At 43.1% G+C, this 110,282-nt stretch overlaps 1 protein-coding gene across 3 annotated transcripts; it reads right to left on the bottom strand.

Moving 5' to 3' along the window:
* Positions 1–3,691: 3,691 nt before the first annotated feature.
* On the bottom strand, positions 3,692–92,558 carry arhgef19 (Rho guanine nucleotide exchange factor (GEF) 19). Of its 3 annotated transcripts, none has more exons than XM_072586550.1 (17): positions 92,203–92,558; positions 67,860–67,916; positions 50,529–51,188; positions 38,806–39,240; positions 33,721–33,853; positions 32,731–32,804; positions 31,103–31,350; positions 29,613–29,773; positions 27,223–27,375; positions 26,321–26,450; positions 25,814–25,888; positions 24,872–24,961; positions 19,203–19,366; positions 13,158–13,316; positions 9,433–9,515; positions 8,317–8,421; positions 3,692–6,816 (listed from the first exon to the last, which is right to left on the bottom strand). In XM_072586550.1, the coding sequence occupies exons 1-17, from the start codon at positions 92,255–92,257 to the stop codon at positions 6,659–6,661; spliced, it is 2,940 nt and encodes a 979-aa protein (XP_072442651.1). In that variant the 5' UTR covers positions 92,258–92,558; the 3' UTR covers positions 3,692–6,658. The 3 variants fall into 3 exon arrangements, with proteins under 3 accessions (XP_072442651.1, XP_072442654.1, XP_072442653.1); XM_072586553.1 differs by lacking the exon at positions 92,203–92,558 and adding an exon at positions 91,752–91,813; XM_072586552.1 differs by lacking the exon at positions 67,860–67,916.
* Between the last annotated feature and the right edge of the window lie 17,724 nt (positions 92,559–110,282).

Raw genomic sequence — 110,282 nt, 5'->3', positions numbered from 1 at the left:
AAGACTTCACTACCCCAGTACTCAAATCCTCTTGATTCAATCCATTAGCCTTGGGGGTTGGTTTGCAATGCAGAGTGATACCAATAACATGTGCTCAATTCTCAAACCAGCTGAGGGGACTATGAAGGACTCTCCTTTTCAATCTCCTCCCTTGCCTCAGGTTAAACCACCACTAGCTGTGTCTTTCTAATGAGAGTCTGGTAGGGTAAGACTATGGCAACTTCGCCCTTACTGTTAGCCTGTCTAGTGACTGTTGCATCTGCATGTTAGCCTTCAGTGACTCCTTGACAAGGTAACACAAGTGCACATAAGCTTTGACCATTTTAAGGTTTACAATTAATGAGAAACAGCAAGGTTAATGAGTTGGATTTTAAAAGTGTGGTTGGAGGTGGTTGCGTTGGGATTTCTCTGCCTCCAGAATAGTTTGCAATTTGCAAAAGACCGAGGAGCTGAATAGGCGTGAGAGATTCACCGAACTTTGGCTATGGTGGAAGGCATCTCCAGGGAATACCTTACCATGAAAGTCATTTTAGGAAGTACAAATTCTGATGCAAACTACCAATGAAAGCACCCGAAGGAAATATACGTCCCAGGATGATGAATTGGGACCAAGAGAGGTGGACAAGAGTCAAAAGGTGTGGTACTAGCAAAGCACAGCATCTGAGAAGCAGGAGAGTTGACATTGTGGGCATAAGATGTGGGCACCAAGGGGAATGGAGTGGTTTATTCCAACCCCCCCTCCCCCAATCCGTTTTGATTTAGTCCCTTTCTACTCTCCCTAAACCCTCACCCCCTCACCATTGACGGTTTGCATTTCCATAACAGACTTTGCTTATAGATACGTAATTGGAAACATGGGCATTTTTACTGATGGTGGTTACTAGTCTTTTTCAAAGAAAGAAAAAGTCAGTGATTTTAGTGGTGAGAAGGTGCTTAGTTGTGTGTGATAACACTTCAGGGTAGAAAAAGAATGATGTGGAACTGGTTGAATTATTCTACAAGGATCCATCATTGACTGGATGGGTGAAATGGCCTACTGTTATGCCCTAAATGATTCTCAATCTCAAAAATTAATAAAAACCAAACAATAAAAAACTGCGGATGTTGGAAACTGGAAACAGAAATTGCTGGAAAAGCTCAGCAAGTCTGGCAGCATCTGTGGAGAGAAATCAGAGTTAACCTTTTGGGTCCAGTGACCTTTCCCCAGAACTGAGGAAGGGTCACTGGACCCAAAATGTTAACTGTGATTTCTCGGAAATTACTAGCTCCTTAAGGACTTTAAGGAGCCTGTTTAGTGCACCATGGAAGTTTTAAAATGTTGAGCTTTATCAGTTGATTCCAGGGCTGTTGTAAGGGATAATTAAAGCTTATCTTTGTTATTTTTATATTTTTTTCCCAGAATTCACTTGTGTCTGCATGAACAATGGAGTATGGTTTAAGAATGCAGCTCACCATGATCTTCTCCAGGGGACAATAGGGATTGACAATAACTACTGGTCCAGCCAGCAATGTCCGCATCCCATCAATTAATTTTTTAAAAGGCGCAGAATTCTGATCTAAAACGATACCCTTTCCAATGGGGATTACTGCAACAGAAAGAGGCCAATTGGTAAAGCAGGTAATTCTAGCTGATGTTTGTTGTTCGCCCAGAGAGTTAATTAATCCATCACACTACTCCCCCCTCACTGACCATCTAGGCAGGTCAGGGATTGAACTGCATTCTTTCTGTTTTGAGAGAAAGTAAAGGCTGCATATGCTGGAGAGTCAGAGTCAAAATGTACGGCACTGGAAAAGCACAGCTGGTCAGGCAGTTTCTGAGGAGCAGGAGAGTCAATGTTTTGGGCATTAGCCCTTCGTCAGGAATGTGTGGGGTGGGGTGGGAGGGGTGCATGTGGAAGGTAGCTGGGAAGGCGATAGGTGGCTGCAGGTGGGAGTTGATTGTGAAAGAGTAGAGCGGATAGATGGGAAGGAAGGTGGACTGGTAGGACAGTTCAAGAGGACAGTGCTCAATTAGAGGATTGGATCTGGGATGAGATGGAGGGAGGGGAGATTTGGAGACAAGTGAAGTTGACATTGATGCCATGTGGTTGGCTGGTCCCAAGGCAGAAGATGAGGGGTTCTTCTTCCAGGCATCAGATGGCTTGGATTTGGCATGGAGGAGGTCCCAGACTTGCATGTCCTTGATGGAGTGGGTGGGGGAGTTGAAGTGGTCAGCCACAGGGCAGTGGGGTTGTTTGGTGTGAGTGTTTCCTGCTCCTCAGATGCTGCCTGACCTGCTGTGCTTTTCCAGTGCCATACTTTTAGACTCTTTCTGATTTGACCAAATCACACGCTATGTGCTGCTTAACCGGACAGTGAGGTTGAGGAGATTATTGATTGCATGAAGTAACAACATGAAATGAAAGGTCCCATTAGCAGTGCAAAGACTCACACCCTTAAACATCTGATTAGTTGCTGAAACTTATATTCCAGTTTCCCAAAAGTTCTGAAGACTCCTGAAGGCAACTTGTGGTTCAATCTATGCTAACAGGCCCCAAATTTTGGAATACCCTCCTTAATCTGAACAAGTCTGGATGGTAATAGAGAGAAACTATTCCTGTTCATGAAAAGATTGAGAAGTAATAAGTGAAAGAAGTGTCAGAGAAATGAGGAAAATCCTTTGTATGTAGTGAGTGGTTTGGATCCGGATGCACTGATTGAGACTGTGGTAGAGACGGGTTCAACTGAGGTGTTTTAAAGGGAATAAGATTGTTTATTTTCAAATAACTATGAGCAAGATTACAGGGAAAAGGGGGCATTATGGCACTCGGTGAGATACTCATTTAGAGAGCCAGTACAGATACAATGGAAAATGGCCTCCACTCACCTGTAGCAATTCTGTGATCCTTCTCTACCAATAAATTCCTTCTTAAATTCCACCTGTATGACCAAAGTTTTAACCATCTAACGCCTCTTTGAATGTGTCATTTGGTTGTCCTATTTTTAATAATGCTTGTGAATGCTTTTAATAGTACCCTGTGACATTCAACTGCATTTTAGGGTTCTCTATCAATACAAGTTGTTGAATATCCCTCACGTTTAATCCAGAAGCAAAGCTGAACATAATTTAACTGTTAGCTGCCCCGAAATGCTTAGTCCATTTCCAATTTCCAAACTGACATCCCCCCCACCCCCCAAAAACAAAAGTGAAGGAACAACGTTGATGAGATGGGCACTTACCCATTGAGATTTGACATCGTGTTTACCCAGTGTGGTGGCAACCCCAGACATTCCAGGATTGCTTCTTTGCCGATGTGTGTCTGCATTGTGGCTGGCCTCACTGTGCCACAACTGGTATCTGTGACTATATGTTGAAGTTGGGGTGACAGGGTATAGATTAGCCCGGGTTGCTGCCCTCCATTGTTGTGGAGTATAGCTTGCTGAATAGTATACATGGGAGCTGGGCGAGGGAAGTATTGGTCTTGTTTTCATTGAATGTTATCACCCTTTAGCTTGTCACCACTCTTGGTCTAGGTTGACGAGTGCAAGTGACTTGCTGGAAGGTGGCAGTTTGTGTGTACATCTGCAGTACTATGGGTTGAATAGGGTTAGAAAAAGAGGAAAAAAAATGAGTAAAACAAATCATTTCGCTCTTCAAGACTGATCACGTGACAGCAATCGTGGATAACTTTAATTATTACACGACAGTAGAAAAGTTCCAACAGTGAATTTTAATGGTGTACAAACATCAACGGTTATCTGGAAACTGTTGAATTTTTCCAAGGTCTAAATCAATTGTTAATAATGAGCATCAAACCTCTGTGCTCAGGAATTCTCTAAAGATGCTGCGCACATTGAATGTGATCAACTATCTCTTGAATATGTACAAAGTGCCTTTACAAGTGTTCCCTTGGTGGGCATGCCAGCTTAAAACATGGCAACGGTCACTGAGGAACTTTTGCAATAATGCAATAAATTGCTGTCAACAGATGCCATGTTTCATGAGTGACACTCTGGGTTTTGATACAGGTTGTAGCAATACTTGAAGGTAAAGAATGTTCCTTGGTCATCCAACCATTTTGATTTCACACCAAGTCATAGTCTTGGAGGCTCCGTGGCTGCACCACATTCAAATGGAGAGAAGTTGCTCTCTGAGCACCTCCCACCTCAGTACAATCTGCACCAGGCAAACTGGGTCATATCATGTGGCCTCTCTTTTCTTCTCCGACATATACAAACTTGAATACTATTGTCTAACAAAATAACCCCTGCACCCCATTCAGGGCTCATTCGAACCTGAACACCAAAGGTGATTCCTCACCACCTACCACCAATTAATGTAAACTTACATTCTTGTGGTGCAGTGGTAGTGCCTCTACCTCTGAGCCAGGAGACCCAGGTTCAAGTCAGAGGTGTGTAATAACATCTCTGAATAGACTGATTTAGAAAATATATACATTCTCCTAACGAAATGTACACAGAGCAGGAGTAATTTCAGATGTAAAATCAAAGACTATTTATAAAAATGAACAGCTGTGAAAACATGGAATTTTAGAACAATAAGTTAGCACCTTAGCAGAAATGGCAGTGTAACTACAGTTACTAGCAGTGGGTGTACACAACTCACCTGGTTTTAATGGACACTGTGCATGACTAGACAGAACAGGCAAGATACAGCAGGCAGTTGGGCTGCTGTGATGATACACTGAGCAGGTTCTGGGGCTGTTGGAATATTATCGTGAGCAGACACTCAATTTGTAGAGTCACCTTTACCTGTTAGTGTTGCAATCTGAACAAGGGGACATGTAGCGTTCACCATTGGTCATCCTCAGTGGTTGGTGAATGATGGTTGGTGCCAGTTGACCAATTCTGGGGAAATCAAGTCAAGCAATCAGGTCTATTCATTCATGGGATGTGGGCATCACTGGCTGGGCCAGCATTTCTCTTCCATCCCAGATAGCAGTTAACCTTGCTGTGGGTCTGGATTTACATGTAGGTCAGATCAGGAAGGACAGCAGATTTCCCTCCCCTAAATGACATTGTCAGGAGTTTTCCTGACAATTGACCATGGTTTTGTCATTAGACCCTTAGTTTTAGATTTCTACTGAATAACGTGCTGGGATTTGAATCCAGGCCTCCAGAATGTTACCTGGGTCTCTGGATTATTAGTCTTGTGATAAGGCAATTAGGTCATTGCCTCTCCTGACTTTGCATAATCATTTCCCTGATAATTTAACAGGTCTTGGCAACATAATTCCCAATGCCAGGTTTATTTAAATTCACTCCTGTTTTGCCGTGTGGGAAATGATGTCTGAATTACTGGGAGCAGGACGAGAATTCTCATGTCATCCATAACCTCAGCCAGGGATTGGGACTGGGACTGAAATTTGAAACAATCTTGATTACGGCCAGCCCTGGGCCCTGGCTACTGGGCCCTATTATGCCGCTCTGTACTGAGGCCTGGTCTAAGCTTCAGTGATACAGCAAGGTGCCTGAGGGTGGTTGGCATCTGTAAATTGGCAAAGGAAGTGGGAGAGATCTGCCCACGTCGAAACCAGGCAGAGGTAGCTGTGGTGTCACTGTCTCGTGGTTAGTAAATGATCAGGATTTTTGTCTCTCCCACAGAAGATGACTGTCGGTGAACGAAATAGACACTGCTTCCCATGGGGTTCAGCATGTGTCAGAGAATTTGGCTGCTGTGTCAGGAGGGGAATTAGAGGTACACAAGGCTTTGGTACCAAGTTGCCGCAATTTGATCTGTTCTTCAATCGGAGTGACTATGCTCACCCTTCCCCACTGACTCTGAGCTGCTAATCCAGTCTCTGCCTGGCTATATTGGGCTGTTTGAAGGTTTATTATTGAGCAGACCTGAAGGGGTGTGGCACTGAGGTGCACTAAAAGCCCCTGCATCATCAAAGACAAGAGGGTGAGATCAGTCAGACTGAGCAGAAATGTGAAGAACCCACTAGCCATCTCTTGGCTTCCTTATCCTCCTGCCAAACGAAATAGAACCCCCCTCCCCCCTAGTCCTTGTGGTGGGGGGTGGGAATGGAGAGGAGTGGGTAGCCTGCATGGGGCAAATCACGGGCTAGACACAAAGACAACTTTCCCTTTCAACTCTGAGGATAACTATTTTTGCTTAATTTCGAGTTGCCAATAAGTAGGAAATGGATCAATGCTGGGTCTACCCTGTCTGGGCATATTAACAGTAAAAGTGAGGGTTTAACTGCATCCAAATGTTGCAGCACATCCCCATAATATCTGCTGTTTAATCTCTCGCCGTCCACCCCCACTCCCCGCTCACATAGTTTCTCCCAACCCTGGGCTTCCAATCCTTTTTAGGCAGTGAATTCTTGGCAACTGCAGCAACCACTCCGATGCAGCCCCTGTAAGTATGAACCCAAAGTTCTCTGAGCCCCCCACTGTAGAAACATTAGCAGATGTTTGTGTCTCCTTAAAAGCTGGAGAGTAAGGGACAATCTAAGTTGTGTCATACCACAGGATGGACTAGTATACCCAAATGGACTAGAAATTAAGGTCGCTCACTGTGGAGCATAGTAATTGTCTCTCAGAGACTCCACAGCTCAGGCCCTACAATGTCAGCTGTTTCCCCACAAGATTCGGGATGAGTTCGATATCCATGCTCCACATGGCATCTCCAACACAGCCTGGCCTCCTGTCACTGGCATTCTTCCTGGAGTTTCCTGGTTGCGTGTTTAATGCGATTCTTTTCCCGTAGGTTTCGTATCCGAGCATTCCGGTTTGTTATCTCTTCCACATATTGCTTTGGAAACCATCCTCTCTCTCCATCAGATAACCGAATCCCCTCGATCCAGCCTGGAATCAGATTGGGGAAGCAGTGCCAGTGAGGAGGGTGGAACAGCATCTGATTGGCAAAGGTTTAACACTGCCTGATCCTACCCAATGTGTCATGTAGACTCTACCATTTCAGTTCGTCTGGTCCTTGCGGTGGTGGGGATGGGGTTGGGGGGGGCAGGTCCTCAGGTAAAGGGGCCAATATTCTAGGACTGAGACGAGGAGAAACCTCTTCCAAAAGGTTGTGAATCTTTGGAATTCTCTGTCCCAGAAGGGTGTGGGGAGACTCTGGTTAAGCCTGAATTAGACTGATCTTTGGTCCCTCATTTCCTCTTATAGATCTGGGAGTGGGTGGGAAAGTGGAGTTGAAGAAGAGGGCTGCACAGTGGCACAATGCTTAGCACTGCAGCCTCACAGCACCAGGGACTAGGGTTCGATTCCAGCCTTGAGCAACTGTCTGTGTGGAGTTTGCACGTTTTCCCCGTGTCTGCGTGGGTTTCCTCCGGGTGCCCTGGTTTCCTCCCACAGTCCAAAAATGTGCAGCTTAGGTGAATCGCCCATGTTAAATTGTCCCATTGTTTTCAGGGATGTGTAGGTTACGTGCATTAGTCAGGGGTAAGTGTAGAGCAATAGTGTAGGGGAATAAGTTTCAGTGGGATACTCTTTGGAGGGTTGGTATGGGCTTGTTGAGCCGAAGGGCCTGTTTCCACACTGTAGGGATTCTATGATTGTGTCAAATGGCAGAATACCGGGCAACTGGGCAAATCTTGCACCTATTCCCTATAATCTTGCACCTATTCCAGGATCCTGTCTTACAAAGTGATATGTTTATGGCCAGGTTTCCCGATGGGTGAGCAGCTGAGAGCTGGGAGACCCCTTTTAAATCTAACTGGGGGGATTACCAGAGCCTGGCAACTTTGCTGGAAAATGCAGTGAAAACAGAGCCGCTGTTTACTTTTTAAAAACTCCGCAGCTCCCTCCACAATCTACCCAATCCCTCACCCACCTTTCTCACCCTCTAATGCCCTCCACTGCTCTCAGAGCTCAGGGGGCCACAGAAATTTTCAGGAGTTAAAATTCTCGAGCATTAAGCTGTCTCATAACTTTGTATTGAATTCTCTTATATTTTAGCAACTGAGGGGTGATTTGAGGCATTTAAAATGTTAGAAGAATTGGGTACAGAGAGATTATTTCCTCATTTTTTATTTATTAGTTTAATATGAATTACTTTGTTTTTCTGAGCAGACAGAGTCTGGAAGCACTTCCTCTCAAAGAGTAAAGGAAATTTGGAACCTCTCTCCTGAAAGGTGAGTTGGAGTATTCAAGACTGAGGTAAACTGTTGGTAGGTGAAGGTATCAAAGGGTGAGTAAAGAGGAGACAATGGAGCTACAGGTCAGCCAGGATCTGTACTGAATGTAGGAGTATTCCCGAGGGACTGAATGGTCACCTATTCCAGCGCTCATGTTTTCTGCATTCCCTAGACATGCTCTGACCCGTGAGGAGAGTGTGGTTTCTCTCACCGTCTTTGGTTCTTGTTTTCACCTCGAGGACATCGGCCTTCTCCAGTGCCAGCTCATCCGCTTCCTGGGGTTTGTACGTCTTGATGCACTGGACCTGAGGAATGTCTGGGTTGAAAGGTAAAACGTTAGTATCCCGGTCTGTGTGGCCTATATATGGCAACAGCTGAAACGTAGCACAAAGCCACATGCTATTCAGTTTTAATGGGGGAGAGAATCAGCCACAGTCATCAATCCTATGCCACAACAAAAATGTTGCATTTATATAGCACCTTGCATGACCTCAGGATGCTCCACTTTGCACTACTGGTAATAAAGTACTATTGTAGTTGCCTCTGCTATCATGTCAGAAAGATGGCAGCTGACCTGTGTACAGCAAGATCCCAAGCACTGGAATCGGTAAATGATCAGATGATCTGCTCTGGTAATGTTGGGTGACAGGCAAATGTTGGCCAGCCACCATGAAGAACTCCCGTGTTTTGTTTCCAGCCTTGATAGTGCAGGCGGGGCCTCGGTTTACCATCTCACCTGAAAGGTGCCTGTAGCAGGACAGCACTCCCTTAGTGTCACACTGCAGCATCAGCCTGAACATTGTGCCCAAGTCTCGAGAATGGGACCTGCACCATGGAAGATCTGACTCAGAGGCACGAGTGAACCCAATTGGGAAAAGACCGCTACCTGAGGCTGAATTTTCCCAATATCGGTTTTCCTCATTTCTTTGGAGCATCTTCAGAGATTTTACCTACGTTAAAGAGGGGTTAGGAATGTAAGACAATCTGATGTTAATTGTGTAATGTGTGCATCTATAGGCTGATTCAGTCCCTAGATTACCCAACAGAACAGGAAAGTTCAGGGTTAATTAAACCACTTGTTTTAAGACGAAACATTTCCTTTTTATTATGTTGAAGATGCTATATAAGTGCAAGTTGTTATTGCAATTGAGCTTTCAGTAAGTAACCTCAGCCAAGGACAGACACGCTCACCAGCCACGACTTCCCTTGCATTAAACACTGGCAGTGTACAATGGATATTTCAACACCGACAGGGAGCCAACATGGCATCTACCATTTGGTGCAAACTCAAAAACACCATCCTGTGTGCACTGTGCATGAATCTCACCATCCTTCTCCAGTCCGACATATTCTGTGTCGATCCCTTTGTCTGCGAGGAGCATGGCCGTTATCCAACGCTGCTTCTCACTCCTGCAAGTAGAGGTGAGGAAAATACAATAGATTTTGTAAGTGAGCAGGATTGGGTACATGGGTCTGTATGTGAGCAAGATTGGGTACATTTTTACAGTCTCTGACTGCTGTATATCTTAATTCTAGTGTCCACCCCTCCAGCTTGCAGCTTATTCATCTCCAGGTAGGTCAGCGCCATTTCTCTATTAACCTTTTCCTACGCAGTTGTCCAAAGCCTCAGACGCTGCTTGGAAAACAACAACTGTGTGCTCACCCCCACCAATCCGATATGCACCATCTCCCCCCTCAATCAGGAGACCTGGTTCCTCAGTGTATACACTTCGACTTTGCTGAACCCTGCCCCTTGAACTCTCCCATTCCCACTTTGGTCTCAAACACTGTTCTCAGTAGGTCGAATATAATAAATAAAAATATTCCGCTGGGTTCTTTGCAACCCTCTGTTCTGACTATTAACTTTCAAACTTCTGACCTAAGCTGTATCCTTCCTGGACCCCACAGCATGAGGTGCTGCTGATGATGCAAAGTGGTTTCCAAGGCAATGTTAATTTTAACTGACCTGTCAGGTTTACTGGAGATCAGAGTCGAGAGTGCAGTGCTGGAAAAGCACAGCAGGCCAGGCAGCATCCGAGGATCAGGAAAATCGACGTTTCAGGCAAGAGCCCTTCATCAGGAGTGAGGCTTGTGAGCTGAGGGGGTGGAGAGATAAATGGGAGGGGGAGTGGGGCTTGGGGGGAAGGTAGCAGAGAATGAGATAGGTGGATGGAGGTGGGGGTGATGGTGATAGGTCGGAGAGGAGGGTGGAGTGGATAGGTGGGAAGGAAGATGGACAGGTGGGGCAGGTCATGAGGGCGGTGCCGAGTTGAAAGGTTGGATCTGACAGGAGGGAAGCATCTGAACTAAAGGGGAAAAAGAACCCACAAATTGTGGATGCTGGAAACCAGAGACAAAAACAGAAATTGCTGGAAATACTCAGCAGCTCTGGCAGGATCCAGTGACTCTGAAACACTCACTGTGCTTTCTCTACACAGATGCTGCCGGACCTACTGAGTTTTTCATGCAATTTATGTTTTTATATCTGAACTGATGATGCTGTTTGGTTTTCCTCTTGTGGAGCTGACAAACTTATCAACCCCCCTCCCATCATCAGAGAGTGGTGGCTGTGTGGAATGCTCTGCCCCAGAGGGCAGTGGAGGCCCAGTCTCTGGATTCGTTTAAGAAAGAGTTGGATAGAGCTCTCAAGGATAGTGGAATCAAGGGTTATGGAGATAAGGCAGGAACAGGATTCTGATTGAGGATGATCAGCCATGATCATAATGAATGGTGGTGCAGGCTCGAAGGGCAGAATGGCCTACTCCTGCACCTATTCTCTATTGCCTATCATCTATTATCATCTGTTTCCATTTCAGACCTGTCATTTTTTTTCTCTTCACTTTACCCCATTAAATACTCTCACAATTCCTTTTGCCCTGGTGAGATGTTTTGCTATGGGGTTAGAACAGTTTTCTATGCAGTAATTTGCAGGTTAGTGAGTCTTTTTAAAGTTTTCCCTTTGAGACTGAAGTTGTGCTGCCTTCCCCAGTTAATTCAAACAAAGGGGTAATATCCTGAACGTTAATTTTCCTTCTCCTGCAACAGACTTTAGGTAAAAAAAACCAAAGAACTGCAGATCCTGGAAATCAGAAATAGAAGCAGAAATCGCTGGGAAAACTCAGCAAGGTCTGGCAGAATCAATGGGGAGAAAGCAGAGTTAATGTTTAGGGTCCAGTGACCCTTTTTCAGAACTTCTTCAGTTAATTCTGCCAGACCTGCTGAGTTTTCCCAGCAATTTCCCAGCAATCTGTTATGGATGTTTGGAGTTTGGGGCCACCTGCTGGTTAACTGGGCAAAGCTCACCAGATCCTCAGCCAAGTCTTTTGTGCCAGGTCAGAGCTAGATATGCCCTGGGGAGATCATCCATTCCCATTCCCAAAAAAAAGTGTGTAAAAATAGAAACTGGGCGCAAAAATCAACTGAGACCATGAGAGGACTCAGGAGCTAGATTTACGAGCTGATAACTTGATTAAACTTGCTTATCTCTCCATGCTTCAGGCTCACTGCCTTTATTCCTGATGAAGGGCTTTTGCCCGAAACGTCGATTTCGCTGCTCGTTGGATACTGCCTGAACTGCTGTGCTCTTCCAGCACCACTAATCCAGAACTTGCTTAAACTCTCAGCCCATGCTCCCAAAATCTAACTCACTGAAGGCCACATTGTTAATTCAGGTCTCAATCTCTGGCTGGATGGCACTGACTGGCCTCTGATACTTGTCCCCAGGAGCCAGCAGCTGCATTTTCACATCTGGGTCTCCATCCCTGAGTGTTTTCCGGCTAACGTATGTATTCACCAAGCTCTGGAGAAATAGTTTAGTTTTATCACACGGTCCGTCCCGCCCGGGTGTGAACCCCAGTGAGAGTCTGCCTTGTCACGGTGGTTGTGCAGTGAATTCGGACAGGGGCTCAAACATGCTACAGGACTGAAGGTTTCAGTGAGCTAAGAAAAAAATGTAACAGTAAAACGGGATTCATTCTCTGGGTCCCAGCAGACTTGTCAGATACTGGAACAAATTATGGCTGGTTGGTTATTGATCATGAGCAAGCTGGTCGACTGGATCTACATCAGTTCATAAGCAAAAACTGCAATTGCTGGAGAAACTCAACAGGTCTGGCAACGGCAGTGAAGAAAAACAGAGTCAATGTTTTGGGTCCAGTGACCCTTCTTTAGAACGAGCAGTTACCGGACTTGAAACATGAACTCTGCTTTCTCTCTGCAGATCTGCTGAGTTCCACCAGCAATTTTCTGCTTGGGTTGCAAGCTGTCGGCATCTGCGGTGCTTTATTTTAGTTTGTGTTTCCTTTGGTGGTGTCATCCAGGAGAAAGCAAGCATCGCAGATGCTGGAGATGTGAGTCAAAAAGTGTCATGCTGGAAAAGCACAGCAGGTCAGGCAGCATCCGAGGAGCAGGAGAATCGACAATTCAAGCATAAGCTTTTCATCAGGAACACATTCTTGATGAAGAGCTTGTGCTCAGAACATCGACTGTCCTGCTCCTTGGATGCTGCCTGACCGGCTGTGCTTTCCCAGCGTGACACTTTTTGACTTTGATTAGATTAGATTACTTACAGTGTGGAAACAGGCCCTTCGGCCCAACAAGTCCACACCGCCCCGCCGAAGCGTAACCCACCCATACCCCTACATCTACATTTACCCCTTACCTAACACTATGGGCAATTTAGCATGGCCAATTCACCTGTCCTGCACATTTTTGGACTGTGGGAGGAAACCGGAGCACCCGGAGGAAACCCACGCAGACACGGGGAGAACGTGCAAACTCCACACGGTCAGTCGCCTGAGGCGGGAATTGAACCTGGGTCTCAGGCGCTGTGAGGCAGCAGTGCTAACCACTGCGCCACCGTGCCGCCCACGGTGTCATGTCTTTTTATTCACCTTGATAGAAAAGGTGCCCTGTTTGGGAAATGAATGGATTAAAAAGGCAGGTTAATTAGGAGTCTGTGCTCCCAGGGCCCATACCAACATCGATTCAAGTGCTGGAATCACTCTGCAAATGGCCTTTACTGCTCTCTCGCCCCAGTACTGGCTTACTCACTCAGTGCGGGCTCGCAACAAGATCTGCTGCTTCACGTGACCCTTCTCCAGGAGCTGCAAGTGGAAGACGTGGCCTGGGATCCCGTGCACCTTCATGTTCAGGTCCTTCGGCCTCAGCTCCTGGCTCTTGGCATGTACAAAGACAGCGAATTTCCCTGTACTGAGGGAGACAAAGTTTCAGTCAGCAGCCATAATATACTCATCTATTTAAGTTGCCAAGATCATTAAAATGACCCTCTCCACCATTCGAGGATGGGGGACCACAAATTAGTTGTTTTTTCTCAATTCCAGACAAGAGCAGGACATAGCACTGATGTAGTCAGTGAGGTACTAGTGAAAAACGTTTTGGAAGAGGGGGCCCAACTATGACTGAAACAAGAAACATTCCAACTCGTTGTTGTTCAAAATTCCTCCTCAGATATTTTGCTCCTAAGTTCTATCGTTCTCTCACCTTCACCTCATCCCCCTCTGACTCTTATTGTTTTCCGTTCCTCAACTTCCCTGTTTCCATTTCTGAGGAAATTTTCATTTTTGGTCCAGCGATATCCATCACACACCCATCGAGCCCCACAGTTATCTCAGCTACACTACCTCGCAACCTGCTTCCAACTTGGACTCCATTCTGTTCCTCCATTTCTTCCTCTCCTTCGTGTTTGTTCTGATTCCACACCCTCTGTGGGTGACAGAGCCCTCAGCCATATCCGACCTACTCCCTGTACTTCCGGACTCACCTTTTCTTGTTCCCCCTCAGAACACTGACAGGGCTGCCTTTGACTTCACTTTTCACCCCCTAGCCTCTGCATTCAAAGGATCATCATCTGCCATTTCTGCCACCTTCAGCAGGACACCAACAAACAAATCTTATCCCGTCAGCATTCTGCAGGGGCCTGTTTCCCTCTTCCATCACTCCCACCAAACACTGCATAAGGGATAACTTTGTGGGACACCCCTACCCTGTCTGTAGGAATGTACCCGACCTGGCAGTCAGTTGTCACCTAGAACATAGAACATTACAGCGCAGTACAGGCCCTTCAGCCTTCAATGTTGCGCTGACCTGTGGAATCAATCTGAAGCCTATCTATCCTACAGTATTCCATTTTCATCCATATGTTTATCCAATGACCATTTAAATGTCCTTAACGTTGGTGAGTCTACCACAGTTGCAGGCAGACCATTCCACGCCCCTACTACGCTGAGTAAAGAAACTGCCCCTGATATCTGTCCTACATCTATCACCTCTCAATTTAAGGCTATGTCCCCTCGTGTTAGCCATCATCATTCAAGTAAAATGGCTCTCACTGTCCAAACAATCTAACCCTCTGATTATCTTATATGTCTCAAGTTAGTCACCTCCCAACGTTCTCTCTAACAAAAATAGCCTCAACTCTCTCAGCCTTTCCTCATAAGACCTTGCCTCCATACCAGGCAACATCCTAGTAAATCTCCTTTTCACCCTTTCCAAAGCTTCTACATCCTTCCTATAATGTGGTGACCAGAACTGAATGCAATCCTCCACATCACTGCTTTGTACAGCTGCAATGCAATCTCATGGCTCTGTAACTCAATCCTTCAACCAAGAGAAGCTAACACATAGCGTGCCTTCTTAACAACCTTATCAACCTGAGAGGAATCTTTCAGGGATCTATGTACATGGACACTGAGCTCTCTCTGCTCATCTACACTACCAAGAAGCTTACCAGTACTCCTTATTCCTGTTAGTCCTTCCAAAGTGAATCACTTCACACTTTTCTACATTAAACTCCATTTGCCACCTCTCAGCCCAGCTCTGCAGGTTATCTACATCCCTCTGTAACCTGCAACATCATTCAGCATTATCCACAACTTCACCAACCTTAGTGTCATCCACAAATTTACTAACCCATCCCTCTATGCCCTCATCCAGGTCATTTATAAAAATGACAAACAGCAGTGACCCCAAAACAGATCCTTGCGGTATGCCACTAGTAACTGAACTCTAGGATGAACATTTCCCACCAACCACCATCCTCTGTCTTCTTTCAGCTAGCCAATTTCTAATCCAAACTGCTAAATTACCTCAATCCCATGCCTCTGTATGTTATGCAATAGCTTACCATAGATCTAATCTAATCTAAAGAATTGTGGTCACTATCACCAAAGTGCTCACCAACCTCCAAATCTAACACCTGGCCAGGTTCATTACCCATTGCCAGATCCAATGTGGCCTTGCCACTTGTTGACTTGTCTACATACTGTGTCAGGAAACCATCTGGCACACATTGGACAAAAACTGACCAATCTGAAGTACTCGAACTATAGTATTTCCAGTCAATATTTGGAAAGTTAAAGACCCCGTAACAACTACCCTGTTATTCTCGCTCCTATCCAGAATTATCATTGCTATCCTTTCTACATCTCGAACAATTTGGAGGCCTAAAGAAAACTCCCAACAGGGTGATCTCTCCTTTCCTGTTTCTAACCTCAGCCTATACATATTGCTCCCATGTTAATATTCCTGTCCTAAACCTGCTGCAGTGTTCCAGTGAATCCCAACACAAAGTGGAAGAACTGCACTTCATCATCCACTTCAACACTTTACAGCCTTCAGGACTCAACGTGGACCACTTCAGAGCATGAACACTCTCCTCCACTTTGATTACGCACCTTCCATCCATCCATCCCATCCGTCACATGGAACCTTGCTTGCATGGGTTTGTTCAAAGTAGAACTAATCTATTTTCTGCTATAACACCCACCATTAACATTTAATCTGCATCTCTAACCCTTCTCTGCTGTCATTAGCATTTCCTGCGCTGTGCAACATCTTCCCCACTTGCCACTCCAACCCTCATTTTCTCTACAGAATACAAGCCATCAATTCTCCAGACCCTTCAGTTTTGAAAAGTCATATCTGACTCAAAGTGTCTCTGCTTCTCTCTTCACAAATGCTGCCAGACCTGCTGAGTTTCTCCAGGAATTGTCTTTGTTTGTTTTAGACCTCCAGCATTTGTAGTATTATATCCTTTTCTTGATGGTTATTTTTTTTTTCTCGGAAGACAGTGTTACATGGGTCAGCCTCATGTCCAATAGATCCAGTGTCCTGAACAGTTCTTCTTTATATCTCTTTTGAAGGAATGATAAACAATGAAACATCTCCATTAAAGGGATGCATCCTTGGTACTGCTATCAAAACCAGAACCATCAAAACAACTTATTAAATTAAAATTTGCTGCTGATTGCAGTTCTCCTTTATGTATGTTCAATACTTAATGACTTAACTCCAATTTTTAATCCTTAACAATACAATTAGATAACACTAACTTATACTGGCCATTTTGATGTCCTTTTCTCCTAACTTCTGACAATAAAATTCCATTCCTTCTCCTTTCCTACTCCTCTGCTGGGATTTAAACCCCGTGTTACTGAAAATGTTGTTCCCGAACTAACTTGGTCAATTCCCTGAAGTTCTAACTCTGGAAAATTTCAATTAAGTGACCTTGCAACCTCTCTTTTCCAGTAAATATACTCAACCGCCTTTAACCTCTGCAAATAATTTCAATTCCTGATGTTCAGTTCATGACTGTGGTGGGTCTGTGTATTACTCAAGGACTTGATTTCAATCCAGCTGTCAAGAGTACTTTTATACAAATCAACTTTGGCAGCCCTTATTTTTGCTTCAGCTATTTTTGTTCTCTCTGGTTTTCTTTGTTGTGGAGGTGCTGGTGTTGAACTGGGCTGGACAAAGCTAAAAATCACACAACACCAGGTTATAGTCCAACAGGTTTATTTGGAAGCACTAGCTTTTGGAACGCCGCTCCTTCATCAGATAGTTAATGGAGTGGCTATTTTAATCTGTTTTGTTCAAAAAGCACACAATCTGTTGGCAGTCGATGTTTTTTGTCATCCATGTGACATTTTATAAATTCCTATTTTGGAAATAGAACCAGTCTGACATACAGATTCTCACCTCACACTTTTAATGCATTGTCTAAGCTGAGAGGTCATCTTTTTTTAATAAAACAGTAAGTTGTCTCAGGAACGTGACTTGAAAAAAGTTCTGGGACTTATATATTAATGAATCAAAACCTGCAACCTATGCTAAAAGATGAAAGACTTGACAGCAATCTAGGTTTGTTCAATATATTGCATCAGTGTATGAGCTTTTGCGATAAATTCTGTGCCCTCTGATCCTGCCCCACTAGCTACCTGACAAAGGAGCAGCACTCCGAAAGCTTATACTTCCAAATAAACCTGTTGGACTATAACCTGGTGTTGTGTGATTTTTAGCTTTCTCTGTTGGAATTCAGGATCTCTCTGGCTCCTCATGTCCCTGATGCAGTGAGTGAGTGTCCAACAGGACATGACTGAGATAAGTACATGTGTATCCTGGGATTCCTGCAGAGCCCCTGAATGTGGCACTACACATGCTGAAGTGGGGGAGGGTTGAAGGTGCCCCCACTTGGATCTGCAACTTCGTGGGATGCAGTTTCTGACAATATTTTTAGAATATTGCTTTGCTGCCCTGGCATTTTATTGCATGGCTTTGATGCTTGTGGTTTTTGTAACAGTGACATGGATGCATCTCTTTAACAGGGATGTTTAATTGTTTACCATTTCTTCAAAAGGGGTGTAAAGAGGAACTGCTCAGGACACTAGACGTGGCGGACATGTGTCAGACCCATGCAACAATGTCTTCTGAAAAAAACTGAATCACCAAGGATATAATATTGCAAATGCTGGAGGTCTAAATCAAACACAGAATTTCTGAAGAAACTCAGCAGGTCTGGCAGCATTTGTGGAGTGAAAGCAGAGTTAATATTTTGAGTCCGATATGACTTTTCAACACTGAAGGGTCTGTAGAGAAAATGGGGAGGTGGAGTAGCATTGACAGATTTTGGATCAGGATGAGCAGTGTTCCCAACAACACAGCCTGTGTTGAAGGCACAGAGCTGGAAATTCCTTTTCTTTGTCAGTTTTGGTGGTCTGAATGTATTTGCGCGTGTGTGGGTTACTGAGTCTGTGTGTGGCTTGTGTGAGTGTGGGCGCGTGCTGTGTGCACTCGTACACTATAAAATATAGGAGCAGAATTAGGCCATTCAGCCCATCGAGTCTGCTCTGCCATTCAATCATGGCTGATCTGTTTCTAAACCCCATTCTCCTGCCTTCTCCCTGTAACTCTTGATCACCTTACCAATCAACAACCCATCTATTTCTGACTTAAATACACTCAATGACTTGTCCTCCACAGCCTTCTATAGTAATGAGTTCCACAGTGTCACCACCACCTGGCTGAGGAAATTCCTCCTCATCTCAGTTCTAAAAGATTGTCCCTTCACTCTGAGGCTATGCCATCGAGTCCTAGTCTCTCCTACTCGGGAAACATCTTTGCCATCTCCACTCTATCTAGGCCTCTCCATATTTTGTAAGTTTCAATGCCGTCCCCCTTCATCCTTCTAAACTCCATCGAGTACAGACCCAGAGTCTTCAACTGCTCCTCATATAACAAGCCCTTCATCCCCTTGTAAACCTCCTCTGGCCCCTCTCCAAGGCCAGCGCATCCTTCCTGAGATACAGGGCCCAAAACTGCTCACAATATTCCAAATGTGGTCTGACCAGAGCCTAATGTAGCCTCAGCAATACATCTCTGCTCATGGTTGTGCGAGTGGGGATGGTAGGTGTGCGAGTGTGGACCTGCCTCCACACTCTCTCAGTGGGTTGATGTTCCAGATTCTAACCCCCTTGCTGTGTTTTTTTATTTAAAATTTCTTCCTCATATCAATTGCTTTCTTTGGCAAAACCCTTGCTGCTCAATTATTCTTCTGTGACATCATCTCTTCCATTCTCTAAAACCATTGAGATTTTAAAATGCGTGCTGCCATCTGGTGACGTCAAGTGAGAACTGCCTCCTGTCAGGTTAGAATGAATCAATGTTCGTTAATGACCTGAAGCAAAGAGGAGGGGGACGGTTAAAAACAATGGGAAAGAGAAAAGTCAAGGAGGTCAGGACACAAGAGGCAGCTGTGGTTGTTACCAAACGGGAGTATCTGATGATGGAGGGCAAACTTACTCCTTTTTTCGGGAAAGCAGGAGGCAGTCATTGAAGAGATGCAGGTAAATAGGCCTCGTGGAGAGCTTGAACTTCGACCCCGTGGTGTTGTTGACCTGGGAATCTACTTCAGTCAGTTCCCCATGCTTCACCAGCCAGCGGGACTGAGAGATCAGTGGGAAAATCTGCAAAGAGAGAGAACACCAAGCTCAGAAATTCATGACTGAAAGTTCTGAATCAGATCCTTAACCATTTCCTGCCATCCACTGGGTTCATCCACAAAGTGGAAGTAAAATCATTTTGCGCTCTGCTCCCCAAAATGACAGCGAGTTTGTCGGAAATGAGAAATTTTCCAGGAAATGTGCAGTGGGCAGGATATTTTTCTTTTCACTTTGGGAACCTGAGTCTGAATCAACTCAAAACTGATGAGCTGGAGTTTTCTCTGTCATTCAGTTGTAAGGCTGCAAACAGCTCAGCAATTTCAATGCCATGTTAGCAGATGCTCCACCAACAACTAAAACCACCCCTTAATTCACTCCCAAAATTAGCAGCTCACTCAGAAAGGTTGGCTGGGCAGCCTATTGGAATAGGGGTATAATTCTTACTTTAGGAGCTCTCACTGACTCAGCATATGAGAGGAGACTGGTTCAAATCGCTGAACCCTTCTGCATCATCACTTATAGTAAAGGTAAAGTCACCATGGTCCCAGAGGACTGTTCTCTCATTAGAGAGAGAGAGACATAAGTGATGGTGAGGAGAGTCCCGAGAAGGCAAGGTGACTTCCCAATTAAATTTACTCTGTTGGCACCACGCTGCATCACAAACCAACCAACCTGCCAACTGAGCTAACCAGCCTGCTATAGTCTGGTTAATTTGACTGGTATCAGATGGAAGTCTGGGGAGCAGAGGGCCATCTTCTGAAGTTGAGCTGCATTTCAGGAGCAGGTTTCACTCCGCAGCATTCATCTCCCCATTAGGTACTCGGAGTGCTCAATGTTGTCGGTTAGTGTCTCTCACAGCTCAGCTGACAGGCTGTGCCTCAGCACCAGCGGTGAACAAGCACATGGACATGCACTTGGAGTTCCTCTTCTTGTGACTTCCCTTGGGTCTGGCCCCTGGCAGTCCCTTGAGCAACAACTCAGCCTCCCCTCTCTCACTTGGCATGGGGAGTGGAACCTGATTATTCTCAGTCTCCCTGTGAGCACTCCCCAAATAGCATGGCTACAGTGGGGAAGCACAGCACAAAGGAACACAGGAGTAGGCCATTTGGTCCCTCAAGCTCACTCTACCACTCATAAGATCAAGGCTGATCTTCCACCTCAATTCCCATTCTCCTGGAGTGTCCCTATATCCTTTATTATCCTTAATATCCAGAAACATTTTGACCTCTGTCTTGAAAATACTCACGGTGTGAAGGTCCATTGCTGCCTGGGCTAGAGAATTTCAAAGATTTACCACCCACTGAGTGAAGAAATTCCTCCTCACCACAGTCTGAAATGGTTTATCCCTAATTCTGCCAGTCAGAGGACATAATTCTCCCTTAGTTACCCTGTTAAGTTCTGTAAGAATTTCAGATGTTTCAATGAGATCCCCTTCTAAGTTCCAGACAATATTGACCTGGTTTCCCTAAGTGCCCCCAAAGAGGACAATTCAGGGGTCTGTCTGAGGGACATTTATTGCACACTGTCTATGGAAAGTATATCTTTCCTTAGGTAAGGACACCAAAACTGTACACAATATATAAGTGAAGTCTTAGCAAGGTTCTATACAATAGCAGCAAGACAACTTCACTGCTGTACTCAAATCCACTTATAATAAAGGCCAACACTCCATGGGATTATCTAATTGCTTTCCAACATTATGGGAATACTAACCTATATAGAAGGCCTCCCAGGTCCCGCTGGACATCAACACTTCCCAGTTTCTCACTGTTAAAAAAATACTTTCAATTTTTATTCTTCCTGCTAATGGGGACAACTTCCCATTTTTCCAAACTTTATTCTATCCACAATATTCTTGCCACTAGCTCAGCCTGTCAAAATCCTCGCAAAAGCTCTTTGCATCTCCTCACAATTCACATTCACGCCAAGTTTTGTGTTATCAGCAAACTTGTAAATATTAACATTTTGGCTCCACATCCAAAGCATTGATATAGGTTGTGAATAGCTGAGGCATAAGCACAGATTCTTCTGATATCCCACTGTTTACAATCTGCCAACCTGTTTATTCCTACTCTGCTTTCTGTCCATTAACCAATTCTCAATCCATGCCAGGACAGTCATCCAGCATGCCCACATTCCTCTCAACCTTTCCTATACACACCCCTATCCAAATGTCTTCAGGATCTTGATCAGTTGCCCTGGTGGGCTGAGGAGTGGCAGATGGAGTTTACTTTAGATAAATGTAAGGTACTGCATTTTGGGAAAGCAAATTAGGTCAGGACTTATACACTTAATGGTAAGGTCCTGGGGAGTGTTTCTGAACAAAGGGACCTTGGAGTGCAGTTCGTAGTTCCTTGCAAGTGGAGTCTCAGGTAGACAGATTAATGAAGAGGGCGTTTGAGACAATTGCCTTTATCAGTTGGTGCATTGAGTATAGCAGTTGAGATGTCATGTTGCGGCTTTACAGGACATGGGTTAGGCCACTTTTGGAATACTGCATTCAATTCTGGTCTCCCTCCTATAGGAAGGATGTTGTGAAATTTGAAAGGGTTTGGAAAAGATTTACAAGGACGTGGCCAGAGTTGGAGGGTTTGAGCTGTAGAGAGAGGCTGAATGGGCTGGGGCTTTTTTCCCTGGAGCATCAGAAGCTGAGGGGTGACCTCCGAAGTTTATAAAATCATGAGGTGCATGGTTAGAGCGAAGAGCCAAGATCTTTTGCCCAGGGTAGCTGAGTCTAAAACTAGAGGGCATAGGTTTAAGGTGAGATTTAAGGTTTAAGATTTACAAGGAACCAAAGGGACAACTTTTCACAGAGAGGATGGTGCGGGTATGGAATGAAGTGCAAGAGGAAGTGGTGGAGGCTGATACAATTACAGTATTTAAAATGCATCTGGATGTATATATGAATTGGAAGGGTTTAGAGCAATATGGGCCAAATGCTGGCAAATGGGACCAGATTAGGTTAGGATATCTGGTCAGCATGGACGAGTTGGATGAAGAGTTTGTTTCTGTGCTGTACAGCTCTATCACTCTAAATGCTGCAACTGTACCAGCCAGCACCACCTCCTCTTGCACTTTATTCCATTCATGTACCACCCTCTGTGTGGAAGAGGTGCCCCTCAGATCTCTTTTATATCGTCCCACTCTCACCTTAAACCTATACCCTCCCGTTTTGGGACTGTCCTACCCTGAGGAAAAGACCTAGGCTACTTACCTTAACCATGCCCCTCATGAGTTTATAAACCCCTATAAGATCACCTCTCAATCTCCTATGCTCCACAGAAAGAAGTCCCAGTGTATTCAGACTCTCCAATTAACTCAAACCCTCCAATCTTGGTAACATCCTTGTAAATCTTTTTTGCATCCTTTCCAATTGAATAACATCCTTCCTAAAAGTATACACAGTACTTATTGCCAATCTTCAGGTTAACTATATTTTTGACAACTTTATAGCTATTTCCTTTGATTGAATACAATGTTTAACTTGTTAGCTGATATTGATCACCTATCCTATTTGGTTTTTGAACCTTAAAGTAATGTCAATTTGTTGTAAATGTATATTAATTATTTAATTGCTAACTATTCTCTGTCTATCATTGTATCTTTTAATGTAATTTTCCAATTCCCTATGACCAATTTACCTCTCCTACTTCCACAGTTTCTCTTGTTTAAATTTAACATCTTAATTTTAGATTGAACTATGTCACTTCCAATTTTAATGTAAAATGATCACTCTTCCATTACAACAATATTGTTATCCAGCAGCTTATCATTGCACAACACTAGACCCAAAATTGCTCAATCTCTAGCTGGTTCAACACACTGTTTCTAGAAAACCATCTCGTATACATTCCAGGAATTTTTCCTCCACAGAAAATGTGTTTACAAGATTTATCCAGTTTATATATAGGTTAAGTGCCTCATCATTACTACCCGTGTTACATACTCCTCTGATTTCCTGATTTACACCATATTCTACATTACCACTGTTGTTTGGTGGCCTGGAAGCAATCTCTATCAAAGTTTCCTGCCCCTTGCAGTTTCTAAATTCCAAGAAACCTGATCTTCCCAGTAAGCTCCTCTCCCACCAATACACTGACCTTGTCCTTTATTAACAATGCTCCCTCACCCCCATTTCCTTCTTGCCTCACCTTCCTAAATGTGGCACACCTTTGAACAATTAGTTCCCAATCTCAGATAAACTTCCATAATGACTTTAAGATCCCACTTGTTTATTTACATTTGTGTTGTCAATTCATCTATCCTTTTGCCAAAGCTGTGCGCGTTCAAATACAGTGACTTCCATTCCATGTTGTCATTATTTTTGCAATCTGTTTGCTCACTGTTGAGTTTGTATGGTTTGTCCCTTCCTGCCACGCTCAGGTGATCAATTCCCTTATGGCTACTTTGCTGTCTTTCATTGAATTTATCACACCTTCTTTGACTTGATTCCTGGCCCCCACTATTTAATGAAAGCTGTCTCTACCAGCCTGGTAACACCACTTTCCAGGATACTGGCCCAGCATAATTCAGGTGAAAAACGTCTCACTGGTACCACTCCCTTTGGTGCCAATGCCCGTGAATCAAAATCAATTTGACCTGCAACAATCATTGAGCCACACATCTGACCCGCTGATATTATTTACCCGACACCAATTTGCTTGTGGGTGAGATAAGAATCCAGAGATTAAGGTTCTGCAACAAAAACAGAAGTTGATGGAAAAGCACAGAGCTGAAACGTTAACTCTAATTTCTCTCCACAGATGCTGCCGGACCTGCCGAGCTTTTCTAGCAATTTCTGCTTTTGTTCCTGATTTACAGCATCTGCAGTTCTTTCATTTTTTATTGAGGCTTTGCATTTTAATTCAGCTATTATCTGCTCATACTTTCGAAGCCAGAACCTGCTTCCAATCTTACCTGTGTCATAGATCCCTACGTGCACCATAACAATTGGATCCTTCCCCTCTGACTGCGAGTTCCTCATCAACCTACAACAGATGTCCTGCATTCTGACACTGGGCAGGCAACAATGTTGTGTGGACCCCTACTCCAGAGAACTGTTGCTCTCTCCTGACTATACCAGTCTATACTATCGCACACACACACACATACACACCACGTCCTGTAACATGGTCCTCTCAACTTATCCTCACTGCACCCACCCTGTCCATCCACAAGGTTACTACAAGAAAGTTGAATCGATTGGACAATTCCAAGAGCTGATTGTCTAACATTTCGATCGTCATGCCTGCTTCACTCGCAATCTCACCCTCCTGTCTCTGATTACAGATTGCTCAGACAACCTTATCCAAATCGGTCTGAGCCCCTCTTGCAACGGAAGTGTTTTTTATTTCAAAATTATACTTTATTCATAAAAAATATCTTTATATATGTGCCTAGTCACAAACACAGTTCGGCTTTCTACAGCAACAAATAAAGGAAACAAACAAACACTGGAATTTGACTCTATCCAAACAAACCAAAGGCATCTCTGACTTGAATCAGTGTCCTTTGTACACAGCAGCTTACCTTACTTTCAAAATGGATTTTATTGTTCAGGTGAATGAGTTCCTCTGTCCTCTTCATTGACTGTACACTAGAATTACACTCCTGTGTGAGCTGATAGAGAAAGACGTTACAGTCAGTACACTTGCCCTATTCTTTGTTGGCTTGAACTATGATTAAATGTATAGGTTCCAGATTGCACAAAGATTGAATTCATCCGGATCCAATCCTGGCCTGAATTTTCAACCCCTTTTTGATAACATCAGACAGCTTGAACTCCTCAACATCTGCATGCAGATGGAGAGGTAGTAATGTCACTGCACTAGCAATCTAGAACCCCAGGTTAATGTTCTGAGGACATGGTTCAAATCCCACCACAGAAGATGGTGAATTCAATAAAAGGAAGGTAGAAATTTGAAAAAAAATCAAGCTAGTGGCAACCATTAACGTCAAAACCTGTCTGGGTTCACTAATTTCACACGTGTTCAATAACGCAGCCCCAACATTCTCTGGAGAAGAGAATTCCAAAGACTGATGACCCTCTAAGAAAAGGCCTTTCTCCATCTTACATGGAAGATCCATTATTTGAAACTGTGTTTCTTAATTCTAGAGAAATGGCCTGTCAGCATCTACCCTATCGAGGCCCCTCAGAATTCTCCATGTTTCAGTGAGGTCACCTCTCATTCTTCTCATCTTCAATGACTCAGGGCCAACTCATTCAACTTTCAACAGACAGTGCCTTTAACCATGAATCAATCCACTGAGCCTTCTTTCACCTGCTTCCAATGGGTACCCATTCATAAGTATAGTGTCCTAAACTGTGCACAGTACTCCAGGTGCAATCTCACCAATGCCTTTTACAGTTGTAACAAGCCTGGTCTGGATCTCACCCGGGTTTCAATGTACTCTCCAACTCTCTACTTCCTGTTCTGTGTCTACTTCAGGTTTAAATTCAGAGCCTTTCACCTTTTTGAGTTTGTCGAAGGCCTTCGTGGCTGTCTCTTCCTCCTGGGAGCCCTGTTTGGTCCGTTTCAATATATTCTGTAACACAGAGGGTCATCGTTCAGTTAATCCAAGAGAAAAAAGGAGCGAGATCTGTTTACCTTGGAGCACAGAATGAAAGGGGAAATTTAATAGAGATGTTCAAAACAATGAGAGAACTTATGTGAGGATGAGCTGAACTTAAATGTACACAACGAGTTGTTACAGTTTAGAATGGACTACATGAAAGGGCAGTGGTTAGATTCAATATTAACTTGCAAAAGGGAATTAAATATGTACATTAGAGGAGAGGTTTACAGGGCTGTGAGGAAAACATTGAACTTGTCTTGGGATTGCTGCTTCAAAGAGTCAGCACAATTACAGTGGGCCAAATGGCCTCCTTCGGTGTTGTAAGATTCTATGGTTTACAGCTTAGCATTTTATTGTATTGCATCTTTTCTGTTATGAAGATTTATAATATTGGCATTTTACCTCCACCAGCATCTTCAGCCTCATTATCCTTTGGAAAGGCAGGATTAGAAATGAAGTGAGGGGCAGTCGTTGGCAAATCTGATCCTCCTCCAGCTTGGTCAACACACTGGAAAACCTGGAATTCTCCTGCCTGCAGAGGTGATCCAGAGAATAATTCAGTTACTATATTTCCTGGCTGTGTCTGTGTGTTACCAAGAGCCCAGTGCAAATCACACTTGGATTCTGAGTCACGGGGTTCTCGGTTCAAGCCCCTTTCCAGGGTTGGAGCACCAAAGGCCATGTTTGGACACTCCAATCCACTGCCAGGGGTGTCGGAATTTAGATGAGACGTTAAACCCAGGCATGCTCTACTGGTTTAAAAGATCCCAGGGCACTACTCTGAAGAACAGCTCTGCTCTCCCCTGCATCCTGGCCCAGTCAAGATCAGAAAAAATGATATTATCCGGTCAAAGCACATTTCAGCCTGTAGGAGCTGGCTGTGTGTATGTTGGCTGCTGGGGTTATACATTTCAACAATGAACACACTTCAAAAAGTGGTGCAGTGACTGTAAAGCCCTTTTGCGCATCTATTACTTATGAGAAGCTCTATTCAAATGTTAGTTTTGCTTCTTCTTTTAAAGCAAGACTTCAAACCATGTGTCCACTTTGCAGGTGGACTCGGTGGACTGTGTTTAGGACCAGGGATGCTCAATGATTTTACCCCTTCTTGCCCTGGGCCACTAAGACAATAGTGCAGACAGGAGATCATACTTGGTTCCTCCTGGTTTCTCCTTTCAGGGTCACAACTGATGGGACATTGAATCAAGGAGCCATCCCAACCTCCCATTACTTTGTGCAAGTTGATCATGCAAAACCGAAGACTCATCTGCTCTCTTGTTGCATGAAAAAAAGTTTGCACGTACAGCAGCCGCTGGTAGGTCTGTTCCTGATAAGCCTGGTTGGTCACGTAAGGCACATAGACTCTCCTGAAGGCGGGGCAGTGAGCCAACACAATGTCACACACATCAAAGTTCAAGATGTCCTTCTCCAGCCTCTCTTCCAGCTCCTGCAGGAACCTGAGAACAACAGAGTAGACAAGACAGAGCCAGGCCCCTAGTTACCAACAAGGAACAGAACAGCTAACATTAACTATACTTACAAAGGGAGTGACAACCAAGAGATATATGGAACATAAGTATCTATAGAAACATGGCATGAGACTCAAAAAGTATGGCCAACCCCCACCAGTTCTCAACCTCTGACCCCACACGTCCACCTTCGTTTCCATTTCCTTCAGATCTACATCCCCATATTCTCAGAATCACCTTTAAATCTATCTGTCTCTAGAAACAGCAAATATAGTCCCTTGTTAAACTGCTGACATCATTGCTCTCCTTCAGTAAGTTAATCCTCACCCAATTATCTGTTAAGAGAGGGTTCACCTCTCGTGCCTGTTTTTTTGATTGGATGAACTGACACTGGGGTTGGTCTGCAATGGCCTGGGGGGGCTCAGACAAGAATTCACGATCGCTTCCAGAGGTGCCTCAGTCAGGCAGTTTGGGATATTCTCTGTAAGTCTTGGCTCTCCCTGAATCACAGACAGGATGCAGACTGCTCTGCACTGAGATGGCAGCACACAGCACCCCGGTGTCTGGCACTTTATCCAGCAGCTACATGCCATTCTTCTGCCTCAGCTGCAATATTAGGAAGCTTGAGGTATCTGCATTCCCATATCACCCACTCCTCCACTGATAATATTCATCTGATTGCCCACCAGACTCACTAAGCTGATACAATAAACACATCACATAGAACATTTTGTTGCAAATACTTATTTCAAGTGCTGATGAGAGCTTTCATCAAATGTGTGGTCAACATAATTTATCTAAATTAATTCTTTATAGTCAACTCGGCACATCAGCTTCAATCTATAAACAGAGAGGGAAATATCACAGGCAAAACTACTCTGGATTATTTCTGGCTGCAATAAAACCATACGACATAAAACGTAGGAACAGAGTAGGCCATTCGGTCCATCGAATCCGTGAGATCGTGGATATTCTGATAATCCTCAAGTCTGCTTCCCTGCCTTCCCCATAACCTTTGATTCACTTCCTGATTAAAAATCTGTTCCAGCCTTGAATATCCTTAATGTCCCAGCCTCAACAGCCTTCTGTGGGAAAGAATCCCACAGATTCACAACACTCTGAGAGAGGAAATCCCCCTGATCTCTGTCTTAAACCCTGGGATGATGACCTCTGGTCCTAGACTCTTCTACATGGGGAAACAACCTTTCCATATCTATGATGTCAAAACTTGTGTGGTTCAAGAAGATGGCCTCTCATTCTTCTATATTCCAATAACCCACTTTACTCAACCTCTCCTCAGAAGAGTGTCTCCACATCCAGTATCAGCCTAGTCAATCAGCTCTGGACTCCCTCCAATGACAGTAGATCTTTCCTTAGATAAGGAAAGTCCAAAGCTGTTTACAGCATTCTGTGTACGGACTAGTGCCTTGTACAGTTTTAGTTAAAGCTGTTGCATTTAATTGACTGCAGGAGGTTATTATCAGACACGGTTAAGGTCACTGGACTAGCTATGCCAAACACTTAGGTTGATGCCTGGGGAAAATGGATTCCAATCCAACCAGGCAGCTGATGGAATTAAACAAATTTGGAATATAAAGCTATGGAATTAGCACTGATTTTGTTTTATATTGGAATGGCTCACTAATGCCCTTTGTGGGAGGAAATCTTTACTCCACATATGACTAGAGCAATGTGATTAATTCTCAATTGCCCTCTGAAAGCTGACTGGATCACTCAGTTCAAGAGCCGCAATGTTGGTGGCTTTGCCAGTGATGCACAGAAAAGCAAAGCAGGCTACATTTCCCCCTTGAATTATTCCATGCTACCACCGCCACTCCCTCCCACCCCACCCTGAGCTCAACTCCTGCAGGGAGTCTCCTTGCACCTGGAAATGGATTGGCACAGGGTTCAATGAGCAGCTTCATTTGGAACCCACTCAATTCCGAAAGCGAGGTGTTGAACATTAGCAAGCTATTTGGTTGCAAACAGCATCACAGTCGAACATAATCCATTCCCTCTTAATAGAAACACTGGCTGACTTGTTTCTCTCCCTTCTCCTGTCAGCTGCAGTGCCTCCTGCTGCTTTCTATGGCTCAGTTCCACGTGCAGAAAAGATTTTAGTAACCGTGTTATTAGAGGAATAGGCTGTTCCTGATCTTAATCCTATTATCTATGGAGATGGTCAAATTGGTCAAGTTCTTTTCAATGATCGCTGCAAGACTTACTTTTCACTGACTTCTTTGACATCGGGCAGTTTAGAGAATAGCCACTGTTTTTCCTGAATGTTGAGACATCCCTGGAGCTCCCTGGAGTTATTGAAATGTTCGACGGCAATGGTGAGACTCCGAAGGTAAGAGCCTTCCGAAGTGACCAGTTCAAATTTAGCCTGTTGGACACAGAGATTGCAGCTGAGGTAGAATGTCGACACAGATTTACACAGCAACCCAAACTCAACCCAGGGTCACAAGCACCCGGGCAAAAGGCAGAACAACGCTGGAAGAACGCACATGAGTTGTATTGTAAAATGGGCGAGAATATCCCTTAGCAGGAACCAGCTGGGGACAGTGTTGTGAGTAACAGCAGAGGAGGATAGTCTGAATCTAAAGGGATTCCCAGCCTGATGACTGGGCAATCCAAGTTAATGCTCTGAGGATACAGGTTTCAGTGATGTATGAAGAGAGACTAGACCAGTTAGGACTATATTCACTGGAGTTTAGATGAATGACAGGGAACTCATTGAAATCTATAGACATAGGAGAGAGGAGCAGCAGGAAGCCATTCAATATGATCATGGTTGATCACCGAGCTCATACCCTAATTCCATCCTCCCCTCATATCCCTTCATCCCTTTAGCCACAACAGTTCCATTTGCCTTCTTTTGGAAATCACAATGTTTCAGCCTTAACCACATTCTGTGGCAGTGAATTCCACAGGCTTGCCATGCTCTAGATGAAAATATTTCTCCTCATCTCAGTCCTAAAAGATTGATCCCTTATCCTTAAAATAAGATTCCTGGTCCCAGGAATTTCTAACAGGACTAGACATGGTAAATGCTATCAAACTTGATCGTGGCTGAGGGAATCTAATGGATAAGTTGGATTCTTTTAACGGTAATAAAGGCTATTATTGGGCTGACTAAAGATAAATCCTGTCTGTGATGCAGTGGTAGTGTCCCTACCTCTCGGCCAGGAGGCCCAGGTTCAAGACTCACATGCTCAGAGGTGTGTCATAACATATCACCTGAACAGGCTGATTGGAATGGGAAATAAACATCCTTTCTCTGCGGCGGTTTTGGAAGTTTGACCCGGCACTAGTTTCCCAGCGGTTCATGTAATAAGGTTCAAGGTTACAGGGGCACGAATCATCCCCTAGTTCTTCAGTCCAGCTCTGCACTGGGCAGGTGCCAGGGAGAGGCTAAATACTTTGGGCAGAATGAAAGCAGGTGACCCTGGCCTGGGCCTAGACAGCTTCTCGCAGCTCGTTGATACCCCTCTACTGCGGCTGTTTCACAGTCAGAGAAACAGGAAGGGAGATGCAAAAGATTGTATAAGATATGAAATGAATAATGTTAAAAAACAAGGGGACTGAAATATTGCTGAATGGTTAGGCTTTCTCTGGGCGCTGAGATTGACCTTGGGACAGCAGGGCAGATGTGTCCCATTGCTGGGTTCCTGTACAAAGCCTAAACAATGTTTAACACAGAGGGTTCACACACCTCCTGCAGCTTCCGTTGCTCATTGCCCATTCGATCCAGTAACCCACTTCTCCGCACATCCGGGATGTCCTGCCAAAGAGCAAATGCGTTCCCTCGGACGGATCTGTGGGACCAGCTTGAGTTCTTTGGTAACGACCTGTACTTGCTGACCAGGATCGCATCATCTTCCTCGATGACTGTGTCAGCCCGTTTCTGTCTTTGGATTTCCCGGTCACTCGCCACGTTGCTGTACTCCTGGTACAGGATCGCTATAATACAAACCGGTACAGGAGTAAATCCTCAGTGCACTGCGCTGAGAACATCAACCAGAACCAGAAACCACAGCTGAGCAAGCAAAGTCCCTCCAGAAGAAGGTGCAGGGACAGCTAGCTAATGTTCAGCGCCCCAGAACTTCCCAAACATTGTCCCCACTGTAAGCCTATTTTCAAGGCTCAAAGTTTCTCACAGGGAGAGGGGGGGCCGGGCAGAGCAGGCTTGTGAGACCAGGAAAAGAGGGAGAACTCCATGACACAGCAATCATATCCAATTCAGAGCTCGTCACCCCACTTGCTGTCCAATTCCCCCTCTCTTTGGGAAACCTGGCCCCAGGGTTTGATCCAGTCCTGTCAGAAGGCTGCAGATGTTCCTCTGAATTGTGTCAACCTCTTTGCACCAACTCATGGTTCCTTGATTAACCTCTGAATAATGCTAAAAATTCAACGCCCCAACCCAACGTCTCCGCAAAGCGAGCAGCCCAAAAGACCCAGTTTGGTTTATGGCTAAAACTCTGTTAGCTTAGTCAGGTTGATAGTGAAGTCCAATTGGGCCTCAGTATCTCAGAGTTAGGGAGGGTCGAGGGCTGCTGTTGGGACATGGGTATGTGAACAACGTAGGGGAGGACATAATGGAACTTGCTTCTCCACTTTCCACAGAAAGGAAAGGAAGATTTGCATTTACATAGCATCTCCCATAACTACAGGACCATTTTGAATGCTCTTACAGCCAATGAAGTACCGTTGAAGCAATTGACCATGGTAACGAAGGAACTACAGCACCTCCCAAAGTCAGCATTAAGATGGTGAACAGGGAATCTGTTTTCAGATAATGCCGTTGGTGGAGTGAGGATATTACTGGCTAGACCAGCATTTATTGCCCTTCCCTAATTGCCCAAAGGGGCCAATTAAGAGTCAGCAGTGGAATCACATATAGGCCAGAACATGTAAATTAGTTGACCACATAGGTTTTTATAACAATTGACTGTGATCACACAGTCACCATTAGGCTAGCTTTTTACTGAATTCAAATTTCACCATCTGACTTGAACCCATGACCCTAGAACATTATTCTGGATTACTAGTACAGTGGCATTGCCAGTACACCAGCACTTCCTTGGCTAAACCTACAAATTTTGACTTGGAGGCAAGAGTGCTACCAGTTGAACAATCGAGACTATGGTTGATCAGACTGGGCTCAGTTAATGGATGGTATGGGGCATCAGTGGAAGCAAAGCACAATGAGGATCAGCACCTTTTAAAGAGGAGAGAATGAGAACTGGATAAGGCACTGAACTCTTCTAGTACGGATGGGATGTTAACACAGCCCGATTCTGAACATACCCGTGAGGAGGGAGTGAATTCAGTTTTACTCACAGTTCAGTAGAAACCTGGAATGCCTCCTTTCTCGCAGCTGTTTTTCATTCAGTTCCCCTTCTGACCCCACTCTCCTGAACAAAGAAGCAGAAACAATTCCACGTTACGTTTAACATCATCTTCTAACACCCAGAGTGCAACTCTGAAGTACTGACTGTCTGAGTTTTACAAGGATTGCTGTGAACCGATATAATTGGCATTTCAATTGTTGATGTTAATGTTGACAAATGGTTGAGTTGGTGGATTTGTGTCTGCATGAGTGCAAGCGTATTTATGAGAGTACAAGAGTTTGTATGGTGAATGGATGGTTGTGTGATTATGTATGATGGTGTACCAGAGTGTCTGAGAGTGTGCGCATGTGTGTCTGTGCACATTTGCACATATGTGTGAGTCTGTGCGTGTCTGTTTATACATATGAGTATGTGTGTGTGTACATGTGCTTGTGTTAAGGAGTGTATGTGTGTAACTGAGGGTGTGTGTCTGTATATGAAAGTGGATTTGTTATGTGTGTGTGAATGTGTATGAGTGTGTGTGTGTTACCACATATGTTTATCAGAGTGATCACTCCATATCACAGTCTCAAGAGAAAGTGTTAAATCTGATTGCAACAGTTGGTGTATTTTTTTTCTTTATTCTCTCATGGGTCTTGGGCATCATTGGGCAATGCCAGCACATGTTGCCCATCCATAACTGCCTTTGAACTAAGTGGCTCGCTTGACCATTTCAGATGGCGATTAAGAGTCAAGTTCATTTCTGTGGGTCTGGAGTCATGAAGAGGCCAGACCAAGTAAGGGCAACAGATTTTCTTCCCTAAAGGAAGTAATTGAACCAGATTGGTTTTTACAACAATAGAAGATGGATTCCTGGTCAACATCATTGAGACTAGCTTTTAATTCAAGGTTTTATTAATTGAATTTACATTTCACCAGTTACTGTGGTTTGTGGACGCCAATTCCAATAGCTGGTCTGTAGACCAGACCCAAATGTTACCTTGGAATGGTGCTTGGCTTCCACAAGTTAGGTGGAGGACTGTCAAAGATGAGACCACTCCTTTGTGGCTTTGGAGACACATTGCTGTTGATCGAGATGAGAGACTTGCTCTTTTTTTTTGCACTCCATCTGCCTGAGAACAAGATGTAAGAAGGGAAACAGTGAGATACTCAGGACATCCAAAAGCCCTGCCCCACAGTCAAATATCTGGCATCACCGATGCACAGTCCAGGAGAAACTAAGCAGGCACAGTCCAGGAGAAACTAAGCAGAGACAGTGCATGTGAGGATCAGACTCTGACATGTTGTTCAAGACCAGATACCTGAGATGATTAGGTGGTGTTCCAGAAACACTGTAGCCAGAAGATCATAAAATGTAGAGCAGAAGTAAGCCATTCAGCCCATCGAGTCTGCTCCACCATTCAATGAGATCCTTGGTGATCTGATGTTCCTCAACTCCATTTTACTACCTTTTCCCCACCTCTTTTGATTCCCTTACTGATTAAAAATCTGTCTATCTCAGCCTTGAATATACTGAATGATATAACCTTGACTGCCCACTGTGGTAAAGAATTCAACTGATTCCCCACCCTCAGGGGGAAGAAATTCCTCCTTGTCTCTGTCTTAAACCTGTCATGCTTTATTCTAAGATTATGTTCTGTGATCCTGGACTCTCCCACAAGACCAGCCTTGAATGTGAGGGAGTTCCTGTGACTTTACAGAGCAAAGGTAACCCTGTAATCCATTTTACAACAACAACATGCATTTACATAGTTGAAAAGGCAGGCTTTCAGGTATGGAAAGTGAGATAGAAAAGACAAAGTGTTAAAGCCTATAGTGAGGTATATGTGTTTGAATGAAACTCTCGTACTGAGTGAGACCAAATGTGCAGCGTTTCTGAGACATTCAACAAGAGTGAGCCAAGATAAAAAATTAGCATCACACATAGCAGAAATCTGAAATATAAATTGGAAACAAGTACGGGGGTACATCAGTTTCATAAAGAGAAAATACTTCGTGACTGTTCCTGATCTTTGTACTGAACCCCTGGATGCTAGCTATGGAGGACAGCAGACATTTCAGTCAGGCCATTCTTGTGGCACGGGAGTCAAAGTGTGTCATGGAGCCAGATGGAAATAGCTGTACTCTGTGTCTGAGACACTGCACATAAATTACACACTGACTACAGACAGGGAGCTGTTCCCACCCCGTACAGAATCATTGATGCTTACTGAAAGTTTTAATTTGACGATTTCTTGTCACTGACATCCCAGCCAGACTCATCACTGTATGAATCCTTCATACGTCTTAAGCTTTTACAATCTCACTTTCCCTTTTCCTGTCTCTGTGGAAACAATTCTGTGGCAATAACTTGCCAGTGTTGGCATTATCCCGGTAAATCTACCAGGGGGTTTAACAAGAGGCTCACAATCACACAAAATGTGGCCTAACCGCTGCCTCATCCAAATCTATCATTACCTCTTTGTTCTTGTCATAGTGTCATCGAGATCCTTTATTCCCTTATTTATAAACCCAAAGTATTCAGCCAGCTTTCTGTCTGGGTTTATCTACCTGCTCATGCACATCCTCAGGAATTTGTTTCAAAGTTTAGTTTAGGATATGAGTGTCTGTCAACAAGCGTAACATTAAACTGTCATGTCTAATCGCCCTGGATAAGGTGGTGGTGAGCTGCCTTTCTGAGTCGCTGCAATCCACATGATGCAGGTTCACTCACTATGCTTTCTTTCCCGTCATAGTTTGATACAACTGAGTGATTCGTTACATCATTTAGTTAAGAATCAACCACAATGCAATGGATGTGGCGTTATGTGTAAACCAGACTGGGGAAGGATGGCTCCTATTCCTTTCCCTGAAGGCATTAGCACAGCAAATGGGTTTTTCATAACAATCCGATCATTTTGTACCATTTGAAAACCCATGAAAACCAATAAAATAAATAAACACATAAATGGCTGACATCCCCTTAAAGTGGGACTGTTGCAAAAATCAAATCATCAAAGGAAACTTATAAATTTAGTTCAAATTATTACTCCAAGGGCTGAGGAGATCCTCCAGCCCCTACAGTGTGCACTGGTCACACAAGCCCTCAAGTGCAGGAGGAAACTTGATCATTCTGTTCCACATCTGTCAATTATTTGAATTTTAATCCCCCCCAGCCACCATGGTGAGATTTAATCTAATGATCCTGGAGGTTGTGCCCTTATTCAATGGAGTTTGGAAGACTTTTATGTCCAACTGACAGTGGTTATTCACCTCATTGAACATCAAACAGCTGAAACAGTAAACTCTTTAATCTTTGTGTTTTTTTGCCCCACTTCCAAAAACAAAGTCACCACGTAGATGACTAACAGTACGCAAATGACTGGAGTGACCTAGCTCCCTGTGCACCAGCTTTTTAAGCCACTTTCTCCAATTCTACCAACAAGAAACTGAGTGAATGTTGCCGAAATAAAGTCTGTATATTATTCATCGAACTTCAATCACACTTCATCAGCCAAATATTTCATCTCCCACAAATGTTGAAGGAGAGACTCTGGAACATGTTGAGAACTTTCCAAATCTTGCCAGCAACGTGTTTCAAAAGGCCACCATTGACGAGGATCAGCCTTCTGCACATTAGGACAGTGAGTGTTTGACAACAAAGACCTCCAGATGTCAGCAAAAATCCTAGGGTGACATTTTCCCCCCCATGGTGGTGACAAATGTCGGGAAGAGGTAATAATGGGGGGAGATAGCCCTGAAGAAGAACTGACCTCTTGCTACCTCATAATGGAAATTTCTCGACTCACCAGCAATTAAGACCCTAAATGGTCAATTAATGGTCAGTCAAGGGATTCAAACTTGTCACTTTGCCTGATCACCTGCTGTCCCAGCGGGTGAGAAATGTGGCTAGTTTCCTGAGTGGAAAACCATAATGACCTGCCCGTGGGGTTAGGGGCCTGCAATTGCCTCCAATCTGAGAAAAGCCACACCTCATCCTTGCCTCTGGCCCCTAGACCCCCAGAACACATCAAGAAAATAGAAACAATGTGCCTTCCCACTGCTGAATTCCCCAAGGTATGGCAGACTTTAGGATCCAGAAACCACCAGCCTCTGAATTGCCGATAGTTTCTGGGTGATTGGAGTTGCCAGTATCGAGGCCTGTAATTGGTCGAGATATTTACCTTTGTTCTGCCTGCAGGCTGTAATTGAGCTGACTGGCAGGTGATTGGGTGAGTTCTGTCAGTGGTGTCACATGCTTGCTCTCACACTTTTGAAGAAATATTGGAACCCATCATGCCTCTCGTGTACAGCACAGCTGTTGTCCCCACAGTCCTGTCCTGCAGTGAGACCTGGACTGTGTATCAGTGACACTTTGCAGTATTGGAGAAGTTCCATCAGTGTTGCTTTTGCTGCATTCTGTGGATTCAATGGGAGGTGCATCAATACTGTGGCCAGTCCACCACAGTTGACTTTTGCGAAACTTTTGCCTGAATGTTTGTAGAGGTGGCTTCAAGAAAGGCACCGAGTGTTTTTTCATTCAATCATTCAAAATGGCAGCAAATTGTCCATCAATGTGGCTCCTGCTTTGAATTTCAACGTCTTAAAGATGAGGCAATGCAGTGGTAGAGAACAAAATAAAATGGAGTTCTCCCTGTACCTTACTCCTCATCCTGCCCCATCAGCCCAAAAACCTGAGGGTTAAGACTCATCCGATTCACTGATATGAAGATCCCACAGCAGAAACCCACTACCCTCAACATTGGGCAGATCCTGTTGTACTAAACTGGCTGAATAATTTTGTGGAAATTTGGTGGATGACGGAAGTTCAACAATACCATCGAGTTAGACTTTCAAAATGCCTTTGATAAAAGCGCAACACAAGTGATTTTGTGTTGACTGGTGCCTCACCAGTTTCAATCTCTTCTTAAACCAAAGACGTTGTTACACTGTCCATCCTCCAGCTCACAGAATAATCTGCCCATCCAGGACACACTGCAAAATTGTGGTCAAAACGATAGTTGTCTCCTCTCTTCTGCCCTATTCTTCTGTAAATTCTAATCTGTTGTCAGTTGGAAGCAATCTGGTCTCAAAGTCACAAACTTCTGAGTTCAAGACTCTGCATTACCTAGGTCAATATTTACAATCATAAAGAAGGACAGCACAGGATATGCTCTTACCAGCACTTGAGTACAATCTGAGGGTTAGCTCAGTTGGCTGGGTGGCTGGTTTGTGAGGCAGAGTAATAGTAACAGTAATGGGTACAGTTCCTGCGCTGGTTAAGGTCACCATGAAAGACGCTGCCTTCTCAATCACGTCCCTTGCCTGAGGTTAAACCACCACCACCAGTTGCCTCTCTCTAATAGGAAAGAAGCCTATGGTCTTCTGGGGACTGTAGTCACTTTCTATCAGTATCTCCAAAACAAATGTTAATTTATCATTTACAGTTTGTGGAACCTTGTAAAATGACAGATACTTTCCCACATTTCAAACAGCAATTCATGGGCCTAGGGACAGTGGTGGTGATACAACGATAAAGTCACCACAGGGCTGTACTCTCATTAGAGAGAGACAATTGGTGGTGATTTAACCTGAGGGTCACCATGCCTCAGGTGAGAAATTCATAGTAACCTCAGCCAGAGTGGGAAGTAAACACATGCTGTTGGCATCACTCTGCATTGCAAACTAGCCTTCCAGCCAACTAAGCTAACCAAACTCCTGCAGAGGTGACAGGAGGTGAGAGGGGAAAGATTTAAAAGGGACTTAAGGGGCAACTTTTTCATGCAGAGGGTGGTGTGTGTATTGAATGAGCTGCCAGAAGAAGTGGTAGAGGCTGGTACAATTATAACATTAAGAAGCACCTTGCATGTATGAAAAGGAAGAGTTTAGAGGAATATGGCCCAAATGCTGGCAAATGGATTAATTTAGGATATCTGGTCAGCATGAACGAATTGGACTGAAGGGTCTGTTTACATGCTGTATATCTCTATGACTTTATGCTTTTGAAATGTGGGCTATCTCTCTCTATTCCAACGTCTAATGCAGAAAAGGGTAGACTTTCTTCTGCTTCACAGTTAAACCTTACCTTCAAGGGAGAAAGCGGGAGTCTTCTCTCTAGGTGTAGACCTTCCTGGCAGGGACTTGTTCAGTTTCAAAGCTTGTGCTACTTTCTTCTGAGAGAGGTGCAGTCTGTTTATCAGTTCGGAGGCTGAAAAACGCCGTTTCTCCTGCTCCATGCAGCTGGCAATGGATGGCATCTCACCCAAGTTGCCCGTGGCTGCTAAGTGACACTGAATCTCTGGCCCCAGTCCAGGCAGGGATTCCGATGTGAGCTCGTCGGAGGCTGAATCATCCAGAGGGACAACGTCATCCTCCAGTGAGAAGCTGTTGCTCAGGAAAGCATTGTCTTTCAAGTCATTGTCAAATAGGGTCCCTGTAAACATGGACTCGCAGTCTAGACTCCCACTGCTGAAGGACTCGTCACTTGGAGAATCTGTAGAATAAACTCGCACTTTTCTCCCTGGAAAAGAAAAACAAGGTGTTGTCAATAAAAATCACAAGATGCCAGCTTCACCCAGGTGCTCAGTGTACTCAAGGAATGTTAAACCAATCATGCGAGGAGTTGTGAATTCCATATCTGGGAGGGTCAGCTCTTCACCTCACATACATGGACATTGTAGAAAGTAAAGCATCTCTTACACTGGATGACAACCTCTCATCTCCTCTATCACACCCTTTTATGTTTTGTCACTATTGTACTAGCTCTCAGCATCTTGCCTTCCTTGTGCTTCCAGCTCTAAACCTGCCACCTTCACAGTTTACACCAACTCGTCTTCAACATGTTGGAAACTTGAGTCATCACACAGTATCGTACTCTCATTCACTTCTTTCCATCCAACACAATTGCTCAGAGTTTGGTCTCTCTATCTCCCTGTAGAACATAACTTGATGCAATTTAGAACATTACAGCACAGTACAGGCTCTTCGGCCCTTGATGTTACGCCGACTAAAGCCAGATCTCACCCAATCGTAAATGCTTGATTTGCCTTAACTTGTCTTCTACTGTCTCAACTTAGCACTGAAGATCCCTTCATTTTTAAACTCTGTCCAGCCCATTTACAAGTCAACTCCAGAGACATTAAGCAACTATTTAGTGAAGGGAAAGTAACAACATAAATCTGTGTGATTTGTAAAGGGTCCAGCTTCAAACAATGGACAAAACCTCACTGGAGAATGTTCTCTGTCAGTGATGTTGTCACCTAAGTACGTGTTTGCTCTTTTTCTTCACTATCCCTCAATACACCACCCAAGGAGCATACCATCTGCACTAAACACTGACTACATGACCTAAGGGGTCCACTATCGAATGTATGTCCACAGTAAATCTGGACATCCCTCAACTGTTTAAGGATGGCCTGGAGGAGATGTGGTCACCTGCTCCACTACGGGACCATGAAGAACAGCTCAAATTCTGACTTTGGCCATTCAAGTCAGATCATCAGTGACATACTGTATTCCTGCCCCAAGATATCCTTTCCTGGAGCTATCACAGCCATTCACTTTGCATTAACTGAAGACACTGAATGATTGTTAACCTTGATGTTGAACTATAACCATGTCCCTAGCCTGCTTCACTGTTTGTGATAATTCTTTAATGTGATTGGTTACTGAAAAAAGTGTGATGATAATACTGCAGCTCTAGTCTGGGAATCCTCATTAAAGAACCCGAAAATCAATTGCACGTCAGGAGAGTTACAGCTTTTCTCAGAGAGATCACGAGATCTCACAATAATGTTTTATTCAAAGTCAATTGCTTTGCTATTATCACATAGCTCCATGAAAGTGGAGCCGCAGGTAGATAGGATAGTGAAGGAGGCGTTTGGTATGCTTTCCTTTATTGGTCAGAGTATTGAGTACAGGAGTTGGGAGGTCATGTTGCAGCTGTACAGGACATTGGTTAGGCCACTGTTGGAATATTGCATGCAATTCTGGTCTCCTTCCTATCGGAAAGATGTTGTGAAACGTGAAAGGATTCAGAAAAGATTTACAAGGATGTTGCCAGGGTTGGAGGATTTGAGCTATAGGGAGAGGCTGAACAGGCTGGGGCTGTTTTCCCTGGAGCGTCAGAGGCTGAGAGGTGACCTTATAGAGGTTTACAAAATGATGAGGGGCATGGATAGGATAAATAGACAAAGTCTTTTCCCTGGAGTTGGGAGTCCAGAACTAGAGGGCATAGGTTTAGGGTGAGAGGGGAAAGATATAAAAGAGACCTAAGGGGCAACTTTTTCACACAGAGGGTGGTACGGGTATGGAATGAGCTGCCAGAGGAAGTGGTAGAGACTGGTACAATTGCAACATTTAAGAGGCATTTGGATGGGTATATGAATTGGAAGGGTTTGGAGGGATATGGGCCGGGTGTTGCCAGGTGGGACAAGATTGGGTTGGGATATCTGGTTGGCATGGACGGGTTGGACCGAAGGGTCTGTTTCCATGCTGTACATCTCTATGACTCTATGACATCAAAGCCCAGGATGTTGCCTTGTTATCCTTGAGGTAGAGAGAGCTAAACAGTGTTAAAGATCCTCAACATCACTCATCATCAGGCCATCTTTGACTGAAACATGTATCTAGACCAGAGGCAACTGGGGGAAATATAGTGAGGGATGGATAATGAGGGAAGTTGGAAGGTTTAACATATAATAGAAGTCAGTTCGATCTTGCACAGAAAGATCTCCACATAATCTCTAAAAAGCTTGGACGGTTATTATCCTGTTTTCATGCCAAAAATTGTTAACTCAGGAAATGTTCAAAATGTAAGTAAATAAGGGTGTGTCTCTCCAAAAACTTCTGTTTCTTTAGCAACTGTCAGTAAGTCATGTCTGGTGCCTAGTGGAACAACATGAAAAATCTTTAACAACAATAAATAATAGCTGTTGAATACGATTGAAAGTAGAGATGCACACAAGTACCACTGCCCCATAGTTCTTTAATCTTCTTGTAAACACACATACACTCTTACACACCAAGTGACAACCACAGGCCTTATACACACATCAATAATCACATCCCAAGATTTTACACAGAGACTGGCCAGACACAATTTCTCACACATATGCTCAGTCCTTGTGTACTCAGTCACACATGCATATGCTCTCACACATCCTCATACCCTAAATGATTTTTCACATTTGCATATGTAAACTAGGATGTGTACACAAAAATTTTAACTCATGTAAACAATTCTATGCACGCACCTCCTTATACACAATGTGACTCAGAAGACTAGTACAAATTGTACATTTGTTAGTCTGAACTGAGAATGAAGCATCTGTGCACCAAAGTGCCACACACACACACACACACACAAACACAGATGAAAACCCGCATATCTGTGCTTGTAGATACATGTCCTCATAGGCATGTGTGTGTATGTGGACTTACAAATTTGTCCTGCACACGGGCGTTGTCAAGCGCTGGTACATACACACTGGCCCAGATAATATACTGGTGCAATGGTATGCATGTACATTTACACTGGTAAACCACATAGTCATCCATTATGAATGGGCATATGCTATTGTACTTCCAATTACATATCCACAGTCTTAATAAGATCACATCTACTTCCATCTCTACATCACTGGCCAATTCTAACCTGCCTCAGGACTTCTACTACTGCCACTCTTACCAACAAGGCCCAGGTGAGGGGCAATGTGAATCATCAGGGCCCATGACCTCAGGGGGATCTAGGCCTGAGCAGCAACACCCTTCTCAGTAACCAACCGGAGCACTGTCAGTCCTTTACAGTAGAGAGGCAGATTCTGCAAGGGACTGCTCCTCCAATTAGAAATTCTGTTTAAATCGGTTTGACCTATCACAAATCCAGGAGTGAGCAAACATATGACTGAGGAGCAACTGGGAAGATAAGTACTTGTGGTGATCAAGTCACCAGGATTAGTGTTGACCTGGGCCAATCCTTGGGGTTTACCATCTGAATCTGGGACCACTCCTTAGGTTTGGCCATCAGGAATGGGGCATAGTCTTCATGGTTTGCCAGCAGGATCTGGGCCCAGTCCTCAGGGATTGCCATCAGAATCAGGGCCCACTCCTCAGGGATTGCTATCAGGAAATGGGGCCCAGTCCTCAGGGATTGCCATCAGGATCAGGGCCCAGTCCTCACGGATTGCCATCAGGATCAGGGCCCAATCCTCAGGCATTGCAATCAGGAACTGGGCCCAGCCCTCAGGGATTAGCATCAGGAACAGGGCCCAGTCCTCACGAATTGCAATCAGGAACCAGATCCAAATTGGAATCAGCAACCAGGCCCAATGCTCAGGAGTTTCCATCAGAAACTGGGCTCAGGCCTCAGCGATTATCATCAGCAACTTAGCCCAGTGTTTAGGGATTGCTATTAGAAATGGCTGAATCCTTGGGGATTGCCAATGGCAACTGATCTTAGTCTTTAAGGTTTGCTGCCTGGAATCTGGCCCTGGCCTTTGGGATTGCCACCATGAGCTGGGCCTTAGAGGTTTTCTGCCAGATTTGGGCATTTGGGGTTGCCTGGAGTCAAGAATTGCTGTTATTTGTGTCCTGGGGATGTTGTCTGTTGCTGAGAGTGGGAGGGTGAAAAGGAGGAGACTGCAAAACATAGGTAGGACAAGGCTGTCCTGAAGGAGGAGACTACAAAGGGAGGAAAAGGAAGAGGCTAGAAGTACAGTTGAAATGAGGATGTTGAAAAGGTTTGGAATGAGGCTACCAGGTGGAGGGGAGAAGATAGAAGCTTTAACGTGGTTGAGAATAAGATTGCAAAGGATAGAGAACAGTTTAAAGCTGTCAACAAATGTATTCTCAATGAACCAGATGGCAGATAATTTTGAAATTACTGTGCTAAGAAATTGTTCGCAAATAAATGTGGAATATCTAGCTTAAGGCTCCATATGTTCAAAAGCTAGAAATGGAGAAAATCAGTGGATGCTATTATAATGAACACTGAGTCAATTATTAAATGTAAATTGAGACTGAGATTCGAGATGTAGTAAAAAGGATAGTAACAGTCCTGGGTAAAGTTTTCTAGCTTTGTGCACTTGTGACAGAAACAGATCAGTTGTGATGTCATTAGTCTGCAGAAGATTTGTTTAGGATGACGGCTTTTTTTAGGTAGAAGTGTCTGTCAATTAGTTTGTAAAAACTTGTCACAAACTTTTGTCTGTTGTCTTTTTCTAATTTAAAAACTGTGGTATCTAGTAAATGGATATTTTCCTTGTGTGTTGTGGTTTTACATTTAAAGGAGAGTTCAAGATATCTGCAGTTATCTAATTCTGTCATCCCCAGCACCCTGATACTAACTGCACCATCATTCAACTAAAGGGCCTTTAATCTCCTGGATTTCTTTTGCAGAGAGGGACTGCTCTGTTGAAACAGTACTTTTGTCTTTGCAGCTTTGTGAATGTTTAGTCATTGATTGTTTCTCACTGGTGGCTTCTATGGAGCAGTTTACACCATATCTGCGATTTATGTCAGCAGATTTTTAATTCTCAATCTATTGTTCTGAAACAGGTACATTGTTTACTTCAACTTTTACCCCCAGTAAAAGCAGCATGTTCCCTTTCTCAATTCTGCCATTTGAGGATTGTTTCATGCCTGCCATGACATGCATCACTGTTACTAAGGATGCTTCCTGGGAAGGGGAGGATAATAATTGGGTGGCACAGTGGTTAGCACTGCGGCCTCACAGCGCCAGAGACCTGGGTTCAATTCCCGCCTCAGGCGACTCTCTGTGTGGAGTTTGCACATTCTCCCTGTGTCTGTGTGGGTTTCCTCCGACAGTCCGAAAATGTGCAGGTTAGGTGAATTGGCAACGCTAAATTGGCCGTAGTGTTAAATGCAGGGGAATGGGTACGGGTGGGTGCGCTTCGGCAGGTCAGTGTGGACTTGTTGGGCCAAAGGGCCTGTTTCCACACTGTAAGTAATCTAATCTAATAAAATTCCCTGCTGGAACTTTTCTCTTCTGAGTCACCTCAGACTTGAATTTATCATTACTATTTTTTCTCCAAGCTGTATCCCATTCTGGATTACGTTAGCTCTGGGCAGGTCTATGATTATCTCATTTCTTGTGTGTCCTCACAAACTTTGCTAAAATTTGCCATCTGTCTTCAGTGAAAACATTCCTGTCAAACCAATATAGTTAAAGGTGGCCTTCTTGTTGATGGTATGAAACAATTTCTTATACTAAGGTAGAAAGTCTCAGTGCATTCTGCTTTATGTTTCGATTCTGACATGAGTCTAGGGAGTTCCTTGAAATCTTCTACCAGTTGCCTTTTGAGCAGTTGGTCCTTGCCTTTAGCTGGTTTCACTCCTTTCATCGTCTGAGGAAAATTGCAACCAAGGTACATCTTCATACTCAACAGCAGCATTCCCTCTAATTTCCTTTCTGGCTGTGTGAGCCTCCAGGAATTGGAAATTAAATGGCAAGCTGACACTAATGGCTGCACATGATGACTAAGAGGAAATTAGATTAGATTACTTACAGTGTGGAAACAGGCCCTTCGGCCCAACAAGTCCACACTGACCCGCCAAAGCGCAACCCACCCATCCGCCTACATTTACCCTTTACCTAACACTACGGCTAATTTAGCATGGCCAATTCACCTGGCCTGCATATCTTTGGACTGTGGGAGGAAACCAGAGCACCCGGAGAAAACCCACGCTGACACGGGGAGAATGTGCAAACTCCACACAGTCAGTCGCCTGAGTCGGGAATTGAACCCGGGTCTCTGGCGCTGTGAGGCAGCAGTGCTAACCACTGTGCCACCGTGCCACCCACAATTTTGCTCCAAAGTGAGAATTCACAATTATACAGTACACAGCAGGTCTTCTACTGTTTGTATTCTGCTAAATTGGAGAAATGCTTCTGGTATACCTTTCGACATAAGTGCTTTCCTGAAGGACCATGTACCTGTAATTGTATTGCTGTAGGTGACAGACAGTGTTTTCTTTCAACTGTGGTTCACTATCTGATAATATAATGTTACATGCCTCAGTGTCTGACTTGAAATGATCATTGACATAAATATCCTTTTGCCACAAAGCAATGGCTGGATAATCTATCTCCTATGATACACTCATATCTTTTCTTCTGTAAAAGACTGTTCCACCTCATTCACCTCTTTGTGCAGATTCTTATTTGACAGCTAGCATACCTCGGCTAGGTGAGGCTTCTTTCCTCACAGTACTGATCAGGACTGTTATGGCAGTTCCGTAAAACTGCCACACATTAGGGTCAAAATTGAGGACTTCTACCTTGTTCCAGCCAAAATGGATGGTTCCCGCCTTTTCTGTGACTTCACTGGATTAATCCGGTTGTTCGGGGCATGAATCCCACTTCTCCCTGTGTCTTTTACAATTTGTTCCCAGATTATTCAAGCTCCCACAGATAAAACAAATGCTTCACACTTTTACCACAATTTTGAAGCATCCCTCCTGCCTTTCCTACAGCCTGAAAAAAAGTCCACTAACTTCCTTCTTCCATTAGACCAGGGCTGCTTAGGCTTCTATTTTTTTTTCCTCCCTGTTGCTTCAATTCTGGCTGAGCAACATGCCCAGGTCCATGAACTTGGTTTAATTTGTTCTGTGACTTTTGAATTCCCTCGCTGTAGCTATCCTCACGGTGCCCACCCATTAGGCAGCAATGCTTAATCTGAGCTGTACATACTTCTCACTTTTATGGTCTTAATTTAGTGCTGATTTTGAACTTGTCCCTTGTCCATCAACAATTTTAGCTTTACTCACAGAACCTCTGATACTTGCTTACTCTCTGGATAAACCCTGAATCAGGACTGCTCCTCCAGAGGAGAAAGTGAGGACTGCAGATGCTGGAGATCAGAGCTGAAAATGTGTTGCTGGAAAAGCGCAGCAGGTCAGGCAGCATCCAAGGAGCAGGAGAATCGACGTTTCGGGCATAAGCCCTTCCCCTGCCACATGATGCAGGCTGTCTCTTGAGTAACTAATTCTCCATTAATAGGGGGGTCAGTGTGCATTTTGCAGTGTGGCTGTTAGGTCTGAAATTCTTTCACCATTGACTGTAGTTTCGACCTTGTTGAATCTTGTCACAAGGGTTTCATCTGTAAGGCTCTTAATTGTTCAGCTCTTCCCTGCTGCTGACTGCCTGCAGGAGTTGGCTGCTTCAAACTGAGTCTAAACCTTCAAACCTCCATTGCTGCCAGCATGTGGTATGTATGTTTAAGTTAAGCCAGGTCTGCACTTCACCATGGATTAGGTTCGATGGTACCACCCTCAATAGAGATCTAAAATGCCTGTTTTGTCTAGTGTGGTAGAGGAAAACTATTTACTAGTATACTTAGAACGTGCTCCTGTATTAAACAAGAAATGATTAATTGCACGTCAGCAACTAGACACATCCTGATGAAGGGCTTTTGCCCGAAACGTCGATTTCGCTGCACCTTGGATGCTGCCTGAACTGCTGTGCTCTTCCAGCACCACTAATCCAGAATCTGGTTTCCAGCATCTGCAGTTATTGTTTTTACCCTAACAGGTTACATTGATTTGATTGACGTTGTTACAGAGACTCTGAGCAGAACCTGAATGTTAGGTCTCAGATCCTAAACTATTCTGCCTATGGTCCATATAAGATCATAATAATGGGTGGTGCTTAAGGCACACCACAGTATTAACTTTTATAGACTCTTATAGCTGTATACAACTGTCAAAGGGCCATGAGAGGAGTGGGTTTGTTTCAATCTTTATTTCTTTCTTTATGGACCATAGGTATCTACTTGCCTAAGTGGAAATATTTAACGTGCTAGGGTAAGTATTGAGAGTATAACAAATGAATCAGTTCCACTCCTGCCTGATATCCATAGACCGACACAACTGAACAGCTGAAAGGCCATAGAGTGATGAGACCAGCTCTCTAGCTCCTAATGAGGACCTGACTGAAACTATAGCTCTCTGAGATCAGTTAATGAATTCACATAGCCATTTGTAAAAGTCCAGTAGTTGTTAAAATTGCTCACAGTAGTGCTCTGCTCCATAGTTTAACAGTAGCTCTTTCTATTGAACTCCCGATGCAGGCATAGCAATGGAAGGTTCGAAGCAGCACAGCCCTCCCATCCAATGCAGCTGACTAAGGGACAAGCTGAGTTTCTGTTGCGGGAGGCATTGCTTTGATGTTCAGGAAAGAAAGGGTTGGGAAAAATAGTGAATGTGTGTCAGTGGCCCATCAATGTATCCTGTCCAAGGTCGGATTGGTTGAAATCAGCACCTCTCTCTGTGGGCCAGGGGATACTCCTGCTCACCCAGAGGGATGAAGAGACTGAGGAGAAAACCAAGACTCTGCTTGTTCCACTCCCAGTCACAGGTGAGAATAGACCCCTTTATCCTGCTCTGCCTTTCGCTAAGATTGTAGTTGATCTCACTGTGGCATTAACTCCACTTTCCTGACCAGCTATATCCCTACACTCCCTAGTAGATCGAAGATCTGCCTCGCTCAGCCTTGAATATTTTGACTGACCAGCCTCCAAGATTTGCTGGGGAGGAGAATTTTAAAGACGTGAGAGAAGGAATTCCTCCTCATTTCTGTGTAAATGGGGCTAGCCTTTATTTTAAAACTGTGGTACCCCCAGCCCCTGGTTCTAGATTCCCACACGAAGGGAAATCAGCCAAGCCCCTCAAAATCAATAAGATCATTTCCCGCCTTCCTAAAACACATTGTGTAAAGGCCCAAGTTGCTCATCTATTCTCATAAGACTAGGAGGAAGTGAGGACTGCAGATACTGGCGATCAGAGTAAAAAAGTGTGGTGCTGGAAAAGCACAACAGGTCAGGGAGAAGGGCTTATGCCTGAAACATCTATTTTCCTGCTCCTCGAATGCTGCCTGACCTGCTGTGCTTTTCCAGCACCACACTTCTTGATTATCCTCATAAGACTACAACTTAATTGCAGGAATCAACTGAGTGAACCTTCTTTGAACTGCCCACATTGAAAGCTTTGAGATATTGCAGAGTAGATTAAGGGTTAGTGTAGACTCTTCCAATATCTTTATAAAATATCAAAGTGTTTTTTCAATAAATGTAAACAGCTTGATGAGGTTAAAAGCAAATAAAGAATGAAACAGCTCCATCCAAAAGCAAAATACTGCAGTTGTTTAAGTCTGAATGAAACGTCTGGAAATCCTCAGCAGATCTGGCAGCATCTGTGTACGGCGAAACAGAATTAGTGTTTCTCCACAAATATTGCTGACCCACCGTGGATTGCCCATCCTCCCTGTCCTTGAACTGAGTGGTTTTCCTTGCCGTTTCACACAGATTCTGGATTAGTGGTGCTGGAAGAGCACAGCAGTTCAGGCAGCATCCAAGGAGCAGTAAAATCGACGTTTCGGGCAAAAGCCCTTCATCAGGAATAAAGGCAGAGAGCCTGAAGGGTGGAGAGATAAGTGAGAGGAGGGTGGGGGTGGGGGAGAAAGTAGCATAGAGTACAATAGGCGAGTGGGGGAGGGGATGAAGGTGATAGGTCAGGGAGGAGGGTGGAGTGGATAGGTGGAAAAGAAGATAGGCAGGTCGGACAAGTCATGGGGACAGTGCTGAGCTGGAAGTTTGGAACTGGGGTGAGGTGGGGGAAGGGGAAATGAGGAAACTGTTGAAGTCCACATTGATGCCCTGGGGTTGAAGTGTGAGTCAACTAAATGGGTCTTCTTCCCCAGGCGGCTAAGGAAATTTGGCATGTCCATAAGGACCCTCACCAACTTTTACAGTTGCACCACAGAAAGTGTACAATCCAGGTGCATAATGGCCTGGTATAGCTGCTCTGCCCAGAAGCCACAAAAAGTGATGTGCACAGCCCAGACCATCATGGAAGCCAACCTCCCATCCAGGAAGTACATGTACACTGCTTCCTGCTGCAAAAAGGCTGCCAAGATCATCAAAGACCCATCCCATTCTCTCCTACAACCTCTCCCATCAGCTTGAACAGTGCACCAACAGGTTCAAAAACAGCTTCTTCCTGCCGTTACTAGCATCCTGAATGGACCTCTCTAACTTCACATAATGTTGACCTTGCTTTGTGAACCTCCTGTGCAGCCATAACCTTGTAGGCCTCACTCTGTCTAAGCACCCTATGTCCACTTTTGCTATGATCTGCCTGTACTGCAGGCAAAACAAAACTTTTCACTGTACTTAGGTACATGTGACTACAATAAATCAAATCAGAAATCAAATAAATCAAATCAAATTGGTTGTGGAGATTTGAAAAGGATGGTAGATTTCCTTCCCTAAAGGGTATAAATTACCCAGCTGAGTTTTTACAATAATAAATGATCATTGTCACAGGTCCTCATTTTGAGGCTAGCTTTATATTCCAGATGTTTTGTCAATTGAAGTTAGGTTTCATCATGTACCACAATGTGATTTGAACCCATGTGCTGGATTATCATTCCAGTGTCATTAGCAATGTGTTACTATTTCCCCAAAAAGCAATATGCGCTTTATTGTAAAGGTTCACATTAGAATTACTGGACAGGACAAAGAAGAGTAAGAAGTAGTAAATGATCAGAAACAAAAATAGAAATTGCTGGAAAAGCTCAGCAGGTTTGGCAGCATCTGTGGGGAGAAATCAGAGTTAATGTTTCAGGTCTGGTCTTCTGAGGAAGGGTCACTCAACCCGAAACATTAACTCTGATTTCTCCCCACAGATGCTGCCAGACCTGCTGAGCTTTTCCAGCAAGTTCTATCTTTGTTTCTGACTTATAGCATCTGCAGCTCTTTCGCTTTTTATTAAGTGATCAGAAATATTTACTTGTTGTTTTCTCCAGGTCTGATCCTTGTGAGGGCCGCCTCTGTAGACCACTGGACTCACCCCTCTCAGACTCCGCCAGCAGCGTATTGAGGGAGAAGTCACTTTTGGAAGTGACCGTAAAATTGCTCTCGGTGGCCAGGCTCTGGTGCGGCCAGCTGTCAGCCTTGCCCACGACCTGCCGGCCAGACAGTGCACAGATACCTGCTGGAGTCCCTGCGACAGGCCCACGGTCATCACTAGCACAGTACAGAGGCAAGCTGTCTGCCGAACCTTGCCCTGCAATGGCTTTTGCCTGCGAAGTCCTGAATCGCACCTGGGTTTCGCTGTCAGTGTTCCACTCGCTGACCGGCAAGGCGAGCTGTCTCCGGAGTTCAGCTTTGGATCTTAGAACTTGCTGCCCGTAAAGAATGGCCGCTGACTCCCCCTGTGCATCTGAATCTGGTATGTCCTTTGCTTCCAACTCCTCACCATTTGGGGTCTCTGCCGCGTCGGAACTGAGTGAGGTGTTAACCCGCTTTTGACCATTTTGTATACAGTCTGGCCGCACATTAAAGGAGACACTCTCCTCCTTGCAGATGGCAATGTGGTTCTTCAAGCAAGGGCTGTCCTTTAGACTGTCCTTGAGCGATTCCATCTCCTCGCCATTGGAAATATGCATCTCTGCAGGACAACAATGCGGAAATTTATTCAGAGCAAGCAGAGATTCAGGAACAGAACACAAGCCAGCAACAGTGTCAGATCAGGTAGCCTGACAAATGCACTGAGGCTGACTAATATTGTAATTCCAACCCTTATTAAACTGTCCTCATACCTCAGTCACTACAGAGGCAGCCCCATGTGGAGCTGAACACGACACTGCAGGAGATCCCAGGCTTGCTGCTCCCAACAATCTGGGCCCATCACAATTGGGACAGACTAAATCTGATGGGGAACCCTGCTCCTGATTTCCCAGGTACCCTGTATGGGTCAGTGGTATGTAAGTGTAGGCATCAAGTGCAGTCAAATAGCCCCCTGCACTGACCATACAGGGTACGCATGCATTGGTGGCTGCTTTCAATGCAACGGTACTCCAGTGCAAATGAACATAACAATAGTAATCAGTGAGATTGGGCAAATCTTCAATTAGATGTGACTGGTGTCAGTGTGTTGGCTACCAGAACTCTACAAGTAGGCCTAGTGTGTAAACCGAAGAAATGAACAACAACTTTTATCACTTTGGCTTAAAGTCAAAGGAGCATTTAATTCCAAATAAATCACCGACCTCCAGAGTCAGCCTCATTATGTAAACCTCTTGTTGGTAAAGAAACCATTTACCAGTGAGGTAAAGTTAACCATATTTGCTTCAAGAGGCAAAATAGTATCTGGCCACCTTTATCCAATTACAACAATTACTTGTATTTCATGTGGTGTCTTAAACTTGATAAAGTCTTCCAAGACATTTTACAGGAGAATAATCAAACAAAATTCAACACTGAGACACACAGGAGATATTCAGAAAGCTGAGCAAATATTTGGTCAAAGACTTAGATTTTAAGAAGGGTCTTAATGCATGATAGAGACATGGAGAGGTTTAGGAAGGGAAATCCAGAACTCTACGCTCAGACAGTTAAAGATAGAAATGCCATGTGTAGAGTGATTAAAATCAGGCCTGTGAAAGAGGCTGGAATTGATGGAGCCCTGAGATCTCAGAGGGGTGTATGTAGGAAGAGGTTACAGCAATAGAGAGGAGGAACAGCATTGTAGGATTTAGAAACAAGGATGGGAATCGTAAAATGGAGGTAATTCCATTTGGTGGGCACTGCGAGCCAGTGATCACAGCAGTGATGGGAGACAGGGGCAATACATGTTATGATACTTGCAGCAGAGTTTTGGATGAGCTTGAGTTTATGGCGATTGGAAGCCAAGAACGCAAGGAGAGCACCATCATAGCCAAATCCATTAGATGAAGATTTCAGCAGCAGATCAACAGAGACAGGGGCAGAGACAAGCCATATTAACAAGGCAGAGGTGAATGTTCTTTGTGAGAGAGAGGATATGGAGTCAGAAGATCATATCTGGATCAGCTAGGACACCAAGGTTGTGGACAGTCTCGTTTAGTGGCGACATCGGCCAACAGAGGGATGGAGTTAGCGGCTAGAGAATCACGATTGTGGGAATGAATGGTCAACGGCTTTAGCCTTATCAATATTTACTCAGAGAAAATTTCTGTTCATCCAGTCCTGATATCAGAAAAGCATCTGATGTGACAGATCAGAGGTGGAGAGTTGAGAGAAGTGGGGGGTGAGATAAAGCTGGGAACATTAGAGTACATGCAAATCTGACATGGCGTCAGATTTAGATTAGATTAGATTAGAGATGATGCTGTTGAAAGTGAAAATAGGAGAGGACCAATGAAAGAGTGACTCCTCAGATAGCGATGCAATGGGGAGGGAACCCTGTGTCGGGGAAAGGTCCCTTCTTGATAACTAGGAATGAAACCAGGCAGGAGTAGGCCCAGCCAAATCGATAGCTGTGTGCAGTTTTGGTCTGTTCTTGCTGTAAATGGAGTGCAGTGGAGGGTTTCCAAATTGATTCCTGGGATGGCAGGACTGACAGTACGAGGAGAGATTGAGTCAGTTAGGACTGTATTCAATGGAATGTGGAAAAACGGGGAAGGGAATGGGGGTTGTCTCAAAGTAATCCTTCAAAATTCCAACAGGATTGGACAGGTCAGTTGCAGGAAAGATGTCCTTGTTGTTGGGGGCGTCCAGAATCAAGGGTCATAGTTTAAGGATAAGGGATAAACCTTCCAGGACTGGGATGAGGAGAAATTTCTTCACCCAGAGAGTGGCAAGCCTGTGGAATTTACTGCCACAGAAAGTGGTTGAGGCCAGCGCATTTTGTGGTAGATAGAGCTCTCGAGTCTAAAAGGATTAAGGTATATGAGGGGAAAGGGAGTGTTGGGTATTGAGCTTGACAATCAGTTACGATCACAATGAAGTAGAGACGTAGTGTTGGACTGGGGTGAACAAATTCAGAAGTCACACGACACCAAATTATAGTCCAAATGGTTTATTTGAAATCACAAGCTTTCCGATCAGCGCTTGTTATGACTTCTGACTATGATTACAATGAATAGCCTACTCCTGCTCCTACCTGCTACATTTCTCTCTTTCAGAGGAGGGACATTGGCGTGTGGATGGTATGGCACACCATGTCCAAGATGGATAGGATAAATAGACAAGGTATTTTCCCTGGGGTGTGAAGTCCAGAACTAGAGGGTATAGGTTTAGGGTGAGAGGGGAAAGATATAAAGGACAGCTTTTTCACCCAGAGGATGGTGTGTGTATGTGGAATAGGCTGCTAGAGGAAGTGGTGGAGGCTAGTACAATTGCAACATTTAAAAGGCATCTGGATGGGTGTATGAATAGGGAAGGTTTGGAGGAATATGGGCCGGGCACTAGTAGGTGGGACCTGATTGGGTTGGGATATCTGGTCAGCATGCTGTACATCTCTATGACTAAGCAGCACACAGATCATTCACCACAGTAACTTCGAGGGTCATTTGTAATTTTGACAGGATAATGTGGAAATCTCATGGACTGGATTCAAGTGTAGCATGACAGGATTTATAATAGGACAATATGTCCCAAGACTTTGAACGTTCAGCTGGATTTGGGGCAAAGGCTTGCAAGAAAAGAAAGTTCAAGGGTGGATTTTTTGAGGGGAGGACAATACTTAAGGAGAGGGAACCATTAGCTTAAAGCAAAGAGGAGCTGGCGACAAGTTATTCCTTCCAGGATGACCCTTGGAGCATCAGCAGAGGACAGTATGATACCTCAGTGCTTTATTTCCTGTAACCAGACATAAACAGCTCAAAATAGTTACCTGCCATAAATGTTCATGGATGAGTCACATCAAATCAATCTCCTGGCCACGAGCATTTAAAACAAAATGAAACAAAATTTCTTCAAATCTGGTCTTTTTGTAGTTTCTTCCTCTCCCCTGCCTACCCTTTCCTGATCTGCAGCTTTTTATGTCTCCCATAATTAGCCAGCTTCACTCCCATATCCACCTGTCTCCATCTCTGGAACATCAACTGATTGTGCCCCTGTCTCGGCTCATCTGCTGCAGAACCCCTCATCCATGTCTTTCTTACCTTGACACTTGGCTATTCTAATACTCACCTGCCATACATTCAAAATGTGTATCCTAACTCACACCATGCCCCATTTCCCCGTCACCCCTGTACCCACCGACCAGCACCTCAGTTTTAAAATTTTCAAATCCCTTCATGACTTCATGTCCAGCCCACAATTCAAGGACCCTGTGCTCCCCCAGTGTTGTGAGTCCCTCCACAATCCCAGTTTTAATCGCTTCACTATTGGTGGCCATGTGGCTGCCAAAGCCATTTGTTTTGTAATCCACTTGTTGCGAATTTGTGTCGAGTATTTGTGAATTAGAAGCCTGGAAGTTAGAATTTGTTTGTAAAAATGATGGTGGGGGGAAGAGTGTCTGGTCCCTTTAAGAGATGAAGTGTTTTTCAAAGCTTGGAGATTTAAACAAAACAAATAGCACAGACAGTTCTGAAACAATTCTGTATCAGCTCTGTATCGACTGGCCACCTAGACTTGTTTTTATGTTAAGGCAACCAGCTTAAATATTAGCCAGTTAATTTAAACCAGGCCCTAGATACCAAAACTGAATTAAATTTAAATCTGATGGTTTTGACTACCTAAAGCCACCTGACTGTAAAGAAATTAATAGGTTATCAAGGGTATAAAAGATATTGAAAATCAGTGAGAGCAAATCACCTGAAGAGCAAATATCTAGCTCTCACAGAAATCTTTTTGCTCTCTGATTAATCACCACCTAAAAGGCACTCTTAACTAATATTCCTGAGACAGGAATTCAACAGGGAGAAGTGTTTCAGACCCCAGAATTTGATTAAGAAAGGTGTTCCTGGTGAGGATCAATGGAGAGGGTGAGGAACATTCCAGAAGACGTATCCTAGCTGTAATTTTGAGACACTAAATTCTATTGTTTTGTTATATAAGTGGGACTTGTATTTATTGAAACACCATACCATTAGGGTTTTGTTTTATTAGGGAATATTTAGTAATTGGAGGGGAATTGGTCTGTTTCTTAGTGGTTCTGTTAAATTGTTCACTGTTAGAATGCAGAACATAGAACAGTACAGCACAGTACAGGCCCTTCAGTCCACGATGTTGTGTTGGCCTTTTATCTTACTCTAAGATCAGACTCTTCATTATACTAACTTCCACGTGCCTATCCAAGAGTCGCTTAAATGTCCCTGATGTCTACTACCACCGCCGGCAGTGCATTCTACGAACCCACCACTCTCTGAGTAAGAAACCTACCTCTGACATGTCCCTTAAACCTTCCTCCAATTATCTTAAAATTATGCCCCCTCATGACAGACATTTCCATCATGGGAAAAAGTCAAAATTACAGCCAGGATCCACTCTATCTATGCCTCTCAACATCTTGTACACCTCTATCAGGTCACTTCTCATCCTCCTTCACTCCAATGAGAAAAGTCCGAGCTCCCTCAACCTTTCTTCATAAGACAAGTTAGAGTTAGATAAATAAATTGTTACTCGTGGATTGTGGAATGAGTGAAAGGATTTCATTTCATTTAACCGTCTGTTTTATAACAGATTACAAGCGAGGTGCCCCTTTGGGCTGTTTACGTTTTTAGCTCGTGGGTGGGGCAACCTTCCCTCCTTAACACCCTCCTTTAACCACTCTGAATCTCTATTTCCTCCACTTAAAACTTATGTCTTTGACCAAACGTTTGTCATCAGGTTCAATAGCTCTTCGTGTGACTCAATGTCAAATTTTAGTTGGTAGCACTCGTGTGAAGCACCTTGGCAGACTTAAAGATGCTGTTAGCACTGCCACTCCTAGATTTAATCCCCTCCAGAGTTTGAGCACAATGATCAAAGCTGATACACAGTTCCAGTGCAGCACTGAAAGAAGGTTGCATGAGCTGCCAGAGTATGGAATGAGCTGCCAGAGTATGGAATGAGCTGCCAGAGGATGTAGTGGAGGCTGGTACAATTGCAATATTTAAGAGGCATTTGGATGGGTATATGAATAGGCAGGGTTTGGAGGGATATGGGCTGGGTGCTGGCAGGTGGGACCAGATTGGGTTGGGATATTAGGTCGGCATGGACAGGTTGGACCGAAGAGTCTGTTTCCATGCTGTACATCTCTATGACTCTAGGACTCTGATTGGTGTTAGCTAGACAATATGTCGAAGGTGTGTTCTCTGTCTGTGCGATAATGTTTAGACTGATTCTAATCTAAAAGGTGAGATAACAGAGTCTTAGGTGAATTCATGCAGTTTTTGAGCAAAGTACAATGTAACTCTGCTCATGTATCCCTCCTTAGATTGACCAAGTTATCGTGTAATCTTACAGGCAGCTTCATGTCTAACTATCCCGCTCATGATCCCATATTTTGTGAATCATTGCAATTGCACATGAAAGGAAACATTATGATAATTTTTTAAACTAACTATTCATGTAATTTACAACTTGCTTGTTACAGCATTGTCACAAGGAGTTCAGAGAAATATATCAATGTGGGCACCCCACCCCTTTCCCTCTTAGACAGCCTCACTTATTCAACAGCTCCACTTTCAGACATGTCTCCCCCCACTCACTCAATTACTCCCTCCCTCAGTGACCTCACCTCCCGATCCCTGGGACAAATCCACCATTAACCGATTATGACAGAAGTACCCAACCGGAGACACTGGCCATATTCCACCCCCCCAGGATAACACGTAGCCCATGTTGGGAATCGTTCATTTCGCTCACACTGTGTTGTCACAATGTGGCGGTTGTTAAACAATTTTCATTATTCAAAGAATGTGTCACCTTTGGAGTGAGCGTTCGGTTTAATAGAAGTTCAAACAATTTATCATAAGGATCTGGAAGCTTAAGGGAAAAAAAGGCAAAAAGTTCCATGAAAAAAAAACACAACCCCGCTTTAAATCGTCTCATTCAGTGATGAAACATCCTTTTATAAGTTCAGACAGGTTTCTGATCTGTCTGACTCCCACGCCTTATATTTGTCGGCTGGTGCGTTTGCACTCTGACTGAGAGACTCTCTTCCAGGAACGATCTGGAGAGGCTGGCTCTCTGTGCTGCAGCTCCTGAACACGGGCTTGTTAGTACGAGTCACAGAGTAGCTTGCTGTGACTTGACGGGGTGTGGTGGATATTCTCCAGGCAAATGGCATCGTGCCACAGAACCCTTTCTGCTCACAGTAATGTGTGGTTAGTGACTGCACTCCTGGTCCAGCCCTCGTGCTTCGTTCCAACTTTCTAAAGGAAAAGCAAACCTCTGTCCACCTGCATGTGGGCAAAACACAACCCCTACACAGATGGAAACAACAGAGACCCCCCCCCCCCTCTGACAGGGAGAGAATTGAGCGGGATTTTACAGTGTACTGAAGAGGGAAAATGCCTTATCCAGTGACGTAAGCATGCTAAAGTAATTTGTTTTTGGAGATCAGAGACTTGTTGTTTGGGAAGGTACATTCCAGCTTATTGCAGACATCACCTGCTTTGTGCGTTCAAGTGTGATCAGAAATTGTGCAAAATTAGTTGGATGAAAAACTATCTGCCCACACAGGTCTGAAGCACTTGCTCGGCATAAGGTACACCGTGTCTGATGTTTCAGCCAATCTGATAGCTGCACTCAAACTGGTGAAATCAGGCCGTGAGATTATGACGGGTTTTATTTTCATGACTGTGTTTCAGTTTTCACTAAGAACAGAGGATTTACAGCGTTCCCCATTCACACAGTGGCTTTGACAACTCTTTGGGTTGCATCTCACAGTCACCCACCGCCTCTCAATCATTGTGATCTATCACCCTACTGAAAATCACTGACTTCCCACTCCCGATCCGTCCTGCCTCTTATTTTCATGACTGAACCACAAGTCATGGAAAGAAAGGTTCAGCTATTTACATACAAATATATATGAGATCAGTGTGACCCATGTGCATCATTAATACCAATCATGGTAGACTAGTCATGTCCCAAGACCTTCAAAGTGATTAAGTCAGAGATAGGGCTAGAGAGTGGGTCTAGCTGGGTAGCTGTTTTCGGAGCTGGTACAGACACAAAGAGTCGAATGGCCTCTTTCTGTACTATAAAATTCTATGATACCATGATCTTTGTTTTCATTCACTGCTTAGATGTACAGTTATTTATAGAGATTACATGAAGGTCCCCATTAATTTGCATGCATTTTAAATCATTGCAATATGGGAGCAGGAATAGGCCACTCAGCCCATCGGGTTTGCTCCACCGTTTAATACAATCATGGCTGGTCACTCCCTTCAGCGCCTTTCCCCCCCATACTATCCCCATATCCCTTTACATTACTGCTGCTCAGAAATCTGTCAATTTCAATTTCAAACATTCTAAATGACTGAGCTTACATAGTCCTCTGGAATAGAGAATCCCAAAGAACTACAATCCTCTGAATAAAATAAATTATCCTCATTTCAATCCTAAGTGACTTCCCTCTTATTTGTAAGCCTGTGCCCTCAGGTTTAGACCAGAGGAAACATCAAACATTTGGCCTGTCTCTCCCTCTTGCGTAGTTTGTAGGTTGCAATGAGGTCATCTCTCATTCTTCAGAACTCTAGAGAATACAAGTCATGTTTTCCCAATCTGTCTCCATTTTATTATCCTGCCATCTCAGGAGTAAGTTAAGTGAACCTTAATTCCATTTCTTCCACAGCAATAGTGTCTCTTCTCCTTAGAGAAGAGACAAAAACTGCATGCAGTATTCTGTGTGCAGTGTAACCAAACTCCTGTCCAATGGAAACAAGGGTTTGCTATTCCTGTACTCAAATCCTCCTGTGGTAAAGATTACCATCCTATAGACCCTCCAAACTGCATGCTGCACTAGCATGTTAGCTTTTGGTGACTTAATGTCAAGGACACCCAATCCCTTTGTACATTTATACCATTTAACTTCTTACTATTAAAGGAATTCTGTGCTCTGCATATCTGTTCATCTTTCCAAAGTGAATAACCTCACAATTTTCTATATAATTTCCCACTTGTTGTGTTCTTACCCACTTCGTCTGTCCAAACTGTCCTTAGGCTGCTTTGCATATTCCTCACGACACACATTTCCATCTAGCTTTGTGAATTTGTAAATATTACATTTGATCCCCAAATTCAATAATTGTTGTATATAATGAACTGCTGGGGCCCAGTATTGTTCCTGCCAACATGAGAATGACCCACTTATTCTACTGTGTGCTTTCTGCCTGTTAGCCAATTCTTAAACCAAGCCAGTACATTACCCCCATTCTGTGTACTTTTATTTCACTAACCAACCTCATGTGGGGTGTGTGTGTGTGTATGGGGGGGAGCTTAATAAAAACCTTCTGAAAATCCAAGTATAGTAAACCCACTGATTTTTTCAACAATTCTGTTAATAACATCCTCAAAAAACACCAACAGTTTTACCAACACAATTTCCCATTGATGCTGACTATGCCCCAAACAGATCACTATTAACCCAAGTGCCCCATTATCGTAGCCTTTATAATAGAGGCTCATATTTTCCCTCCCAATGATATAAGACCAATAGGTCGGTCACTCCCCATAGTCACTCTCTCCCTCGTTTCTCAAATTGTGGAATGCTACTTACTCCCTTTGAATCTACAGAAACCATTCCAAAATCAGGAGAATTTTCAAAGATAATCACCAATGCAACTAATATCTCTACACCTATCTCTTTCAACGCTCTGGGATATAGAATATCAGGATATAGGAATTAACATCCTTCAGTCACATTAACTTCTCCAACCCAATCTTCTTACAAATGCTGATTCCCTTGAATTCCTCATTAGATTAGATTACCTACAGAGTGGAAACAGGCCCTTTGGCCCAACCAGTCCACACCAACCCTCCGAAGAGCAACCCACCCAGACCCATTGCCCTATATTCACCCCTGACTAATGCACCTAACACTAATGCAATTTACCATGGCCAATTCACTTAAACTGCACATCTTTGGACTGTGGGAGGAAACTGGAGCACCCGAAGGAAACCCACGCACACACGGGGAGAATGTGCAAACTACACACAGACAGTTGCCCAAAGCGGGAATTGAACCCAGATTCCTGGCGCTGTGAGGCAGCAGTGCTAACCACTGAGCCACCATGCTGCGCCAAAAATTCAAAATAATAGACAAAATAGACATTCTCCTTAGTCCCTTGGATTCTAATTTTATGAGATTTCTTGTATATTTCTCATTGAAGACAGACATAAAGTAATCATTTAGCTTTTCAGCTATTTTTCTATTCCCCTTTATAAACCCGCCTGACACTGCCTGTCATCTTACAAACGCATCCTATTTACAAAACTGTAAAAGACTTTACAATCTGATTTTATCCTTTTTGCTAGATTTTTCTTTATATCCTTTTGCTATATTGTAAAATCATCCTAATGCTAACATTTGTTACTATTTCTGGCAATTTTTTAGGCCATTTCTTTGAACCTTACGCAATCCTTAATTTCCTTTGTTTGCCAAGGTTGACTGATTTTCTTTGCTTTATCGTGCCTTAAATTCTTTAAAGACTAACCAATGTCTAAATATAACACAGAATCCCTACAGTGTGGAAGCAGGCCACTCAGCCCATCGAGTCCACACCAACGCAGATAGTATTCCAAACAAACCCACCCCCCCCCCCCCCCCAACCTATCCCTGTAGCCCTGCGTTTCCCATGGCTAATCCACGTAGCCTGCACATTCCTGGACACCACAGACAATTTAGCACGGCCAATCCACCTAACGTGCACATCTTTGGATTGTGGGAGGAAACCCATGCAGACACGGGGAGAACGTGCAAACTCCACATAGAGAGTCGCTCAAGGCTGGAATCAAACCTGAGTCTCTGGCACTGTGAGGCAGCAGTGCTAATGACTGAGACACTGTGCTGCCCCCTTTTAATGTATTTCACATACATTTTAATGTATTTTTCCAATCTACCTCAGCCAGTTTTCCCCTCAAACCTTCATATTTTCCTTTGTTCAAATTTAACATCAGGGATTCAGATTGAACTTCTTCACAATAAAAAAATGATGCAAATTCTATCATACTATGGTCACTCATCCCTAAAGGTTATTTTGCAACAATGTTATTAATTAGCCTTTTTCATTATATAATACTATATTTAAATTTGCCTATTCTCTAGTAAGTTTCTTAATAAACTGTTCTAGGAAACCATCCCCAATACACTTCAGGAACTCATTCTTCACAGCATTAGTGTACATTAGTTTTACTATGCAGCTTGAAATTATCCATGATTACTGTATGACCCACATCACATATTTCTCCAATATCCTAATAAGTATTATTCTCCATATTAAGACTAGTGTTTGGTGGCTCCTAAATAACTGCTTCCAGTGTTTGCTGTTTCTTAACTCCACCCAAACAGATTTTGTTCTTTTAATCTGAGATCCTCCCTTACTACCTTATTATTTTCATCCCTTATTATCAGGCACAACACCACCACCTTTTACTTTCTTCCTGTCCTTAAATTCCAAGCATCCTGGAATATTTAGTTAAATATTGGTCACCCTGCAGCCATGTTTCCTAATAGGCAATCAAATTGTACCCTTTACCTCTACTTGTCCTTTTAAATAATCTACATTGTTGTAAATGCTGTGTGCATTCAGTTAGCATGCCATTAACTTTGCATTTTTAACATGATTCTAAGCTGTGTTGTTGTTAATCTTTCTTTCACTTGCCTTCTAATTCCACTTACCACTTTTCTACTTACTGTTACCAGTTTTACCTTGTTCTCATCTCCCGGATAAAATAGAAAGAAATCTTCCTGAGAAAATACCAGTCTCGATCCTACCGAGGTATAACCCTTTCAGCTTGTCCATGTCCAGTGCCTCTGAAATCTGGTATCCTCCCTCCTCCGCCATTTAATTGATAAATCCTTCTACCTCTAGGTTTATTAGCACTTGAGATTACTATTCCCGAGGCCCTGTTTTTTTAAATTTCCTTCACAACTCCCTGAAATCTGCTCGCAGCACCTCATCCTTCTTCCTACCCATGTCATTAGCACATTGTGGACCACCCCGTCTAGCTGTTCGCTCTCGCCCTGAAGGATATTCTGCAGCCAATCTGTGGTATAATGGACTCTGGCACCAGGGAGGCTGCAGGCTGACCTGCTGTGCTTTTCTGATCCCTAGCATCTGCAGTCCTCACCTTCTCCTAGGCAACACACCATTCTGGAGTCACACTCACTACCACAAAAATGCCTGGCTGATTCCCCCAACTTCTTCACTATTGACAGTAACTGACTCCACTATTCCAATTTTGGATGAGTTCCTCAACCAGCATTCAGAGAACCCTTTGCAAACTTCCAGATTCAGAAACAAGTGAACAAATACAAAATAAAAAATACAGGCACCAATAGAAATGGAATCCGGCTGGGTTTCAGTGGCTGTACTGCCGATTCATTTCAGGACTTAAGGGTTTTAAAGCCAATAGGCTGCACTAAAATAATCCATCGGGAACAACGAATACTCAGAGCAGAGCTGGGGACTGATGCTCTCCACTTCTAGCATCTACCAGTGAGGATAGGGTCTGCCTTAAGTCATTCAGCCCTCTAGGCTATTTTACAATTCAGTGAGGTCATGGCTGATCTATGACCTAACTCTATTTATCCCCAAATTCCTTATACCTTTGGTTGTGGGGTTGGTTAGCTCCATTGGCTGGATTGCTGGTTTATCATAGAGTGATAACGACAGCTTGGTTTAATTCCTACTCCAGATAAAGTTATCATGAAGGATTTGTCTTCTCTTAAGCAGTACTTTGGACTTATTACCGAAACGCCGATTCTCCTGCTCCCGGATGCTGCCTGACCTGTTGGTGCTTTTCCAATGCCACACATTTCAACTGATCTCCAGCATCGGCAGTCCTCACTTTCTCCTTTGGTAAAACTATGGTGACTTCACCTTCAGGTACAAAATCCAACCATGTCAGATTTAAAATTAACAAAAGGTCTGGCATAAATTGCCATTTTTAGAAGAAGTTACCAAACATTTACCAGTCTTTGTGTTTTGAAGGATTTTCTGAGATCCCTGATAAAAGATCAGCCTCATGCTTTGGATTAAACTCCAAACAGCAGAAATACACTTCCTCTATTTAACCTCTATCTGTCTTCACTTAAGTTTGTTAATTATCTATTGGAATCATAGAAATGTACAGCATGGAAACAGACCCTTCGGTCCAACCTGTCCATGTCGACTAAATATCCCAACCCAATCTAGTCCCACCTGCCAGCACCCGGCCCATATCCCTCCAAACCCTTCCTATTCATATACCCATCCAAATGCCTCTTAAATGTTGCAATTGTACCAACCTCCACCACTTCCTCTGGCAGCTCATTCCATACATGTACCACTCTCTGCGTGAAAAAGTTGCCCTTTAGGTCTCTTTTATATCTTTCCCCTCTCACCCTAAACCTATGCCCTCTAGTTCTGGACTCCCCGACTCCAGGGAAAAGACTTTGTCTATTTATCCTATCCATGCCCCTCATAATTTTGTAAACCTCTATAAGGTCACCCTTCAGCCTCCAACTATCCAGGGAAAACAGCCCCAGCCTGTTCAGCATCTGCCTATAGCTCAGATCTTCCAACCCTGGCAACATCCTTGTAAATCTTTTCTGAACCCTTTCAAGTTTCACAACATCTTTCCGATAGGAAGGAGAACAGAATTGCATGCAATATTCCAACAGTGGCCTAACCAATGTCCTGTACAGCTGCAACATGACCTCCCAACTCCTATACTCAATACTCTGACCAATAAAGGAAAGCATACCAAACGCCTTCTTCACTATCCTATCTACCTGCGATTCCACTTTCAAGGAGCTATGAACCTGCACTCCAAGGTCTCTTTGTTCAGCAACACTCCCGAGGACCTTACCATTAAGTGTATAAGTCCTGCTAAGATTTGCTCTCCCAAAATGCAGCACCTCGCATTTATCTGAATTAAACTCCATCTGCCACTTCTGAGCCCATTGGCCCATCTGGTCCAGATCCTGTTGTAATCTGAGATAACCTTCTTCGCTGTCCACTACACCTCCAATTTTGGTGTGATCTGCAAACTTACTAACTGTACCTTTTATGCTCGCATCCAAATCATTTATGTAAATGACAAAAAGTAGATGACCCAGCACCGATCCTTATGGCACTCAACTGATCACAGGCCTCCAGTCTGAAGAAGGTCAGTGGAAAGGAGGAGTGTGAGTTCTGCACCACTGCCAGGCAACGGTCCCTCCAATCTAGTTCATATCCACGATAACCTGGAAGTCCCTATTCAAGTCATGTGCAAGTTGGCTGCTTTAAATTATTGCGCATGCACAAATGTGCAAATAGTTTTAAAAAGGCCATACGCTTCGACAAATTGGCCATGTACTCAAAAATAGACCAGATATTCATGATGATGTTAGGATTTGCTGCCTTTGATAAAATACTAAACTAAAAATGGTTTTCCATTGTTAAATCACAATACTGTTAGGCAGTGGGCCCCAGAATTTAAAAAGGTAAAATGTTTGGGAACAGGAAAGGACCAGCCTGTAATTCCCTTCTTTTCTCACAGTTTAGTCCCATCTCACAGCTTCTCACCACATCCTTCAACTCCATCTCTTAAGAGTGGCACAGTGGCTCAGTGGTTAGTACTGCTGCCTCATAGCACCAGGGTCCCAGGTTTGATTCCAGCCTCTGGCATCTGTCTGTATGGAGTTTGCACATTCTTGCCGTGTCTGTGTGGGTTTCCTCCAGGTGCTCCAGTTTCCTCCCAAAGTCCAAAGATGTGTAGGTTAGGTGAATTGGCCATGTTAAAATTGCCTGTAGTGTTAGGTGCATTGGTCAGGGGTAAATATAGGGGAATGGCTCTGGGTGGGTTGCTCTTTGGAGGGTCGGTGTGGACTTGTTGGGCCGAAGGGCCTGTCCCTACACTGTAGGGAATTTAGTCTAATCTTCAGCCTTCCCTCTCTTCGTTTTCTTTCAAACATAAAATCTGAAATTGTAATTATCTCATTCCATGCCAGCTGTAAAACAGCCCAGGGCTTGACATTAGTGGTGTTATAATCCGTACTGAGGTTACTACTGGAGATGTCAGAGCTCAGAGTAAACTCTGGCTTGATAGGTCATGTGTTGTTGGCTAGTCTTTCATACTTGCCAAAAGTGATGCTTTGGCCTATTCAGGCCTCTCAAGTACTGAGGGAGGGGGGTTGCTTTCAGAGGACCATGTTGAAGACTGATCTTGAAGTTTATCCAACTAAATATTCTTCAGGACATAGATAGAGCAGTAGCTGGATCATTTATACACGCAATGAGCATCTGGCTCTGAGGCAACATGGCCATCTTATATGTAAAACCTCCCCATACCAGCTTCTTGAAAAGAGAAACAGATCCCCTCACTAATTAAAACAAATTTCCATGAACACTCTGGGAGATTTGCAAACTACTCTCTGACCCAGACTGGTTTTAAGTTATAGTTCTATAATGACTGACTTAGTTAATCCTTAAGCTTCTTCATAAACATAGTCCAACATCCATATGCCACACACCTTACATAAAAATGAATTTAGATGAGTTTTAGTCAGTTCAACAAGATGTTTTACATGGCTGTTGAATCAAACATGACATTATTGTTTGAAAAGGAATTGGAAAAAGACATAAAAAGAATATAAAATACTTCATGCTGGGACCAATAGGTAAATGGAACTAGTATTGATATCTACAAAACAGAGAGAACATTTTGGATTTATATTGTATCTTCCATGACTTTAAAGTACCCTAAAGTGCTTTAAAATCAATGTTTGATGTGTTGGCAATGTGGCAACAAATTTAAAGCAAGTTCCCACAAACAGTGGGAATAGTGGTTAGATAGCCAGTAATAGGGATGTTCATTGAAGGATAAATATTGGCCAAGACAATGGAGAGATCTCCTCTGGTCTTTTGAAACAGTTGTCTTGGGATCTTATGCATCCACCTGAGGGGCAAATGGGATCTCAGTTTAATGTTGTATCTTGAAAGATGGCTCTTCCACCAGTCCACAGTACTGCACTAGAGTATCAGTCTGAAGTTTGTACTCACATCTCCAGATAGGTTTGTTAGCTGTCTTGGAGTCTCCAGGATTGCAAAATCAGTCTCAAAGACACTGCTGTGTCAATCACGGGAATGAAAGAAAAGATTGTGGTGATTTTGTCATTTCCTTTGAACATTTCTCTTTAACGGATATAAAAATGTTCAAAATGGAAGGCGAAAAGGCTGATGGTTAAGCATCATCCAACTGAGCAATGCTTTGGCTTTCCATTTCGATTAGGGAACACTGCGTCACAGGGATGAATGTGTTGGCCAACTAGTGGCTCCTGTGTGGGGGAAGTCATGTGATGAAATCTCCAGGAATATGCTGGATCTCACTTGGCAATCTTATCTCTTGTTGAGACTGGAAATCTGCAGACTCCAGCTGAAGTTCAAGTGCTGCTTCAGAAATGATGGGTTGAATAATCCCCCACTTTTGGTGTAAATTGTACGCAGGCAGAACACCTGGAACTGGGGAGGGTGAGAAAGGTGAATACTGACAAGGAGAAGGGGAATTTGCATTCAACTGCAGGTTTTGCTTGTTTCCTCTCCAGCCCAGTAGTGATGCAGTGGGGGAGACTAAATAACTGACCCTGATCCCCACTTGGTTAGGAAGGGATAAGTTGAATGACCTTGCTGGAAAAATGCGCAAGGATGTCAGATGTGATCAAGGAAGGATAGTCAAACCTTGCACTGCAGTATAACTGATTGATTATATCACTGCTGAAGAAAACAATTTCATTTTACTTCTTCTTAGGCCTCAGGGTGTCTTTCAACCCAGGCAGACACCTTCTGAATGATCTCTATCAGTTTGGACTATGCTCTAATGACTTAAATGACCCAATTGTCACCTATCCAGCCCTACTGAGCTTAGTGCTGCACAATGTAGCAAGTTTTATCTGAGCCACTATCTGTCCTTAGCACTGTCAGGGAAAGCAGTCCCTCTCTGCTGCAATGTTTCCAAGAGCTACACTGCACTTGTTGAAGTGGAGTCGGAATTCTAGAATTTCGGGCTCTATGGATCTATCAATTTTTTCCAATGTTAAGCATAAATCCATATCTTCCTTTGGTGTTGAAAGACGGTGCATGTCACTCTAGCAACATCAAAGCCAGGTTCTGATATCCATATAAAAAGAGAAGCAACTTTCAGAGGTGGGGCCTGATACATAGGCAGAGCTTACCTTTGGTCATCAGGTAAGTGATACATGATGTTGGTTCATCTGATTCACTCCTGGTCTCTAAGAGAATAATCACATTTCACCTTTAGCAAACTTAATCATACAACATCGTGCTGATGCTAATTATTAATGATTTCTTTTCAGAACACATTTTGAGAAGTTCAACATGTTGCAATGCCATAATCTGTAGCTGTTTGACTCAACCTATGATGTGTAATATTTTGAAACTCATACAAGTGTTATACTAATGGGTGAGATTACTCCCTTGATGAGGTAAGCAACGCAACACCCTACCATGATGTATATGTGGTCCTTTTACCTGCATTGGCACAAATTCCTGATGTTGTCAACTCAGAGAACATCAAAATGTTTCGCTCTCCAGAAAACTCCTATGATTCAAGGAAAATTGTTTTATGAATTGGAATTTTCTAAATTGTTGTTGTGAGTGAAACAAATTGTGAGAGTGGCCCACTGAGATTACTATAGCAACAGGCATCACCACAAGTTACCAAAGGAAATGCATGACAAAATGTTTAGTCAGAATAACAATTTTTTGAAGGAGAGGAGAGAGGTAGCCAAGGAGAAAGAGTTTGTGACACAAGAAAGTCAGACTGCCCTACTCTTTAATCTTAGATCCTTCTGTTTGCTCCCACCACAATATTATCTTCATTTCTGCTGCTGCCTCAGTCCATTTGCTATGACAATCCTTATCCATGCTGTTGTTATCTCCAAGTTGACAATTCCAACCCTCCACCCCTCACCAACCCAAAACTTTGTTGCTCATAGTCAAACTCACATTAAACAATGACCCATCACGCCCTCTCTTCCGAAGGGTCTTTTTCCATGCTGTACATCTCTATGACTCTTCTTGCTGATCTAGACTGACTTCTGGGCCACCAATGCCTCAAATTAACAATTCTCACCCTCATTTTCAAATCACTCCATTGTGCCATCCATTCCATCTTCCAACCCTACAACCCTCTACAAACTCTGTGTTCCTCCAATTCCAGTCTTTTCTGCACCTTCATTTTCAAATCACTCCCCTGTGTTTACACCCTAAACTCTGGATTTACCTTGCTTACTCTGTTTGTTTCTGTTTCCTCTAAAAGGTTCTTTAAAATGTACCACTTTGACCAAGCTTTTGATCAACTGTCCTTACATCCCCTCTGTCTCAGTATTCATTTATGTCTAAGCATTTTCCTGTGAAGAACATTCGCTAATTTTGCTATGTTAAAGGTGCTATATAAATGAAACTTGTTATTGTAATGCTGTTAGACATCTTGTTGGGTGTTGCCAGGAAGACACTGCAAAGATCAGGGTGTGTAGGAACCGTAGGACAGGTTACTACAAGTAGGAGAGAGAGAGAGCAAGCAAAAGCTTTAGATAATGCAGAGCAACCTATAAAGGTTGGTATGGTTACTGACTTCAATCCTGTGTTCACCCCAAGTCCATACCGCAGTTATTCAGAAGCTGTGAGGAGTGGCAGTTTGGAAAAAAGGAAAGACTTGTATTTACGTAGCACCTTTCACCAACACCAGATGTTTCAAAGTGCCTATAATCACTTCGAGTCATAGAGATGTACAGCAGGAAACAGACCCTTCAGTCCAACTCATTCATGCTAACCAGATACCCTAAGCTAATCTAGTCTCATTTGCAAGTATTTGGCCCATATCCCTCCAAACCCTTCCTATTCATATACCCATCCAGATACCTTTTATACGTTGTAATTGTACCAGCCTCCACCACTTCTTCTGGCAGTTCATTCCATACACATACCATCCTCTGTGTGAAAATGTTGTTCCTTAGGACCCTTTTATATCTTTCCCCTCTCACCCTACACCTATGTCCTCTAGTTTTGGACTGCCCCACCCCAGGGGTCTATTTACCCTATCCATGCCCCTCATGATTTTATAAATCTCAATAAGGTCACCTCTCAGCGTCCAATGCTCCAGGGAAAAACAGCCCCAACCTATTCAGCCTCTCCCTGTAGCTCAAACCCTTCAACCCTGGCAACATCCTTGTAAATCTTTTCTGAACCCTTTCAAGTTTCACAACATCCTTCAGATAGGAAGGAGACCACTTGGTAAATTGAAACGTACAGATCCTGAGAGGACTTGATAAGGTTGATGCCAGGAGGATGGTTCCTCTTATAGGGAAGATTAGAAAAGAGGGACACAGTTCAAGAAGAAGAATATTCACTTTTGAGACAGAGATGAGGAGAATTTATTTCTCTCAGAGGGCCATTAATCTGTGGAATTTTCTTCATCAGAAAACATACGAAACAGAGTCATTGAATTGATTCAATGCTGCGCTAGAAATAGTTTTGATGGACAAGGGAGTCAAGAGTTTTGGTGTTCAGACAGGAAAGTGGAACAGAGATCCACAATCAAAATAGCTATAACTTTAATGAATGGGGAGTAGGCTTGAAGGGCCAAATAGCTACCTCCAAGTCATTTGGTCCTAAATTCCCATGAGGAGCAATGTGATAAGGATCAGAAAATCTGCATTTTTTTGGTGAAGTTGATTTATGTATAAAAGACACCAGAGATAACACCCTACTGGTCTTTGCCAAAATAGTATCATGGGACATCTTTTAAATCTACCTAAGCAGAGAGAAGGGGGCCTCGGTTTCGTATCTCATCTGCAAGACAGCATCTCCTACAGATACAGTGCTCCCTCAGAGCTGCACTTGCGTGTCATGCTTGATTTTTGTGCTCAAGGCCTGAGGCAAGACTTCGACCCAGAACCTTGTAATTTAAAGACAAGCATCTGCTACAAACTGAGTCACAGCTTATTTATCCCCAGCCCATCCAGAGATGTGATAGCTTCTCTGAGCAGAAAAAAAAATCCTTCCTCAGCTTGAGGGCTAACAAGACCAATTGTTGGGCCCTGAAGAGTTGGGAAGGCTGGGGTGTGAACAGCACCCATATTGCGGAGTTGGGGGTGAAATGCAGAGTGGGAGATGCCAGCCTGAATTTGCGGAGCACATTGCCAGCACAAACTGGGAGTGAGTTGAAAGAGGAGCAGCTCGAAGTAATAAATTATGAACAGGAAATCCTGTCAGCTTCAACTGCGGTTGGGAAGAAGGATTCCACATTGGGTGGGCTGTGGAGTAAAGTCTCAGTTTGGAGGACAAAGGGCTTATTAGGTTGAAGAAAGATGTAGAAGTGAGTGGAAGGACGTGACAAAATGGTGGATATGAATTGTAAAGGATGGAGGAAGGGACTCAGTGAAAATGCTGGGAGTTGGGTTTAATCCTAAACCTGGGCGATTTAAATCAGAATGGGCCGACTGTCTCTCTAAACAGAGATTGAGAAATTAAACGTGGGAAAGCAATTGATGAAGTAATTTTGGAAAGTGATGATCTGTTTTAAATGCTGAAGAAACAGTCCTTGCCTTCTTTTTCAGTCTTTGAATTGTGAAATAGCTTTTCACTGTGTCTTGGTACGCATGACAATAAATTCAATTCGTTCACTCAAATATTAAATTGTCACAAAGTATAATGTTTAATGTACAAATAATTCACAGAATTGTTACAGGAGGACATTCATCCCATTGTGACTGTACTATTTCTAAGCAATTTAAATTAATTCCAATCTCATGAATTTTTCCCATAACCCTGCGTGTTGTTTCCATTTAAACAACCATCTAATGCCTTCTTGAGCCGCACATTCAGGGATACATTCTAGACCTCTACCACTCACTGTTGACAATTTTTTTTCTCACCTTGCATTACTTCTTTTTGCAAAGCACTGCCCTCTGGTTCTCAATCCTCTTATGTGTGAGACACTTTCTCCCTATCTACTCTGTGCAGACAACTCATGACTTTAAAAACCTCTATCCAACTTCACTTATCTTCTCCTATCTGTGGAAAACAATCACAGTTTCACCAATCATTCCTCAGAACTGAAGTTTCTCATCCCACGAATGATTATCATATACCCCAGTCTGCACTCTCTCCAATGAATCCACATCCTTTCTAAAAGAACAGTTGATTAAAGTCCAGCTGACATCTAACTTATTGACTTATATAGGTTCGGCATAACCTTCTTGCTCTTGTACCCAGTTTATGAAGCCTAATGCATGTACTCATCCAGGTCCCTTTGCTCCTGAACATTCCTTAGAAAAGTATCTTTACTTTCTACTGTCTCTTCATGTTCTTTGCACCAGAACATATCACCTCATCACTCCTCCAACTTGAACATCATCTGCTACCTATCCACCCTCTCCACCAACTTGTCAATGCCCTTTGGAAGTTCTACACTATCTTCCTCACAGTTCAATGCTTCTAAGTTTTATACCAACTACAAACTTTGAAACTGTCCCCTGTACACCAAGATCTGGATCATTTATAGATCAGAAAAAGCAAGAGTCCCAATATCAATCCCTGGGGAAGCCCACCACAAATCTTATTCCAGCCTCAAAAATATCTATTAACCATTACTCTGTGTTGCCTATCTCTCAACAAATTTTGTTTCCATGTTTTTATTGTTCCTTTTATTCGATAAGCTATAAGTTTCCTCAAAGTCAGACGCCTTTTAGAAGTCCATGTACACCACATTAAATTTACCCGTAACAACATTCTTCTTTACCTCTTCAAAGAAAGCATCTAAGTTAAGTAAATACAATTTTCTCTTAACAAATTCACACCGGCTCTTCCAAGTTAATACATTTTTCCACAAAACTGTGAATTCTATCCAAAATATTGCTTCTAGAGGTTTCACAGAGTTAAATTGACTATAATTGCTGGGTCTATCTTAGTGCCGAATGTTTGCAATTCTCCAGTCCACAGACACCTGCCCCAAGTCCAGGGAAGTTGAAAGATTATTGCCCGTGCCTCTGTAATTTCCACTCTCACTTCCTTCAATATCCTTGGACACATCTCTGCTGGTTTCTGGTTCTGGCCTTAACATCCTTAAACATGATGTGGAGGTACCAGTATTGGACTGGGCTGGACCAAGTTAAAAATTACACAACACCAGGTTACAGTCCAACAGATTTATTTGAAAGTACTAGCTTTCAGAGCACTGTTCCTTCATCAGGTAATTAGTCAAGTTACCTGATGAAGGAGCAATGCTCTGAAAGCTAGTGCTTCCAAATAAACCTCTTGGACTATAACCTGGTGTTGTGTGATTTTTATCTTTAAATTTGACAGCTTATCCAGTATCAGCTCCTGACCAATTTTAAATTTTTCTAGTGACATTGTTTCTCCTCTGTCACCATGGTCTGGGCAGCATCTGCCCAATAAAAAAGACCACTGCAAAGTATTAATTTAACACCACAGCCATGACCATTGCCTCAAAGTGTAAATTTCCTTTGTCATCCCCAGTCGGCCCAACTCCTGCTTCCATGTTTTTTTAATATTTATGTGCCTTTAGAAGACTGAGAGATCGCCCTGTGTGTTAGATGCCAATCTTTTATCATAATCCCTCTTCATTTCTCTTATTTGCTCTCTCACCTGTGTTTATATCCTACCTCTTCCAAAGGTACTGAAGGAATATGACCATAAGATGTCAGTATGGAAGTAGGCCATTTAGTCTATCACATATGCTGCACTTTTCAATGAGAACATGGCTGATTTGATAATCGGGAGTATCCTCAATGTTGAAGGTAACAACAATTTAAGTTCTAAACTCTGTAGAACTATTGGTTTTCACTGCTCAGAGACTCAGGCCACTCTTGAGTCACCAGCTTTAGTGTTTTGAGGTTGATATGTTTTGAGGGTGCTGTTAGGGGCTTTAGTATATCTGGTGCTGTAAAGTGTTCTTCATGCTCTCAGAATCCTGAACAAATAGCACAAGCCTGGGCAATACATCCAGACTCTGAATCATAGAATCCCTGTAATGTAGAAGCAGGCCATTTTGCCGCTCAAATCCACAATGCCCCTCTGAACAGCATCCCACCCAGAATCATCTCCTTACCCCATTTCCCATGGCCAATCCACCTAACCTGCACATCTTTGGAGTGTGGGAGGCAACCGGAGCACCCGGAGGAAACCCACGCAGACACGGGGAGAATGTACAAACTCCACACAGACAGTTGCCCAAGGGTGGAATCGAACTCAGATCCCTGGCGCTGTGAGGCAGCAGTGCTAACCACTGAGCCATGTGATGCCCTATTAATCGAGTTTTTAAATTCCACCAGCTGCCATGGTGGGAATTGAAGCCAAGTCCCCAGAGCCTTCATCTGGGATTCAGGATTACTAGTCTAGTGATATTACCATGACACCACCATCTCCCCAAAGTGACTCGAGACTGAATCTTGGCAGAGGAGCAGTACCTAAGTGGGTGGGCAGTGTTTCTAAAGGGAAGGCTTCCCCAGCTTACTATGGCTTTTTGACTCCATAGTATGTGCAGTTTTGCTTTGACTGGACCCTGCCCAGAGGTCAAACTGGCAGCCTGGCTCTCCGTCAGGAAGGGAGAACTCCAGAGGAGGTCACAGTCGGAGGTAAGCTGCCTCCTGTTGCTGGTGGAAGCATGGGCTGGTAGCAGAAGAGTCCAAGCCCCACCTTCAGTTTCAGTTGGAGAGAAGGTCCAGTTAAGATGGGAGGAGAAGCTTGAGGGAGCACAAGAGCAAGCTCTTACCTTCCCCAAAAACCTGCCCTTACCTCCCTTCAGCTGCTGGGATTCCTGAGGCCCAAGAAATGCATCCAGCCAGAGTGATGCAGTTTAAATCATTAAAATAACTTGTTGGTCAATCTGCTGGGAATAGGTTTGGTACCACTGCTTCTCCTGGGCTTTGGTCAGAAGCTGTGCTATGATGGAGATTTGTGAGGTTTAACCATCTTACTTGCATCCCTTGGCGGTTAAGATCAGCATGCCCTCGAAGTAATACTCGAAGTACATGGACCATTTAAATTGATGCAGTAACTTGAAGGGCCTGACTTGTGCTCAGCCTACACTATAACGTCAGGCTATTGAACAGTTGCACTTCTTAGAGGGAAGACTGTTTAAAGTTAGATTTCTCTCTCATTCTTCTTTGATGTGTGTAGCCTGTGTATTGCACCTTCTGGTACATTCCAGATTGCTGCATAATTGGGCTTATAAGGAACACTGGTGAAGAATCAACTCAAATTTGATACTTACTTCTTCAACTGAAGCACTATTAATGCTTTGTTAACTGTATTACCAAGATTAAGGAGGCACAAGTGAAGGGCAGTCACTTAGGTGGATAATTACTTTGACAGGGCTCCTGTGGTGCACTGGTAGTGTCCCCACTCTGAGCCAGGATGCCTGGGTTCAAGCCCCATCTATTCCAGAGCTGTGTCATAACATCCTTCAACTTAGAAAATATCTAAGTACTTTGCGCAGATATAAAGAAAGACTTGTCATGTTTACATGGCCTAATGGAAAAGACGTTTGACTTCAGTATGATTCACAATGCCTTTAATTAGCTTATTTGTTTAGGTAAGAACATGAAATCATGTAAGCCCATTCCACCATCTAATATAGTTGTGGTTGTTTAACACAATGCCTTTTGCCCACACTATCCTCATAACCCTTTCCACCATTAATAATCCATATTTTTCTCAACTTCTGCTTTAAAATATGCTCACATACTGAGGTTACACAGCCATCTGAAGTACAGAATTCCAAAGATTCACCACTCATGGAGTAAAAGAAGTTTTCTGTATCTCAAGCCTACATGCCATTTCTTTGTTCTTAAGTGATGCCCCTATTTTCACTTACCATGTGTATTCCTTTGAGTATTTTGTAAGTTTCAGTGAGTTCACCTCTCATGATCCAAAAATCTATAGAATACAAGTCCAGTTTGCCCAAACCCTCTTTGTAGGAGAATCCTGCCATCCCAGGAACAATATCTATTTTTTTTCAAAGGAGAGTAAAGAAAGACTTCTGAGACATTGGGTATTGGTAGAGAAGAGGCAGACATATGTGACATTGCATTCTGAAAACAAACCTATTTACAAGAAAAGGATTAGCCTCTGATCCCACACTTTGAGGTATCAAGTCATATAGCACGGAAACAGACCCTTTGGCCCAACTTGTCCATGCCAACCAGGTTTCCCAAACTAAACTAGTCCCACTTGCCTTTGTTTGGTACAAATCTCTCTAAACCCTTCCTATTCATATACCCATCCAAATGCCTTTTAAATGCTGTAATTGTATCAGCCTCCACCACTTCCTCTGGCAGCTCATTCCATACATGCACCACCCTCCATGTGATAAAGTTGCCCGATAGGACCCTTTTAGTTCTTTTCCCTCTGACCTTAAACCCATGCCCTCTAATTTTGGACTCCCCATTTGCCTGCATTTGGCCCAAGTCCCTCTGAACCTTTCCTATTCATGTACCTGTTCAAATGTCTTTTAAGTGTTGTAACTGTACCTGCATCTATCACTTAATTTAAGAAGCACTCTCAGGTCATAAGCACATTGCAATGTAGGGTGATGTGAATGCAATGTACAGATCGTTCTGCTATAGCACATGTTTCGTTAATGTGAATTCGTTGTAACACAATTGATGAATTGGGACATTGTTCCTAAAGCGCAAACTTTTAAAATGTGTGTTGGCTGTAACATGATTACATCACCAACACCTTAAGTGCTGTTTCACAAGAAAGAGGTTGCACGAGAAAGCAACCATCACATTATAGAAAAACTACCTGTAACCTCCTGGGATCTGAGCATGGGGCGTAGCAGAGAGCAGGTATAAATGATTTTGCAGGGGTAAATGAAATGACAGGAGTCATGGTTTGTATTACCAATCCTTTCCTAGCTACCATCAGTTCTGAAGGAGGCTCACTGGACCTCAAACGTTAGCTCTGATTTCTCTCCACAGATGTTGCCTCACCCACTGAGTTTTTCCAGGAATTTCTGTTTTTGTTCATGGTGTACATTGACTCAGGAAGCAATTGATGAGAGTCTCGGAATTTGAGAGAAAAGTTAAGAAATAGAGCTTCCAGATGTCAAACATAAATCAAAAATGAAACAAGGGCGTGTGTAGGAGGGAATGAGTCAGATTATTGAAACACTGAGAACACTACCAGGAAAGGAGTGACTTCAGTTGATCAGGACTGGGGAGAAAGTCCTCAATCAACAACGTCTTATGTTGTGAGGGAAGATTTACACGACAATGGGAGAGTGTGGGGGTTGTGAGGGCTAGAGCAGTGGAGACAAGATGAGGAAATGGTGTGTGCTGTATAAATAATGGCTCTGAAAGGGCTAATGTTCATATGACATTGGCCCCATCCATTCTACTGATGTCATAGAAAGTCTGTGTATGGAGTCAGGTTTTTGGAGTTTTTGATTTGAAATGTTAATGCATTTGATTCTTCTTTAGCTTGTTGCATGCAATATATTGCAAACCTTACTAGTAAGACCATTACTACAGTAAGTACAATAAATATTACCTTTATGAGCAATCGATTTACCTGAAAAACATGGGCATGCTATGGCATTGTTTGTCTCATTGAAGTGTGCCGTGTTACTGAACAGGTTGGGAACCACTGTGTTAAGAGTGTTTAAGAACGCTGACAATGTTGGTTCAGTTACGATACAGGCAGAGGTGGCTTTGTACATTGCCTATTCTAATTTCCCGATTGTGATATAATGGGGCAAGAGTAATAGAGATGTGATAGAGATGTTAGGGGGCTGAAGTAATTCCAAAGATGTGTGGAGAGCCAGCATCGGTAAGCCTTGGACAACTGAGGAATCAAGTTTCTAGTCCCCTCTAGTTTTTGGAGGGAGCAGATGTAAGTATACCAGCTGCTGGAGTCACATAGTATAGAAACAGACCCTTCCGTCCAATCAGTCCATACCAACCAAAATCCCAAACTAAACTAGTCCCACCTGCCCACGCTTGGCCCATATCCCTCCAAACATTTCTTATTCATGTACTTATCCAAATGTCTTTTAAACATTGTACCTGTACCCACATCCATCACCTTTTCAGGAAGTTCATTCCAGATACAAACTATTCTCTGTGTCAAAATATTACCCCTCATGTCTTTTTAAAATCCTCCTCCTCTTACCTTAAAAATATGCCCCCAGTCTTGAAATTCCCCACCCTGCCTTTCACCTTATCTATACCCCTCATGATTTTATAAGCCTCCATAAGGTCACCCCTTAACCTCCTACATCCTACTGAAAAAAGTCCTAGTCTATGTAAATGTAATTGAACTTATTGCTTAAAGCTTATTGTTATTTAAGAACAGTGCCTCGTCTGTAGATACTTCACACTGGTGTATCCTCTGCCACAAATTACTGGATAAGCCCACAACATAGAGAAGAAAAAGGAGGACTTGTGACAGCAGACTACCTCAAATAACTTTTACCTGGTGCCACACTGGGAGAGGTGGCAAACATCACAAGGTCCTGGAGTGGTCAGCAAGTGATACGATTAAATAGAAAGAAAGTCAGGAAGATAATAACGACAAGGTCAAAAAGAAAAGTTGAATGAGTAAGATTGTCAAATAGACAGCAGCTGCTTTGAGTGTGAGTATGTAACTGTGTAAAATATGTGTAACTGTGTGAAAAGGATCGAATTAATGATGGGAGGTATAGCATAATGGTAATGTGCCCAGTAATGATCTGTTATATACAGACAGCTTTTTCACAACTGATACCTTTAAATTTTCAGATAACATTTAACACAGCATAAGCCTTGCGTGATGCCTTTTAAGTTACTGCATAACTATGTATGTGTGCAGCTTTAATAGAAATTTTGTATAATTCAACTGACAGAGACAATGTTTGAGCAGGAGCTGGAAAATGCACATTCCTGGTCACAAATATTCGGAAGAATCTGAGTATCCGTGAAAGGAAGAAACAGCAATATTAACTGATGATTCTAATAGAGTGATGGGATGTGGAATTGTTTTCAGGGATGATACAGTAGCTGAACCGATTTGATTTTAGAGTCAAGGAATAAGAAGGGACTGATACATTACCGTAGACCACAAACAGTGAGAATGATTTAATGGGACAGAAAATTAGAAATATATTCGGGAATAAGAAGGGGCTATGATATGAATGATTGATTTAGTCTAAGTGATAAAGAAGTGGAGGAACTTCACCATAAAAAGGTGGTTTCTAGATCAGCCTGTTTGAGCATTTGCTAAAGTTACTTATTAACATTCTGGTCTGTCAGTTCAAGTCTTATGCTAGGCCTAGGGCATGAAAATCAGGAGGTAAAAACAATGACTGCAGATGCTGGAAACCAGAATCTAGATTCGAATGGTGCTGGAAAAGCACAGCAGTTCAGGCAGCATCCGAGGAGCAGTAAAATTGATGTTTCAGGCAAAAGCCCTTCATCAGGAATACTGTATTCCTGATGAAGGGCTTTTGCCTGAAACGTCGATTTTACTGCCCCTCGGATGCTGCCTGAACTGCTGTGCTTTTCCAGCACCATTCGAATCTGGGCCCCATGAAAATAAGGAGTAACTCTCCAATGCAGCACTGAGGGAGCACTATACTGTCAAGATATTAAACTGAGGCTCTATCTGGTGGCTCTGGTGGATGCAAACGATTCCATGGCATTATTTTGAAGTTGGGGGGAGTCAGCCCTGATGTCTTGACCAATATTTATCAATCAATTAGTCATTCCTGATTAAGGACTTTTGCCTGAAACATTGATTTCCTGCTCCTCGGATGCTGCCTGACCTGCTGTGCTTTTCAAGCACCACTCAAATCTTGATGAATATTTATCAACACCATTAAAACAGATTTATTGGTCATTAAAGTGCAATTACTTCTGTAATGTAGGATGCCTGGTAGCCAGTTTGTGCAAACTCCCACAAAGAGATAATCCGCCAGATAATCTGTGGTTTTTTTTAAAATGATGTTGATTGAGTGGTAGGGATGACCAGCTCAGGTGTGAGAGCAGTGGTTTTCAAACAGTGTGCCACAAAAACTATCCGAATTTGCTGTGAAATTTTGTACAAGGGTAATGAAAATCAATGTAAAACAAACATTGTTTCAACTTAACCAATATTCTATCCAGCCAAAATTACAACTCATAAAAATTGATCATCAAACGTGAGATATTGGTTTCTCGATTTTCCATGCACAGGCCCTCGGGCAGTTGACGTGATCATTTTTACCACAGAAACCAAGCAAGAGCATTGGTGTACTTTGTTTTGTTGATAGTAAAAGGAAACAAACAAGCTAATATTAGTCTGTGCAGCTAAATTACCCGGATCCATATTTCTTTGTGAAATCTGTTCTTTTTAGAACAGGGGAAGAAAAACGATTAAGGGGCAATTCATCCACTAATTCAGTCAATGGTAGAACATCTGAATTCAAAGGAAAAATAGCAAGAATATCAGCAGGTCCAGGTTTCGCAGTAACCTGGTAAATTGCAAATTATTCTATTAATGTGCTTTGCTCTAATCCATTGAAGTTCAATTATGTATTAGTTCAGCTATTTCACAAAAATTATACTTTTAAAAATATTATTAGAAACACGAAAAGTCATCTTTCTAAAATGCATTTACAGCATCTGGGTTGCTGGCTAATCCAGAATTTATTGACCATCCCTAATTGCCCAAAGGGTGTTAAGTGTGAACCCACAATACTGTGGGTCTGCAGTCACATGTAGGCTAGATTCCTTTCCAAAAGGACATTAGTGAACCAAATGGGTTTTTCCCCAATCAACAACAATTTCACAGTCGTCATTATGCTCTTAACTACAGATCTTTACTGAATTGCAAACTCCACCATCTGCCATGGTTAGATTTGAACTTGGGTGTCCAGGCCATTATCAGGATCTCTGGATTAGCAGTAGTACCACTAGGCCAGCACCTCCCGTGCAGAATTGAGATTGCTGAACCAAATGCAATGCATGGAACAAATATAGGGCCATGAATAGTTAGAAATAATCTAACAAAAGCAGAGTTTGAAAATACTTGCAGTTGAAGACGGTGTAATTTTCCCTGTGGATTTGAAATGTTAATGCATTTGATTCTTCTTTAGCTTGTTGCATGCAATATATTGTAAACCTTACTGCCTATCTCCTTTTCCACTCCACCCTCTCCTCTCTGACCTATCACCTTCATCCCCACCCCCACTCACCCATTGTACTCTATGCTACTTTCTCCCCACCCCCACCCTCCTCTAGCTTATCTCTCCATGCTTCAGGCTCACTGCCTTTATTCCTGATGAAGGGCTTTTGCCCGAAACATCGATTTCGAAGCTCGTTGGATGCTGCCTGAACTGCTGTGCTCTTCCAGCACCACTAATCCAGAATCTGGTTTCCAGCATCTGCAGTCATTGTTTTTACCAACCTTACTAGTAAGACCATTACTACAGCAAGTACAATAAATATTACCTTTATGAGCAATCAATTTACCTGAAAAAAGTGGGCATGCTATGGCATTGTTTGTCTCATTGAAGTGTGCCGTGTTACTGAACAGGTTGGGAACCACTGTGTTAAGAGTCTTTAAGAACGCTGACAATGTTGGTTCAGTCACGATACAGGCAGAGGTGGCTTTGTACATTGCCTATTCTAATTTCCCGATTGTGATATAATGGGGCAAGAGTAATAGAGATGTTAGGGGGCTGAAGTAATTCCAAAGATGTGTGGAGAGCCAGCATCGGTAAGCCTTGGACAACTGAGGATTCTACATGAAGACAGAGAAACTGAAGGGATAAATATTGGCCAACACACCATGGCTAAATCTCTCTTCTTTTACAAAACTTTGCTCAATCTTCAAAATCAAAATCTATCACATTGTTTAGTTCTGCCTGGATGATCAGACAAGGCCTCACTTTTCTGAAAGGTTTACCGCCATAGTGCAGCATATCCTCAGTCCCGCATTGGAGTGTTAACCTGAAATTTTTCAGAAAGACTAAATGAAAGAATGAACAGAGATTGGTCAGAAAAGAGAAGAGCAATGATAGATTTTATACAAACATCAAAAGAGTTTTCAAAAATTAAAGATTAGGATTAATCAGTGACAAAAATTGGAATCTCATCAAGGTTAAAATATGAGTCAAGATTAGAGCGGTGCTGGAAAAGCACAGCAGGTCAGGCAACATCCGAGAAGCAGGAAGGTCAACATTTCGGACAGGAGCCCTTCATCAGGAATGAGGCTAGAAGCCTTGGGGGTGGAGAGATAAATGAGAGGGGGTGGGGCTGGGGAGAAGGTAGTTGAGAGTGCAGTAGGTGGATGGAGGAAGGGGGTAAAGGTAATAGGTCAGAGAGGAGGGTGGAGCGGATAGGTGGGAAGGAAGATTGACAGGTGGGACAGGTCATGAGGATGGTGCTGAGCTGGAAGTTTGGAGCTGGGGTAAGGTGGGGGAGGAGGAGAGGAAATGAGGAAACTGGTGAAGTCCACATTGATGCCCTGGGGTTGAAGGGTCCCAAGGCGGAAGATGAGGCGTACTTCCTCCAGGTGTCAGGTGGTGAGGGAGTGGTAGTGGAGGAGGCCCAGGACCTGCATGTCCTCGGCAGAGTGGGAGGGGGAGTTGAAATGTTCAGCCACGGGGTGGTGGGATTGGTTGGTGCGGGTGTCCCAGAGGTGTTCCCTGAAGTACTCTGCAAAAAGGCATCCAGTCTCCCCAATGTAAAGGAGACCGCACTGGGAGCAATGGATACAATAAATGACATTTATGAAAGTGCACGTGTAACTTTGATGGATGTGGAAGGCTCCTTTGGGGCCTTGGATGGAGGTGAGGGGAAAGGTGTGGGCGCAGGTTTTGCAATTCCTGCGGTGGCAGGGGAAGGTGCCAGGAGGGGAGGGTGGGTTGTTGGGGGGGAGGTTAAAGGTTAAAATATGGCCGAGATGTTCAATTAATACCTTGCCTCAGATTTGCCTCAGAAGCGTGGGGGCATTGAAATGAAGAGGCACTACAGGGTAGCTAGGGACGGGCAACAAATGTTGGCCAACCAGCAACACCTACGTCCCGCAAGTGAATTAAAAAAAAGGTGAAATAATTAGACAGGATGACTCTCAATAAGGAAGTAATTCAGCAAACATGATTGGAATTCAAAGCAGAAAAGCACAAATTCTGAAGGCTTGTAATCCAGAATACTGAGGAATCTTAAGGACAATCTTGAAAGGATCCTCGAGGGGATGATATTTCCAAAGGAAAATCTCTATTCAAAAAAGCAGGTAATTATTGATCAGCCTAACATTGGTAAACTTCCAAAACGATAATATGGGACAACACTGATATTCAGCATAAAAGACAGGAGTTAAGAACAGCTAGTCCATATTAGTAAAAGGGAAGTCATGTCTGATTAATTTTATATACTGCAGCTCTTTGAAGAAATATTGAATATATTCATAAAGGAATTGCAATAGACCTTGCTGACCTACACTGGCCCCCAATCCAGCTATACCTTGACTCTCATTTCCTTGTTTTCAAATCCCTCTAATGCCTCACCCCTCCCTACCTCTGCAGCCTTCTCTCACCAACAAGCCTTCCAAGATCTCTGCACTCCTCCAACGCTGCACTTACATTGCTACTCTCACTGGTGGCACTGTCTTTAGGTAGATCTAGGATCTGGAATTCTCTCGCCTGGGCTGAGAAATGGCAAGTAACATTTTCGCCACCCAATTGCCAAACAATGAGCATTGCCAATAAGAGACAATCTAACCACTGTCCTTTGATATTCAATATTATTACCATCACTGAACCTCAATTATCAATATCCTGGGGGTTCCATTGATCATACACTCAACTGGTGTCTCACCAAATAAACACACTGGCTAAAAGAACAGGAGAGAGGTTAGGATTACTGTAGTGAATAGTTCACCTCCTGACTCCCCAAAGTCTGTCCACCATTCAAAAACAAATCAGGAATGCAATGGAACAAGCTCCACTTGTCTGGATGAGTGCTGCTCCACAACACACAAGAAGCATCCAGAACAAAGCAGCCCACTTTATTGGCATTACATTCCCAAGCATCCACTCCCCCCTCCACTGTCACTCAGCAGCAGCAGCGTGTACTATCTACAAGTTGCACTGCAGAAATTCACCAGAGATCCTCAGACATCATCGTCTAGAAAGACAAGGTCAGCAGATACATGGGAATATCACCACCTACAAGTTCCCCTCCGAGCCACTTACCATCCTGACTTGGAAATATATCGCAACAACCTTTAGGCTGCAAATGAAGAGAACTTAGATAGGTTTGTGAATTGGCAGATATATGTTTGAGTTAAATTAATTCAGAAAACAATGAATTGATATTTAGAGGGAAGATCAGAAAAAGCGACGTTGGACTGCAGCAGTTCAAGGTGGTGGCCCACCATTACCTTTTTAAGGGCCTATAAGAGATGGGCAATAAATGTTGGGCAACATGATCCAATATGAATAAGTAAAAATATGTTTCATATACTGAAGGAATGCAGAAAGTGTTGCCTCTTGGAGTTAGTTTTAGGTTTTTAGCATTTTCCAATATATGTTTTAATTAAAGCATCATAAAAATAAAATGCACATATTGCACAAAAAGGGAAAATAGCTACTTTTAGACTGCAAATCAAAAGAGCTTAGATAGGTTCGTAGATTGGCAGATAAACCTTAGAGTAAAATTAATTCAGAAAATCATGAGTTGATATTGAGGGAAAATCAGAAAGAAACTATATTTAACAGTGGAAAGTGGTTAACTCAGTTGATTGGATGGCTCGTGTGCAATTCGGAATAACATCAGCATCATGGGATTGATTCCTGCCAAGGATGACTTGGAAACAAAAGCAGAAATTGCTGGAAAAACTCAGCAGTTCTCGCAGATTCTGTGGAGAGAAATTAGAGTTAACATTTTGGATCCAGTGGCCCTTCTTCAGAACTGACTTGGTACCTGCCTCCAAGCCCTGAGACTGTATGGTAATGGCAAACAGCCACTTGCCAAAAGGAAACCACCAGGGAAATAGCTCAGGATGAGGCATCAGTGGACAACAAGCCAAAGACCTACCTTCAGAAAGAACGTACATAAATGCATGAATATCCAACAATAAAGTTTCAGGACTGGAAAAGTTGGGAAACCTTAGTGGATCAGAAACACAAAAATGTTTCAAGAAACATTTAGCAGATTTTAAAAATAGCAGCAAATCAAAGAGGTGCTGTTAAACCAATGTTAAGCTGCTGTTAAAACATTACGGACAGATTGTCCCACTCCAGAAATGATTTCAAAGCCAAGGAGAGAATATGAATTGGATTTATCAGGAAGATGCCAAGTATAAACAAGAAAAATGTGGATCACTTTTCACCAGAGCAGGTTGGGATAAATGGAGATAAGATAAAGTTGTTCACATTTGTAATGGATTTTTGTCTGGATAAATGGGAATCTAATGAACATAAATTTATTGTCATTACCAAAAGATTAAAAGGAGAGATTGACTTATTTTTACATATTTTGGTTGTTCTAACATGCACTGCCTAAACAGAAACAGAAACTGGTGTAAGCAATGGTTTTTAAACGGGAAGTGAGTAAGTATTTGAAAAATATTTAAAAAGGGGACCGCAACAAGGCTTGAGGACATATTGTGTTGAATCTATGATTTGAAAAATACCCCATCAGCATTGCTAAATGCAACATGGACAGATACAAATAAATATCCCATTCATTGCCCGATCAATTACACTCAGTTTAAATTCAGCATGGCTAAGGCACAGAGTATAACATTCCTTTTCACTGCCCTGTCATGTTGGTTAGTTTCGCTGCAGTATCAGGGGAGCAGGTTAAACACAGCAGAAACGATGTGCTGAATAAAACGTGCTGAGTAAAATGCAGTTGCAATCAAATGTTGTACTCTCAGTATTTGTCCACTACAAACTGAGTTGTAATTATCTGAAATTATTCCACAGATAAAAACAATTATGTGTTGAAAATCTGAAATGAAAACGGAAAACACCACAGTTGAGGAACTGTGACAGCTGACCCAAAGTACAAATTCCATTTCTACTGAAAAATATTTTGGCTATAATTGCAAAAGAGCAGCCCTGTCATCAAGAGAAGCCCTGTGCCCAATAAAACATAGAACATAGAAAAATACAGCGCAGTACAGGCCCTTTGGCCCTCGATGTTGCGCCGATCCAAGTCCACCTAACCTACACTAGCCCACTATCCTCCATATGCCTATCCAATGCCCGTTTAAATGCCCATAAAGAGGGAGAGTCCACCACTGCTACTGGCAGGGCATTCCATGAACTCACAACCCGCTGAGTAAAGAATCTACCCCTAACATCTGTCCTATACCAACCTCCCCTTAATTTAAAGCTGTGTCCCCTCGTAATAGCTGACTCCATACGTGGAAAAAGGTTCTCATGGTCAACCCTATCTAAACCCCTAATCATCTTGTACACCTCTATCAAATCTCCCCAAACCTTCTTTTCTCCAATGAGAATAGCCCCAAGTGCCTCAGCCTTTCCTCATACGATCTTCCTACCATGCCAGGCAACATCCTGGTAAACCTCCTCTGCACCCGTTCCAGTGCCTCCACATCCTTCCTATAATATGGCGACCAAAACTGTACACAATACTCCAGATAAGGCCGCACCAGAGTCTTATACAACTGCAACATGACCTCAGGACTCCGGAACTCAATTCCTCTACCAATAAAGCCCAGTACGCCATATGCCTTCTTCACAGCACTATTTACCTGGGTGGCAACCTTCAGAGATCTGTGTACATGGACACCAAGATCCCTCTGCTCATCCACACTACCAAGTAGCCTACCATTAGCCCAGTAATCCATCTTCTTGTTACTCCTACCAAAGTGAATGACTTCACACTTAGCTACATTGAACTCCATTTGCCACCTTTCTGCCCAGCTCTGCAACTTATCTATATCCCGCTGTAACCTGCCACATCCTTCTTTGCTGTCCACCACTCCACCGACTTTTGTATCATCCGCAAACTTGCTCACCCAGCCTTCAAGCCCCTCCTCCAGGTCATTTATAAAAATGACAAACAGCAATGGTCCCAAAACAGATCCTTGCGGAACACCGCTAGTAACTGCACTCCAAGATGAACCTTTACCATCAACTACTGCCCTCTGTCTCCTTCCAGCCAGCCAATTCCTAATCTAAACCTCTAATGCACCCTCAATGCCATACCTCCGTAATTTTTGCAGTAGCCTACCATGGGGTACCTTATCGAACGCCTTGCTAAAATCCATATACACCACATCTACTGCTTTACCCTCGTCCACTTCCTTGGTCACCTTCTCAAAGAACTAATAGTTCAAAAGAAATGAATGAATAATGTTCGATCCGGTCCACCAACTCATCCCCTGGCAATGGATAATTTATTGGTCAGAGCTGTTCAGTGTGACCAAACCAAGGTTCAAAACAAGTTTAATGTAACATCTGCAATTTTCTCTGCCTGCTCAGTTGACAATAACCAATTTCTTCCAAATTCAGCATGACCTCAATTTGAAACTTTGAATAGTAGGTGAGTCATCTATATCCCTCTCAAACCTATCACTGAATCCAATCGTGTTATGGTAACTGTTAGTTAGGTGTTCATTTAACCATTAGATTGTTGACTAATTCTGACATGTTACTCAGCACTTCATCTAATCTGGCCTGTCATTTTCACTGGTTCAAGAACATATTGTTTCAGCAAACTGTCTCAAAAACACTCAAGAAATTTTCTGCTATCAAGCTCCGAACTATTTCATTTCTCTCAGACGATGTACAAATGTAAATTTTCCATTATAATCAATTGACTTTTGCAACAAGCTTCATTTGGATACCTGTATTTTTGTATGTAGTTACTTTATCGCTGCTATCAGGAGACCGAACAACAACTCACACTGAAGTTTTGTGCCTTTTCCCAGCCCTTGATTCTCCCACCAGTTGTAATGAATTATTGCCTTTAACCATAAACTAACAGACTTTGTAATTGTAGTACCAGTTGCCCTGCACCTCCTGCAAAGAAATCAACTAACTTGGACAAGGGGGAATCAGAAGGTCTTGGGAAGCAAAAACAACACCTCAACAAATCATGTGCACTGGTCCAACTGAACTGCATTTTCCTAGTTTTACTGAATCAACCAATAAACACCCTTTTTTTGTTAGTTTGTCTCTGTCAGTTAAGTGTTTGTCGCAGTTTAAAGGGGGTTTATAGTTTCAATGAATAGAGTTACATGTTGATATTTCATTGTTGTTTGCCTGTGGCTAGAACTTTTTATTTGTAGTAAAAAGTGTTCTTCTTAAGTACAAGAACCTGGTCAGTGTTTCCTATTGACCCGATTTCATTGGTCAGGTAAACTGACAAATTTGCATTCTTTGATCAAATCATTAACTGTTGTGGAAACCCTGGGAGTAGAGGGACTCAAAACATAATGCACCTTTCCAAATGTGTAGTAATACTGCAAAAAGACATGTTTTTCATCTTGCACTCATCAGGAGTATATAAAAATGTTATAAAATGTTGTTCCTCTTGATAATGGCACTCTTGCAAATGTCCTGATGGGTATATGACACAAAACTTGGTGGGGATGAGAATTCCGAGGCTGCAAAGCAGCTTAAAGGTGATATAGGCAGGCTGAGTAAGTGGTCAAGAATATGGCAGATGGAATAGAATATACGGTTATTCATTTTGGCAGGAAGAACAAAGGTACAGAATATTTCTTAAATTACAAAAGATTGGAAAGTGTTTTTCTCCAAAGGGACCTATATATTCTTGTTCATAAGTCACTGAAAGTTAGCATGCAGCTGCAGGAAGCAATTCAGGTGACAAACAATATTTAGTCTCTATCGCAAGAAGATTTGAATGCAGGAGCAACAATGGTTTGCTACAATTGTACAGAACATTAAGGATATAACTGTCATAAAGGGAGTGCAGCAGAGGTCCACTAGACTGATGCCTAGGATGGTGAGGCCATTCTGTGAAGAGAATTTGAGGAGATTGGGCCTGTATTCTCTGGACCTTAGAAGAATGAGAGGCGATCTTGTAGAAACATACAAAATGTTTTTTCCTGAATATGGTTTCTATAACTGGGAAACACTGTGTCAGAATAAAAGGCAAATCAATTAGGACTGAAATGAGGAGGAAATTCTTCACCTCATTGGGGTGAATCTTCGATACTCTTTCTCCCAAAGGGCTGTGGGAGCTCAGTCATGAAGAAAATTCAAAAGTGAGATTGATCAATTTTTAGTTACTAATGAAATCAAGGAATATGGAGGTGGCTGGGAATATGGCACTGGGGTTCATGATCAGCCATGATCTGAAGTATTAAGGCAGGCTCGAGGATGGAGGCAACGAGGAAATAGTGAGGACTGCAGATGCTGGTGAGTCAGAGTCAATGAAGTGTGGCACTGGAAAAAGCACAGCAGGTCAGGCAGCATCTGAGGAGCAGGAGAATCGTTGTTCATCAGGGTCCTGCCCAAACCATCGACTATCTTGCTTCTCAGATGCTGCCTGACCTGCTGTGCTTTTCCCAGCGCCACATTTTATCAACTTGAATGCTGAGTAGCCTATTCCTGTCCCTATGTCTCCTCTTGACATGGACCACAACACATCTTTAATCTCTCTGTTCAGATCCCTATCGTGACATGGGATATCCTTCAAGCTGGCACTAGGAAGGGCGGCTCTGTGGTTAGCACTGCTGCCTCACAACACCAGGGTCCCAGGTTCGATCCCAGCCTCGGGTGACTGTGTGGAGTTTGCACGTTCTCCCCATGCAAACACGAGTGCTCCGGTTTCCTCCCACAGTCCAAAATTCAGGTGAATTGGCCATGCTAAATTGCCCGTAGTGTTAGGTGCATTAGTCAGAGGGAAATGGGTCTGGGTGGATTACTCTTCAGAGGGTCAGTGTGGACTTGTTGGGCCAAAGGGCCTGTTTCCACACTGTATCTAATCTAATCTAAACATACCACCAGGGACTCCAAATCATTAAAGCAGAGGATGCTAGCTACCATCACCCACAAATAACCAAATAAAAGGGAAAAATGTAAACACTTCCATTTATAAAATGAATTTCATTACTAACAGTCATCTCAAAGCTAATGAAGGCTTTTTGGAGAGTCACTGTTGTAATGTAGGAAATGCAGCAGCTGAATTGCACACTGCTAGATAATGAGTGGGTAATCTGTTTCTTTGAGATTCAGGTTGAGAGATAAAAATGGTCCAAAGGTCCAGACGTAACTCTCCTGCTCTTCTCAAAATAGTACTCTGGCATCTTTTACACAGACAAATAGTGTTATACATCATAATAGTTCTGAAAGAGTTCATGTTGAATTTGCATTAGCTCCATCCACTTTGATGATATCTTTGAATGAAGAACCTGGTTGTATTGTACAAGGTCCTAAAGATGAGACATACTTATCTCCTAGTCATCGTAATTATGCCTAACTAGTGAATGTTAATTGCTATCGTGTTACATAAGTGACTCTTTATGTTAAGACTCCACAGTAACCTATCTTCTACCACTGATAGGCCCTTAGACTCAGCACAGACAGGAGGATTGGTAGCTGTGAACTACTTCAGCCACAAGCCACCCATGGTTGGTAACCCAGAAGCTACAACATGCCAGCAGCTGTCGTATCTAAAAACCCAGCTGATGGGGCCTCAATGTCACCCTAAAGACAACACCCTCGACAGTGCAGCACTCTTTCAGTACTGCACTGGAGTGTCAACTTCAATTTTTTGAGCCAAACACCATTGGAATGGGCCTTGAACCGAGCACATTGAGACATTGAGCATAAGGGTACTACCAGCTGAAGCTAAAGGCTAAGCCGACAGTGGAGTATGCTTGAGCATAGGATAGGTACAACTGCTCACACAGTTGGTTGAAGCTGTTGAATTGATTCATGCAATATTCACTGGGAATTGATTGTGGAATGAAATGAGCTGTAAGAAACCAAGATAACATTGATGACAAAGATTGCAGGGTTTCGCCAACTTCACTTGGTGGAGGAGATTTCACCTCCTGACCCTCAAACCAGATGAGAAGTAGGTTCACAAAGTTCTGTGACAGGAAGAAACAGGAGAGAGGAGAGTATTGCTGAACAAGGAGACAAAAGACTTAGTGATAAAAGGGTTCTCATGGCATTCCCAATCATCCAGGAGTGGTTAGTTTTTAACTGACATTTGAATGGATAGTCAGGCTATGAAACTGTGCAGCTTGAGCCAGCTGTCACTGCAATGTGATTCAGGTCACATCACACTTTGAACAATCAGCAAAGTTTAGTAGACTATACCTGGAATCAGCAAGTTGCCTTATGAGGGAAGGCTTGATAGGCTAGGCCTGTATCCTACAGAGATGAGAAGAGTCAGAGATACTTAATTGAAACATACCAGATCCAGAAGGATGCTGTCACTTAACAGCAGAGGAGAAGAGGGGGGGGGGGGGGGAGAGAGAAGGGGGAGAAGGAGGAGAATAGGGAAAAGGGGAAGAAGGGGGAGAGTAGGAGGGAGGAGAGGGTGAAGAGAACAGGGTGGATGGGGTGAAGGGGGAGGACATGGTGAAGGGGGAAGACGGGGTGAAGCAGAAGCCCTGCCCTTGCTTCTGCCATTCCAATCCCCCCCCCACCCCCCACCATTACTTACCTGGGTCTTGCATCCTTCATGATCCCAGCTCTCTGAGATGGCTCTTCCTTCAGCAGCCCCATGGCATCCTCCAGGATGCTCTCAAGAGGCTCTGATTGGCTGATAGCTCTGAACTGGAATAGTGCCCCTCACTCCCCAAGGAGGGTAGGTGAAGGCCCCCTTAGTTGCCTTACCACTGCCTGATTCAGTGTGTGATTTGAGCAGCTGCCCTTTGGGAGGAGGTAGTAAGACTTCAGGCCTGGGCCCCAGAGACCCCTTGACCCTGACCCCTCCCCTCTCCCAGGAAGACTCTGCTTGACATTTAGTGAACTAGATCAGCTTTTACTACCATGGTTACTGAGACTAAACTCTCAATTCGAGATTCTATAGATTGAAGTTAAATTCCACCAGGCTGACTGTATAACACAAGCTCTGTTTATCCAGGGGAGAGGTTACCTGTCAGATCTTGCCTCTGTGGTGTGTACACAGCTATCTTCCCAAGTCGCAACTGTTACTGCTCACTTCAAATCTGGTTAGTTTACTTTTTTTGTTGTTTAGTAGTTGAATAGTTATCTGACATGTCTGGGTCACAAATGACGGAAACTGTCTCCAGCCTAGACGAAAGTGTCCTTGCCCTCCGCCATCCGCCCCCTGTTGGAGATGACCAAGTCCCAGGGCAGGAGGTCAGTCATATCCTGCTCCCTGACTGATCAGGCCACAATCTCTGACTGGGGTGGAGTGACAGAGCCAAGAACACGCAAAGCTAGAGGCAAGAAATGATCGACATGGCCCCGTCTGCCTCAGAAAATGGAATTGGGATGGTTAGTTAATGTGACAGGACTAGATCTGTTCAAAGGAATGTTCATCTTTCGGAGGGCGAAGTCACTAATGTTCAGAGAGTGCTCACCTCTTAGACGCTGTCGTTTCCTCCCTTGCCTGATCCTTCTATGCTCCAAGTCCATCTGATCGCCTGGCTTCTGAAACGGTGATCGCCCATCAGCAGTTGTCCCCCTGCTCCCTGAAATTCCACATTCGTCGTGCCTGTAGCTTTTAGCACTCTCCCGATAAACCGAAGTCCAAAACAAACAGCTTGACCGCCTCTCGGCAGACACTCTGACATTCCTTATCTACAGAGTAACAAGATCTGTGTTCCCAGCACCTGCCGCCCCCCTCTGCAACAGGAGGTTCTCTCTGCCTGAGGCAGTCCCGGGCTCTGCTTGAAGAGCCGTTTCTCACTCTCTTGAGTTCCGCACACGACAAGAGACCTTGTCAGAGTGTTGTGCTAACATGTCTAGTAACCTCCCACTGAAGCGTTTGAAACAGGTTCTACTGGTGTTAGAACTATACAGGCACAGTGAGAGAGAGAGAAAGGGAGAGGAGTTGTTAACACATACAACACTCAAAGTAACATTCTGTACTAAGTAAAAGTCAATTCCCACATGGCATTGTGTAAATAACATACATGATTTTGTCCAAATAAGTAACAAAGCTACAAGCTTGGTTCTGCCTTAATATAACTGGTGAATAATATCTGCTGTGGTTGACAAATCATTTCATTAAATAACTTAAACTAAACACAACTTCACACCCACTCCTGATTCTATTTGGTTGCCATGTCAAATTCCCTGAAAACAAAAAGGTTGACAGTACAAAGATGTTATAAAACTGGCATAGAAGGAGCCTATTCAACCTCATGGTTGGTGCTAGCTCTTCAACTGGTCCTGTTTCTTCTATATCCTCAAGGCCTGTCACATACCAAATTTGAATGTAATCAACTGCGACCTCTTTCAATGAAGTAAAGCCAAAAACCTCAATGGAGTTGAATGTCAAATCTCATCAAGCTTATGAATAAAGAACAACTAAAGGCTATTCAGCCCTTTTAGCCCACTCCACCATTCAATAAGATCATGGCTGATCTGATTTTAACCTCAATTCTACACTCCTGGATATTCCCAATAATCTTTCATCCCCTTGATAATCGAGAATCTACCTCTGCCTTAAAAATATTTAAAGATTCTGTGCCTTTTAAGGAAAGGAATTCCAAAGATTTACAGTCATCTGAGAGGGGAAAAAAGGTTCCCCATCTCTGTTTTAGAAGATGACCCCTTATTTTTAAAACTTTGACACCTTGTGCTAGATTTTCCCACAAGAGGAAACATTCTTTCCACATCCATTGGTCAAATCCCCTCCACATCTTGATTTGGAGACGCCAGTGTTGGACTTGGGTGTACAAAGTTAAAAATCACACAACATGATCATTCTAAAAGATGAGAGACTTAACAAACAATCTGGGTCTTTTTCAATATATAATTTCAGTTACATCACACTGTAAACTTTTGCTGTAAATTCTGTGTCTTACAATCTTATTCTACATAATCACCCGATGAAGGAGCAGCGCTCCGAAAGCTAGTGCTTCCAACTAAACCTGTTGGATTATAACCTGGTGTTGTGTGATTTTTAACTTTGTACCTCCAAATCTTACATGTTTCAATTAAGTCACCTCTGACTGTTCTAAGAGGATACAAGCCTGTCTTGTATAGTCTTTCCTCTTAATGAAACCTGCTCATTCCAGGTATTAATCTAGTAAACCTTCTCTAAACTGCTTCCAATGCATCAACAATCCTTCTGTAAGTAGGTGACGAATACTGTACACAGTACACCAGATGTGTCACCAATGTACTGTATAACTGAAGCGTAACTTCATCTTTGAACGTGAATCAGATAATACCCAGCAGAGCCAGGAAGCAGTGTGATTTAGACTCTTAGAAAACACACAAGGTGTCCCCATCTACAACTGGAAAGCAAGATATAATCATAAGACCATAAGCAATAGGAGTAGCCATTAAGGCCCTGAAGCCTTCTCTGTTACTCAATACAATTATGGCTGATCCAACTTTCCTCATGTCCATTTTCCTGCCCTTCCCCCATAACCTTTGATTCCCTGACTGATCAAGAATCCATGCATCTGAGCCCTCAATAAGTACAAGGACTCTGCCCCCACTGCTCTCTGTGGCAAAGAGTTCCAAAGACTCTCAACACTCAGACAAAAAATGCCTCCTCATCTAACTCTTAAAATGACATTCGTTTATTCTGAGACTGTTGTGGAAATAATAGATTCTCTCACAGGAACTGTGCATTTATTTCTGTTAGTATCAGAGAGAGTTGTGTCCAATTGAGCTGTAACTCCAGGGCATAATTCGTTGAATGGAAAAGATGAGCTTTAAAACACATGTTTTGGTGGCTGACTCTCTGTGTGTCAATCCTGGAGGAATAATTTGCCTCATTGGTCTGTCATATCATTCAGAGGGGGATCCAACTGAAGAATCTTCTGGAATATGTGGTGCTGGGACTGAATTTCCAGTGTCTCAAGTTGGCATCCAACTACCTCAAAGTCCCAGAAATGCTGCTGAAGTTGGACAAGCAAGAGGTAGGCCTCAGAGATTCCATTGTATCTTTCAATATTTCTCAAAGCACTTTGCCTATAACTGATCACTTTAAAGTGCAAAGATTATGTTAACACAAACAAACCAGTTAATTTGAGTTTCATGGTGTTGGTTTAACAAAGACAGCCAAACACCCTGCTCTTACTTAAATAGTCCAATGGGATTTTGTACATCCTAATGACCAGGCAGCAATTCGGGGTCCCAAATGAACATCTCATCCGAATAACTGCACCTCTTGACAATGCAGCATCCCCTTGGTATTGCACTAAACTCTCGACTGTAAGATAAAGAAGCAGAATTGGCCATCGAGCCCGTCATATCTGCTCTACCATTTAGTCATGGCTGATATAGACTCTGGACCATGTGCACAGGTGCTGCTGTCAGGTTGGGAAACCCAACTTTCTGTCTCAGAGGCAGAACATTACCAAATGAATGAGCCAAGTTAAAACATTGCAACCTTAAGTGGTACTGTCTTAAAGGTGTGAATATGAGTTGAATTCTGTCCCATAACAACAAGCTGCAGCAGGAGTTAGCTGAGGGCCAATTCTCACATGTTTGATCATGGCAGTTGCTAGCTGCACACAAATTCTTGAAGTAATTGTGCTTGGGTATCAAGATGCAACTTGGAGATTTTCCACAGCCTAATTAATGGAGGCTTCAGTAATCCTGGTCTAGCAAACAATTGGTGACTCTGTTCAAGTGTTTTCTGACAAGGGGCGACTGATGCAAGTGTCTGAGAGAGAGGAATACATGGGTAATGCTCTCCTGCTACTTCCTTGTAGCAGCGCCAAAGAGAGAGGTATGTTGCTGAAACCTTTCACCTTGCATTTATTAGAACAAACACAAGGATGCCAAATTTCAAACAATCACAATAATTTATACTACAAGAAAAATGGTATCGATTGTTTGGTAAGTGCTGATCAAGGAGAAAGTGAGGACTACAGATGCTGGAGATCAGAGCTGAAAATGTGTTGCTGGAAAAGCGCAGCAGGTCAGGCAGCATCCAAGTAATCCAAGTAATCGACGTTTCGGGCATAAGCCCAAGCAACTGCTCACTTCCTTCTTCACCTCTTGTGAGATTAGATTCAGATTAGATTCCCTACAGTGTGGAAACAGGCCCTTCGGCCCAACCAGTCCACACTGACCCTCCGAAGAGAAACCCACCCAGACCCATTTCCCTCTGACTAATGCACCTAACACTATGGGCAATTTAGCATGGTCAATTCACCTGACCTGCTCATCTTTGGACTGTAAAAGGAAACCGAAGCACCCAGAGGAAACCTACACAGACACAGGGAGAATGTGCAAACTCCACACAGACAGTGGAATCAAACCTGGGACCCTGGTGCTGTGAGGCAGCAGTGCTAACCACTGAGGCACTGTGCTGCCCTATATTAGGTTATTAGGTTAGCCTAACATGTTCTTTTCCAGGCTCTTAAACTGTTCTTGCTCCTTGTATCCTTCACTGTCCCTTTCCTTGATTCTACAATCCAGACCATTTTAAAATCCAAGAAGAGCTCATCCTATTACTTTATTCTTTTCAATGTGGCGCTTTTCTAAACCATCACCCTACATTTCACGACTTAATTTCACATTCTTGAAAGCAAGTCCAGAAGAAGATTAACTTACTTTCAACAATGCAAGCCTCCAGATAAAGAGAGGGGAACAACACATTTGAGAGGCAGAAAGTTTATTTGAGAGAAAATGTGCGCAGGAGAGAATTGTGCAAGCTGTGTGTAAGTGAATATGTGAGATTGTGAGCATGTGTGCAAGGATACCTAAATGCACATGAGAAAGGAATAGTAGAAGATAGTGTGAGACAATGTTAATGTGTGAGTGAATGCAGATTTATCAATCTGAATATTTAAGAGATCATGAAACAGAGTGTGTGAGCGTGAGTGGGAGGCATGTGGGAGGAATGTGATGGAGTGAGAAATTGGATGAGAAAGAATGACAGAGTGACATTTCTACATTCACAATTTTATTCACTTTCATGTGATTTTTGGTATTGGCTAAATTAAGTGCGTACAACACACGACTACATGGATCAAATTCATTCCACTTCTGGACCTTCATTTTTACAAAAATATATTCTGTGCATCAAATATATATCATCTATAAAAACATTTAAAAGTGAACACTACAGAAAATACAATAAAATACCATTTTCCACAATTGAGCACTTTAAAATCTTAGCTCCCTCAGTCCAAATGCAAAATTGTGACATTGACTAAAGATGACACTAATTACGTACATTCCATTACAAGTAAAAAGCCTGAGAGGATCTCTAAGTTACCAGCCCCTCATAGTGCACTGATGGTTCCTGAGGGTGAGGTGCAATGTCATAGTAAATAAGTCGATGAGTTTTCGCCTTTAACTGATTCATGTTGCAGTGAGACGATGAGGCAGTTGAGCTGACTAGTCCTGTTTACATGAGTAAGGGGCTCTGCTGTTGCCCTGGAGGATTTTATAGCCATGTGTCCTATTCTGTCTTCATTGTTGTGCTTTAGGATGTGATGTGGAGATGTGGGTTCAGGACTACAGTCTTAGACAATGGATTGCATACCTCATTCACAGTCTCCTTGATAATTATAACACACACTACCAGACTTAAAATCTTGGGTTGTTTTTGCTTTGTGACATGCTATATTTTGCAATGATTCTACTCATCCTTATCTAACACACTGCTGATCGTGATACTGAGTAACTCTGAGTAACCTTTTACTGACAGGGTGCGAAAGTGACTAATTCCCCAAACACCCCAACTTCCTGAAACATTGTAGGACATTGATTGACCCCCCTCCCCCTGTTATGTATTAAACTGCAGGGAGAAGCTTGCCATTGGATTCCAATTTGGATGGACATTAAATCTTGTTATAATCCAAACAAAGTAATTCTCTTAATTTCCCATCTTCCAGGATTGAGAGTAGTGTACAAATAAATGCAATGTGACCATTTGGGGGCGCATCGTTTTGCAGGGAAAATCTAAAAGGAAAATTAATAGGTTTGATTTGTGTTCAGCCATATTTGTAGACATTTTAAAAAGTGCACATTATTGACAGTAACATCTAGGTTCTGGTTAAAAGCATACTTGTGCAAGTGCCTGGATTTGTTCTGATCCCTGTGATTTGATACTAAATAGCAGAGAGATGCCTGTCTCCTCACACAGGCCTCAACAGGCAGACAACAGATTACCTTCTGTTGTCTGGGTACAAGCCAAAGCTCTTCACCTCACCGCATAACAAAAAGGAAGAGGCACGCAGAGCTGTCAGAACAGATAGCGGCAACGTGGATGTGGCTGATTTCACACAGCAGCTGGGAACTCTCATGGAAGGTCCCAGTTTCAAGGAACTCCCAATGGGACCACAGTCACAAGCATCCAGTCCAATTCCAACAGCTTCTGAAAGGTAATTCTAGAGGCTTGGTCCCAATGATGTGCAGCTACATTGAGAATTTAAAGTCAGGTACATCATTCCTGTGAAGGTCCTTGCTACATTAAAGATGCTAAATAAGGTGAACATCATTTTTGTTATTGTACACACAATAAACTTGCACAAATTTTATTTTCTTGTGTGCGTTATCAGTTTCTGGCTTTCTAAATGTTGCAAGAGTTTGGATCTTGGGGCGATAGAAACTGTGGATTCATCTAAAACCCTGGGATGCCTGATGGAGTCTTGCAACCTGACAGTAATTCTCTTCTTATTTTAAAGTGATTGTCATTCAGCTTCTCTGGTTCAATGGGTAAATGGCTATGGTACGAGCCACACAGGTTGAAAAGTTCGCCGTTCTGTTCCTGGTCTGTGGTCAGTGGAATATAAAGTGATAGTTACTGCATAGATGGGGAGAACATTAGTCAGGCCAGCCACTTCTGCTCACTATAAGGTGGCTGCTCCTGGAAAGAGCAGGTGAGACCAGGGTCAGGCCCAGACTCAGAGTGATCCTATTTGATAATTTGTTCTCCTGACAGTTACCACGTGGCTTCATGTGTGAAGAGTCCTGACTTAGGTCCAGTGCCAGAGAGAATTAAAATCCTCATTGCCATATTTAAAACTCTTCCCTACAAACCGTGGAAACCTTCAGTCCTACATACCGCCCAAAATCTGCATTGCTCTAGAGCCTTACACATCTCCAAACCCTACACAACATAAATGGCAGCTACACCTTCAGTTGCCATTAATCCACTCTTTCTTTAAAATCTTCGTTGCAGACTATGGTGGAATCCTCTTCTCTCCATGATGCTGAGATTGGACTTGGGAAAGGCACTTCACTGGATGCATAGACAAACCTGACCACTTCCCTACCTTCCCTGCATTCAATCCTGGGCTGGAAAGCTTGTAATGATGTCCCTGACTCGCTATCAATTGAAGCCCTTACATGGCCATTGAAAGCCAATCTAGGGCTTCAGGCTGTAATCACTGGGAATAACGTAGCTACAAATGAGCCTGTCATTGTGAAGTGTTCACAATAGCTGCTAACCTGTGGGCTCTGCATCACTTGGCGCATTGGGGGAAGTGTCAAAGGGAATTAGTCCCTGATCAAAGAACTGATCATTGGAAAGGGGTAGGCCCACTGGGAGCCAGCCTTGCTTCCACTGCCACCCCTCTCCACCCCACCTCTCCCTCGTGACCCCAACCTGAGAATTCACCCCTCCACCGACAGCACGTCGCTTTTGCTTGGATCTTCCTCAATCCTGGCAATCTGGGGATGCTGCTTCAGCAGGAGGCATTGGGCTCCATTGGAAGAGCTGCCAGGCTCTGATTGACCAGGAACTCTTCCTCAGGCTGGAAACTCTTGATTCCAGGGGAAAGTCCACTGATGGCCTCACTGCTGCCTGTATGGTGTGTGGTTTGGTGGGAGGGGCACCATGTGTACCTTGTGACTCTTCAGCCACATGAGACCCCCAATATTCAATAACATTCCACCGCACATCTTTGCTAAAGCTTTACTAACCTGTTGTCAAAACCTCCTTCTTTAGCTTGGTGTCAGGTTATATCTGGATACATTCCAGGTAATGGCAACCTTTTCACGCAGAGGGTGGTATGTGTATGGAATGAGCTGCCAGAGGAAGTATTGGAGGCTGGTACAATTGCAACATTTAAAAGGCATTGGATGGGTATATGAATAGGAAGGGTTTGGAGGGATATGGACCGGGTGCTGGCAGGTGGGACTAGATTGGGTTGGGATATCTGGTCAGCATAGACGAGTTGGACTGAAGGGTCTGGTTCTGTCTTGTACATTTCTATAACTCTATAATATACTTTCCTGCATTAAGGATGCTGTATAAACACAAATTGTTTTCAGTGTCACCCCACAGATTATCAAGACAGTCAGAGAAACTAGTACAAGTTTGACTTTGTACAAGGCAATACTTGTTAATGTCTGTCTAAAGTCAGTTCTCGAGTACAGGAGTTAGAAGGTCATGTTTGAGTATCATGGGGATCAAGGGTAATGGGGAGAAAGTGGGAACCATGATTGAATGACAGAGGTGACTTGATGGGCAGAATGGCCTAATTTCTGCCTCCAGGTCTTATGATCTTATGCTGCAGTTATACAGGACATTGATTAGGCCACTTTTGGAATACTGCATGCAATTCTGGTCTCCCAGCTACAGGAAAGATATTGTTAAACTTGAAAGGATGCAAAAAAAATTTACAAGAATGTTGCCAGGGTTGGAGGGTTTGTGTTCTAGGCAGAGGCTATTTTCCCCCCAGTGTTGGAGGCTGAGAAGTGATCTTATAGAGGTTTATAAAAAATCATGAGGGACGTGGATAGGGTGAATAGTCAAGGTCTTTTCCCCAGGGTAACGGAGTCTAAAACTAGAGGGCATGGGATTAAAGTGAGCAGGGAAGATTTAAAAGGGACCTAAGGGAAGTTCTTTCACACAGCAGGCAGTGTGTGTATGGAATGAGTTGCCAGGGAAAGCTACTACAATTACAACATTTAAAAGATATCTGGATCGGAATATGAATTGGAAGGGTTTAGAGGGAGATGGGCCAAGTGCTGGCAAATGGAACTAGATTAATTTAGGATATCTGGTCGGCATGGATGAGTTGGACCATGTTGTATAGCTCTTTGACTCTAAATCCCTAATTTACAAGAAGATTGTACTCATCCTTTGCAGTTTATTCATGCTCATAATGATTAGGAGATGGTTCAGATTTCCATGGATACTAGAAGATTCTTTAAGTAGCCAGAAAAAGCATTACCCTCCAAAGACTGTCTGATGAAGGCCAGTGCAATAGAGATCACTCCCATAAGGAACTGGAGTAAGTAATGACGATGCATTCACTCCAAATCCATTTTTACATTAGTCCCTTCTGAAACAGACAACAAATGCTCTACCAAAAGGGGCACTGAGCCATGACTGGTGGATGTGTATAGCCTTAACTACATATTCCTATAGAGGTTTTGCTTTCATTTTCTAATATTTTGCTTTCTTCTCTTAGTACTTCAGTTGCTGCAAGTCAACAGGTATGTGAACAGGAAGGGTTTGGAGGGATATGGGCCGGGTACTGGCAAGCGGGACTAGATTCCATTGGGATATCTGGTCGGCATGGACAAGTTGGACTGAATGGTCTGTTTCCATGCTGTACTTCTCTATGACTCTATAAGTATATAGATTGAATGCATCTCAATCAGTAACTTACTGTGGCAATTCCTCTCTGCTCGGTGGAAACTGAGCACAAGGGATAAATTTCTCCTCCTAAATACACTTTATATAAAGTGTAGTGCCTATATTAAGAGTTAACTTTCAATGCTCTTATTTTCTGTGCGACTGTAGATTAACATTGACTTGACCCAAACTATTGTACACTTACCCTGTACACATGACTGAACTTAGTGATACTAGTAGAGGCAATTTGGCTGCATAGATTAACTAATCTGTGATGGCAGTAATGTGAGTACAAGAGCTGGGCAACTATTTTCCTGGTTATGGCAGACTGAGCAAGGTCATTCTGTTACAACAATGCCTGATTTCATCATTCATGTACTAGAGGAGCAAAATCTTAACTTGGTTGTTAGAATTTTTAAATGCAAGATGAAGGTCAAAAACTCTGAGCTTGAAATCTAGTGAACAGACCTAAGATAATTGCAAAAGGTGACCAAAAGTTGGCTTCTATTTACTTAAAGGATTAAAGTTAAAGCAACCAATGAGTAACAAGGGTGGCCCTTCCTTAGCTTTATATTGGAGCCTTTGAGCCTGGTAGGATTGTAGTCATCCCCATCAGCGATATCAATTATTCATGTAATTTCCCCAAATCAAAGGGGAGCAAGCAACAATTAACCAAAGTATCCACATACTTCTCAGATCAGCAGACAGGTTGGGAATTGAAGATTTTGGTCTGAATCTCTATTTAGTGTCTCAAATGTGGCATGTCACTGTGGGGATGGGGAGGTGTTTTAATCATTTTTGGCTTATTCTGTACTCAAATGATGCGGCAGTTGGAGTTCAAAACCAACTTGGAGACAAACAGAGATAGGGAAAGAGACAGAATTTATGAGTAGGTATAGACCAGTAGCAGATGCCTCTCAGAAATCAAAGGTATTTTGATAAGGCCCATGCTTGAGCAGAGGTATCTGCGATCATGAGGCACTGAAGCAAATTATAATGGTGGCCCAGCCAGACGCTGGTGGAAGGACCACAAGATATATCATACCCCAGAGAATTTCCAAAACACCTAAGAGAATCGAAGTAAATTCATGAGAGCTGTGGCACACCTTGGTTTGGTCCCAGTGGGAAGAGAAGGAACCCTCAAGTTCCAATAAAATGTAGGGAAATAGAATTGAAATAAATGCAGAATTGGAGCATTCTATTAAGAATTTTGGGTTAAAAGAATAAGGCTTTTTTAATGACATGAAGTGATAAGTTAGTAGTAATTGCAATTTTTTGTCTTGTACAGTTAAGTGTTTTACATAGAATGTGAAATTTTGTCATGTCATTCTTTCCATTAATAATTTCCCATCACATTTTTGTTTAAATGCTAATGGCCTCCACTGTGACCACAATAATTTACAATTATTGAGGCACTTAATTTTTTGTTTTGTTACAGCTCATTTCAACAATCTGGCCAATGAAACATTCACCATCGCATATATCATCAATGAGCACAGATTAGCAAGGTATTAAAACAAGCAAATCTATCCTCCAAAATAAACTTGTTCTAGAATTGGAAAGAAGGAGCGTTACGCTAAACCTGTATTGAGCCTTGGTGAGCCCATTTGTAGTTCTGGTTGACGTTTTAAAGAAAAAATTATGGGGCATTGAAAAAGTCAGAAAGGTGATTTACAAGGATAATACCAGAAAGGTATTGGTGTCCATATCAAGAAAGGACTGACAGACTGACAGACTGAGATGCTGTACAACACACACCTGGTCTGCTTTCCTCATGGAAAACAGAAGACAAAGATTTTGGAAGTGTGGATATAGAGAGAATGTACAGTGTTTGAAGGTCCAGGTGTATATTGCACAGTGTGCAAGGGTCCAGGTCTGTGTTGTACAATGTACGTGTGCCCAGATGTGTGTTGCACAGTGTGCGAAGGTGTTGTACAGTGTGCAAGAGTCTGGGTGTGTATTGCACAGTGTGTGAGGGTTCGAGTGTGTACAGCGTGTGAGTCCAGATGTGTGTTGATCAATGTGTGAGGGTCTGGGTATGTTATAAAGTGTGAAAGGATCTGGGCTTGTGTTGTACAGCGTGTGAGGGTTGGATGTGTGTTGTACAGAGTATGAGGGTCTGGGTGAGTGTTGTACTGTGTGTGAGGGTATGGGTCAGTGTTGTACAGTGTGCGAGGGTCTGGGTGTGCGTTGTACAGTGTATGAGTGTCCAAGTTTGTGTTATACAATGTGTGTCCAGATGTGTGTTGTTCAATGTGCGAGGGTCCAGGTCTGTATTCTGCAATGTACGTGGGTCCAGGTGTGTGTTGTATAGTGTGAGAGAGTCTGGGTGTGTGTTGTACAGCGTACAAGGGTCCAGGTGTGTGTTGTACAGTGTGCGAGGGTTTGGGTGAGTGTTGTACAATGTATGAGGGTCTGGGTGTGTGTTGTACGATGTGCAAGGGTCCAAAATTTGTGTTGTACAGAGTGAGGGTCTGGGTGTGTGTTGTACAGCATGCGAGGGTCCAGGTGTGTGTTGCACAGTGTGAGAATGTCTGGGTGTGTGTTGTACAGTGTGTGAGGGGAAGAGCATGAGGAGATACGTCAATATAAGACAGTCAGCAAAAAATTCAACAGGAAACTCAAAAGAAACATTTTACCCAATGGGTGGTGAGAATGTGAAACTTGCTCCCACAGAGAATGGTTGAAACAAATACTGTAGATGTATCTTAGGCGAAGGAAGACACACAGTTGAGAAAGAAAGGAATAGATAGGAATGTGTTGACAGTTTCAAATGAGGATAGAGGGATGGGAATTCAGGTGGAATATAAATTCCATCATGGGCTGATTAGACAGAAAGGCCTATTTCTGTGTCTGTGCCCTTATATCCTGCATAATCTCACTTAAACCTGAAAGCTAGAGAAAAATGTCAACAGATTGTAGATGGCAAAATGATTGTATCAAGGATGTTTCTAACCTTCACACTGCTTCGAAAAAGGTCCTTGATCTCAAATCTCATTTGGTTGTGGGGTATGGATTAAATCCCACAGAGACCATCACCCGAATCAATCATCATCCAACACTTAACAGCTGCAGAAATCACTGTTCTCAGTGAAGAGAAATAAAACTGATCCTTTTTTAAATCGCCAATGAAGCCAATTCTGGAACCTGCTCCCAAACCCAATGGTGAACGGTGAGCTCAACTCATGCAAGGATTTAACCTGCGTGCTGTCAGTCTATCACTGGGAATCAGTCCATGTGGTAGAAAATTCAACAAACCACTGGGGAGCATTGCTTGACCTTCAGCACTCTGTTCCTGTGGAGAGGCTGAGCTTGTGCAGACCTGCCTGAAACATAGGCTGTGAATCTGACAGCTGCACCACACCTGACACAACACATTCCTGGCAGAATGTGCCACTCCTGCTCCATTTTGTTCTGAGCACTGGTTAAACAGTCTGATTTCCAACTGACTGACAGCAACAAAAATATTGATTGCAAAACAAACTCTCACATTCCCTCTCTATTCTACCTCTTGTCAAGAAATACCAGCATCCTAGAATCAATGATGATTCAACAATTCCCACCTTACTAAAGGGGCAAAGGTAGAACTACCAGACAGTCAATCAGAATCTGATACACGCTATGACAATGAACTGTATTACTGACTGGACCCAGTTCCAATGATGATCATTTGATCACTATAAAATACACACAGACACTCACACACTGTACAATATACATCCAGACTCTTGCACACTGTACAACACACACCCAGACCCTCACTCTGTACAACACACATCCCGACCCTCACACATGTACAACACACACTCAGAATTTCACACTGTACAACACTCACCCAGACCCTCACACACTATACGACTCACACCCAGACCCTTGCATACTGTATGATTCACACCTAGACCCTTGCACACTGTACGACTCACACCTAGACCCTCACACACTGTACGACTCACACCTAGACCCACACACACACTATATGACTCACACCTAGACCCTCACACACTATACAACACACACCCGGACCCTCACACACTATACAACACACACCCGGACCCTCACACACTGTATAACATATACCCAGACCCTTACACACTGTATGACTCACACCCGGAACGTCTCACATTGTACAACACACACCTGGACCCTCGCACACTGTACGACTCACAACCAGACCCTCGCACACTGTACAACACACACCCGGACCCTTGCACACTGTACAACACACACCCAGACCCTCACTCTGTAGAACATACACCCTGATCCCCACACATGTACAACACACACCCAGACCCTCACTCTGTACAACAGTCACACATTGTACAACACACACCCGGACCCTTGCACATTGTACAACACACACCCAGACCCTATGTAGAACATACACCCTGACCCCCACACACTGCACAACACACGCCCAGACCCTCACTCTGTACAACAGTCACACATTGTACAACACACACCCGGACCCTTGCACACTGTACAACACTCACTCAGACTCTCACTCTATAGAACATACACCCTGACCCTCACACACTGTACAACACACACCTGGACCCTCACATATTGTACAACACTCATCCAGATGTTGCACACTGTACAACACACACCCGGATCCTCACAGATTGTACAACACGCACCCAGACCCTCACTCTGTACAACATTCACACATTGTACAACACACACGCAGATCCCTCACTCTGTACAACACACACGCGGACCCTCACTCTGTACAACACACACCCGGACTCTCGCACACTGTACAACTCACACCCAGATCCTCACACACTGTACGACACACACCCGGACTCCCGCACACTGTACAACACACACCCAGACCCTCACTCTGTACAACACACACCCAGACCCTCACACACTGTACAACACACACCCAGACCCTCACACACTGTACAACACACACCCGGACCCTCACACACTGTACAACACACACCCGGACCCTCGCATATTGTACAACACTCATCCAGATGTTGCACACTGTACAACACATACCCGGACCCTCACTGTGTACAATATTCACCCAGACCCTCATACACTGTACAACACACACCCAGACCCTCACACACTGTACAACACACACCCGGACCCTCGCATATTGTACAACACTCATCCAGATGTTGCACACTGTACAACACACACCCGGACCCTCACTGTGTACAATATTCACCCAGACCCTCATACACTGTACAACACACACCCAGACCCATACACACTGTACAACACACACCCGGATCCTCACACATTGTACAACACACACCCGGATCCTCACACATTGTACAACACACACCCAAACCCTTGCACACTGTACAAGATTGACCCAGACCCTCACGCACTGTACAACACACGCAGACCCTCACACACTGTACGCCTCACACCCAGACCCTCACACACTGTACAATGCACACCCGGACTCTCGTATATTGTACAACACTATCCAGATGTTGCACACTGTACAACACACACCTGGATCCTCGCACACTGTAAGCCACACCCAGACACACTCACACTCTACAACATACACCTGGAACCTCCCACCCTACTTTAACTCAAAGAAAATGTACCAAAATACATGCCAAGGTTCATATCTGGATGTGATGCTGATTTATGAGTGTCATTCTAAAACCTCACATTATGAATAGACAATGAGAATCAGGCATACCCATCTCACTGTTAATTGTAGAAGCAAATACCTCTTTCCATGAAAGGATTATTAAAATATACTTTCATATAATGTCTATTAAATGCCCCTTAGATGGGGTGTTAATAATTATTAATCCACTTGAAAAGAAGCTCTACAGCCTAATGGTTTGTGAACTACTGCTACGCAGTACTTTTCAGAACTTCTGCACATTGTGAAACACCTTCACTGAGGATACTCACCAGTTTATTCAAACAGTATATGTGTATTCAAAGGCACACCAGCAATCTCTCACCAGCAGCCTGACACTTGATAGCGAGCAAAGCTGCTGTCTTCTGGATGAAATTGTGCAATGGGTGAAAAATCTTGAGCTGTAATTTTCTGTAAGTTCCCAATTTGTCTCGCTAATGGACGTATCTTCTTGCCTGTAGCCTAAACTTGGAAAATTGGCCCTTGTGTGTGTGAGGGCCTCAAATGTAGGGTAATGACACTCCAAAAATGATTTCTTGAAATTGCTGCATAATGGAAAATAGTTTTACTGTTTTAGAGGGCAGAGAGCTTTGCATTGAGCACTATCTTTGAACAAGAATATTGGATTTTCAATATTATTTTAATGCTACAAATCCCAAATAGGAATGTGCTTGCATCAATGTGATCTAGTTTTCCATTAAATAGAGCAGTGGACTCTAATTCACTCACTCTGTGGCAATGCATTCCATGCTACAATCTCCTAGTGACAATTTAAAATGAATAACTCTATCACTTTGCCTGCAAGAGAAATAGTCTTTCCCTTTCACCCTCTCGAAACTGGTCATAATCTTAAAAAACCTATCGAAACTTCTCCTGGCATTCTCTGCTTCAATGGAAATAGTTTGAGTAAATCACATCTCTCCTAATAACTAGAGTTACTCATCCCTGGGACCAATTAGTGAACCTATGCAGTATGCACTTTACAGCTCGACGTCTCTTCAGTAATGGAAGGCCAAAGTCTACAGAAATGTGTTTGGAGCTATTTCCTCTGGTACTCAATGCTGCCATTTATCAAAGTCTACAAGCTATGAGCCTCATAATGGCTAACATTAGAAACAAACTGTGCACTCATACAGTACTTAAATGTGAAGAACAAACGTTGTTCTGGGGTTTTATCCAGTATGCACATCACCAGTGCCAATTTAAGGATATCTATTTATACTGATTCTTTGCTTTCTGTCAGTCAACAAATTTCCTATCCACTTTGCTTCATCCTGTTTTATATTATACACTTGAATATTTGTAAGAAGATTTCCTATTACAGTCCTTACTGAACATATTTTGAAAATTTAAGTACACACCAATTGCACTTTTATCTGAATGTGGTTGACTAGTCATTATCATTTCATCTGTTCAGCTATACACACATTTTGGTTTGAAACAGTAAAACAAACATACAGGATCGTGGTGAGACAGCAGTATTGTATCGATGCCCAGTGTAAGCAGATCGGTTTAATGATGCAATCTTCAAAGAAATTGCTTACATTTCAAAAAAGAAAACCTCTCAGTTCCTGTTCATTGTAATTGTGCAGAATATATGGAAGTTGGAAAGAGCACCACGAGCAACATGTTCTATTAAAGACCATTGTCCAGGAAGGATTGATAGACATAGACTTCATTGTCCAACTGAAAAAATGCCACATAATGCAACTTATTAATTGTGCTGTATTCTACTAACGTACATTTCTACTTCAGTGGATCATTGTTTTAACAAATAAGAGTTTTCAGCTTTTTCCTGTCACTTTGGAATAAATCTACTGTGAACCATCACATATTATTTGGGCCAATGTGTGAATGTACAAAACGCTACAAAACAGAAAACTTAGAAAAAATGAGATTCCATCTACAAGTACAAATGCAGTTTTTCAGAAAGTTTTATCTGATCGTTTCTTGGCAAGTGACAGCTCCATTGACTGAAGTAGTCAGGTTCCTAATGCCTATGGTCTTTTGACACAAATTGTGACACAGTGTATAGAGACAAATCACGAAACAATCAGAGACCAGGCTACCTGCAGCAGCACCAAACACCCACATGCACAAGTCCATAAAACTTCATTTCTTTGGAAAAAAATCTAAACAGTTTTAATGATTCTGGTTTCTACTTGCTGGCCTATTTTGCATATTATCCTCTCTTTCCCCTAACTGATTCTCAGCTTGATCAAAATGAACAAAAAAGGTTAATTTGTCAAAATCTTTAGGTATTTTCTAATCAACCTGTTCAGAGATGTTATTACAGTCCTCTGGAGCAGGTGGGACTTGAGCATGGGTCTGTCCACTAAGATTTCAAGCATATTCTACCGGCAAAATAATTTTATCTCATTTATTTCTGAACACATTATTTGTCTTCTTACTTTCAGATGTTCTTGTTCTCTGAATTAAATAAAGACAGCCCACACTTCACTTTAAATAACTGTGATTTTAAAATGTACAGTGTAAAACTAGAAATTTATGTGCTGGCTACAATGATCTCTGTACAGTTTGGTTTGCTACCTCTGTTTGACCTTTCTTAGTAAATGAACCTAAACTATATTTATTTTCTTCCTTATATTGTGCTTGTCTTCATTCCATTGTCAAATGTACTGCTGCATTGCACAAGAGATAGATGTTTGGCAACCCTCAACTATTAATGAATTTTTAATATCCGTTGGGAGGATGAGGGACCCCTGCCATTACTAATGGTTCCATTTTAAAGATTAGACATGTCAGTGGGTTGACAGCATGAGAGTAAGATGGTCTCGGTTTTTGCACATGACAAAATGAGGCAAAAATATTCATCTAATATTTGGATTTTAAAAATTGTAACATGATACATTAAAGTTTAAAAAAAAGCCCAGCATGTGGACCAATTTATCTTGATCCTATATTGCAAACTATTGTTCAGTTAGATACCAAGCAGCTCACTAGAAGTGGTTGAATCATTCAATTCAAATATCAACATGCTGCACTATTGATTTCAACCTCTTTATTCAACTTATTAATAATTATTGAAATTCATTGATCAGCAATTGAACAGGACTGACTGTACAGATATATGGCTGTAAGAGCAGGTCAGAGGCTGGGAATTCAGCAACAAGTAACTCACCTTCCATCTCCCAATAGCCTGTCCACCTGTGCACTGTGATATTCTTCATTGCTTGAATGACTGCAGCTCTAATAATACAAGAAGCTCAACATTGTCAGGGCAAAGCAAACGGTTTGACTGGCACCCAATCCACCAGCTCAATATTTCCTCCCTCCACCACAGATAC

This window comes from Chiloscyllium punctatum, chromosome 16, assembly GCF_047496795.1.
Source record: "Chiloscyllium punctatum isolate Juve2018m chromosome 16, sChiPun1.3, whole genome shotgun sequence".
NCBI classification, from domain to species: Eukaryota; Metazoa; Chordata; class Chondrichthyes; order Orectolobiformes; family Hemiscylliidae; genus Chiloscyllium; species Chiloscyllium punctatum.
This window is presented reverse-complemented; position numbering and strand designations above follow the sequence as displayed.

Bases quoted from the DNA above. Each gene is read 5' to 3' on its own strand.
- arhgef19 (XM_072586550.1), bottom strand. From the start codon at position 92,257: ATGGACTTGGAGCATAGAAGGATCAGGCAAGGGAGGAAACGACAGCGT. The intron at 32,805-33,720 runs GTAACATTTGGG...TTCTTTGTTCAG, and splicing joins AAGCCAAGCACCATTCCAAG to GAGAGTGGGGTCAGAAGGGG. The intron at 27,376-29,612 runs GTAAGTCTTGCA...TGTTGTTCTCAG, and splicing joins GTCAAAGAAGTCAGTGAAAA to GTTCCTGCAGGAGCTGGAAG.